At 41.9% G+C, this 144179-nt stretch overlaps 1 protein-coding gene across 1 annotated transcript; it reads right to left on the bottom strand.

Annotated features, from left to right (window-relative positions):
* Positions 1-46062: 46062 nt before the first annotated feature.
* On the bottom strand, positions 46063-104846 carry LOC147891397 (mitochondrial inner membrane protein OXA1-like). The gene is made up of 9 exons (XM_087389059.1): positions 103855-104846; positions 103582-103672; positions 103190-103237; positions 103021-103079; positions 73477-73552; positions 46835-46966; positions 46616-46723; positions 46428-46482; positions 46063-46328 (listed from the first exon to the last, which is right to left on the bottom strand). The coding sequence occupies exons 1-9, from the start codon at positions 104577-104579 to the stop codon at positions 46174-46176; spliced, it is 1449 nt and encodes a 482-aa protein (XP_087245185.1). The 5' UTR covers positions 104580-104846; the 3' UTR covers positions 46063-46173.
* Between the last annotated feature and the right edge of the window lie 39333 nt (positions 104847-144179).

The raw sequence follows: 144179 nt of genomic DNA, 5'->3' as shown, positions 1-144179 counted from the left end.
AACTAAGATGACAATAGCAGGCTTGACCAAATGGTGTATGTGTTTAAGCGTTCCCTTCTTGCGAACACCTCGGCACCCAAATAGAAAAAGAAGAATTTAGAATATGCAAAAGCAAAAGAAAACACAGAAGTTGAAATGGAAAACATATGTGTGTGTGTGTGTGTTTTTTTTTTAATATAACCACATATAGTGTGGGCGGGGAGGCGGCACGCTTCCTTCCCCAAATATTTATAATCCGAGGAAACGGGCCCTTCCCCATGCATTGAGGTTGTAATCGCTGAGAATATTAGCGTCGAGATTGAGTATCGCAAATATGTAAGAGAATGATATACTACCTAAATCTCAATGAGTGTATCTGTATTCCAACTCGAGCATCGACCAAATTCTTGTCATGATTTCTTCCGTCTCAATGAGCGTATCTGTTCAAAGCTTACTATGTTGAGCTACAAGCTTCGAATCCCTTGCTTAATATTGAACAATTGGTAGATCTTGGTCAATTTGCGCACCTGAAATCATAGAAGTGCTTATGTCATTTAATTGCCCAAAAAAAAAATCATGTAAAATTTCTTACACATGACTCAATCATATACATGAGTAGATGCATGTCCTAGATCAATATTTGCTCCTCAAAACTCAAAAAAATTTCCGATCACACCACTAAATCAAGAGAAAAGTGAAACATGAAAATAAAATCAATAGGAGGGGCGTAATGATGGTATCTTGCATATAAAAAAATTTGTTGGTTCCTTATCAGCTTGCTTTACCTCTGCCTGGAGAGAAAAACTATTCACTCTCTCTCCTCAAGGGACTATTTCTAATTATATCTTGGTCCAATTGTTGTGGAGAATTTCTCATCCTCTCCTTTCTGCCTCTTTCTTAGCTTTCTTTTTCTCTAACTCCAATACCTTCATGTTTTCTTCTAAAGTTTTTTCTAACATTTTCACAAAAGTCAGACCTACCACTCTGTAAATCAAGCTACATGATGCAATCTATCGAATTGTGCATCAAAATCGTGTCATTTCGCTGCCCCATTCCACGTAATCTCTGGCATTTTTCTGCCCGGACGTCCCTACGAGGCAACCCTCTCCAGGGGTGGGCTGGGTACGGATCAAAGTGTGTACAATGCATGGTTCTCCATGGTTATCAGTGGGTGAATTACTGCATTTACAAAGCACGACACTGATGATGGTGAGCCATACCACAGTGTTCCTCAATTCGGAAATGAATTTGTGCTCACAAATTTGCCGCGTGATTTACGATGGTTACAATAAGGAAGGCATTTGGGTTAAGACTAGTAATGCTTACAACCAAAGATAGTGTAACATGGCAGCTTTCAGACCGCGTATTGGTACAAGTAACAAATCTGATGCACTCTGATGCACACTTTGTGATGTTTTACAACATGCATGGACATACAGGCTGAAGATTGAAGAGCTTTAAAAATATTTACAATATTTTGCAAATAAAATAAGGCAAACTTGAGTATGATCATGTAGAGTAACTTGCAATAATAGCATATTGAATACACTTGATCATCTGAATTACTACAACATATGGTAGGGAAAGAAGACAGTCAAAAGAACTACTTTTTGGGATGGGGGTGGGGGTGGGGACAAGGATAATGCCACAGACTAGTCAATGAAACAAGTATCCACAACACAAACTAAAATATTATGAAGGGAGAATCCAATGAATCTTTTCGTTGAGTGTTCTACGCGCTCTAGTTTAATGTGCAGGTGCAAGTAGTGTAGCCTTGATTGTGATCATAGATAGCAAACCATATTGGACATCCAGAGACTCGAAGACCACAGTGGATCTTAGCCATGAACTGGTTTTCTTACTCCTTTTTCCAGGAGCATTGTAGACCCTATAACTTTCTAACATTTATCAGTCAAGGCAAGTTCGCCACAGGTTATCTTTCTCCCATGAAAGTACATGGTGCAGTGCTCAAAGATGATCTTCCATCAGATGCAAAAGGATTGAAGGACCTACTATTGGAGTTTTGTTTTTTTATGGTCATCAATCTCACAGAAACTAAAGGCTCTACATGACGAACTACAACAACCGAACGGCAACCTCAACATCTAGTGTAGCGATGCATTGTGCTGATTCAATTCTTCTCTCTCTTTTACTCAAATCTCGAAAGAAATCTAGAGTTTTGACATAAAACCTTCATGCTAGTACCATGCGTGCCTACTTATAGTGAGCTAACAAAACTATTCTTCTCTCTCTTTTACTCAAATCTCGAAAAGAACCTCCTGTGGTGGTGGTGGTCATGTGCCATATCATCTTCTTCTTCTTTTGTGAAGAATACCAACACCTCCTTCATTGTCAACACCTAATTGTGCCAGCCTTCCAATATGGAAGCGCTTGTGGGCATTCGAGGCATTCTTGCCCCCCTCCTCGACTACCTTTGGCCCCTCAACAACAATACCATATCATCTTCCACTTCTTGTTTCAATTGGCAAGGCCTGGCTTGCAACTCCCAAGGACTCGTCATCTCCATCAACCTCACCTTCCTCTCCCTCCACTGCTCCTCTTACAACGGTCACACTGTCGTCTCTTCCACTTGTGGCCTCTCCAGTCTCCAACACCTCGAGCTTCAAGACCTCCTTAACTCTTCCACTACTTACTCCCAATCCCCTTCGCTCATCTCTTGCTTGTGCTCCCTCTCTAACCTCACTTCCCTCTCTGCACCCAATTGCGCCCTCGCTGTGGTCACATCCCTGCTCACACCTTCGCATCCCCCGCATGCAGTACCTTGACTTGAGCTAGAACTCCATTATAGGAACAATCCTTTCCACTCTTGGTTCACTCTTGCACCTCCTCCAACTCTGCTTGATGGGCAACTCCAATATTGTAGGCCTTGTGCCATTGTCTCTTTGCTCACTATTGTCTTTGCACATCCTTGTTTTGAGTTATACCTCATTGTCCAGTGATCTACCTTCCTGCTTAGGCTCTCTCGTTAGCCTCCAATACTTGGACCTCAGATCATCCGGCTTTTGAGGGATCATCCCCAACTCTTTGGGAATGTAGTCAACCTCCAAATTCTTGACCTCAAAAACAATTTGCTCACTGATACAATCCCCGCTACCTTCTTTAACCTATCCAACCTCCAATGGCTTGGTCTTTCCAACAATCTGCTTGCTGTCAGCCGTATCCCCACGTGGGTCTTCGCAGTTCCCTTGAGAGCCAGATCGTGCTTCCTTATAGGATCCCTTCTAACTTCGTTTGCCAACCTTACAGATTTGAGCACTTCTCTCTATACGTCCTCTCCGGGATGTTGCTAGTGAGATAATTGTCAGATAGGTCAATAAAGCGAAGATGTAGGGAGAAGCTCCCATTGAAATTTGGAATGGGTCCTTCAAGATAGTTGGACCCAAGAGCCAAAACACAGAGATAAATGCTAGGGAGCTTCAAGAGCACGAGTTCAACTCACCAGAAAGGTGGTTTGCAGTGAGGTCTAGAGAGGTCAAAAGCGAGCAGTTGGTTATCCAATTGGGAACGAGACTTGTGAAGAAATTATTCTCAAGAGAGAGCAATAGCACTGATGGCCACACCTGTGATACAGAAGGGACCCATGCAGCAGATTATGTCCAAGATGAAGGGAATAGAGAGTGGAACAATTCTCTAATTCATGCAATGTGCTAGTGAAACTGTTTCCAATTAAATCTAAAATAAACAAGTTTATGATTTTTGCCCTTTCAAAAGCATAACATGAAAAGCTTATGTGAAAAGCATTTGTCAAAGATCAACCATTTAGATCAATTTACATCAATGGCATCTATTGAATGACACGTGGCTCAAGGAGATGTGAGAAAACCCAAACATATCTTTAGGCTGCCTACCATAAAAACTACCAAAATCACATATCAACCCATCACAAGGAGCCTAGCCCCATTCCATGATGAATCTCCTCTCAACAACTGTTCACATTTTCTATTAATAAGTTTAAGTGTATCCCACTAGTTCTTTTTGGCAAGAGAGAAATAGTGAGAAGGGCAAACATACTAAAAGAGGTTTTGTAATTATGCATACTAGGAACAGGCTTGCTTTTGAGAAGGATCCTACCAAATTACACCACCTTTCTTATATTCTCAAAAGCAAGCCTATTCCTACCATGCATAATTACAAGACCTCTCCTATTCACCTCTCCTACACTCACTCAATTAATTACTTATTCCTATTCACCTCTCCTACCAAAATCATTTAAATTAATTAATTGAGGGTTAATTAAGCTATGTTTATCTATGGCTTAATTTATGTCCAACCCAAAGGTTGAAGAACCAAAACCCAAAATTTGAACCCAAAACCTCTTTTTCCCAAGTGCGAGCCCTACCACTAGGCTATTAAGTAGTATTATAACCCCCTTTCCTTATAATAGTATTATAAATCCTCTCTCATCCCTCCCCTTTTGGGATGTCCTTTTCTCTCTTCAATGCCTTTTGTAAGTGGTCCCCCTCCCCAATCTCACACTTCCCTCCCCTCCCTTTTATTTAATTAAACCTCTCTCCCTCCCCCAAGTGAGACTAATTATTGCCCCCATCCCCCCTTTATGCTTAAATATTTGCGATCATATACCACTCCTCTCGCCCCCCCCAAACTAATTGATTAATATGATTTTTGGAATGTTTTTTTTTAATAACAAAAATAAGCCAATGTATATTGCATAACCGAGAGGGGGAACTCCCAAACAGAAACCCATTACAAAAAAGAAAGGCCACTTAAAAGAGTCAACATCCATGGCCCACACTAAATTTAGCACACATACACATCACCCTAAGTCCATAAGGGATGTTATTTACACTGGCAAGAAGCCCACTATGTCCTTCAAAGTATGAGCAACCAGTGAATCACTTTTGAACAAGATGCTAAAAAAATCTAACAGTGAGCTCTTGCAACAAACCAACATTGTTGAATCTATGAATCCCTGAGGAGGTAATTTACCAAAGCAAAACCTGTTTCGAGCTGACCAAATTGCCTTACTTAACGCAGCTCTGATATACTGCCAGCATGCCACAAGGGTATATGGTAACCCTGAGGTATCACCCAAGACCCCCCGCTTCCAATTGTCACCCAGCCCGAAATTTGACATCAGCTGCACTTTCCTTGTTGCCTTGCCTCCACCTTGCACCATAAAGACCTTGTGGTGACCGGACATTGCCATAACACATGAAGAACATGTTCCACTGCTTTCCCACATAGGGGGCACATTGGATTGACCACAAATCTATTCATGAGTTTAGCTCGCAGGGGCAACTAGTTATGTAGCATCTTCCATAATAAGAAGCTGCTTTGCCTCACTTTACAGTCCTTCCATATACTTTTAAAGGCTCTCATCCACCATCCAGGGGATCTACGCATGCCCCAAACTTTGTTCAGATCCTATGCACCACTATTACCCACCAAGCCTCTGTAAATTACTCTCATTGTTGATAATTTATTTATAAAGGTCCTAGCCAAAACCCACTGTTTCAACTCAATCCAACAAATTCCACACAGTTTGTTGGCCAAGACTGTGGAACCCTATCTAGTACTAGGCGAAGGAGAATCGCTTCATGCTGACTCAACCTAAAGTGCCCACCAATCATCTCTAAAGGCATCCAGTCCCCTTTAGATTGATCCCATAGATGAGCCCAAGATCTTACACCTTTCTTGAAAAGATTTCGAGCACAAGATAAATTCAGTCAAGCAAATGGGACACCCGCTGCATCTACCGCCTTGCCCCACTAGATACCTTCGCTAAGACTTGCATCTCCCCGTAAACTTCCTCGACCTTTCCACTTGAAAAGCTCAATGCAATCTTTCCAAGGCTAGAAACCAAATTAGAGCTAGAGATTTTAATGGGAAAGTACAAGAATAACCTCTCATACCATGAGAGTCCTGCCACCCAAGGGATAGAATGGCAAAACAACTTAGGCATTCATTTCCTAAGCAAAGGTGTATTCTTGGTTGAATATCAATAAGTCCCAGCCCCCCTGCAACTTTGGTAGCTTCAACGGAGACCAAGGAATGTAATGCATTCTACGCTTCCCTCCTTCCTCCACCAACAGAAAGGCACGTAGCATCTTGTCAGCCTCTGCCCAATGAGACTTCTTGAACTTCCAAACAGTGGCAACATACGTGGTGGCTACTAATAGTACATGATTAATCACAAAAATCTCTGCTTGATAGAGACACCCAACCCAATAGGAGCTCCCAAGTATCTAACTACCTAGCGATGAGGGATCCATGAGGTTAGTAGCATCTTAGCCCACTCGAGGAGTGGATCCAAGCAAGTTCAAACAGTAAAAGCTAGCTATATATATATCCTAAAGCACTACAAAAAACGTCCATGATCCACCTGAGGGTCACCAACCCCTTCTCATTCTCCTGAGAAAAGATCATGATGTCATCATAGCAAACCAGTTGAGAGGACATTTGATTACCCAAGGGAAATTTTACACCCTGCAAATCCCCTTACTGGACTACTCTTTTGATCAAATTAATAATAGGTACCCTGCTAACCATAAATAAAAGTGGAGCAATGGGACATCCTTGCTTGATAGACCGTTTCACATCAAATGTACCTACCACACCACCATTAAGACATAGAATGGTAGAGGCATTTGTAAACAAGGTAGAGATCATTCCAAAAAATCTCTCTCCAAATCTCAGCCTAGTCATTACTACAGTGATAAAGTCCCAGCAAACTCTTTCATAAGCTTTATCCAAATCCAGGGAGCACTATGCTTTGCTAACCAGAGTCACAAGCATAATCTAGCACCACTGACACATTCAGAATGTTCTCAAAAAAATCTCGTGATTCCACAACCCACACTGCTCTTTATCCACCACCTGAGAGCATATATACCTTATTCTCAATGCCAACGCCTTAGCCATTACCTTATACATTGTGTTTAACATGGTGATGGGCCTCCAGTCCCCCACTTGGAGTCTACTTTGACTCTAAAAGGCACAACTTATCCAAGCTGGAATTCACATCTGAGGAAAGGACACCATGATCAATTGACGCATTTAGCATCTCTACCAGATCATCCTTAATCAGTTCCCAAAAAAGGATAAAAAGAATTCAAAGGATAGGCCATTCGGACCTGGGGATCGGTCCTTCTTCATTACTTTCAGGGCATCCCAAGTTCTTGAGCAGTAAACGTCTTAGCTAGCATACTTCTTTATGTCTCTGCTGGCACCAAAAGGAATGTGTCTCCACCTACGCCAAAATTCAACATTTGACCCAAAAGAATCTCTCTCCACCTACACCAAAAATCAATATCATGTATGAGACCACCTCTCAAAAAGCTACTTCCATCTTCCTCCATAGTGCTTGGGTGATAGGACAAGCACATGGCACACAAAGGATACACATTTACTTATTTGGAAATTATATCCAAACAAGCGTATCAATTTCCAACTTTTGTGCAATATTACACCTCAGTAGTGCTTTAGTTCACATCCAATCTCTTCTTTTCTCTCTCCACATGGGTTGTTATAACATACTCACAACAATGAGTATCCTTGTCATTAACGATGCACCTTTACAACATCTCATTGTTCTTTTATCATCATCAAGGTTGTGATACTAGTAGAGCGGTGTCTCAAATGAGGCTCAGGCATCATCATCATAACCATTGGAACATGATATAAGGTGGAAACCCCTGGTGTAATGCATATCGAGCCATCTTTGTCTAATGCCAGTCATTAATATAAAATCTATCAATCCGCATATGGATCATGGGCATTTGTAGCAACCTATTTGACCACGCGTGTGCTTATGGATTGGAGATTTGATTGAGGCATTCTAGATTATTCTACTTTCTCCTTTGTGGATCTCACTGAGATAGAGTCTAAAAGGCATCATTTGTCCAAGCATCTATGCCATGAACTACAATAGGAAGGCATCCCAAGCTTCTCTCTCCAAATAGTGAATGCCACCTTGTCTTCCCTCCTTTTAACTTGAAGGTGACTCCACTATGTTAAAGTCACCTCTAATAATCCATGAGTTTGCAAAGGGGGCCCAAGAGAGAAGTTCCTTCGAAAAAAGGGCACAATCTCCTCTATCGGTAGGGGTTGTATACATTGAGAAGAGAAACCTTACGTCCCCCAATTAGCAAAATGATCCATTGTGCTCTAGAGGGTGTAATGATACCATGTCCAACCATAAGGGAAAGAGACAAATTTGAGATTGAAATGCATGTGAGCCCAAATCAAGAGACCAAAAGGCATGACTTGAAAGAAGTTTACATGACTTTGAACAAAATCTGGCATCCAGTTTGTGTTCCTAAATAAAAATAATATGAACAAATCCCCTAGTAAAGCTGGATGAATTTGATTACGAATTAGCTGCCTATAGTGGTAATGTGGTACACCATTAAGGAGCTAGATGTTCCAGTTGGTATCCTTATTAGCAAGAGGAAGTAGGGTGGAAAATCTTACTTGACCTTGTGGCAGAAAGAAACCTCTCCTGTGTGGCAAATCTCTTGGAGTAGTGGAGAAGATGGAAATCCATGGGGGAAAGAACATCCACTCATATGTGCAACATGATGCCCTGTCGATAGGAGAACCAATAACCGCATCACCAAGGGGAGAGGTCATGCACTCTATCTCTCCAAAATCAACCAATGGAGAGAAACGCTCCTTTGAGTCAAACATGGCATCAAAGTATGTAAAGATTCCTACCTACAAAACAGCTGCTATAAGATCTCATGGTCAGTGGAAGTGGTTGAGGATTGGTTGTATGGGTATCCATTTGTCAATCATTGGTGAGAGCCCGACTCAAACACAAACAAATCTCAATCCATTATTTTGAAGATTGAAAGAGGAGGGCATGAGAGGGAGGGGCTAAGAGGGGATGGGCTAAGAGTGGAGGGGTTAAGAGGGAATAGGTTAAGAGATGAGGGGTTGAGAGAGGGTAGGATATGGGAGAAGCAAGGAGAAGAAAAGAGAGTCAGGGAGAAGAGTTGAGAGTGGGGGGCCTAGAGAGACAATCAAGGGGCGGGAGGGTGGGAGGCCACAAGAGCGAGTCTGAGTGGAACTACAGGTGAGGCAAGGGAGCAAGGATTGAGGCAAGGGGGCTAACCTAAGAGGCAGGGGAGCAAGAAACGAAGGTGGCAGGCAGAGAGGTGAGGTGAGGTGCAAAAACACTAAGGGGAGGTGGGGAGGGGGAAGTAGGGAGAAGCGAGAGGGAAGCAAGGTAGGGAGGAGAGGGAGAGGGCAACAAGAAAGGGAGGGGAGAGGTTAACAGGAGGCATTAGGGTGAGTCATGGCTAGGAGGAGAAGCAACACCAGGATGGAGTTTTTGCATTAGTAAATTTTCATAAAGTAATCAAACAATCTCTTCACATCAAATGTTCAAATAATGCAATATCACTCATTTCAAGGAGTGTCATAAATTTCACAAAGTTTCATGGATACAAAAGAAAACTCTTTTAGTAATGAAGTTCTTGAAAATAGTCATATTGAGGTGGGGGCTTAATGAAACCCCCTGCACACCCCCTCTCCTCTCCCTCTAACTTGATCCTTTGATAAAATGAAATTGTATTAGGGCCGTTCATGAACATTTTTGGGCAATTCATTGCTAAAGCATTTTGATAAATGTTGCTTTTATAATCACACAATCTTATTGCATCAAACGATCAAGTAGAATGGTCAAGTGTGTCCCCATGTCACATTGATTTGACAAGAGAGAATCAAAAAGCATGATGTTAGGCAATTTCTAGTATGAGATGTAATTTGTTGCATCTTATTCTAGCCATTGCATACTATAATGCTTCCTCAATGCTTCTGAGACATGATAAAAAACATTACTTCTCATTATTATCTTATCTTTTTAGACATAGAAAACATATAAGATGTGACTTAAGTGAAACACAAATATCTTAACCACTCACAAACATGGTTACAAAATGAAACCTTTAGCTAAACAATCCCCAAAACTAGTCACAAGACCGCCCCAACACCTGCACTGGGGTCCCAAAATTGGTTGTAGACCCCCAAATGATGATATTTGGGGGTCTTCAACCATTTTTTGGCAATTCTTTGCTAAAAGAGTTTTGATAAACATTTTTGCTATAATTACACAATCTCCTTGCATCAAAAGCTCAAATTAAATGTCCAAATGTGTCCCCATGTCATGCATTTCATGTTGATTTTAGAAAAGAGAACCAAAGACATGATATTTTGTAATGGCCAATATAAGATATGAAAATTTGTAAAGGCATGGTATTTAGTAATGGCTAGTATAAGGTCTAATTTAAGTGAAACAAAAATACCTTTATCACTCACAAACATGAATACAAAATGAAATCCTTCTAATAAAGTAGTCCCCAAAATGGTTACAAACCCCTCAACGTTAGAATTGGGGGGGTTACAATCATTTTTGGGCATTTTTTTATGTATGTATATATATATATATATATGTATATATATATATATATATATGTATATATATATATATATATATGTATATATATATGTATATATATATATATGTATATATATATGTATATATATATATATATGTATATATATATATATGTATATATATATGTATATATATATATATATGTATATATATATATATGTATATATATATATATTATATATATATATATATATATATAGAGGCTAGTATAAGATGTAATTTAAGTGAAACAAAAATATATTTATCATTCACAAACATGGGTACAAAACAAAACTCTCTAGGCATAGTAGTCCCCAAAATTGATCACAGAAACATTGGCATTTCCAAAATTGGATGCAAAGTTCCTAACACTAACACTAACACTAACACTAACACTAACATTAACACTAACACTAACACTAGGGGGTCTACTATTAGTCTTTACAAAATTAGTTTTGATAAACATTGACTTTGCAATTATAAAATCTTATCACATCAAAAGGTCAAATTAAATGTTTAGATATGTCCCCATGTCATGTATTTCACATTGATTAAATAGGAGAGAATGAAAAAACATGATATTTCACAATACAAATTAAATTATTCTCGAATATAGAAAAAATATCACCACTGAGCAAAAAATATAAACACAGTATTTGCTATAAAGAATGACAATATTGATGCAAAATGAAATAAGCAATGTAAGAGTTCAAAACAAATTAAGAGGATGTACTGAACCTTTGAAATGAAGGGTGACTAAAATCCATTGAGTAAGAGCACTTGAAAAATAGATAACATCAAACTTTGGCTTCAGGGCCAAGAAGGCTGAGAAGCCTCTCAGCCTAGTGTATACAAATTAGGTTGGTAGTCCTCGACTCCATTATACATGACACACAATGTTTGTGCACTTTAAGTTAGGAGATGTGGCCATGATGCACACAACTTTATTTCATAGTTTTTTTCATTTGATTCAAGGCATTTAAAGATATTTAGCTACTTATTATTTTAATGTGTTACTCCCCTCTTACTAACAACATGTACATGACCTCTTAATAGATTTGATTGGCTAATAGAGATAGCTTCAACAATTTTGATGACTTGACAAGAAATAAAGCAAAAGGCCCAAAAAGGCAATCATGGGCCCCAAAATGGGGATCATGGTTCCACAATTGGCCGATTTCTTTTAATGATATTAACCATATCCAGCAATTTCGTTTGGGGATGCTACTTTTATGTCATTTTTGATTATATGTTTCTATTGAAAACATCATCAACAAGTTCTATTGATTTCTTTCAAGGTTATTAAGACGTGATGTTGCTATGGCTTTAATTTGGGGACATTAATGTGATGGCGTAGAGTTTCCTCAACCAAGCAAACAAACTTGTATGAGGCAACCAAGCAAAGCTACAGAACACAATGGACATATTGAATAGATTTTTTTCATGTTGGAGAAATGGCACCATGCCCAAGAGGTGTGAAGTCATTTGAGACAACCCCCCTTCCCATGAGTGGTGATGGGACAAAAGATTTGTACATGCAATCTCTAGTTGTAGGCTGAGGATTGTAGGCTGAGGACTACCTCACATGCATTGGAATGCAACCAAAGAAACTGATGAGATGATGGATCAAGTTACCTTTTGGGCTCCCTTTGCTACAAGAGAAGTAAAATGCACTAAGTACTAGTTTCATCCAAACTTATTTTTCATCCCTAAGTGTACATCAACTCTTCTTCCAAGCAACCTCAAAATGAAACACAAGTGAGTGGAGAAGTGCTCCAATTAAAGAGCAATGTTGATGGGAAGGGTGGACATCCTAGAAGTTAGTAGCATCAAAAGAGATCAACCGACACTATCCAAGGAAGTAGATCCCTCTTCACAAGCCCCCATTAAGGAAAAAGGCTAAGTTGGTGAAGCTTTCTTACCTGGGGCTAGGAGATGATTCAATAGAGCCCATGCAAAGGGAGAAAATATTGCAAGAGGAGCCTACTTCAATGAAACAATTCGAATATCTTATGGAGAAGATGGACAAACTTACTACGTAAGCTACTAGTTGTTTGTATTAACATTCTTTCTCTATGTTTGTCTAATATTAGTTGTTTGTCTTAACACCAAATTCTCTGATTACCCATGTGGTTGTTGGATACATTCATGGCCCCCATCCCTCGAAAGATTTTTGGGAAGGATGGGTAAGAACAAACTAGCTCAAGAAAGACTTAATAGTGGTGAACATTCATCTAATGAGAAATTATTTATTGTTTTTTTATTTGAGAAACTATTTATGTCTCAAATAGTAGTGAGGAATGGCATCTAAACCATTAGAAACTGTACATGTCTCAAATAGTAATGAGGAATGGCACTTGGACCATTAGAAAGGGCCATTGTTAGTCAAGATTTGGGATGTGGATTTCACCCTTCATATGCCCGCCATCCAACTCTCCTATTTGGCTCGAATTCCCTAATCTTGCACTGGCCCTCTCAACAAATGGAAGCATTGGTGTGCTCCTTTAGGGTATTTTTTAAGAGTGGAACAACAATGCTTTGTGAGCCCCTACAACAAACCCAAGGCGTTCCTTCTCATGGATTTAGTAGTAGACCCCACTAGTGCTCTCATTCTCGAGGATAAAAGAAGGGGGGGGGGAATACAAAAGATCGATTATAAAAATATTCCTAGCTCTTGTTTTCTCTATGGGATGGAGGGGCATTTTGTCCATGATTGTCCTCAAAGATAAAAGCCTCAGGACAAGGATGCACAAAAGCTCTTCTTGCTAAGGGGCATTGTCATATGCCTGACTTGGGTTGTCTAGTGTAATTCTCAGAATACATTGTGGTAGGATCTTTCACATGACCAACAAAGTCTTGATCTCAAAGGATTGGGTGGCTATTCCCTACTTTTATTGAAGTCAATCTCTAGAGAGTACATTTGGTTGCACATTTGGGAGATGACTCATTGTTTGGTACCGTGATACAAAACCTGTTTATTAAACTTGCTCTTGTAGGGTTGGTTGCACGTGAATAATAGCATTCAAACTCAAGTGGCTTCCAAAAAACCCCACCTAAGGGGAGTTATCTTGCTTTTTCTATGTACAATTAGAACTACTATGAGTGGATAGTCCCCATGATATGGTTCTTGGTAATGGTCCCTTCCCTACCAATTGGGGAGTCCATTTAAGCTATGGCTTTCAATCTTGACATTCTCAAAGGGTAAATATATTTTTAGTTGCTTAGGTAGACGCATGATTGTTTTTTGTGAACATGGAGTTTGAGACCAATTCAAACATACTAATATGAAGTATGACGTTTTCTCTTTGTACACCCCTAATCGTGTGAAAGAGAACCCTTTCATGGGATGCATGTCCTCTCTAGGGTGACTCTTTGGGTACATTTTAATATGGTTGAGCTCAGTATGGATAGATGGGAGAACAAAGGTAAAGTGATCAATGGTAGTGAAATAAATGCTTGGTTCCAAAGAATCCCATACACTGCAAGAGACTGGGAGGGATTTCTATGTTTCATGGGGTAGATACTTCCCACAAATCCTAAGTAGTTCGCATAATATGTTTCATCCCATTCTGTTGGGGATGGAGGGACTCAAAGTTCAAGGACCACGCATGCTTAGATGAAGTTCAAGGACCACGTGCTTAGATCGAGGGGAAATTAGAAGTTTGTAGAGGACTAAATAGAGGAGCAAGGGAAATAAGATGTTTGCGGCTCATAGCCACCCCATGTTTCTTTTAGGAGATTAAGAGTATAGAATTTTGCTTTTGGGGGGACTGCTTCCTAATTTGACAAGTGGGCCAAAGCAATATAAGTCACACCCAAATGTTCTTGAAGGCAATTAAAAAGAGGGTAGTAGCTACTAGAAGGAAGAGAAGACAGGCTCTAGAGGATGATCATAAAGAATTGGAAAAAAATAGGTCACTAGAGGGTCAACAAGGAGGAACTAAGCAATGCAAACAATACACTATTTATCAAAGGGATTGGTGGGCAAGGAGGAGTGATAAGGAAAATGTGGACAACCAATAAGTCTAGTCTGGTAGATTTGTTTCATCAGATCTAGGAATCTTGCAAAAAGTTCACAAGTCACCTTAGTAAAATTTTAGTGGAGTAGGAGATTGTCATCACTAAGAAAGAAGAGCAAGGGAAAAATGTCATGAGGTTAGGACCTAGGTAGTGTTGAGACGTAACTCCTAGTACCTAGATAGACAACTCACCTATAAAGAACTCAAAGAGATAGTCAATCTTATGGCCAAGAGAAAAATATCAGGTGAGGATGGTTTGCTTGTGGAATTTCATTTATGTTTTGGGCATTTGGTAGGCTGTTATTAAATGAATCTTTTGGGGGAATCTATGAATTAGGGATCCTTCCTTAGAGCGTCAACACAAGTATGATCAAACTCATTCCCAAGGGAGGCCCTAAAGAGAGTATATCAAATTGGAGTCCCTTAACCATGTTGAACATAAGCTATACAATTATTGCCAAGGCTTATCCTTAGACTCAGAACTAAGATGCAAGATTAAGACTAAAAATTGGTTCATCAAAGGCAAACACATCCTAGAGGCCATAATAACTTTGGTAGAGGATTAAGGATAGGATACTTGCTTTGCAAAAGTTGATTGTGACAAAGCCTATGATAGAATGAAATGAGGCTTTATAATGCAAGCATTAATGGATATGCGAGTGGCCCCAATTTTAGAGTTTTTGTCGAGACACTCCTCACTAATGCCAAGGCCAAAGTAAAAGTTAATGGTTTAACCTCAGGGACCCTCATACTGAAAAGGCCAATTAGGCAGAGATGCCCCTTATCCCTTTGGTCTTTGCAATAGCAATAGATTCCCTAGGATGGTTCATCTAGTAGAAAAAGCAGACAAAGAAGAGGTAAGAGATATACAAGTGAATGACTAGCTACAAACGAGCATACCAATCTCATGTCTTACAATGAAGAGTAGTCAGCTGGAGGCATTTTTAGTGTCTAGAAGTCTTTTGCACCACATTAGGTTCCGAAATCATCCATAGTAAGACAGGCGATTATGGCACTAAATGTCTTATTCTTGGAGTATTGAGGGACCTTGGATGTTATGAAATGACAAAAGATATGCCCTTTAGACTCCTAGGTATCCCTATAAGGTTTCACTTCTTCATGAAGAATAAATGAAGTGAGTTATTCAAAAGTTGAAAAAGAAAATCTAGTTGTGGTAAGAGATCCAACCATCATTGGCAGGGTTAGAATTTGTCTTAAATCAATTTTCGGACCCCTTTTTCATTTACTTCTTAACATCTTGGTCTTATTCTAATGCAAGATTCAATAAGTCAAACTCAATATTTAGGAATTTCCAGTGGGGGGAAAATGAGAACCACATGAAGATAACTAAAGTGAGGTGGGAATTTGTACTTCATCAAAATAAGATAGAGGTCTCGGCATTTGTTAACCTTGAGTTATCAGTTTCATGGGCAATTGGATGATCAAGGTTATGGAAATTTTGGATACTTGGTGGGCCACTCTCTTGAGGAGAAACTTGATAAGCATTAGGCCTATGAGGTGCAAACCTTGGAAGGAATACCTTGAAGTAGCCACCCTCTTTGGTAGTGAACTTTGTGGGCTCTAGAAGGCATTGTGGGAGGGATGGGAAATGCTTAGGATTCAGGAAGAATATTACCTAGAAGAGATTTATAAAAAAATCAGGAACCTTCACAGCTAAAGACTATGTTTTGGTTCTTTGAAATTTGGAAAAATAAAAGAATACTGAAAATAGACCTAAAATAGGCTCTTTGTTTAAACAAGAGAGGAATTTAGGTATGGGAGGATATTTGGAATAAAAGATAATAAAGAAGGATGCTAGATAGAGAACTACAACTAAGTTGCATTAATTTGGGTGTTTTTTTTAAATTTAAAAAAAAAGCCCAAATATGCATTTTTTGTGATTTAACACATTTCAAACATTTTTTGCTATTTTATTCGTACGAATACAATTCGTACGAATAACTTTATTTGTACGAATAACTCACTTTATTCTTACGAATAAACATAGTGTAAACTTGCAACCACTGCCATTTTTGGTATTCGTACGAATACATCCACCTGTCTTCCTTGCTACCTCAGCCACTTGCTTGCCAGCCCTACCACCTTCTGCTTGCCTACTTGCTACTTCCTACTTGCTTCCATACCTACTAGCTCTCTTCATAGGTACCTTACTACACCCTTGCTTGTGTTGCAGTCTTTCGTTAGAAATTAATGTTTTTTTTGTTTTGTTTTGTTTAGGACTGGCACTCATCTCTCTTAGGAGAGTTGTGTGTTGCAGTCTTTTTAAACTGTTTAATGTTTATTTTGTATTGTATTTAAGTGTGTAGACAGGCTGGCACTCATCTCTCTTGCAAGAGTTGTGTGTTGCAGTCTGTTTTTATCGTGTGTTGCGATTTCAATTATGATATAAATAATTGTTTTTTACCTGAGGCTAGCACTCATCTCTCTTAAGAAAGTTGTGTGTTGTAGTCTCAGTTTGTATAAAAATGTTTGTTTATAGGAACTCTTAAACTGGCACTCATCTCTCTTAAGAGAGTTGTGTGTTGCATTCCAAGCTTAGTGATGTTTTCATAGATGCTTATTCTGGCACTCATCTCTCCCTTGAGAGTTATGTGTTACAGTCCAAGTTTAGAGATGTTTTCAAGCACTTAGTTTGGCACTCAACTATCCCTTGATAGTTGTGTATTGCAGTCCAAGTTAGATATCATGCAACATGCTCTTAGACACTTAGTCTGGCACTCAACTGTCCCTTGATAGTTTTGTGTTGTAGTCTAAGTTAGATATCATGCGACGTGCTCTTAGACACTTAGTCCGGCACTCAATTGTCCCTTGATAGTTGTGTATTGCAGTTGAAGCCTAGTGTTAGATGGTGAAGTCCATGATTAGGTTATACCTAGGTCATTTTTTGTACAGGTTACACTTATTTTTTGTGTTTTAATTTTTTGTAGTGTGTTACATGATGTGAGCTTGAGTTGAGAGGTTATATCCAAGTAATTTCTTAGACTGCTTGCATTGTTAATTGTTATGGCTTAATGAGTTTCTTATTGCACCTGGCACTAAATTCTTTTTTGAATTCTATGTTGCAGCTTACTGCATATAAGATGGCTCATGCAGGTGAGAAGAGGAAGTGTTAGCAACCTGATCTCACTAAGATTCAGAGGAAGGTGCTGAAAAATGAGAATGTACACTTCTTAATGAATGTCGATCAGAACATTATTGAGACAGCTTTCCAAAATGGTGAAAGCAGTGTACATAATTTGGCGAGGACAATGGTAGAGCGTGGAGGGAGGACCTTGCATGACCGACTTCCAGATGTTTTCACTGGAGAGTCTATAGACTAGTATTTGCACCACTTAGCGGGTCAACGATGCCTTGGTCAAATAGATCGAGACATTAGCTCCTATGACACGAGGTGGGACGTTCCCTGTAGATGCCAGGGTCACGTACATCAAGAATGCGTGGCGAGGTTACAAAGGCAAAGGACCTGCCTCGACCTCCCTTCCATCAGTGCACCCACGCCTCCAAGCACAGCCGTGCAACCATAAGCACCAATGCACCCATGCCCCCAGTCACATGCCGCATTGCATCCACCACAACCACAAGCACCAATGCACCCACATCCTCAGTCACATGCCGCATTCTATCCAATGTAGCCATAAGCACCACTATAGCCATGCCATGCGTATGTACCAGTGCATCGACCACAACATATCTTTCCCTGTATCCCTTTTTCCCAAGATCTTCCATACCCACAAGAAGTTCCTCCTCCCGCCCGATCCACATCTCCCACCACATGCACGATGACATTTCGCCACATCTTTTGCTTCTCCATTTGTGCCTCCATTTGTGCCTCCTACCGCACGTGCAAACTAGTTTCCATCTCCTGCATACTCGCCTGCACCAAGAATGCACAATCTATCTACACAAGCATATACATTCCCATCTCCTTCATTCTCGCCTACACAAACACCATGCACATCACATGGCTTGCGTGATTGTGTAGTAGTGCCAAGACCCATGCGGGCCATACTGCTTCAGTGAAACGAGACATTCGATTCATGCCTAGTGTAGCCGGTGGGCATAGGCACGAAAGGTTGATCCGCACAAGATTTATGCATATAAGGTGTTGAGGGTTTCTGTGCCCACTGATGCATTGAAGGCCAGAGCATTGGAAGAAGCCACGTGCTTGGGTGATGTCATATATCCGAGCATTATCCGAGCAATAGGTCTAGTCCATGATGATAACCCAATAATACTATTTTTGTTCTGGAATGGAAATCATTTAGAAAGATGGCTAACCTACCTCAGACATGACGAAAAGCGACCATCTCCAGTGTTTCACAATTAAGTGCACTAGTTCACACTATTCATTACATGCACCAACACAATGTCCTGCATAATGATTTGCATGTGCAAAACATTATGCTACACTTCTCGGAGTCATCCGAGGAAGTGTATCTGGGCAGTTGTGATTGGAGAATGATGGACCCATGCAGCACTAGGAAGCTCTATCTCGCATTGCTCAGTGATAGCCACAACATTGTGCGAAGTTCCATTACTAGATTTCGCCACGTTGCTCTAGAGTGCCTCTGCACCAATCTCCCACCTTTCGATGTTGCACAAGATGTGTACGCCATGTCTCATCACATCCTGAAGATCTTGGACATTTGTGCACCATCGCCAAGTACATGGTAGGCTTGCCCAATTGCCTTCTTTGTTTTGGCATGCATGACATTTCAAAATTTCATGGGAGGCATGCAGGCATGCTATCCCACAACTGCCTTCTTTGCTCTGGTCCCAATGCATAGCTAAAGTGGCCATATGGCAATCACACATTCACTTGCCTCTCCTCCCACTTGCCAAGTAGCTTGCAAATCCTTTAATTTTTCAAAACCTCATTTTTGGAAGCTTTTTCAATGTGACAGATATAGAGAGAGAGTATCAAGTTTTAGAGAGAGAACAACATCAATTATATAATATAGATTGGTTAGTATATGTGTGTATTGTTTATCTACCTAAAATATCGTTCAACTTATGATCCTTTATGGATGTCTAAGGTAAACTGTCATAAATAAATCCAATCACATGACCATCTCACCCGCGGTCTTGTAATTCGATGCATTATCTATTACTAATGCAGTAACATTCTCACTACCACCAACTTTACGAATTGCTCTTTCGTATATTTTTACAATTCATGCTAAAGTTTTTTCTTTTAGAGACGTATCAATACTCTCCAAAAACGTAGTTCCCTTGAGAGTAATGCACATTACATTTATCAAGGGTCTCGCCTACTTGCTAGTCCATCCATCAAAAGCAAGAGTGCACCCATGTGTAGAAATAAAATCCAATACCTTTTTTTTCAAGCAATCTACCACAATTTGTTTGACTCTATCAAGATGATCCATACGCATTTATTATAATCTGGCAAAATAAATCTTGGTCTAGCACATGATTTCAAGGCATTACGAAACGTCTCATCTCTCATGACATTGAATGGTATACCATTTTTAACAAATGCTTCTGTCCATCTTAAGTGCTCTTCATGCACTTGTTGTCGAAGAAATCCATCCTCCATAGAAGATTGCTGGAAGTTGCTAACGGTAGCACCTCTGTTCCAAACAAGATTCAGCATTGTCTGCTTTGGCTGGAGCTTGAGGGTGACAACTTTTCCTAGCAATAGAGGGCTAGATAGTATTTTGGAGCTAAAACAAAAATGCATGTATGACTTGTTTCACTGTAGCTGATTTCTTGGACAAGGTTTTGAGGAGGAAAGATGTTTTGTGTTCAAAATGTCCACCAAGGGTCTAGCTTCAGGGGTTGACATAGTTAATCACATGAATCATGATGGTTCTGGTGATATGAAGACAAGCTAGTTGATGTTTGATCACACATGAAGAGTGGTTGGTTGGAGCACTTTTGCTTGTCATGTCTATGATCCAAGGTATAATATTCCTTAATTTACTACGATTTTCCCATACTATTTGTTTGCTACATGTTGCATGCTGATCTTGTATTCTATTCTTTGTATCGTAGCTTGTGGGAGGTGCTCAATATAGCCACATGTGAAATGAAAGAAGAGGACACAGATGCACAAATACTCTTCTAGGAGAACCTTAACTAGGTCATGGTACGGTCTGGCTATCCAAAAGTAAATTTTAATGGATTTATGGCTAATGAAGCACAAGAAAGGTGGTTGGCAGTATGACATGTATTCAATGGGGGTCATGAGATAGAGAGAAGGGAGCAATCATGCCTCTTCCACTGGGAGCAAAGTTTGCATTTACACCATTCATATAAAGCAAATGGACATCGTGCGGAGAACAAGGAGTTATGTGAGCAATGGTGTCTGAGTCAAACAAGGGAGGAGGAAGACCAACTATTTGAAGAGAGATGTGCATTTTAGAGGCGAGGAACTATTCTAGCAGCCAAGCTATGTTACATGGAGAGTTGGCTCAGTTGGTGGGGAGTACGAATTCAACATTGGGGAAATTTTGAAGGAGCGATAAGGGACGCAAGTAGAATAAGATGTTGTTTAATTTTTGTAATAAAAGTGGCACTTGAGATATAATTGTGTATTGACAATCCAAATCCCTGGAGAAACCCCAATACCAACTGTGAATATCTAAAATTTTGAAGGAGCGATAAGGGACGCAAGTAGAATAAGATGTTGTTTAATTTTTGTAATAAAAGTGACACTTGAGATATAATTGTGTATTGACAATCCAAATCCCTGGAGAAACCCCAATACCAACTGTGAATATCTCAGAAGCAAAACACCATAGTTGGCTAGTAGGAGAAGGGTTCAAAACAAAAATATATCTATATGATGCTGCAGTTAGTGATCTATGCAATGCAGTTATCCAAAGTGCAAAGCAAAATGCATATGATGAGGGAAGACACATAGGACATGGTCCATCCATAGCAACCCTACAATGGAGAGTGAGAGAGGGCAAGACACGCAAGCTTTCAAAGGTGGTACATGTCATTAGGGATGAGATAGTTGGATCCCCTCTATACAATGAGAGAACACACCTTGAAGGTGATCAAGAGACTATCCAAAGAAGAAAAATAGCAAAGGTAAGTGGACCTAAGGAGGGTACTAGCCACAGGCCAGAATATTATCATGTCAACCAACCTCAGCAAAGTTAAGGATGGCCTCAGAGGATATTGGCAGACAATAAACATGAAAGAACAAAAACCAGTTTAGAAGGTCAACAAGTTCTTGCTGAACAAGATGGGAAAAGGGTGGTGGAGCAAAAGGTGGCAGACACATTTTGGGCAATTCGAAGGACCAATGTAGGAAGTCAAGTAAAGTGTTTAAGGTGGACAGTTGAGAGAAGAAAGTGCAATGAGATTATCTCAAAACATAGCCTAGCAATACCAATACCATGTTTCTTTGCTAAAGGAAAAATCCTTATGGCTGGCCTGTATCTCAAATGGTGTGGTTCTGCAATACAATATGTACGCATGCATGGAATGTTGACTCCAACATTAGTCTAGTACCAGATACCATCCCGAATGTGTTGCCTGTGCAAGAAGGTACATCCCTTACACAAGAAGAGGTTGACTCTGGCATGATTCAAGTTGGAGAATGTAGGCTCTAATGGCAAAAAGAATGAATGTGCTGGTTCAAGCAGAAACATGGCCCAAGAAGATTTAGGTGTGTCACCACCCCATGCATACTATAGGTTAAAAGTGTCAAAGGCATGTTGAAGCACATAGACCGAGCTCTCCTATGGACCCTAAGCTCCTCTAATGACAACACTAATCTAAGGTGGATGAATCCTAAGAGTGATCATGATCTATAACTCAAGTCAATTGAGATAGTGCAGAGTGCTTGATTGTAAAACATCAGAAATGCTAAAGTAGCATCTAATGTAGCATCAAACTCACAACATTGTCAAAATTGTCCAAAACAGAGACCTAAACTTGGAGGGTGCAATTCTCATAGCTCATGGCTCTATTCAAGGGGATTTTTATGCAAGAAGAAGGGCCTTATACCAGAGAAGAGCTACCAGCAAGGAGAGGTGCAATGTTGCGTCAGGTCGCCATAGCCAAGCTTGAGAAGACCGACTAGTTTTTCATCTGTTGCGCCTCCATTCCTTGTCCAAATGAGCTCAGATTTCAACAACAGGTTCCTTCAGTGTCATGCAGCTCGGGCTCAGAGGAATTGACAGAAGGATAAGCACAGAGGCAGCATTGCATGAAATTTTGTCAGAGAGTATGAGTGTTGGCATTTCACATACAGTCAAAATTTCACCAAAAGCTTGCAGCTGGAAGTTTGCCCATACAAGAGGGGTTTGTAGCTCAGAGGGTTTGGGCAATGGTCATATGTAGGCAGAGAACAGAGCTCTCAAAGATTTTGGGAAGGAGGAGGAAAATGGAGAAGATGAAGAAACTTGTATTTTATGCTAGGGATACCATCTAATGCTAGGCTAGGCTAGATCTAGAACCTAAATCACTGATACCATTTGTAGGATCCCATAGGATAGAATAGATGCATCTTGCAACAGGTGTGAGAGCACAATGAAAGAAAGATGGTAGATCTCTATCAATATTGTGAGAGAGAGGACTCTCTTTTATAGAAAAGGGGAGAAGGTAATACCTTCCCTACATAGTGGCAATCAGCCCCTACATCAATGGGAATCAATCCCTACATCAATGGGATTGCCTTTGTCTTACATCATCACTTAGGTCACACCCTAGGCACATCATAGCACTTGATGTGCCTTTACAACACACACAAACACACATGTGACTCCCCAAGATGCACACATGCACCATAGAGCAAGCCCTTGATCATACTTATGCCAACAAGTTTCACTTTGTCTTTCATGCATTTAATCCATAAAGTCTATATTTTCTAGATTACTGCCATGCATATCATTGTTCATATACTAATGTACAGACAAATTATCATGGTCTTGATGGTAAATATAAATACTCATAAAATTTTAATCTTTGTATTCTCACTACATTTCATAGCTTGTATAGGTACCCTTTATAACCATTTGATTTGTTTACACTTATTCGTATTTTGCTAAGAAAAACCTATTGAGAAAACTGAAGATATAGTTCACTTAGATGTTCCACATAGGTTTAACGTATAAAATACAGATGGTATGCACACTAAAGTATGAGACAATGATACAAACTATAAAATACAAATGGTATGTACACTAAAGTATGAGACAATGATACAAACTATATGGTGTCACATTGTAAATAATTGGATATGGTTGTCTAGATGAAATGTAAACATATAAGCATATTTAGTAATGTAAGTGGCAAAAGTACAAGGATTTGCTTGTAGGAGATTAAAAAATACATAAAACTAATGCAATTTAGTGGACTTTTGTTCAATAATGGTCCTAAAATATGTGATAAGAATTCATTGATATCAATTACATGCCATAATAAAAGTTTAGCAACATTGAAAGTTTCAGACATGGATTTTGAGAAAACTTGGTTGACTTTTAAACAACGAGAATGGTTATGTTATAGATAATACAATAAAAATAGTTGAATGCTCATGATGATGACATTTTACCAGCTTCTTGGGAATGCATCTCATTTTACAAATATCATACAATAATCACGTTCAATTGGACCTTATCATTGCTTGAAAATGCAACATGAAACCACAAGCTTGTCAGGTGAAGTTGAAAGATGAGAGGAAAGTAAGATATACAATAATGTGAAGTGCAAAACAAGCAATGAATAAAGGGCAGATTTCGAGGTGAAAGCCTAAGCAAAGTGAATGGACATCATGTATGTGATGTGTATTATGAGGATACTTTTAATGATTGTTGAGCCATTGTATTGTTTCCATTGTGTATGTGATGTGTATTATGAGGAGACTTTCAATGATTGTTGAGCCATTGTATTGTTTCTTTGTCATCATTCAAAGGAAAAGTCATGAAGGTAACTCATGCGATGGGGAAGAGGGTGAGGAGGTGCTCTCAATGGATTATGGAGGATTGAGGAAAGCTTCTAGATTCAAGAGATCTAGGGATGGGGGTGAGAGTTGGCTTTTGATATTCTTGAACTAGGTTAATTAATAAAGCTAGTGATGTTGTTTTAAAACACTAAGGCATTGAAGGGGATGAAGAACACATGGTTGAATCTAGGTTGGTGAGGCAAGGATTAGTCACCAAAGCTATATTATGGTGGTGGATGATGCTGTATTATGGTAGTGGATGATGCTTTGTGCCTTGGAGGAAAATCTATATGTAAATAATGAGAATCCCCCCTCCTTATGCACATTGGTCCTTTGTTGGGCATAAGAAACCCTCCATAGGTTCTAGTGTTGAAAAGTGATTGAGGAAGGTAGAAAGTTAATTAATTGATTTCATAAGGCATCATAGTACTTAAAAATGTAAGTATTTAAAAAAGTAGAACTTTCCATAATCCAAGCTTTATTATAGAGTGTAAAGCTTTTTAGAACAATCATTGTTTATTGCATCTTTCACATGAAACACACATGCTCTTTGCTATCAATAGGCTTATAACTTGCTTTTCTCACAAGTGATTACACATGCAATTGTAGCCTTAGATACAGTTAGCATGCACATTACTTCTTTATACTTGGAATGGGTGTGGTATTTGTTAGACCACCATGTCATTCCAATCCTCCTTGCAAGTGATTGCTTGAATCACACACATTTGTCAACTTTCCATCTATATGAGTCTTTGGGACTCGATTGCTAGTTTATAGAATGTGTCCCTTTGAATTTTTCATAGGTTCTTCACTAGTTTCCTAAGGTGCAAATACTTGTGGGTAATATTCCCCTTTTAGTCAACATTTTGGCACAGTTAGTGGCTTGGACACCTCAAGGACAATATTTGAAGCCACACCAAAGATGGAGGCATCATCTTGGAAAATTCCAATAACTCCATTTAAGTCCTTGCCATTGGAGGATTGGAATGAAAATTTGGGCGTCATTCATAAAATGGAAGGTAAAAGACTAAAAATGGCCAAGGTGAATGGGCTCCCTATCAAGGATAAAATAATGAAGTAAGGCAAGGAATAGACTCTATTGCAACTGCCTTTGATTTAGCATAGATGAATTTGGTACTACAATGAGAAACAACCAATAGCATAGATGAATCCTGCCCAAAGAACTTTGTCTAATTAAGCTTTCACTTGTTTGGCATGATTGGGATTCTTCTGTATTTTTTTTGCCATATAGGTTTGGAATCTAGTACCAAAGGAATTCTATGTTGACAACTCGGGAGGGACTCCCCAAAGATTAGTGTAATTCCAAGCAAACACATCCTTGTACCTGGTAAAAAGATATTTGACAACACGTAGTTGCTCGGCAAAAAGATTGGCACTCACCACTACTTTTGCAGGAATAAGAAATTTAGGCGAGTAGAACCAGGCGAGTGGTCGCAATTTAGGTGAGTGGACCTAGGCGAGCGATGTAGTTTAGACGAGTGGAACAAAGTAGCTTGATTTCTCTTTTTGCATTAGATCCTGAAGTATAGGGTTCAATGTTATCATTTATACACATGATTTATGAAAAACTTCCCCAAAAAAACAATGAAATTACACACAACATATGCCTAAAACTCAACCTCAAGCATTTACACATATATAACTCTAGTTCTATCCATTTCTACTCCATTTGGTTCATGTATTTGTCATGGACTTATTTAATTAATGTTTTCGCATGTGTTTGTACATTGTATTGAGCTCTGCATCCATACTGACAAAATATTCATGAAAACCAACAAAAATCCACTTAAGTTTATCAAGTCATATAATACCATCCAATCATTCACTTATGATCCGTAACTAGATGGAATCCACATAACTAAATAGAAGAGGCTTTGAAGCCCACATAACCCCTCCCCCCCCCCCCCCCAAAAAAAAAAACCAAAACTGCTAACACGGTGGCATGGTCATGGCCTTCTACAAAGAAGTTCTCTCTTGTGAGGGCAAGCCTCAATTATTGCATTTTCAACACAGGCTGATGGGTAAACCTATGCTGCTCTAGATCAAGGCCAAAGGCTCGCATAAACACAAAATAAATATGCTTGCAAGCCAAGTATGACTTTCCAGCTCCTGCCCTTTCTTTAAAGTCTGGACACATATAACTTGGTCTCTCCTTTATTGATACTTCATATCGGGAAGAACCAACTAATTTACTGTTGTTGCTTTCTATCACAAAATCTTCATGCTCACCAAGCTTCACCACCTTCCTCTCTACAACACATGCATCAAGGGTCATTGCAAGATGAATCTTTTGCCGTGCTGCCTTGTTGAGAGTTGTGGTGCCATGAGCACAGAGCCCCAAAACCCTATCCACTAGCATCAATAACCATGACAAAGAAGGGTCTCGTAAAGTCCGGCATGGTCAAAACTAGTGTGTGTGTCATTGCACCCTTAAGTCATTGAAAAGCTAAAGCATGCTGCTCAACCCAAGAGGAAGCACGAGTCTTACACGGTAATTCGATCAATGGATGTGCCTTGTGTCCAAAATTTCTAACAAATCTACGATAGAAACTACACAGACCTAGAAAAGATCGTAACTCATGGATACCTTTAGGCTGTGGCCAATTTACTATCACTTCTACCTTCTTGGGATCTACTTGAATGCCTTTAGCTAAAATGATGTGTACAAGATATTCAATTTCAGGCTCGAAAAAATAACTTTTCTCTGGGTTGGCATACAGTTGGTTCTCACATAAGAGAGAGAAAACAAGATCCAAGTGTTTCTCATGTTCCTCTTGACTCTTGCTATAAATCATGATATCATCAAAGAAAACTACCACAAAGTCTTGATAGGGTAGGAAGATACGATTCATCATTCAACTAAATGTGGCAGGTGCATTGGTCAAAAAGGCATAACAAGAAATTCATAGTGACTAGTTTGGGTTCTAAAAGCAGTCTCGAAAATATTGGGCTTGATCAGTCTCACTTGATGATATCCTAACTTAAGATCGATCTTGCTAAAGATTGTGGATCCTTTCAACTTGTCGAGTAGATCATCAACTCTCCGAATGGGGTATCGATTTTTCACTGTGACTTTATTTAAGGCACGATAATCGATGTACATTTGGAAAGTTCCATTTTTTTTCTTGACAATAAGAATGGGTGCCCCAAATGATGAGCTACTAGGTCGAATTAGGCCTCTAGCCAAAAGATCTTCTATTTGGGATTGAATCTTTTGCTGCTCAATAGGATTGTGTTTATATGGTGATTTATATGGTGGTGCGCTACCTGGAATAAGGTCAATCTTATGATCCTCAAGTCTATATTGAGGTAGGCCAGGGGTTAAGTCTTCCATAAAGCAGTCATCATAGGTAACTAGAAAAGGATCAAAAGGCTCTTGCTTAGTTTTCTTAGTCTCAGAACTAGCCTCAATCTTATTGACCATAACTAGATATGTCTTTTCACATTTGCACAAAGCTCTTTTAGCTTGGGTATGTGACAATATAGGCCAAGAGGAAAGATTCTTGTCGCATTCTAGAGTCATGGTCTCAGTGCCTTGAGTCATAGTAATGGTGCATTCAAGATAATCAGTTTTGGCATTATGATCGACACACCAGGGCATCCCTAGAATGAGATCGTGCTCATGCAAAGGAGCAACTAAGAAATCACAGCTCTCATCTAATGGCCCTAAAGTCACCTCAAGATCCTTAACCATTTGCAAAGAATTATAATTCAATCCTTGAAAAGCTGATTTGACTTTATATTTTGTTTTGATGGTTGCAAGCCCTAATTTTTCAACTAAACATTGCAAAATGAAATCATGGCTGCTTCCATCATCAAATAAGACACTATGTTCTTTTTCATGCAATAGTGCAATCATATGTAACAAAGAAGTACGAAAATAAGATGCACTTTTACCTAAATAACACTTACTGAAGGGGTGTACTCTGTATCTTTAGTGTCATTGTCCTCATCCTCACCCTCTTGCTTGAAAGATTTATCATGGGATCCATCATCAATGTAGTTGATCCGTGCGGAGTTGTTGCGGTGACTCTTACTATTGGTACATCCATTGGTTCTCCCTCCATTGCCTCCGTTGTTGTTAGTAGCATTCTTTGCTTGGGTACCTATCTTGTGTGTAGCAAATGGATTCTTTGGACATTCATAAGAGTAGTGTCCCTTCTCTTTGCATTCATAACATGACAAGTTCTTTGGTTCTTTGATTAATACATGACTTAGCAGGTTTCCAATTAGACTTACCATTATATCTACCAACTTTACCACTTACACCCTCCTGCTTGAAGTATGAAGTATGCTTCTTTGCTCGAGGGGTGCGAGTAGCAAAGCTTCTTCCCCTACTTTCTTTCGGACTTTAATGGCAAATCCATAGCATCAGAAGCTGTAGATGGTCGAAGCATACATACATCAGCACGAATAGTAGGGCATAAACCCTCAACAAAGGTACGACATTGCTCCTTTCAGGACACTTTCTCAATGGTTTGCAATTGAAGTAGAGAGGAAAGATATTTCTCGGTGTATGTATCCACACTCTCATTATCCAACTACCTCAATCTTCACCATTGCCTGCGAGTATCCTCTTCAAACTATGTAGGTAGGAAGCGCTTCTTGATTTTATCTTTGAGTGCTTCCATGTCTTTGGAACATGAGTGCCTTCAGCAACCACACTCCACCATAATTGTGCACTGCTTGTCATGTGACTTGCAACAAGTATGTAGGAAGCGCTTCTTGATTTTATCTTTGAGTGCTTCCATGTCTTTGGAACATGAGTGCTTTCAGCAACCACACTCCACCATAATTGTGCATTGCTTGTCATGTGACTTGCAACAAGTTTTACCTTTTCGATCTCTTTGTACCGTTCTCCCAAAAAGTATTGATGGAAAGAACTAATCCACACAAGTAAAGCTTGTCCATCTCTTTTACCATCATATTTTAAAAAAGAAAAAGTTTTGCGATTAATCTTACCAGATTTCTTCTTATCACAAAGCTTGAGTGCTTTCAAGATGGCCTTTCCCACATTGTCTTCATGGTTGGACTCACATAAACGAGTAGTGTCATGATGTCATCATAGTGAAGTCTTCACATGTCGCTTCTTCCTCCTTTGATGTCTCATCTTGCTTCTTCCACGCTCACTATCACTGGTGTCTAATGATTTGCTGCTTTCACTTTTTTCATCATCTCTGTCCTTCATATGCTTCTTTGTGACTTCAGTCATCTCTTTTAACACTCGAGTTGCACGTTCTTCATTGGCTTTATGCGTGTCGCACATGTTGCGCATGTACTCAAGTTCCTACTCAAGGTCCCATGCATCCAGTGAATTTGATGCATACATATGTTCCTCATCCTCAATCGATATAGGTGGCTTCTAAGTTGTTATCACTTGGTGTAGAGCATCTTCAATCTCTTGACGTTGTTGCTTCTCATGCTGATAGCGTTCTTGCCATTCTTCCTCAATAAATGTCATCGGTGTCGAACTTCTTCTTGACCGATGGTGATCGTTTTCCACATCCTCATCATTATGTAGATCTTAAGGATAACCTATCTCTGATGGAATACGGCTTCCCTACATAGTTAAGTATGTGCACGATGCAAAGAAGAAATCACTATGAAAGGAAATACACACAAATACAAGACTTATCTCAATTTGGTTTCCAAGCTTTGAAAGCAGCTATTTGTCAAATAGTATCTTGTGGGCTCTCAAACTCACATGATTCCAACAAGTGAATCCACGTTGCACAATACAAAGCAAAGCTCGTGTCTGATAGCACTTGTAGACTACCTCCTGCTCTTGTGAACACTTGCTTTTGAGATTCTCCTCTTCCAAAATCCATTGGGTTGCTCACTTGTTTGCACTTTTGCCTTAAAGGATATCTTTATGACTAGGAACTTCAAAGAATAGAACAACAAAGTGACTTGACCTAGTGGATAGTCACCAATTCTTAAGTGGACTTGAGCTAGAATAGTACCGAGATGGGGGACCTCTCGGGAAGTTTTTAAGAGCAATCTCCCAAGGCTTCCTCGCACGTAGCCAATGGCGCCAATGGTGCCTTCAGTGCCAGGTATGCCAAGGACTATGCCTTGGTCACAGACTTCGACCTATCTACGTACGGCCGACTTCTTTTGCTATAATTTTTTTTTCTTCGTCGCACATTTTCCTACCTGCAAGTCGTTCTACGTTGTTTGCTTCTACTACTTTGAACTTCGTTGCGCTCTTGTACGCAGTGTCCACAATCTAATGCATGCTGCAGTTTCTTGTTCGAGGACATGGGGTGCATGTGCTTCCCGTGCTATGGATGATGAAACCTGTTCTCTGATACCATTGTGACGGGAAATCTTGCGGGACCTGCAAATCCTTGGAAAACATAGCAACACTCTTCAAAAATACACACAAGCTCTCAAAACTCACAAACAAAAGAGACTGAACAAGCGTGCTGGGTACAATCTCCCCTATAGGAGTGGTGCTCTCCTTCCACCTCCTATGTATTTATGTATATTTCTCAAAAAGCTTCCGAGAAAAAATCATACAAAAGCCCCTGTGCTTTCCTTCATGCACCCTTTTACAAAGAGCCCATCCACCTTCTGGAATAGCTGGCTTTTTCTAAAAATAAAGCTTTTTCTAACTCTAGATTATACATTTAGCCAAGCCACTAATATTCCAAAATTCAAATATGTACATAAGCTTTTGTAACATCAAAAATTAGGCATAAGCCTTATTCATCCCTGCATCACTATAGTTGTGCCTATGCACCCGAAATATGGTAGATCATGCTTGCCAGATGCCATCACCTGAACAATTACTCTTCCTCTGGATTCACACGATCAATAGTAATGAAATATTTCAAGCATAAGATAACCTTGGAACTAATCACCACAATCAATTAACCTTTCAATATTATAGCAACGCGAAATCAATAAATCACAGATGAATGGTGCACACATGCGACACATACCATCTCATGGTGTACCTGATGCTACACATGAATAAAATCATATGGATGGTGCAGACATGCTGCACATACCATCATTGTGTAAGTGGTGCACACAATGCTACACACTCATACAGCCGCAGCCGTATATCCAGCCATGTAGGAGCACACATGCATCACTATAGAACAGCAAGCACACATGCATCAACTATGTGATAAAAATGCTAGATCTCGCTAAACTAAATACTGAAGGATTAAATTAATGGGATAATTCTGATTCTCGTAACATTGCTACCATTACGATGAGAAATGCTCGCAGAATCTATAAGTCCTTGAAAAACACAACAACACTCTTTGAAAATATGCACAAGCTCTCAAAACTTACAAACAGAAGAGACAGAGCAAGTGTGCTGGGTACAATCTCCCCCCATAGGTGTGGTGCTCTCCTTCCACCTCCTATGTATTTATATATATTTCTCCAAAAAGCTTCCAAGCAAAAACCATACAAAAGCCTCTGTGGAATTGTCCTCAATTGAGCGATAAAAAAGTAGTCAATAAATCAGGGTACTGGCAAAAATATCGTTCGGGCATCCACTTAGCATCCTTAACGAGGTGGTGCTTCAATGTAAGAAGAAAAATAGGATACGAGTTTCCACGTCTCGTTTGAGTGATTTATTGATAAATGATCTAGTTTGGCTCTAAGAGCTGGGTCTCTCCTTGAAGCAACGATGCATCATCTAAAATAGGTCAAATTGGTGGGTCTCCATGGAAAGGTTTCAGGAGGTGCACATGAAAAGAATTATGAATTTTCCAATTGGGTGGTAATTTGAGTCGATAGGCATTGTAGTTAATGCACTCCAAAACTTTAAAGGGACCATAGGATTTAGGAGCAAACTTAACTATAGTGTGTGTCTCAATACTCTTAAGTCTACGCTTCTCAATACGTAACATGACTAGGTCACCTTCAGTAAATACAACTTTCTTTCTACCCTTGTTTGCACGTGCAGTATACACAGCTTGAGCATGCTCAATATTCTTTTTGACAGTAGCCAAAATGCTAGAGAAATCTTTAGTAAATCGATCAACAACCTCTACTTGGTGCTTAAGGCGGGTCAATGGAGTAGGAATGGTCTTTCCATATACAATTTGGAATGGAGATTTGCCTGTAGCAGAGTGCTTAGTGTTATTATAGGCAAATTGTAATATGTGTATAAATTTGTCCCATTTGCCTGGTTGATTAGACACGTAAGCATGTAACATGTCACAAATAGTATTTTGTGTGACCTTGGTTTGGCCATTAGACTCGGGATGACAAGCAGTGGAAAAATCTAACTTCGTACCAAGATTGTCATAGAGTGCGGTCCAGAAGTTATTACAAAATTTACTATCCCGGTCTAACACGATTACTTTTTGAAGGCCATGGTGTATAAAGATGTGCTTGATGAACAAATGAGTAGCCTGAACTGCGGTCAAGGTCTTCTTACAAGGAATAAAGTAAGCCTGCTTGCTAAATCTATCAATGATAGTCCAAATCATATCAAAACTTGAGCTAGTCATAGGAAATCCAGTAATAAAGTCCATAGAAATGTACTCCCATGGACCATCAGGAATTGGTAAAGGCATAAGTAAACCTTGATATTTGCCCTTGTAGCTCTTAACTTTTTGACAAATAAGACATTGTGCAACAAAAGTTGCAACATCAACTTTAAGCTTAGGCTAGAAAAAATCTTGAATTACAGTTTGATACGTAGCAGTGATGCGTTTACGTCCCATGTAGGGTGGTTGATGTACCTCTTCTAGTACCAAGCGTCAAAATGGTGCAGTGACACACAAGCGCTTTTCGTAGAATAGATAGCCATTATGAATGGAATACAAGGCCATAGGGGTACTATTAGCTTGCTTAATCTTATGCCAAAGTTCTAAAAAGTCTCGATCAGTAAGATAGTCCACCTTCATAGGCTCGAAAGCATCTCCCTCGATGACTGAGATATTATTTATGCTAGGTCGACGGCTCAATGCATCGGGAACTACATTGTCTTTGCCTAGTTGATATTGGATCATTGGTTTAAAGCTCTCAATAAAGGCAGCCCATTTAATGTGCTGATCCAAGATCACCGGCGGAGTAAGGAGATATCTAAGACTCTAGTGATCAGTCTTAATGAGTAAGTCAGAACCCATAACATAGTGTTTCTAGAGTTTAAGAGCATGCACCATAGTGGCTAATTCTTAATCATATGTGGAATAGTTTAGCTCTGTTGGTTTTGATTTACATGATGCGAATGCAATTGGATGGTTGTCTTGCATGAGCATAGCCCCAAAACCCTGTCCACTAGCATCAGTAACCATGACAAAGAAGGATCTTGTAAAGTCCGACATGGTCAAAACTAGTGTATGCGTCATTGCACCCTTAAGTCATTGAAAAGCTAAAGTGTGCTTATGTTACGTAGCAGTTCAGTCAATGGATGTGCCTTGTGGGCGAAATTTCTAACAAATCTGGGATAGAAGCTACACAGACCTAGAAAAGATCAAAACTCATGGATATCTTTAGGATGTGGCCAGTTTACTATCGCTTCTACCTTCTTGGGATCTACTTGAATGCCTTGAGCTGAAACAATGTGTCCAAGATATTCAATTTCAAACTGAAAAAAAGAACTTTTCTCTAGGTTGGCATACAGTTGGTACTCATGTAAGAGAGAGAAAAAAACATCCAAGTGTTTGTCATATTCCTCTCGACTCTTGCTATAAATCATGATATCATCAAAGAAAACTACCACAAAGTCTTGATAGGGTAGGAAGATACGATTCATCATTCAACTAAATGTGGCAGGTGCATTGGTCAATCCAAAAGGCATAACAAGAAATTCATAGTGACCAGTTTGGGTTCTAAAAGCAGTCTTGAAAATATCGAGCTCGATCACTCTCACTTGATGATATCCTGACTTAAGATCGATCTTGCTAAAGATTGTGGATCCTTTCAACTTGTCGAGTAGATCATCAACTCTCGAAATGGGGTATCGATTTTTCACTATGATTTTATTTAAGGCATGATAATCGATGCACATTCGAAAAGTTCCATTTTTCTTCTTGACACCATGAGACTTCTCAATGTTGATATCCCAAGACTATGCCCCCACCCAGTAAAGGTCAAGCTGCCACATGGCATGGAGGGCATATCCCACATGTGAGCATGCATATGGATGTAAGTACTCACTCCTATAAAAGGAAGATTCATTTGAAGTAATATCAATCAAGCACTTTGCACTATCTCAAGATTCTCTTTATGAGTCCAAGCTAATCTATCTTCGAACGTAATTGACTTGAGTTATAGATCATGATCACTCTTAGGATTCGCTGCCTTGTTGAGAGTTGTGGTGCCATGAGCACATGTAGAGCAAAGGTATGAGTAAAGGTCAAGCTGCCACATGGCATGGAGGGCATATCCCACATGTGAGCATGCATATGGATGTAAGTACTCACTCCTATAAAAGGGAGGTTCAAGCAACATCAATCAAGCGCTTTGCACTATCTCAAGATTCTCTTTATGAGTCCAAGCTAATCTATCTTGGAACCTAATTGACTTGAGTTATAGATCATGATCACTCTTACGATTCATCCACCTTAAATTAGTGTTGTCATTAGAGGAGCTTAGGGTCATAGGAGAGCTCAGTCCATGTGCTTCAACATGGTATCAGACCTTAGGTCCTAGCTCTCTTAGATTAGATGTAGATTTCTTGATTGAGAGTTCTCTTCTACCTGGAGAAATTCCTGGCATGCATTGAAAATTTCCGTTCGTATTTCTTGAGAGGTTCATGAGTGATTCCTTTGTGAAAGAGGGTGAGTTCTTGTTCTCTTCCAAAGAGAGATTTTGCTCCATGAGAGGTTTGTAAGGGAAGCTCTTTGAGACGACTTCAGGCAACTAACCCTTGACCTTCTATAGCTTCAAAGAATTAAGCAAGGCAGCTGTAAGCCCAAACATTCTGTGTAAGACCAGACACCTTCAGATGCCTCCTTGTTGCATCTGTCCCCAGCCTCAACCTTCAAGCTCATGTGACTTCTTCTACCTCGCATGACTCCAAATGGTTGGCTCCCAAACGGCGGACTAACCACACTAGCAACGGCTTCCTCATCCATCGACAAAGCCATGCTGCCTAACAAGAAGTCGTGACCTGCTACTCTAGCCATCGTCCCTACTCCAGCTGGCTCCTGCTCTCCATACGCAGCCTTGAACACCTGTAGCTCCCTACGACATCTCCACAACAAAGCCTCTCAGCAAACGACCAACAGCCAAGCTCTTCCACCGTAGCATCTATAGGCAAGCTTTGGCATGGAGACAATATAAGAGGCACTACTGTTGAAGCTACGTAGTCGCTAGAGGGGTGCGCCTTGGCTCGCCACACGTTGGTTACATGGGAGAGGCTCGCCTTTAGCTTCTCAAAGCTCACGGGGTGGTGTGGGCACAAGGGGTGCTGCTTGGGACCTCTACAACAGTGTATCAGCCATAGCTCAAGCCCACAAGCGCCAAGCTCTCTCTAACGAGCCTCTGCTCACAGCACGACACCACACCTACAAAGCCTCATCAATAAATCTTTGCCAACAATCTTCGTCAAGCTTCCTCAAACGATGCCGCGATGCCATTTTACCTCTCTGCATCATCTTCTTCAAAGTCTCTGACTTTGGAAAAAGACACGTGGCGTTTTTGAAACCACCCCTAGTGAGATAGGGTTGGTTAAGTTATTGGCTGGCTAGGTTAAGATAACCTTGGTCAACAAATGGATAAGGTTGGTTAACCCTAACTATGGTCTAGTTAATGGTGGAACTAACCCGGGTTACATAACTCTAATGGTTGACTTCATGACATGTGGCAATGCACAATCACCAGTTGCCACCTAAGCACATAGTACCTTACTAAGCACTGGTTTGTAAGCAGCATGTGACTCTCTATGCCACCTCATCATGCCCCCTCTTCTCCATAGAATCTTCGACAAGGCGTAACTTGCAATCCAGGAGGAATTTGCACACGCTCCAAAAAGGAAAAATAACCAATTTTTCAAGTTCTATGCACTTGTCAACTCAAATTTCCTGTATGCAATTAGACACTGCGAGATTTGAAAGTATCTTCAACTAGTAAGACCTTTGCAATGGCAATACGCACCCTAACTATTTGAGAAGTTCACCGCACAAAATGATGCCTAGAAGAAAAAAGACAAAGAAGCACTATCACTCATTGGTTTGCACTTGGGTCCAAACATAATTCATCATATAGACTCCAAGGATCATGCTTAGGATGCATGGGATGAGTTGAACACAGTGTTTGGTGCAAAAGCCAAAAACCAAGAAATCCATCTTAAGATTGAATTCTATGGTTTGCACATGGGCTCCGATGAATCCATGGCACAATTTGTCAACAAAATCAAAAGAAATATGACCCAACTAGAAGGCATAAATGCAAAAGTAGGGGAAAAGGATGCACTTGCAATCCTCCTTAAAAGCATGCTTGCAGAGTACAGCGCATTGACAACCACTTTGAAGAATTTTCCAGATCCAAAGTTTGAGGAATGTGTATCCTCTCTTCTTGAAAAAGAAAGAGAGTTGAAGGCATCGACATCAACATTGACATCTACATCAACACGCAACAGCTATAATGAAGAACAAGTACTGTTCAGTAAAACATCAACGAAGTGCTACCATTGCAGAAAAATGGGTCACTATCAAAGTGACTGCAGACTGAAGAACAAACCAAAGTGTCACCATTGCAAGAAGTTGGGACACAAGGAAAAAGATTGCAGATTGAAGAACTTGCAAGTCAACTACGTGGAGTCATCATCAAGCCATGAGTAGAATGGCAAGAACAACATGTAATAAGAAGCAAAAGCCTTTCCACCTTTAGCCTATATTCTTGTAATCAAACCTAACCACCTGAGAGTAGCCATGTAAGCACCCAAGGGAGGACTTTATCTTGTAACTCAGACCTGACCACCTTGTAGTAGGCCAAAGGATCATGGCACCAAGGGGAGGTGTTGAGAGTTGTGGTGCAAAGGTATGAGTAAAGGGCAAGCTGCCACATGGCATGGAGGACATATACCACATGTAAGCATGCATATGGATGTAAGTACCCACTCCTATAAAAGGGAGGTTCATTTGAAGTAAGGGCTTGCTCTATGGTGCATGTGTGCATCTATGGAAGTCACATGTGTGTTTGTGTGTGTTGTAAAGGCACATCAAGTGCTATGATGTGTCTAGTGTGTGACCTAAGTGATGATGTAAGACATAGGCAATCCCACTGATGTAGGGATTGATTCCCACTGATGTAGGGGCTGATTGCCACTATGTAGGGAAGGTATTACCTTCTCCCCTTTTCTATAAGAGAGAGTCCTCTCTCTCACAATCATGATAGAGATCTACCATCTTTCTTTCATTGTGCTCTCATACCTCTTAAGATGCATCTATTCTATCCTACGGGATCCTACAAAATTAAGCATTAAATCTTGTCTTCATTTAAAAAGCAAATCAAGCAAAATGGAGGAGATATATGCCATAAAAGAATATCTAATCTTTGTCCATGTTATCTTCATTTAGTGTAACTTCCTAATCATGGTGCTTTTCAATCACATGACTTCAAATAATTTTAAGTCTTTGGAGCTTTCTCCACCAAATAAGGTAGGAGGAGCCTTGATCGCAATGCTGCATCATTTGAGATACTATGCATACCAGGTCCTATTGGTGATAAGGCCATTCAACAACCAACATGTACAATAACAAAAGAAGATTTTTGCATACCTTGCCACAAGCAAGACAACTAACCATCCACGTACCCACTTAGATGAGCTACAAGGTAGATAAATCTAGTTTCCCCCATGTGGATTTGGGAGGCTAGGGTGAATCGGACCCATGGATTATCTACATAGGGGCCGATAGAAATTCATTAAGGTCCTACTAAAAGCACTTCCTCTTCTCGTAAGTCTAATTACTAGAGCTTGGTTGAAGATACATAATGCCATCACCTATCTCCTTTAACTTTTTTATTTTGGTGCCATGTACTAAAACTAAAGAGCTTTGGATTCCTATCATGAGCCTTTGGGTCTTTTGCATCCTTTTAGCTCAATTATTTGCATAGTGCCACTCCCAATTGAACCTAATCCAACAACTTCTAGAGCATGTGAAATGTGACCTTGGATTTGCTTGATGTTCTCTACGACTACCCCCGCTCCCCAATTCTTAGTAGCTGCCAATTCGCTTAGTTTCTGGTCTCTTGAATTTCATGGAAAATTATTGTTCAATAACAGCCTCTTACTAGGTTAAATGATGCAAGCCCTTCATAGGTTTTCCATTTTAAGGATCCATCAAGAAGGCCCCCTTTAAATTGAAACAAAAACATTTATTGTATTCATCTATACTATATATAATTAACATGGTCCTCTTTCTAGAACTTGGCACACTCTCTCTACACATGTCACCTTCATAAATCTCCAAAAAAGAGGTTTGAAAACAAAGAGATTGCAAGTTCTTGGCAAGTGGAAGGAGAGGCAAATGAACACACAATTACCAATGTGGTGATTTAATTGTGCACAGGGACTAAAGCAGACAAGGCAACTCCTAACGACTGCCACCACGTGGCTGTGCAGCATTGCCTACCAAAATTTGAATTTCTGTGTGCGCCTTCAAGAATCAAACCCAATACCGCTTTCATCACACTCAAGAACCTTGACCATTAGGTTGGCAAGCCCATAGTGATACTTTACTATGCCACGTAAACTACGATTCCTTCATTTTACACATCCTTCACCATGATTACAAGGCAAGCTCTTCAAAAACCACCTAAGCTTCCATATGCCGTAAGTGATTTTTTGGCATATTATGTTGGAGAAAGAAAGTGCCCCTATTTTAATGCCGGCCTTTAAGGGCTTCAAGTGGAAATGGGCGAGGCAATTTGCACGGCATAGCTCCTTACTAGAGCTATGACAAATATCTTCAAGGGGTGATTCTTATTTATTTTGTGAGGGTTGTCTTGCATCTCATGGGCAAAGTGTTTTGAGAGGTTAGGGATTGAGATTTACCACCACTCCATTGATTTGTGGAGGTTTCGGATTGATATCGCTCTCCCCTTCTGTTGTAATGATTATACTTCAATATTTTGTTATTTTGAATTGAATATTATTATATTTTTTGTTTAAAATTTTGAACAATAAAAAATGTTGTGAATTTTCCCTAATATTATAGGTTTTGAATTACTTTAAATTTTTTACAATAATGAAGCTTGATAGTGCACTTTTTGCATGTTAAAAAGTGCATCATCTTGTACCACAATCGGAAGCTATCCCAAAGAAATTTCAAATCCGGACGACGGTGTGCCACCGGGGGTCCCCCTTCTCTCTCACATACTTTTTTTTTGTAGGATGATATCCAATTGCTATATTACAAGAAACGATCCCCACAAAGGACATGTAATTACATAGTCAAAAAATCTCATTGTAAGAAAAAAAAGCAAGATACTCAATATCTTGTGCATGTAAGCAATCAAAGAAAGATTGTTGTAGAGCACCTTGAAAGACATGAAATTTAGGTAGCGTAAGATCGCCAAAAACTCTATGGTTACGGTCCTCCCATAGAGTCCATAATTGCTCAGTAACGAACCCAATGGAAAAGAAGATCAAATGCTTGTTTGACGGGATGAACACCAGACAGCCAAAAGATCTTGCCGAGGCAAGCACTAGAGACGAGCTTGAAGTCCTTGCTATAGCAATAGCAAGCAATCCCAAGATTCAAGACAAAGTCAAAATAAATGAGGCACAGACTTCCATAAGGATAAGCATATATGACAATTGACCAAAGCAATGTGATGCCGAGCCAAGAGCTATCCAAATGGGAGAACCCCAAGCAAGACTCGCCATAAAAAGATCTATTATCGAAGGGTGAGTTTGGAAGCCCATAGTTGTTGCAACCTGTTCCTCCACTGACATGTGCACATTACATGAACCAAATGCGGCTCGCATGCAAAAAAACTCGAGGAGCAGGCATCAAAACTTTATATAGCGAAGCAACCGTGACATCAACTAACAACAACGGACCACAAGCAAGATCATTCGAGTGAAGAGCCCAATCCTTGAAGCTCTTCGTGATGTCAAGATGAGGCACTAGCTGAAAGCAAAAAGCATCTGTGACAATAGTTCCACAAGGGTCCATAATGTTGTCCCAAGCCATATTGTTTAATTGTTGCAGGGAAAGAGAGCACCATACCGGCATGATCAAACACATCCCCCACAAGGCATATGCCTTTGGACCAAAGGAGATAAGAGTGGAGGGGTTCTTGAAATGCCAGTGGTTGCATAAACACCTTTGACCAATGAAGGCATTCAGCATGCAAAGAATTTGTAGCAAGTGAATCCCCACCATTCCATTTTAGATGAGAGAGTATGTGCTTCCAGTTAAAAAACAAACTAGCAACCAAAGAACAGCCTTTAACCCTACCATCAATGCGAGCAAGGAGAGAATCCCAATAAGTAAGCTACCAACAACCAAGGCTGGAGTGAAAAAGGTAACAACAAATCCACAGAATGGAGCCTAAGGGCTTTGCATCCATGATGAGACTGCCACAAGAGTTCCATTATAGTGGACATGAACGAGGATATTTGGACATGAACGAAGAAATATCCTGCTTGGCAAACATTATTAAAGGAAAATAGAACCATGTGTAGGCCACAAGAATCAATTGTACTATGTGAACATGTAGTGGCCAAGTAACCAACTTTCAGTACTTTCAACTTTCTCTTTAGCTTTTCAAGCACCCACTCTATTTGCTGAAGGCGAGTGACTTCACCCCAAAGGGCAACCAAGATGATGCACAAGTTGCGTGGGATGAGGCCATAAAATGTGGTGCCAATCTTTCAAATGCAAAGGAAGAAGCTTAAATGACTTGGAGACAAGCTACCAAACCATACAATGATAATGCCTGCATGAGGCAGCGCACTAAGAGGGCAACCTTAATGAACAAAGCAAGAAAGAGTCCATCATCTATAATATTGCCAACTAGGATGCCAACAACCTTTCTATCTTGATACAGCTAGTAAAAGACGTGTTGCATTTTAATCCCAAAACCTAGAGATCTCATAGTCTACGAGATAAAATCCCATTGCACAATATCAAAAGCTTTAGCGATATCCAATTGTAACAAGAGAACATCCTACTCAGTATATTTGGCATATTCAATCCCTATGTGGGCATTGGCAATATAATCTATAATATGTACGCAAGGAGTGAACCCATAATGGGTACGATGCAGATCCTCATGCAAAAGCCTATGATATGACCCATTACCATCTTAGATGATAGGCATGAGATTGATGGGCCTCCAATTTGCAAACGATTTAGACATCTATTTTTTGGAAATAGCTTATGAAGCCTTTATTCTAACTTGCTGGCATTTGTTGGATTTCCCAAGCATGATTAACCATAGATAATAGACTGTGTCGTGAATTTGCATGGCCTAGTGAGGAGGAAAATTGGACTGACGTATTTAATAAGCGCTTGTCTAGCAAATATCACAACATGTGACAAAGCGACCACATTTCCAAGCTAATCAATCGAATTGCGCATTATGCTGAAAAGTATAACTAGAAAGTAGAGCCCATGTTTATTTCCAAAGGTGAACAACACCAATCAACACAATAATGACCACACAAAAAAATGAGTTGTCGCCTACATAGAAAATGTCATATCTTGCAAAATGCCTCATTTAGCTTACATAACCATGCAGATTATGCTTCAATAAGGCCAATATATCAAGCTATAATTTTTATACGGATGCCCATATGATTTTCCATATTGAAGGTCACATGGACCCTATACATTGTAAGTCAAACTTTAGGTATGCTAGCATATATATAGATTCACAAATCAAAACTGCATGTCAACCTCAAGATCCAAGCCATGTGCCAAATGTGACATCCGATCCGGTGAACTATGCATTAACAAGACAACTATCTTCAAGGAAAAGAGTATGACTTGTAGTTACAACCCAAAATAATACCCATGCCAAAATTCTCATGCCCATTCGGTGATGCACCATTCCAAGTACGAGATGGAAGAGAGACTATTTCCTCGAGGTCTGCCAACCTTCATCAAAGGCTTCTTCTTTGACATTGACTCAAGGAGCAAGAGACATTTGACCATTACCATGGTTAGCAAGAGCAACTTTGGCTTGTCTTGGATAGCAATAGTTAAATTATTCATTTTATTTTTAGGGCCAGAGGTCTTAGGAGCATTCTTGTTTTGCACAAGTATATACATTGCTTCCGTGGGCATTTTGTGTAAAGCCAAAGAAGATTGAGACGCCATATGACCAAATTTCCGGCATCCAAAACAAGCACCTATATTTTAAAAAACCCATTTGAGCTTATAGAAAGCACTAGCCATAGCCACATTATTCATAGTGACAAAGCATGACATTCATGTCCCACAAAATGCAAAATCTATTTGAATCCTGTTTGCTTGGATGGACGCACCACCTTGCCCAACAATGCTGTGGTTATAGTGACGAAATCCACTACTTCAAGCCATACTAGGCATCAATGCCTAATCAAAGAGGGATAATTTCTTGTAGGAGACCGAGGCAAAACATGAACCATTTGCTGCCCGAAATAAAGCCGGGAATGCTCCAATAGCATTTGCTTATGCTACTCATCTGTCATAATAACTTCGAAGAAGCCACTGGCTACATGATGCACTTTCTGCACAAAGCACCCGCCTACATTCTTTGCATAGTCCTAACTGATTGCATAACAAGGATGCTATGTGCTTGATAATGATGACATTCTTTGCATACTTCCTAACTGGATCCACAATTTCGTCACCCTCAACCACCAAACAGAATCGGTGATAAGGGACAACCATGTTTGACTCCTATGATACTCAAGATCTCATCTGTCCAACTTGCACATGTCCGAACTCGGCCTGAGACTCTCTCATACAGTGCCATGACTACCCAGATGATCTCCTGATCAAATCCCAATCTCTGTAGGCGTGTGATGAGACGAGCTCGAGATACTGTGTCAAAGGCTTTGCGAAAATCCACAAAGCAGTAATATACCCTCTCCTTCCGTGATCTAGCCTCCTCAATGACACTCCTGAGTGTGAGTATGTGATCCATAGTCCCATGGTCTCGCCTGAAACCGACCTGACCCTCTGCTCTGAGCTCTCTCATCTTTGCGAACAGGCTGACTAATGTATCCAATACAGCTGCATAGATCTTGGACATCACATGTCCAATCATGATAGTCCTATAGTTACTCGGGTCCATGGAATCCCTTGCCTTGTGGATGGGGGTGATGGTGTTGAGTGTCTAGGTGCAGGGAAGCTAAGCAAACAGCGTCATTGAATAGCTTTGCTAGGATCGAGGCTAACGTGTCGATCCCATATGCGATAAACTCAGTGCATAGCCCCTCGTGATCCTTAGCTCGGCCATTGTGTAGTTTCAATGTCGCGTCCTTGACTCCCCCTCTGGTGAACAACGTGCAAGTGGTGGTTCGACATGAGTGTATGAGATCTGGAGTGGGCTGATGCGGGACATCATAAAGATGGTGTGCATACGTGTGCCAGACTCGTGTCGGTGAGGGGTGATGGAGACCTACGCTCAAGGAATCTCCGAAAAAAATCCTTGTTGCTGCTGTACAAGATGTGCATCAGCTCCTTATTTCAACGAAGAAATGTCTGCTTCTTTCGACGTATGAGACGTAGATACTTGCGTACCATATTTGGTGTGTTTGGGAGGTGATATTTGGTTTCAAGTCGGAGTTGTCGGCGATAAGCCTTGCACTCCACATCGTACCAATTGTTGCAAAGTACAAAACCAAGACGTGGTGGTCTAGTGGACCGTGTGATGTGGGGAAAGATTTGGAGGACAGCCTCATGGAGTGTGCCACTAATCCCTAAAGGCTAACTCCCATGTGTAGCCATTGACTATCGGTAGTGGACGCTCTGAGCTCTGGTGTGTCTTCGTGTAAAAGACTATGTCTCGTCGTGTATAAGACTCCGAGAAGTTCCATGGGTCTCACCATAAGGCATTATTACAATTCCAAATGGTGCAATCTAGGGTATCGGAAACTTGAGTCTCATAGGCCCCGTCTCCCTAGGAGGTACGGGTGAGAGCCCGACGGGTGCCGGTTAACAACCTACCATCTCGGACCACGATCCATTTTTCCTCCTTGCGGGCAACATCTCGCTGCTGCAAAAGAACTCGTCACTCCTCAATCTGTAGTGGTGTCAAATCCTCATCCATAGACAGGGTGGGATGCTCTCGTAGAGCGGCTCGGCGTCAGAGTGTCACTAGTCGAGTAGGTGAATCTCTGAAGCGAATGACTAGGGACTACTCTCTGTTGGGATCTCCCTCAACACACCATGCTCCCTCCATGCCATAGTCGGGGACTCCCATGGTAGTGGTCACAAAGGTGATCACCTCCTCCATGGGCGTCGTAGTGATGCTGGTGCTGTCTCGCGTGATCCCTCGTATCCAAATGTTGAGGGCCTTCGAAGCCCTCTGTTGCTACTCCTGTATGACGGCTGAAACGGTTGCCTTTGCGGGCTCCCGTTTCGCCACATCCACCCATCTAGTCGTCTCTGCTATAGCCGACTGTATCGTGGCTATCTGCACCTCCATCTCTATGACGGGGTCCCTCCACGCGCTGCTCTGAGGGTCCCAAGCTCCTCTCGAAGCTGTGATGTCGTGCCTAAGTCCCTGGATAAGGGTGCCCTACTCGTGTATAATGCGAGCGTGCTCCTGGGTGTATCGGACCTGCTCCTGGGAGTAATGTGTCAACTCTGCCTGACGGACCCGGATAATGTGTATCTCATCCAATAGGGAGTCCCAAGCATCTGATGGGGGCCTAAGATGTCCTGGTCCAGGTGGGAACTAGATCTCGAGGGGTTGGAATGAAGGTGGGCCACTGAGGTTTTACTGAGGGTGGGGACAGCATAATCTGGAAGGGGGAGTGGTATGTAGGAGTAGCAAGGCTGGACGAGGTGATGAAGGGTGGCTGACTGAGAGGTAGAGGTGATACGAGGGAAAAGTACTGTGGAGCCGTAGCCGGTGGGACCAGTGGTGAGGCTACTGGAGAGGAGACCTGTGATGATGATGCACGAGAGGGAGAGGAGAGAGGTGGCGTAGATGATGAGGCGGATGATGGTGGTGAAATAGTGGTGGTAACCATAAAGGTCGAGGATGTGATGAGCAGCATGGGCTTTGGATGGGCCCCTTTCTTATGGGCCACGGTGCTGTCTACTGTCAAACCACTCCGGTTGCTGCGTTTGTTGAAGTCCTCCAGATTGAGTTGCTTTTGTGTTTTCGCCTTGTCACCCTTCCCCTTCCCCATCTCCACGCGTATGCAAATTTGGACCGAAGGGTCTCCCGCCTAGTCTCATGTCCTCATCCCCCTATTCCCTGCATTATGGGGGAGGCAACAGCAGACAAAGAAGGGATTGCAGTAGGTCGGAGCTGTTGGAGAATCCCTGCTCGCAGCTTCGACCTTTTATATATATATATAAAACGAGAGGGGGGGACTAAGCGAGGGGTCGCGAGGGGGTAGCGGAGGTCCATTTTATACTTAATGGTGTATTTTAAACTTTATGTCAAATGTATTTTTATAGTTAAGGGTGTTTTTTAACCACAATAATTTGCCAAACATATACAAAACCATGGATTTATTAACCTCGAAGAACCTATACTACAAAATTGACAGATTCGAGGCCTCTGCTGGAGCTGGTATGATAAAAAATCGAATAGTATAAAATTTCAAATAAATAGAATTAAGACATTTGACCTACATTGAAGACTATACTCTATAGGGTCTAAAGACTGCAAAATTGGCGTACATCAATTGTTCATCTCCTTCTAGAAGGCCGAGGAGTTCTCCTCCTAATAATTTTTGTCGGTCCTGTGACAGATTCCACTGGCTTCGATAATAAAGCTTGTTCTTGTACCATTTGTGATACAGTTGGTACACCCAAAGCCTCTTTTACACCAGGTATCTTTAGAACTGCATTAACAAGGTTCAAAAGACATTAACTCCCCTGACTGTGTTTTTGTCTTCTTTCTCAAAATTAGCTCACAGGGGGAAAAAAAAGAGCAACGTTACTTGAGGATTGGCATAGTGCCCAGATATTTGAAGTAATCCAATAACAGAAGAGCGCCTGAAAACACAAATAACAGCAGTATATTAATCTGCTGACATGTGGCAACCACCAAATCTCTTAGCCATTTCTGGCTACCCCGTCCAATAACTACTAACTAAAAAGCAACAAAAATATCTCCAAGGTTTTGTACCTTCTCAAAAGAGAGAGTCAGAGGGAAACTTGCAATAGCAAACATCCTCATGAAATTCTTCATCTTATCAGCCATTGGGTTCCCCTCCATGCCGTCCGCAGCACCTACCTGAGGATACATCCAAATTTTTATGTCAGTCCGGCAGAGCCAAATATATGGTGAGCAGCGGCCATTCACCAAGAATCGAGGCAGCTCTCATTCAGTTTCCATTTGATCGACCTCCACAGTGATCCAGATTGACAGTGCTGTGAGGAAAGGTAGTATGTAAGTGGTATCAGCTGTGGATAGATCAGTGAACAAAAGAAAACCTCCATCCTTAAAGGAATCAATCCTGGTTGCCATATTTTTTATCTGCAACACAACATGTACACAATAAGAAGGGTAAGTGTCTTTTCCAACACAGGAATTAATACAGAAAAGAGGCATTTCCTACATGTATTCTTTTAATTTTTACAGGAAGACATAATTTAATCCATTCAAAACAAATTAAAGCATAGGTGGGAGAGTGAGCACTCTATCCCTGAACTACAATATGAATAAACCACGGGGTTGGTCTATAAAGCGACATCATTCCAAGTGGAGTAACATGAAAAAACAAGGAACAATCCCAAGTCGAGCAGCTCCATAGGTCTCCATGCATCCTCTTGCACTGAGATTCAGGATAGTAAAAATGAGGTCAGTGTAAATGGAAGCTAGTCTATCAGCTGCAGTGGATGCGTGTCCACCACTGACCTCAGCACATTTCAAACACCAAATGGCCATAAAAAATACCACTGGAAACCACCTCCCAAGCAGAGCCCGGCAGTGGGTCTTGAACTAGGATGAGGAGTAATAACAAGTCTTGAGGCTCCATGAGATCGGCCTTCAGTAAACTAAAGGGCAGTAAACTGTAACTAACTTAGCATCCACACTATTCACAGCCACATTGCATCATTTCCAGCGACTTCCCTTAATTAAACATCACTTAGAAACAACTTTTGTAAATACTGAAAGGGAGGCTAGAGTGCCCCTGTTCAGCAACCAAATGCAAGAGACGCAGAATCCTTTGGCGCCCCTTTCGGTATCCAGCTTGCTACACAGGGTTTGGCAGCCCCACAAGCCAATGTCCAGCCTCTCAGGGTGGCATTGCAACAACATAGATATCCAACTGCACACGTGACCTCAAAACAGGAAGAAATCCACACGCTGCCCCTTTAGCACCAATCTAGGCACACCCTTTGTGATTGGGTGTCTGTCCACAGCCTGAATGGCCAAGGGGGCAAACTTCGAACAACAAAATGCAACAACAAGCTTCCAAAAATGACAAAATGGAAATCAAAAGAGGGCCAGAACAACCGTACCTGCTGTCCTTGGAAGAGGGCAAGCTCTACCCACGCACCTACCCCCTATCCAGGCTCCCAGCAGTGCACAATGACCCTCATCCACGAATCAGAGTAGCAAATGAAGAAGAGTTCACCTCTAGAGGGCAGCAAATCCCAGAGCAAAGGCTAGCAGGAGAAATGGCCCACTAGGAGAGGAAGAGAGATAGAAAACGGACTAGAATTAGAGAGAGAGAGAGAGAGAGAGAGAGAGAGAGCAGGAGGATCACGGGCAGGAGAAAGAGACTGAACAGCTGGCAACCTGCCTCGGGGCGTGTGCAAGGTAAACAGTCGTAACCCAATCAATAGAAACAGGAAATCCGTCCGTACAGCCAGCAAATGGTCCGTACATCAGCGATAAAGACCGTAAATCTCCAAGGTGCAATCGAAGTGAAAAATTGAGAGAAAATCCAGCTAAAGAGAGAAAGTCGACACCTGGAACCACATGCACACTTGGGACTGCCACATGGCTCATTAAAGCCTCTAACCCTCCTACCAATGACACACTTCGGGTTCCTTGGAACAACTTTATGACCCCTCTAAACCTTGCCTTGCCCCTAGCATTTGGGCTAGTGGATGCACCTAGGAATTAGTGTGTGCACCTTAGGGGTTTTCAATGTCCACAGGTTTATTTGTACAACAAAAATCACGTCCCCGTGACAGTCCATCATGCTCAGATCTGTACGGCCGCATCCATAACGCCTCTGCATTGAGAAGGCATTGGCACCTACCTTTGACTCTCATATAGAGAAAAACACCAAACTCTCTGCCCCAAGATCTACTCCCCATGTCGAAGTGAAGGACACTAAAGTAAATGTATGAGAATAATTTGAAAACACCTATCCAAACCACCCTGCGCTTGCTAGATCCATCTGCAAGTGGCATCTCATACGGAAGGAGGGCCTGCCCATCCGCTAAAGCCAAGAGCCAACTGGAATACCTCTATGAATAGTTAGCTAAAGAAAGCACGAGACTTTCTTGGCCTTATTGATCTCCCAAAATGAGACCAAAACCTTCACATGTGATGCTCTGAACCCATGTGCCTGCCAGTACTGAACAGCCATGGGTTGATGATGGGTGGCTCTCTGCTTAATATTGTATCCAATACTGGAATACTGAGAGAATGTAATAGGAAATTTGGAGCAGTGAAAGCTGGCCAGGACCACTTCCCTGGATCCCAATCCCAACTCATCAAGAGGTCTCCCTCGAATATCCAAAGCCTCCACCTAGCCTCAGCTACAACTGTAGTATGGGATGGGTCTAATGACCAAATACTCCACATGCATCCTAGAACTCTGATCCTCTGCTAACGTAAAACCTCTTCATCCAACGACTGGGTAAGTGTGAGTCTGGGAGAGATGTCTCATGGATGGCTAGGTCAATATCCCTCATCCATTGCCCTGTCCCTCGCAAATGTGCTAAGGTGCCTCGCCTCGCCTCGCCTCACCTCTGCCTCCATGGGTAGTCTTCTTCATCTGCCATAGGAGCCGGCTAGTCCAATGTCCCACTGTGCCCAATCAATGTGAGTCCGCTGCCCAAGCATACACCCATCCTAATCCCTGATCTTCGGATGCCAGACAAGGGACCTACGCTTGAACTCCTCTCTGCAACAAGGCTGAGCACGAATGAAGCCCCCTGCCAATCTCTGCTAGACCCTACGGAGGCTCCTCATCAAGGGGGACCCCTTACCTGTGAGAGGGGCCTCTGAGAAGATCCATCTATGTGACTGCTGCCATTGCCCCCCAGTGTGTGGGGTGTTCCTGAGAAGCCCTTGCTGTAAGGGGAGCTTCCAAGGCTCTGCACCCGGGGTGAGGTGCCGCGCACTACCAACTTGCACTAAGAGGGCTCTACTCTGCATCTCCGGATCAATGATACCCAAGCCTCCCAATGCCTACGGCATGATCACTGTCTGCCAAGCGACCCCGACTCTAGTATTCCCTGTGCCGTCCGAGCTTGCCCAAAGGAAGTTCCGAACCAACCGTTGGAGATGCCCAATGCACCCTCTATGGAAGCACTAGTAGGAAGCGATATACCAGGCCGTGGCAAGGACCTGGTTTGCCACTAAAGCACAGCCCGCTAGGGAGAGTTTGGCCACGCTTCAACAGAGAAGCTTGCGCCGAGCACTCTGGAGAACCAAGGCGATTTGCAGCTCTGCTGTAATATCAATACCCACTTGGCATCTGAGGTATCTCGTTATCTGGCCCCGCGGTATCCAATGGAAGCCAAAGTCGCTCCCCGAATCTAGAATCTCCCGTGTCTCCTCAGAGCCTATGAAGAAACCTATGGATTTCCTCCAATTGATCCACACACCCGAGGCCTCAATATTGATTGCCAAGGCTCCCCTGACTCTCTCCACACTCGCTTAGGTGCCCTCAACATACAAGGCCGTGTCATGTCCAAACTCAGAGTGTAGTAGCTCCTGCTCCTATCTGATTGGCAGCCTCAATTCTATGAGGCCCGCCACCTGCGATCTCAAGTAGTAGCCCGAAGCCTCCGCCACAAACAAGAAGAGAAGGGGAGCAAGGGGGCAGCCCTGGCGGACCAAGCGAGAGAGAGGAAAGGCCTCGCCTGTGTGTCCACCGCCTCTGACTAGAGCTCTCCTCATACAATGCAGAAACTCCTCTATTCCATATGTCTGAGAAACCCAACCTCTGCATAGTGTCCTCCAGGAAGGACCACTCCACCCTGTCGTCGTAAGCCTTCTCAAAATCCAAGAGAAGGACGGCCAGAGGCTGTGACTCCTCCTTGGCTCAATCCACTACCTCCCAGAACGTGAAAAAGTTGTCCAGGATGCTGCGCTACTGAACAAAGCCAATCTGCATGTCATGGATGATGCCAGTAAGATGGGGCAATAACCGCAAACTCAAGACCTTGGCGAGCCAGACGGAGGATAGGTTGAAAACAAACCTTAGAGCTTGATGCCTGGAGGACTTCCGGCTGTTCACCCATCAAGAGGGGACAGTTGGAGGATGCTGATACTTAAAGTGCTTGACTTTGAAGTAGGTTTGTGACTAAAGGTGCTGGTGCCATCAGGTGCTACCTTGGATAGACTTGTGTATTAGACTAGTGTGCTTATGCGAAACCGGACCTAGCAGAGCAAGAGTCACTGGATCAAAAGACTATACCGACACCAAGGTGTTTCAGAGGGCTATGACACGAGAGCTACTGGAGCATCTTCATCGATGGATTGGGATCATCCAATGTGAGTCAATGAGAGGGGGTGTTGGATTAGGGTTGGTCAACTCCCCACCAGGGAGCCCCCAAATGAGGAGTGCATCACAGGGGTAGGACTATAGGATACTAGAATGGGACATGGGTGTTACGATCTAGTTGAGGCAACATGACCTCGGAAGGGGACATGGGTGTTACGATCTAGTTGAGGCAACATGACCTCGGAAGGGGTAGGACTATAGGATACTAGAATGGGACATGGGTGTTACGATCTAGTTGAGGCAACATGACATTTTCCTTTGAAGGATCAATGTTTGTATTATATTTGTTTGGCCTTCACGTAAATGACCATAAAGGAATCAAGGTCAAGGTCCTTGGTGAGGGTGACATGGCACAAGACTAGGTGGATCTAAGGCTAAGGGGTCTAAATGCATTAAATGTGCCAAGGGGCAAATGATTTCAATGATATCCCAAGAGAGCGGTAAATGATGCATTGAGGAGATGCCCTCAAATGTAGACATGTGGCATACTAGATCCATCTAGGGAATTGTGGGCTTTGGTATTTAGCATGCAAGTACTTCTCACGTGAAAAATTTGTGGATGAGCTTGCTGAACCAAAGAAATGGATGGGCGGTTTTTCATCGTGCCATCCCCTGTTATTTTGTATTCGTCAAATTTGTGGTCTTAGCTGAGCTTGTAGTTTTGGTCGTGATAAGTTGGTATCAGAGCTTTAGTCGAATCATTGCATTAGGCTGTGGGAGTTTGGAGCGACTTATTGCTCAGAGTTCAGAGCTCTTCGTTGAAGCATCCGTTGTTGTGGAAGTATCTGTTTCGAGATCGCCTTGTCTTGCCCCATTTGGGCCTGAGAAAGAGGCTTTTCCCTTCGTATCATCGGAGTTTTCCTCAACTTGCGACTCTGCTCCCGTTTCCCAATCCTCCCGGAGTGCTTGTATTTCGTTCTTTTGGTCAAGCTCGGGCCTACTGTGTTCAAAAGCAAAAACTAGATCCCTTGTTTCTCAATGACTTATTCTGTTGAACCAAAAAAAAATATATCTGAGGGATGCAGGGAGGACCTTACGGATTGGGACAAGGGTAAGGGAAAAGCAAGCAACAAAGGAGGTCTCCTCTTTGGATGAGGCATTCGGAGCCGTTGTCGTGTAGGACTTCAATTGGAGAGCTGAAGATCGGTGAGAACTAACCTGAACGGGCGTCACGCAGCTTGTGTGATGGCGCAATTGTGAGTCCTTGCTTGGCAAGCCTCGTGACGACGAACTGCTACGCGGAGTGGGTGCAGAAAGGATTGCTACATGCACGTATTGCTCACAGGCTCGCCTTGAGATATCCCGTCACCCGCATGGGCATGTGTTCAAGCAGCATCTACGAGATCTAAGAGGCCGAGTCAACGCAAGGCTAGTTGACGTTAGGTGAAGTTGAATTTGGAGGTTTTGAGAATTTCGTCAATTAGTGACAGAATCCCGTTTTTTCATTCCAAAAATTGATGGAATTGGACGGAAATCCTGCTTAGAGGCGTTTTATGGGGTTTTCACCATCCTTGCATACCTGGATATAAAAGCAGAGCAGTTTCCACATTCTTCAGATAATACACGTTTGGGAGTGAGGCAGTATCACGAGTGCAAGCCTTGGCAGAGTTAATCATTATACTTTGGACAGAGTTGATCGTTGTAAAGAGTTCTGTACGATTGCAGTTAGCATATGACGCACCATCCACGAGACCAATTTGGCGTGTGTTGATCACGTGGAGATACCAGAGGGCTTTCGATTTTCTTTTTCCCTTTGTTTTATTTTGTGGTTAAATTTCTAAAGTTTCAAGGTGTGTGAGCTGGATTGGGAGCGAGATTATGCTTTTGGATTTACGGATTTGGAAAGGATTTGAGGTTTCTGAGATTGCAGGAGTTTCTCTAGCATAAGGGAAAGCGGTTTTGGTTTGCAGTTGATATATGTCTAGTTAGCTGTAATTTTGGGAGTTGGACTTTCGATTGTAGATACAATTCAGGTGTGTAAAAAGAAAACACACACACCCCCCCATCGACCTAAATGGAACTAGAAGAAGAAGCTTCTAGGGTTGATCCCGTAGAGTCAAAAGTCTGGCCGACCCCGCAGGTGTCGCGCCCAACAAGCCATACACTATCTGGTAGAATTGCATTATTGGAGGATGCCTTGCAACAAATTTTAGTGCAACAGTTATGAGCAAATATAGAGCAATCCGAGCTCAGAAAAATGGTTCATAGTATGTCTACTAGACCATCTCGTGAAGAGAAAGGTAAATCTCCAATGAAGCCTGAAACCAGTGTTCATATGGTCGAGCCTAGGAGGGCTAAGGTGCCTAATATTGCCAATCACAGGCCAGAAAAGTATTCTGGTCGGATGTTTGACCGTAGTTCTGATATCATAGAGACCTGGTTACACAAATGGGACGAGGCCTTCGCCATTTCTGAAATCAAGAATGATATGAAGAAAATCCACGAGGCCACCCATATGTTTAAAAAGGCAGCGGATAGGTGGTGGATAAAACAGCAGAAAGATGGAGTGGCATCTACTACTCGGGAGGGGTTTAAGGGCAGAACCTGTAAATAGACCTCCCTATAAAGTTAAGTTTTACCAAAGAAGCGGAGGTACGAAGATAACTGGAAGAACACCTCAAGCTGGGACAGATTCAACCCAGTGTCTCAACTTTTGCTTTGCCAGTGATATTATAAAAAAAGAAAGATGATACTTTTCGCCTCTGTATAGATTACAGAGCATTGAATATCACTATTAAGCACAGGTATCTGATGGCTCGGATCAATGATTTGTTAGATGCGTTACATGGGGACGTAATTTTCAGTAAGATAGATCTTAAATGTGGCTACCATCAGATCCGTATTAGAGCCAAGGATGTGCATAAAACCGCTTTTAGAAGCAGGTTTGGACATTATGAGTTTTTGGTAATGCCGTTTGGACTTACCAATGCTCCAGCTACATTCGTCATGCTTATGAAGGATTTACTACGTCCGTATATCGAGAAGTTTGTAGTACATTTTATTGACGATATTCTTGTGTTCGGCAAAAGTATTGCTAAGCATCACGAACACTTAAGAATAGTGTTCAATACTTTGAGGAAAGCCAGTCTTTATGTAAATAAAAAGAAAACTGTACTGTGTATGGTAAGACTTGAATATTTAGGATTCATTATTACTCTTGAGGAGGTAGAAATGGATCCAAAGAAAGTGGCTACGATACTGACTTGGCCTATCCCTCAAAGTTTGACCGCTTTGCGATCCTTCTTGGGATTTCTCCAATTTTATCGAAGGCATATCAAAGGATATTTTGAAATAGTATCGCCATTGACTGATCTGACCTCAGATAAAGTACTTTTTATATGGAAACAGAATCAATAGGAGAGTTTTAACACCATAAAACAAGCTGTGGTCTCAAGACCGGTGTTAAAAATAGTTGATCTCAGGAAACCGTTTTTCCTTGAAACCGATGCAAGTGGCATTGCGGTAGGAGCAGTTCTCCTCCAAGAGAGAAGGCCAGTAGCCTTTGAAAGCAAGAAGCTTTCTCCCTCTCAACGAAATTGGCCAACTCATGAATTAGAGTTGTATGCTGTTGTCCATGCTCTAAAAACATGAAGACATTATTTGTATGGGTCAGAGTTTTATGTTCATGTTGATTATGATACTCAACCATTTTTGTAAACAACCTGACTTGAGAGGCCGCTAAGCTAGGTGGGCAGAACTCATGCATGAGTTTAACTTGACGATTCGGTACTAAAGGGGGAAGGATAATAAAGTTGCTAATGCGTTGTCACGCATTATGCATAATATGAGTTTCACGGTATTAGAAAGTGCTCTAATGACTGAGATAAGAGAAACTCAAAAGATGGACGAGTTCGTCCACAGCCTTTGGCCTAAGGCTCATGTATTCAAATCCAAGGAAAAGGGTGACCTGGCATCCAGAAAAGGCCAAACTTATGCAAGATATACCATAAGAGATGGTATGCTGAAAAGAAATGGCAAGGTAGTAGTACCTAATCAGAATGATCTCAAGCAGAGAGTCATTCAACAATGTCATGATAGCCCATGTGCGGGACATCCAGGAGTCGAGAAAACATATGATCTCGTGAAGCGAGATTTCTTTTGGCCGAAAATGAAAAAACATATTCATGAATATGTGACACGTTTTTTTCGTGTCAGGTAAGTAAGACAGAGCAAGTGAAGCCACCCAGACTTTTACAACCTTTGGAAATACCACTAGATAGGTGGGAGAGCATTTCCATGGACTTTATTGTAAGTCTGCCTACGACACAAGGTGGATATGATTCTATCCTTGTGGTAGTTGATCGTCTTACCAAGATGGTTCACTTCATTCCAACTAGAGAGTTTGTTAGTGCTTCGCAAGTGGCGGATTCGTTTATTAAACAAATATTTCATTTGCATGGATTACCCAAATCCATAGTATCAGACAGGGATGTCAAATTTACCAGTCATTTTTGGACTGCAGTGTTTGAGACACTAAGGACTGAGTTGGGAATGAATAGTGGGGATCATCCAGAAACGGATGGTCAGACAGAAAGAATCAACCAAATTTTAGAGGATATGCTTAGAGCATATGTTTCATTGCGGCAACATATGGTTGCCATTGTTAGAATTTGCCTACAATGATAGAAAACATTCCTCTACAAGGTTCAATCCGTTTGAGCTGAACTATGATTATAGACTAGCAAATCCAACTACAGTTGGAGTACCTCAAAAAGCGCCTAGTGCCGCGAACTTTGTGATTCCAATGCGAGAGATGCTAGCACTTGCGAGAGCTAACATCCGCCAAGCCATGGATAGAGCTAAGGCGTATGCGGATGAAAACAAATCCATTAGAGAATTTAAGGAAGGAGAAAAAGTTTTTCTCAAAGTTCCTTTGCACTCTAAGTCTTTGACTGCAGGAGAGTGTGCTAAGTTATCACCCCGATATTGTGAGCCGTGGTTAATTCTAAACAGAATAGGCAAGGTAGCCTATAAATTAGAATTATCACAGGCTTGTAAGGTGCATCCAGTGTTTCATGTTTCTCGTTTAAAAAATTTTTTGCATACAGGTGACTCAGTAATCGAGGGTGTTGTTTTGTTTCATGAGATAGAGGATAATGCAGAACACAAACCAACAAGAATCCTGGACCGAGGAACAATGCAAGTACGCAATCGGAAGATACCCACGGTGTTGATTGCATGGCATGGTTTACCTCTATCAGAAGCTACCTGGGAATCCGTATACCAGTTACGGAGAGTGTTCCCAGACTTTATCATCGAGGACGCTGATGCCTGAAGAGGGAAGGAATGTTACGCTCAAGTTGAGGCAACATGACCTCGCAAGGGTCAGTCGACATTTTCCTTTCAAGGATCAATGTCTGTATTATATTTGTTTGGGCTTCACGTAAATGATCAAAAAGGAATCAAGGTCAAGGTCCTTGGTAAGGGTTACATGGCACAAAACTAGGTGGATCTAAGGCTAAGGGGTCTAAATGCATTAAATGTGCCGAGGGGCAAATGATTTCAATGATATCCCAAGAGAGGGGTAAATGATGCATTGAGGAGATGCCCTCAAATGTAGACATGTGGCATACTAGATCCATCTAGGGAATTGTGGGCTTTGGTATTCAGCATGCAGGTACTTCTCACATGAAAAATTTTTGGATGAGCTTGCTGAACCAAAGAAATGGCTGTGTTATTCATCGTGCTATCCCCTGTTATTTTGTATTCGTCAAATTCGTGGCCTTGGCTGAGCTTGTAGTTTTGGTCGTGATAATGAGGCTGCCACATGGGCTGCCATATGGAAGAGTGGAAGTACCTGGCAGCAGATCACGGTCGCCATGGTGGCCAGAAATGGTACAGCAGTGCCAAAAGGCTGTCCATGGATGAAGAGGACAGGCATGTGCAGGGAAACCAGCAAGAAAAGACTGTGAACAAAGAGATGACATCATCAGGATGTACACACCTGATCGAGGCTGTTATGGGGTTTGGAGGGACCCAAACAGAGGTGATCAAGGCAAAAGCAAGGCATTGCAAGCGCGGCAGTATTGGCGGGGATTTGGGGCAGGGAAGAACCCCGACCAGGGCTGGAGAAGCCTGGGCCAGTGGCTGCATGCCACGTGGCCAGGCAGGCCAGCAAAGACCAGCAAAAGAGCTCCCTGAAGGACATTTATAGAGCCCCCTCTCCAGTTGGCTGGTAGGGGGGAATTCAGTCGGCCCTAAGGGGCTGGCTGGTTGGTTTTGTTTCAGGGGATTAGCCCCTATAAAAGGGGCCACTTGGGCCCCTTCTTGGCATCACTTGGAGCACTTCTCTAGTCTTTTGCAGTGAGGGTAATCCTATCCATGCAGTATCTATTCTTTCAGTTGTATTCAGCCCTAATGGGCATACGTTTATTTAGTTGTTTATTTCCCTCTTCGGATGCCCATTATATTCCTCCCTCAGATTCTCACACTCACTCCACAATCCCACTTGTGTTTTGAGTGCATTATTCTCTCAATTCAGGTAGTAGTGAGCAAGAGAGAGAGTGACTAGGATAATCTCCCTAGAGAGTGGGTAGGTATCTCCCTCTTACGGCAAGTCTGCTTCAAAATGTGAGAAACACATGTTCGTTGGATATATAGATGAAAAAGGGCATACAAATTCTATAAATCAGACAACCAGAAGATGTTTTATACTTGGGGTGCCATCTTTGAAGAAATCCCAAAAGACGACACATAGTAGGATCATAATCCAACAAATTAAAAGCTTGAAAGGCATTCCAAACTTAGTCGGGACTGCTGGATGATCCAATTGAACAAATAGGAGGAGAAGGAATAGACATCCTCAGATGTATTGTAGGTCATGACGTCAATATCAAAGGAGGAAGTCCTCGATGAAGAAAACTTGATAATTTGTGTCAACTTCAAAACCATTGTCTTGTCAAATGTCAAACAACTAGCATCATTTGAAGAAGCAACCATGTCACGACATCGGATTCAAGCCACGGAGGAAGAATGTGAAGGCATAATGAAGAGCAAATGCTGGGAACTTGTAGAACCACCGTTAGATTAAAATATTGTTGGTTGTTGAAGAGTTTATAAAGTCAAACTCGATGCAATGTGACCATCATTACTTTTGACAAGTCCTTTTGCTTGTAGTATGATTAATCTCGTCGTACTAAGCTCTTGGAGCTTCTTTTAAATCATAAGAGTCTTCAATTTGCATACCATATGGTGTTCTCCTTCTACCTCAAAGCTTGGTGCCTTTTGCATTAGACCTCTTCTTCTAGATCTCCATTAAGAGAAACTAACTTGATATGAACTTGTTGAATTCACAAGTCCACTATGCATACAATTGGCAATAGCAATCTAATTGTCTTCATTCTTATCTTATACACTTTAAAGCAAAATGGAAATCCAACAACCCTAGCAACTTATGTGAATCATCCAATTGTAACAAGCTATATGGAGATTATAGTTCAGGTCAAAGCATATTTGTCTAGGTAGTTTGATGTGAGATTTAGGAGAATTGTAGTACATTGTGGACATTGAGATAGAATATGGGATATTCCTTGATAAGAGAAGTTACATTTATGAAATGTTCTAGCTGCTTGATATCAGAGAATGCAAACTTGTTAGCACTCCAATTGAAACAGGTTACAACACAAGCTTGAATGATTTCAAGATGCAAAACAAGCAATTGGTAAAGTTATTTATCCTGTGATAGCAACAAGACAGAATATCAGTTATGCAATAGGCTGGTAAGTTCATCTTATGATAGCAACTAGATTGCAAAAGGTTTGCTCAATTAGTGCCGGTAACTCATGTGAGTATTGCTGGAAATTGGTGAAGAGAGGTGTTAAGTACCTCAAAATTACAATGGACCATATATGAAAGATACAAGTTAGAAACCATACCTCGTTGGATCCGCGATGTAGATTGGAATAGAGGTAAAGAGCCAAAGTCAGCCATTGGTCATCCATTTTTGCTTAATCGACAAGAAGAGTAGAGTATAGTTCTTTTCATCTTAAATGGTGCGTTTCCTTATTAGCTAGAGTAGCATTTTTTGCCTAGACATGCTTGTTTTAGAGAGACTAAAATGAAATCATTCTAGTCTTCACAAGTAATTGTACCTCAAATGAAGAGAATGTGGACTATTTTTTGATTAGCCTTCTCCTTTAGTGCTAGGTTTTGTCACGGCTGAGTCTACCCTTCACCTCCAGAGTGCTGACAGAAACCTAGTACAAAGACCTTTGTATAAATGGATGGTCAAGTATGTGTGGGCGTGCGGATATGTATGTGTTGACAACATATGTTTTACATCCACCGTTAGGTGCCGATGATGTTGTTGGGGATGGCGTAGTAGCTAGTCCTTGCTATGCGTGATGGGGTTAATGGTTTTCAACCTTGTGAGCTACTATCATGAGATTGAAACTACACTATGTTGTGCTTTTAGACGATGAGTTTGAGCATGTTCTTGGATTCATCTAGATATATATATTGTATGTAAACGTGGATGTGGAACAATATGGCTTAGAAGGCTTTTGAGCACAATTTCTTTGCAAAGAGGCGCAATTGATTTACAAAGAGTTTCAAAGATCACGTAGGCCAAAACACATTAATAATTTCTAATTCCATTTGGCCTCAAATTCTATATGGGAGAGTTGACCTATCCATGTTTATCTAAGGATCAATTGGCAACGTATTCAGCATAGCCTTGCCATTGTTAAAGTTTGAAAAGCTTAAAAAACCATTATGTATCATAGACATGATACTTAGGGAAAGAGTTAAGAGTATTTAGTATTACAGTCTAATTGTGTTTTTTGTTTAGTTTGAGGGTAGGTTAGTGTATAGTTTAGTTTAAGGGTAGATTAGTGTATAGGGAGAGGTTATTTTTGTTTTCTATTTTTTGGCCTACCCTAGAGAGGAAGGGCTCAGCAACAATTCAACAGGTTTCAAAAGCTAAAAATATTTTTGGAAATTTTTTGGGTGTCTTAAATTCATATATTGGCTGCTCCACTATTTTGCTTTTCTTGTTTTGCCTCTCCTTTGTCGCCTTTCTCTTTACCTCTTTCCTGAAATGAAGGTTTCTCAATGCATTTGATAGAAAGCTCAATGCATCTCAGCTCTCGCGCCCAGCATGTCAGCCTTTTCTCCTCTCTTTGTAGCAGCCTTGCTTGCCACCATCTAGATAGAACCGTACACTTTCGGTTTTGTGTATTCGTGCCTCCTCGATAACTTGTGGTATGCTTCCATGATTCAATTATGCTCTGTTATTAACTTCTCTGTGTGTTCTCAGTCCAACGTTGTATCTCAGCTCGACCTTCGTTTGTTCTCTGAAGATCTGAAGCTTCGAAACTAAATGAAGTCACTTCCCATCACCAGTGCAACTTCATTTGAAAGGGACACCTACTCTGCTTGGCCTCACGATCCCTGGTACTATGAACGTCTAAATATGTCGGTTTTGTCCTTTGCCTCTCATTCTTTTTTGCATAGGAGCCATGAGGGTATCATCAGCTGACTCGAATAGCACAACCTGGAATGATGCTTAAAGCAAAGACTCCACTTGGGAAATTGAGAGCTGATCCACATTCCATGTGTGCTGAATCCTCCCATTTTATCCTTTGCTTTCTTGTCTTATTGCTATTGTAGCCTCCTTTTCCAGTATATTCATTGTCGTCTGATGGGCTTACATTACTTGAAAGTTAAGTCTGCCATCAACTTTGATCCGCTGAACGTGCTCTCCAATTGGAAAGAGGATGATCTGGACTCATGGTCCGAGACAGGACCCTAAATCCTCTGAAGTGTGCCTCTGAACCTCACAACCTGGAATGATGCTTAAAGCAAAGACTCGAATAGCACAACCTGGAATGATGCTTAAAGCAAAGACTCCACTTGGGAAATTGAGAGCTGATCCACATTCCATGTGTGCTGAATCCTCCCATTTTATCCTTTGCTTTCTTGTCTTATTGCTATTGTAGCCTCCTTTTCCAGTATATTCGTTGTCGTCTGATGGGCTTACATTACTTGAAAGTTAAGTCTGCCATCAACTTTGATCCGCTGAAGGTGCTCTCCAATTGGAAAGAGGATGATCTGGACTCATGGTCCGGGACAGGACCCTAAATCCTCTGAAGTGTGCCTCTGAACCTCACAAGAGATGCCTTTTGGGGCATGGGAAAGATGGATTTTGCAGCTCATTTGAGTCTTGCCCTTCACTATTATGGCAAAGCCCTGATTTACAGTGCTCTTCTCAGGGAGCCTTTTCAATCGCAGATGTCTACCATTCCCACATCATCGCAATGGATCTATCTATGTTGGAATCAGCCTTTTGTTACACTGGCCATGATCGCATCCCTTGCAAGTTGACTAGTTCTTTTTCCTCTGCTATTGGAAACCTCTCAAAACTACGGGTTCTTGCGCTCCCCTTTAATGCATTCTTTGATGGATTGCCGAACAGAGTTGGTTCGCTTAGTTTCTTGGAAGTGCTTGACTTCAAAGGAAACATTATGTTGGGGCGGATTGTTGCTAAGGTAGGTAAGCTGAGTAACTTGCGGATTTTGAATTTAGCATAAAACTCCTTCGAGGATGAGATTCCGTTTAAGCTTTCAAATTGCAGGTCTCTTCAAATTTTCAACATTTTGTCAAGAGAGTCCATGTGTTTCTTGGGAGTCTGCCGGAATTATAGTCGCTTACTGGTCAGAGCATTGCGTCATTTACTCTACAATCGACAACCTGCAATTGTGTCTATGATCACATGCAATAGCTTCCACAATGTCCCCTTCAAAAGTGGCATTCTAACATTTACTACCAAGCACGCTCGATGAATATCATTCAACTTAGTATTTTCCTCATTTACTCATGATTTTGTCGAAAGTCACTTACAAACTCCCTTCTTTCCTTTGTTCTTTCGCTTGCCTTGAATGTCATTAGAGTTAGATGACACATGGTAGCACTTGGTGAGCTCTTCTCCCCCACATTTCCACGTCAAAAAATCGTCCTTGCGTTTTTTTATCCGCATGGATACATCATACGTGCGTGCGTACATGTGTGTGTGTGTGTGTGTGTGTGTGTGTGTCCCGTGATGTCTTGGGTCTCCTTCGGCAAAGTTTGAGAGCTAGATTTCCTAATGCTATCTTTGTTAGAAATGACCCAACAAAGGGTACGCACAACGGAAGACTGATATAAGAGCCCAGGGGCTCACACAGTGTGGTGTGGGGTGTGGAATCACAAACTTCTTAAACTTATGTGCATAGAATAGATGTGCAGACTCATCAATAGACAATGAACCAGCCAGATAGAGAAACCACCAAAATAATATATTTCCCTCCAAAAGCTATGGACACAATACAAAAGAGAGAGATCCAAAGTCCCACCGATGGTGTGGTCCTCTAATCTTACCACAAGGTACTCCTCCTCTCTGCTGGCTATCTCTAGACTCGAGCCCGCGTGCTCCACCTCGAGCATAAGTAGACTTTCCGTCCAGATCCCTTCCACCTTGCTGTCTTTGCACCAGCCTAGGGGGCAGCACCCTCAGCTAAGTCTGTAGCTAATGTATGCTCTCTTCTCCTCCAATGATAAGGCCAAGACAAGCTCGCTGCTGCTCCTTTCTGATGGGGCTTTTCTGCTGCTCCAAGTGATGATTATGGAGGCCCCTAGGGCCCCCTTTTATAGGGCAAAACCCTACTCAAGTAATTGTATCGAAGCAACACCCCTTTCAATCTCGTCAATGGGATGCTTCTTCTCCCTCACCAGGACAGGCTTCTACTTCAGCTCCTGTCCTTCAAAATTGGGTGGGGGCTTTGAAGAAGGGCATCCCCATATGTGATTCTGAAGAAGGGGAGAATGCTATGTCTTTCATGGATCATGAAGGAATGCAGCCCATGCAGGCAGAGGATTTGCCTCTCTGATATCTTGTTTTATTCTTATACTTCATATACCTCTTTCATGCATCAAACACTTAAGTACTTTACATACAATGTACAGAGCCTCTGCAATGTCTCAAAGTGGAGGCTTTTATGGAATTATGTACATAAAATGCAGCCAGATATTGTTTGTTTGCAAGGGCATAATCAACACTCCAAGGTTGGTCATCATGAATATTTTAGCGGTTATGATATATATTATGCTCGTACCACTACCTACTCAGGTGTATGCATACTGGTTAGACATGAGCTGGAGCCTCAGTTGGCATTCAATGACAGCAGTGGCAGATGGATGGTCATACAATGTAATGTCAATGGTGATATTCTTGAGTTTACATCAGTCTATGCCTCCCATACCTCTACCATGAGGGCTTCATTATGGGATTCTTTATGCAGATATCCATGGAGATCCAATGCATTCATCAGTGGAGATTTTAATAATTCCCCTCTGCCAAGAGATAACACCACTTCAAGATCTCATATGCTATCATTGGAAAGGCAGAAATGGGATAGCATGCTTCTTTCTGTGCAGGCTGAAGATTTATGGCTGCTTCTCTAAGGGTCAGTGCCTGGATATACCTTTCATCATAATGCACTTACTACATACTGGGCAAGGCTTGACAAATGGTATTTGTTTTACCCACAACAATTTGCAGATTTTAGCCCTCATCTCCTTATAGATTTCTCATTGGGCTTGTCAGATCATGCCCCATTGTGGATGAATTTGCACCTTGGTATGCCTCTGGATGATTTGCCACCCCTTTCCAGTAGATTATTGCATGTTAATCAGGCCTCTGGATAATGCTAAGACTAAATTTCTCCAATATGTTTCTGAAATAGTGGAAATGGATGATGCTCTTACCTTGGAGAGACCTTTTACTGACACAAAACTTGATAATGCATTATTTCACCTCAGCAAATACAAGTCCCCTGGCTGGGATGGCCTTACGGTGGAATTTTATATTTCTCTTTGGGATGATTTGAAAGATGTCCTCTTGCAAATGATCAATGTTGCCTGGCAAGAAAATCAATTGCCACACTCTTGGAAGCATGGCATAGTCAAACTTGTGCCCAAAAAACATCTGAGTGACCATATGTCACATTGGAGGCCTATTACTTTGATGCCTGTAGTTTATAAACTCATTACCAAAATGATTGTGCATAGGCTTCACAGGATACTGGATGCGGGACTTCATCCTCATCAGTATGGGTTTGTGCTGCGAAGACAAATCCATGACAATATTTCCAATGCCTTGACTGCAATTGAATATGCTAAGTATTCGCATCAAGATGTCCTTATATTGCAGGTGGATATTGCTAAGGCATTTGATACTGTTCAATGGGATTTTATCTCTCAAATCATGACAAAATTGGGCTTTGGTCCCAAGATAGCAAATGCAGTTTACTGGCTTTATTCTGACTCTACTTCTCAGTGCATTCTTGGGGGTCATCTGTCTCGCTCATGGACATTGGGTCGATCAGTTAGACAGGGCTGCCCTCTTAGTGCTCTGTTCTATTCCATTGCGACCCATCCCCTTTTGATGTATCTTGATCATCTTACAAACACAAGACAGATGACTGGTGTGAAAATCCCTGGGGCTGCATCTTTTTTGGCACAAGCATATGCTGATGATTCCTTCTTTATGCCACAGAATTCTCCCTGGGAAGTTCACATGCTTATGACCACTCTTTCATTGTATGGTTTGGTAGCGGGATTGCATGTCAATTTTGACAAATCTAAATTACTTCCCCTGAAACAATGTGATTGGCATTCTATTCTTTGGCCAGGTCAGGTGGTGCATTCCAAAGATGTAGTCAGGCATTTGGGATATCCCATAGGATGGCATATCACCAGGAAGCAACAGCTAAAATGGATCTTCCAAAGACTTCAACATAAAATGGAATACTGGAAGATTTCTACTTGGCCTCTTCATGTCAGGCTCAGAATAGTACAGTCCATTGTAATGTCCTATGTTCAGTTCTATTTGCCTTTGCTGCATTGGTCCTCCAGGGATATTTCAGCCTTTATGTCTCAAGCTATGGAGATATTATGGAGGACAAAAACTGTTGTGAAAGCATTGAGACTGATGAAGATGGAAATGGTGTGCTCTCCTAGGATGCATGGTGGACTTAATGTCCTCAATATAAGATATCATGTGCTTGCAAGGAAGGCGACTATGTTGCATACTTTTTTCCGCCAACAACAGCCATGGACTTGTATGCTAGCATCCATGTGTGTCAACATGAGGACTTGTGCTTATGGTCATTGGACTATTGATCATTGGGAGGTTGTCATTGGCAGATTTGTAGGGAAGATACCTGGCTGTCCTTTCTCTACTGCTCTGATACTTGACTGGAAACAAGTACTTTCTAAGATCAAATGGGCTCCTGATAATTGTTAGGGGACAAACTCAATGAGGAAAGAAAGTATTCATTGGAGTGCCATCTTTGACATTCCACTCGCTTTACAGGAACCTGTTCGGGCATACAATCTCATGAAATTGGGAATTAGATACATACATGATGTGGTAGATGATCAGGGATATGTCTTATCTTTTCCTCAGGCCACTGTTTCCTATGCATCATAGGCCTATATGGAAGAAAATTGCTGATTTATTACACCCTTTTCTACATGTTCCTCCTGTGGCTGACACAGATAGGCTTATGGATTGGCAATTGCAACCCTCTGCTACATGCACTTATCCTGTTCCTCTTCCTGCCTTAACCTCCATCAAAGCCTATAGGCTTCTTCAACCTGCTCCATGGATTCAGCAATATGCTAATTCTCTGTGGCATATAAGGAAGCCCCTCTCATGGTGGCAGAAGAATCTCGGGATGTTATCGAAGTGTAAAATGCCATTGAAACAAAGACTTTTTCTTTGGAGATGCATGACAGGTACATTGTCAGTGGGGGTCACACTTGCTAAACGTCGCATTGCACCATCCACATGTTTAAGATGTCAAGCTCCTTCAGAGACTGTTATTCATTTGCTTTGGCACTGCCCGTGTACTAGGATCCTCCTCAGGAGAATTTCAGATTATCTTCGGATCCATTTCCCGAGTCACAAATTTGGGAAACATTTCTGGCTCTTTGGCAAATTTATGAAGTCTTTGTCCCAATACTCACTATTTCTCTCTTGGGTGCGATATTGGGCTCTTTGGACAATCTGGAGTGAGCATAATTTGGCATACTTGGGTCGGCAGATTCACAAGTCATATGAATCTTTCCGAGCCTCATTGCGGCAATCCTTATATGATGCCTGCCATGAGGGTGATATGGATACTTCTTGCATAGAGCTTTTCTTTTTATGTTTCTGATCTTTTGGATACTCTCCATTTCGGAGACCTCCCATCATGTAAATTTATGAGCATATAAATATACTGCACTGGATATTACCAAAAAAAAAAGTGTGTGTGTGTGAGAGAGGCCTGTGATTTGTTGGGTCTCCAACAACAACATTTGAGAGCTAGATTTCCTAAAGCTACCTTTAGGAAGCATGTTTGGCTTTTTGGGATTCACCCACACGAATAGGGGTTTGATTTGTTCTTCACTTGGGTTCGTTACACGGCACTTTGCCTCATCAACTACTACCTGCTTACCAAGCCTTTCCAAAATGTGAAGTTGAGCCTTTACTTCTGCCAGTTCCAATCATAGCTCTCTCACTGCTTGCTGCAGATAATAAATATGATCATGTTGCCCAAGGATGGGTCATTTTGAGCCTTCTTGTTGATAAGGGATGGAAGGGGAGGAGGAGGAGGAGGAAAAGGGAGGAGGGAGTGAGGAGGGGGAGGGGGAGGGGAGGAGAGGGGAGGGGGAGGAGGGAGGGAGGGAGGGGGAGGAGGGAGTTAGGAGGGGGAGGGAGGGAGGGGGAGGGAGGAGGGGGAGGGAGGGAGGGAGGAGAGAGAAGGAGGGAGGGAATTCAAAATTTGAATTTTGAATTTTGAATTTTTTGGTTCCCCCCTAGGAGTAAGAGTTGTGTAAGAGGTGTAAGAGGTGGGGTCACTTTTGAGCTTAACCCACCTAGGTGAGGGGGGGTTAGGACTTTTTGGGACCCACCTTGGCCCTTTCATTAGAACTAATCCATTTCTTAATCCATTCCTTATGAGGTCCTTTTGAGACCCCAATTCTCCCCTAATGCTTGGGAGTTTCTCCCAAGCCTACTGGGAGTGGTTGTTTTTAGAGGGTGTCATGGCTGCAACTGTAGAGTACCGAGTCCTGATGGAGGTTGAAGCAGTTGAGGGGGGCTTGGAGGAGAGGGTAGGCCAGTCCATAATTTGTTGTCTGTTGACCCCCTAGCTGAACCTAACCCCCTAGCTAGGTTGGGGGTTTAGCCCAACTCGGGGTTAGGGTTTGTGTGTTTGATGTTGGCTGAGGTAACTGTTGGCTAAGGCGAAGGGCTGTCGGGTGGCGGGCTGCTGATGGGCTGTACGGACAGAGGTACAAACAGGGCTGTACAGAGGGGGGGGAGGGGGGGAGAGAGAGAGAGAGAGGCGAAAAGGCTGAGGGAGGGCTGAGGCGGAGAGGCTGAGCGGAGGGGAGGTGGAGCTGGTGAGGGGTGGCTGAGGCGGAGAGGCTGAGCGGAAGGGCTAGCGGAGAGGCTGAGCGGAGTGGCCTGGCGGAGGGCCTACCGAAGAGGCTGAGTGGAGGCTAGCGGGAGAGGCTGAGCGGAGGCTAGCGGGCGGGGGGGGAGAGAGAGAGAGAGAGAGAGAGAGAGAGAGAGAGATGATATGATATGATATGATATGATTGTATTAAAGTCCGCGTGAGACCCTTCAGTATCTATGGGACTGGCGATCACTATCAACTAATAGCGATCCCTTACAACCAATGAAATAAAATATTACAAACTTTATGTAGTGAGTGCTTCTTGGCCTAGCTTGTGTGCTAGACCCAGTGCTTTGTTTCGATGTTCCTAGCTTCCTAGCTTTTTGGCTGGCTGCACCAACAGATTTTTCAAATTGTCTATGCTGCCCTCATATCTTTCTCTGATGAGCTCTACATCTTAGAAGTACATGCTGCTCATTTTCTACCTCTCCTATGTGGCAGATTTTACAGGTCCTTTCCCCTCTGAGGATTCTGGGTCTTGCCCACCTGCCTCTCTCCGCTTCGAGATCAAGTGAACTAGTTCTGATTTTGCAGGTTGAATGTCTTTTAAATACCGATGTCTTCCTCGAGGTATTTCTGCAATTCAATAGCTGCTCATTGGATTGATTTCCTGTTGGTAGAACTGCATTTTTGCCCCCGGGTCTTGCTATTTTCTGGTATATCAGCAGCTGTTACACCCCATGATTTCATCCACTTCAGTCCCTCTTGGTACCACCCTTTGTTTTGCGTAGCTTCCACCCAGTTCTATTGGCGTCCATCTACTCAACTTTGTTGAGGTAGGCCAAGAATTGACATAATGCTTCCCCTTCTAGAGGTATCATTCCTGTTTCAGCCAGCAAGATGGGGTAAGGTTTTTCTACTTCGTAGCAACAATGCCAAGAAGCCAAGTTGACTCATCCGAAGCGATCCTAGGAATTGAGAACTCACACACATGACGACATGAACTAGATCCTTAACCACCAAGAAACACGCGGATTTTACAAAACTTGGTGGGGAAGGGTGGCTTATACACATGGAGACAATTTTTTACTTCGTAGCAACAATGCCAAGGAGCCAAATTGACTCGTCCAAAGCGATTCCTAGGAATTGGCTCATCCTAGAGAGAGAGAGAGAGAGAGAGAGAGAGAGAGAGAAAGAAAGAAAGAAAGGTGTATTAACATCTTCAGGAGACCTCGCAAGTCTATGAGCCCGAGATGTGTGAAGCTGGAGAAGGTCTGACCGTATGATACGGTTAATCTCATCATATGGAAGGAGCTCCGGTGGTGCATCCATGCTGTACTGAAAGGGGGGAAGCCTATCCATCTGGATACCGTGGCTATCAAACCATGTGGACACCCGCGCATACCGTCTCTCTGCTAGTCGTCGGGATGACTCCAGTGCCAGTCTCGAAAATCTCCACTGAGGTAGGGCCCAAACTCTGTGGAGAAAAGTCACGGTCTGAAAGAGGGCGTCCACCTGGAGAGTGTCATGTCGAACTCTACTTGTATGATCTGATGGGGAACTAGAGGCTTACTCCAAATCATCCTAGATCCCATGATCACCTGTAGCCTCTCAAATCCCTTCCAGTTAGTAGATAAAAGGTCACTCCCCCAAAAAGGTGTTGCATACATGGCAGTCGGTCTCACAAGAGTGTCAAAAAGCCAGCCCTTCGTCGGTGGATCCTGTAAATGCACCTAGAAGCACTGTCTCTCTAATCTGATCCGAGCACCCTTCCCTCGTGTGAGTCGTGCTCTGGCGGCATGGATCATCGTGAAGCCTGGTCCCGTGAATACTGCCCCTAGGTATGTGTAGGACTGCACTATCTCCACTAGCTCCCCTCGGTAAGTGAACTATGTCAACGTCGATGTCGATGAAGCACTGCTTGGGATGTGTTGAAGATCATAACCTTGGTTTTCCCAAGGTTGACTGTCAAGTCCCTCTCTCTGCAAAACATCTCTAGCCATCACTTGATATTGATTATAGGCCGGCGCCGAGTGTCACACCAGCCATCACAAGTTATGCTGCAGCCATATTTTTTCCATTTATTCCGAAACTGTAGCATCTCTTGATCTATGCATACTGCTTCATTAGTTAGCTCCTTTGTGCGCAAAACATTGGAGGCTTGAAGGTAGGCCCAACTTGGCCAATGGCACGAACGATCTCCAAAAAATAAGGCCTCCTCACCTTCCAATGAGGAATATCCTCTGCAAAGAAAAAATGACGAAGAGCAATGTATGCATCCTTCCGTCCCTCTGACTCCCATGCCTTGGCCAAGGCTCCCTTTGACATCTTCTCTTTCTTTTGTTTTGGCTCATGCACACTGACAGATGCATTTCCACTTGCAATACCACTCACTGAGGCATCCCCCAAATTAGCCACATCATCATCAAGCTATTTTGCAGCCGTTTTCACAGCTGTCTTTGCCTGCAATCTTCGACAAGTATCTTTCACATTTTCGGGAGGAGCGGTACACTTCTCAACCCCGAAGCCCAAGAAAATGTGCCCTTATATGGATCGGTCTTCCATCCCATGAATGAGGGTAGTATTTACATTTACAAGTGTATTGGCCCTTGTACCCAAAGGCTTTAAGGCCTCTACAAATTCCCATTCTGGTCCCTTTGTCTTCCCATTTGCAGATCTGCAAGCTGCAAATTTGCAAAAAAAGGCAAATAAGGGAAAGGAACAATTTCCAAAAGAGGACTTGAAGCCTTGTTATCTGGCATCAACTAAAGGTTACTAAACTCAAGAACTCACAAGAGAGCACTAAGCAGCCATAGCTGCTGCAAAATGGGAAAAGAGATCAGCCATAGCCATTACCTTGACGTTTGGAGCAGGTAGAGCGTAGAGGTAGGCTGCAGGCTGCAGCGGTACGGTGACCACTGACGTTTGGAGCAAGTAGAGGCTACACAAGGGCTGGAGATGAAAAGTGAAGGGATGAGGGAAACTGCATGCTGACGAATAGGGCGAAGGGCTGCTTATATAGGCCCTTGAGACAGCAAAGTCGGCAAGAAAAGAGAAGGTAGGGGCGAGTCAGGTGTACAAGCAAGGTCGGGAGCGTCATAGTATGGCGTACGGAATAAATAATGCACCTTCGAATCGTTTTTATAAGGTACGGATCCCAATCCCCCCCCCCAAAAATGTCGCGTACGGATGGCCACACGTACGGACGTATGGATGAAAACCATCCATATGCGTACAAACTACTATGATTGAACTCATACATGTCTCTCAATGTTGTCCAGGCCTCGAAAAAAGAGTTCACCATTTCTAAGGTTCTCTCCTCTCTTGCCCACCTTCCCCTCTCTACCTAGAGATCATGTGAACTAGTTCTGATTTTACAAATTAGATGCCTTTTAAACATGTGCGTATTGGGCATATGGCATCCTTACACATAAATTTGTCCAGCCTGCATCTGCTGTCCAGGCTGTATTTGAGGTGGTCTAGACTCTATGTAGAGCATACTATCTAATTGAGATCAAGGCCACCTCCTCTCATAGGCATTGTGCTTAATAGAGCTGAGAAATAAGTGCTGGAGGGACAGGCTCTCCCAAAAGCATCCACATGAAATCGGGGTGCGCCAAATGGCGGTAGTGAATATCAGCCTCTATCCCTTGTATGTATTGCAAGGATATCACCCATTGCAAGTCACTAGTGGGAGTCTTTGGCTGAAGTTCGCTATGGGCAAGATCATAGTGGGCTGCTCTCTAGTAAGCTTTCCAAAGATGGATGGATCTGGCTGGTTGTGTAATATATATTCTGCCTGTTTCCCACCTTCCATCTTATGTGGGATTGCAAAAGAATCATCATGCATTAGTGTACCTTGGTGCTCCACCAAACAAGATGTAGGATTATCGTGCAAGATCACCCTCCTCGGAAGGAAGCTGATTGCCTTTGTCCTTCACAATCCTCAACTTCTGTTGTGGTAATTTTTTCTCATCCCCAACTGTAGCCTTACCTAGATCTCCTCCAACAGCGCTTCCATGTGCATCTTTTTCATCATCTTGCATATATGTGTTATTTTTCTGCTGTGCAACAATGTACTGATGGGAACAGTAACTATTTAGACCAATATGGCGGTGCAAGGGTGCTTGCCATCAGCTATTATTATGCCCATTTTCAAAAGTGTCATAACAGCCATCATCCTTTTGCTGTCCATTGACTTCATAATTCTGGCTGTCATGTGCAGGTTGTACCATGTAGTTGCTGCTTTGTCATCAGCAGTGGTCTTGATATATCTGCCATCTGGTATTATCTCTGAAATCTGCATGCTTGACCTGGTGTCCATCCCCACCATTAAGTTTAGTCCCAGATGAATGCATCTCCCGTACTTCCTGAGCATGGTGCCCTTTGATGCAGGCTTGTCTTTTACAACCTTGTGGAAGTCTAGGAAACTCATTGGAGGATATTATCTCCACCAAAGGAGCCAAGCAGGCCCAATTGACGCTTATGCCGGCGGACACGATTGCTTTGAATGGCGCATTTCCACGACAGCAGGTGGAGAGCAACATGGAAGTCACCTCAAGAGCTCAGGGTGGGTAGACAGTCGGCCACTCAAGGTCGCACTATTGGATTAGGGTTGGTCACTTCCCCACCTGTGAGCCCCCAAATGAGGAGTGCATCGAGAATGACGCAAGGGTCTTATTTGTTATACGTGAACTCGAACTAGTAAGGATGCATTAAGGAGACTCAATATCATACCATGTGACTAATATTCAAGATCTCAAGGAACAACTCCTGAATATTAATGAAGTTATTCCAGATGCTCAGTGGATCTCCTTCACGTTGAATGCCTTGCCGGAGTCATATTTATCTTTTCACACATTGCTCAATCTGTCCCTGAGCGTAATCCAAACCCATTCACCTTTCAAGAGCTTGTGGACTTGGTTCTGTTCGACTGCTGCAGCTAATTCATAGTAATGTTTGCATCTCACGAGGAGTCCATCCTTGGGAAATCATTTCTACTTTGTCACATTCATTGATGATTTAACAAGATTTGCAAATTTTGGATATTGAGAAAAGTTTGAAGCTTTCCACAAAGCTTTAAACTTATTTCCTTATTTCCATTAGGTGATTGAGATCACACCTTGAACATCAAGACATTGTCACTAGAGGGGGGGGGGGCGGGTTTCGAAATATTAATACAATGGTCGATGTTAGGTTCGTTGTGAGATTAGGGGCTCATCCAGGTTTTTTCCCTTAACCAGGGTTTGGCTGCATGTCATTGGTCTTAACCCCAATTAGGGCTACACTATGGTTTTATCCCTTGTACTTCATTCAGTTTACTTGTTCTTAATATAATTTTCATCTTCGTGCACCTTGCTTCCACTTCTCACAATCGAGACTCCCACAAAAAATAATGCGTACCCCAAACTTGCTTGTAGTTGCACTACTTATCCTAGACTTCCTCGCAACGAATGCGTTTCACAAACAATGTAAAATTTTCCCTTTGATGCGCCTCTTAACAAAAATAATATAAAAACAAAAGAAGATACAACAAGAGTAAGTATAAGCTTTTCCATGAAAGATTTGAGCAAGACAATCTACAACTACATAGCCTTAATTACTCCTCTCAAAATGGCACTACTACAAGCATAACCAAAGTGCATGTAGTCTTGATATCAAAAGACTCATTCAAATCAACGAAAAAAAGGAAGTTTGTAAGCGACTTAAATGAAAAAATGGGTGCATAACACTTACTTTCTCATGAAAGTTCAAGCATAATTTCATTTTGATTGAATGGAGTTGCATTTGAGGAACAAAATCTATCAAAAAACAACCAATAATTGCTTGATTTTCACACAAAAAATCCCACACAATGGCCGCTTACCGCAAAAAAGAAGCACATGAAGATTGGGGCCTGTAGGAGTCCACCAATAAAAGGAGAAAACGGAGTTGTGTTATACCTGTCATTACCCATACAGAGGGCAAGGTGCTCAGCTTAGAGAACAATGTCAACTAAGGCGTAGGAGTCAACTAAAGACCGAAACCACAACCCTTCATCTCTAAGTCAAGGTTCCAAAATTTAAGATGACTTGCATACAAATCGACCTCATAATGCATAAACTATCTAACAATAGCTTTTATAAATTTAAACTCAAAAGGTCAATTCTTTCTATGAAACAAGGAAACACATTGTAAGCATTTATGAACACAACAAGCTTTTTCCTTTTGATCATACATTGATATTTCGGGGCATCAAATTACTCTTAAGGAATCCTTTCCAGATAACATGGATAAGTAAGAGGCAAGATTGCTCCAAGGAATTCTGGAAATGCATGTATCTAGATGGAATCCAAAAAAATATTAAGCTTGTTTTGTAGAATGAGGACCAAAAATAGTAAGCCCCTCGTGATAGTTACCTGCAAGATTGTAAATTGTCATTGCAACATGTGTAGCAAGGCCTAGCTATTCACATGACTTCATCAGTGCCAATAGTGAGTGTAATGTATAAACCTCAATGCATACTCTCTCTCTCTCTCTCTCTCTCTCTATATATATATATATATGTGTGTGTGTGTGTGTGTGTGTGTGTGTGTGTGTGTGTTCTCATTGCTCCAATCAGACAGAGGCTTCGACAGCGATTTCCTACTGTTACTTTTGGCAGATTTTTTTGGTTGTTTGGCTTTCATCCAGAGAGACAGGGATTTGATTTATTTTTTGTATGGGTGCGCTATTGGACGCTATGGACTTTATGGATGGACAGAAATCATAGAGTCTTTGGTGATCCACTATTTTCATCTTTTCTTTTTTTCAAACGATCTCTGCAACAATCTTTTTATGATTGTCTTCAGACTCGTTTGATTGATCAGGATGTATATACAGCTTATACTGAGATCTTCAGTTGAGTAGTAGTTACTTCGTTTTTTTGAAGTAACTATGAATGTAATTATTCTACAGCAATAAAAGATTTCTTCCCACAAAAAAAAAAAAAGTGTGTGTGTGTGTGTGTGTGTGTGTGCACTTGATGGTGTGTGTGTTGGTCTGTGTGTGTGGTGTGGAGGAGCGCGAGAGAGCGTCGAAGCCAAGCCTTCCTGCAGCATCGCCGAAACCTTCCTGTACCGTACCGTATAACCAGTACGGCTACCCGTACAGCCTGTACGGTGTTTTCCATACAGCGCACAGCCCGTCTCCTTTCCATCGCTCCCTAGATTTGCTTGCGTGGTGCTTCGCTGTCCTTTTTTCGTCACTCTCCAAAATTCCTGTGTAGCCTCATCCGTACAGTCGTACGGCACACGTGCAACATCCGTACGTTTGGGGTTTTCTGTTTCTGCTGTGTCAGTCCCCGTCTTGGCCGTACACCTGCCCCCTCGTACAGCTCCGTATCCTGCCCCCTCCGTACAGCTCTATCCGTACAATCCCGCACAATCCCCTACTTCCAACCGTACAACTACTTGGAGTTTTTTCTTGGGCTCCGTGTTCTTCTCCGAACGTCTTGTGTTCCAGCCTAAAATCCTGCATTCCTATCTGTTTTGTTTTTCTCCACATTATACTCTTCCTATCCTTTCTGGTGGACCTCCTGTGAATACTTCTTTTGGGACTGGTTTTTTTAGCTTTTACTGCCCTTTTACAGGTATTTCACTTACAAGTCCCTCTTTTTACAAAGTCATGGCAGAGTATTCATATGAAAAAACGTTTCAAAAGGAGCGCACGGCTCCCTGCAAGAAACAAAAGCAGGTTAAGGGTCAGCATGACCCGATACATGAGACTCTTGAGGCTCAACTGGTATATGATATAATGCATGAAGGATTTGCAGATACTAGAAAAGAGTGGAAAGACTAGGTTCCTTCAATTGGCCTCATGGTTGAGGTCGATGAAATTGTGGATCCGGTCAGAGAATATGCCAAGAATGCAGTCATTTTATTTTTTCCAGGCCGAATGCCACCTGCTGCAGAAATAGGCAACTGGCTGACACGTACATTGGCTGGCTCTTTTGTTCGTAAAGTACACTATGCGGCCAGAGGCTTTTTTGAGGTGATCATGGTGGATGAGATCCACAGACAAATGCTTTTGGAACACTCACCTCTTTTTTTTGGGCAGCAAATGGTGCATGTCTTGCCATGGTCTCCCACAAGAGACTATCAGGCTTTAATTCGACACAGATGCCCGGTTTGGGTCGAAGTTGTTGATTTCCCCCAATGTATGGCCTCGCTTTTGCCTAAAATTGCAGCATCTTTAGGTAAAGTGGTTTGCCCACCACGGCCAAATGGAAACTCAAACAGATTTTGCATTCTCTCGGATACTGATAATCCCACACCGGACTCTTATTCAGTCACGGTGAATAATGTGAACATGGGAAGTGCTTTCTATAAACTCAAATGGGGTTTATTTGCAGGGGCCTGTTTTGAATGCAAAAAGTTTGGACACATGGCTTCACAGTGTCCAATGAATCCACATAAAATGCCTCGTGCCACTTTGTCAGTTTCTATGCCCACTAAAGATGTTCCTTCTCCAGTGGTCAGCAAAAATAAAAGCAGTAGACAGCCTGCTGGGAGTCAGGATAAAGGCAAAGCTCCAGTGGCTCCCAATGGGAATCTCACATCACTTTCACCTCCTGTCATTTAATCCTCGACCAAAGGACAGCAACCTTCAACTGATGGCTGGCAGAGTCCAAGAAAAGTTATTTCTGCTAGAAGAATTCCACCCCTCCCCCACTTGGACTGGTGCCTCTTCTAGCGGGAATACCCCAAAGATAAACACAGGAATTGGGATTACATGGGCTGCAGTAACAGCCAGCAGAACACTCTTCCCTGAAGAAGAGGTTGCTGCGTTGCTGTCTACTTCTCAGGCGGCTACTTCTTCTCAGGCGCGAGGTCTCGACCCTGAGATAGAAATGCAAGGCTGACCTCATAAATTTTGCTGCTGTACATAGTTGTTACATTACTATAAATACCTGTATATATGACTGCTCACATCAAATGTTTCACACTCAATGTCCAGGGCATGTGTGACAGTAGGAAATGGAAATCTGTGTGGCTGTACATCAACAGATTTCAGCCTGACATAGTGGCTTTACAAGAACACAACCAACATATGTATGCAGGCAAGACAGGACACTACTATGGATATGATATTTTTTATGCTGGGGAGCACTCTTTCTCAGGGGTTGTCTTTCTGATCAAACATGAGCTTCAACCTGTCATTGCATTAAATGACAATAAAGGCAGATGGCTTGTTCTCCAATGCCTTATTAGAGGAGAGGTGTTTGAATTTGCTTCAGTTTATGCACCTCAGTCCTCTAGAGAAAGAACTGCAATTTGGGATGCCATGCAACAATATCCGTGGAGATATCATGCCTACATATGTGGTGATTTCAATAATGCTCCACAACAAGGAGACAACACCTCCAGACATGATCATATGTTATCTCCTGAAAGGCATGCATGGTCTCAACTACTTCTACATCTGGATCTGGTTGACCTTTGGAAGGAATTGCAGCCTTTGTCACCAGGCTACACTTTTCAACATAATGCTCTTTCAGCCTATCAGGCACGTCTGGATCGATGGTATAGTGTTGCGCCCCAACAAAATGGGGAGTTCACATGCAAAATGTGGATTGACTATGCCTTTGTGCATTCAGACCATGCACCACTATGGTTACGGTTATCTTTTCATAACATGCCAGATGATAGATTGCCACACAGAAGACATCTCATCATCAACAATAGTTATTTGCAACATGCTGATTTCAAGGCAATGGTTACTGAAGCAGCTCATTGTCTTTCCTCCAGCAGCAATGTTGATGATGCCTGGGATACTTTTGTTGGGGTAAAGGCACATTGCCAACCCTTCATTAAAAGATAGGACACCTATGACTGTCTTAAGACAGTCATAGGGTAAACCTAATCCTAATAAAACACAAGTGAGTTTGTGGTGTGGCTCATCATTCTTCACACCCGCACTAGAGTGTCACTCTCTCTCACTCTCACTCTCTTGCTCTCTTCCACTACTCTCCCCCTTTCAACTGGTATCAGAGCCTACTTAGCTTCCCCTTGCCTACCTAGCCTCCTCTCCCTAGCCTACCCTTTCCGTACGGACGTACGGACAGATCCGTACGGCCGTACGTCGACCGTACAACCGTACGGACGGACCTCGACAGATCTGCGCAGGGCAGCGAACGGTACGGCGGCGCATTCCGCCTGCAGGGCAACAGCACGGGCGCGGGCTAGAGCGTATCGCGGGCGCGGGCTAGGGCGTGGTCACGGGCGACGACGCGAGGCGGAGCTGCATCAGGCAGCTGCACAGCAGCTGCTATAGTTGCTCAAGCAGGGCGGCGCTGCGCAGCGGCGCAGCTGCTTCAAGGCAGCCGTACGGACTGCCGTACAGTCGTACGGACTGCCGTACAACTGTACGGACGCCTCACCTGCAGTCCTTCACCCACCTGCAGGTACAGTAAAGTACAGCAGGACTCGTTTTCTTGCTGCAAAGACTCGACTTTTTTTTTTGGGGGAAGCGTGCCTCTGCAGGGACAAAAAGTACAGCAGGTACTCTGCAGGTACAGAAAAGTACAACAGGCACACACTTCTGGAAGAGGAATAGTGCTGAAGCATTCTGTTTTGTTCATGTACGCGCAGTACATGAAGCATTCCTGATGCATTCCTGAAGCACTTCAGCTGTATACTATGCATTTGTTGAGGTACAGCAGGTACTCTCGTGTCACTCACGCTTGAGGTGACTTGTGCCACAGTGGTGGTGTTTGCGCAGTTACTTGTCTTTCAGGAAGGTCAGATGCTTGTTTTGCAGAAGCTTCTATGCATTTACTGAGTGCAATTCTCAGTTTTGGGTGACCATTTCAAAGGGCTTTTGCCTGGATGTGTTTGCAGTATATGCCTTGAGGCAGTGTGTAGCCAGGGAGCACACATTTGCTTTGTTTCCGCAGTGCATTTGGTGACATTTGTTGCAGGTCACATTCTTTGTACGCACTTTGAAAATCTCAGTTGAGTCACGCTTGGTCAGGGCGCATCGAGTTTACTCGGTCCCTAACTGCCCATCGTTGACAGTGCTCAAAAGATTTTCTTCTTGGTGTTTGTACTTTGTGATTTGTGTTGTTACTGAGTACACAGGGGCAGTCTATGCATTGCACATTGTCAGGTACAAGTGTCAGAGAGATTTTCATATTGCATGCTACCTCAGTGTTGAGGTGTTCTCCACTTGATTCAGGTGTCAGATCAAGGGGCTTTTGCCCAGACTTTGTTTGATAGCACTTGGGTTACCGACAGAGATCTTCAGATGCATTTCTCCCCTTGGTATAAGGGTGATTGCTTGGGATTTATCCCATTTACTGTTGCAGGTTTTGTGACAGGCTGAAGGGTCATTTACTGGTTTTTGGGTGTTTGTCAAGTGGTTTCTGCAATTTAACTCAGTGCAATACCTCATCTGAGGTGGGAGAAGTGATCAGTACAATCAGTACAGCAGTGTTTACAGCAGTGTTGGTGGTTTTGTCAGATGATTATGCACTGTTAAGCACTTGTTGAGCAACTGCAGCAGTCTGAAATTACTGTTTTTATGCCTCTTTGAGCTCAGAACAGTGTGTCAGAAGGTACAGTATTTGCAGGGTCATTTACTGTTTTGCTGCAGATTTTACTGACAGTAAAAACAGCACCATTGAAAGTGCTTCTGGCTCTTGAATAGAGCAGGTTTTTTCTGAGAAATCAGAATTTTTATTCAGTCTTTTTACTTCCAGGGAGTCAAGTACTTTCCTCATCTGATATGGCATCAGGGGGAGGTGATTCTTCAATTCTGAACATAAAGAAACTGGAAGGAGCACACAACTATGCATTATGGGCAGAACAATGCTGGAATGTACTTCTGTTAAAGAAGATTGCTAAGCCCATAAGGGTGAAGGGTGTCAAGCCATCTGACATGGCAGCTGATGACTGGGAAGAGCTTGATTTGTCCGCGAGGGCAGCTATCATGCTCACTATTTCAGACACTCTTGTGTTCAATGTACAGGCTGAAAAGACCTCTTATGGTCTATGGCAAAGACTAGAAGAATTGTATGCCCAAAAGAGCTCAGCCAGTAAGGTTTATTGGCTGAAGAAGCTGGTCGCATGAAGGAAGGTACAGCTATGACCTCACACTTGAGTGAGTTCAATGCTATCTTTACACAGCTGATTGCACAGGGGTTGAACCTTGATGAGGAGTTCAAGGCTACCTTCTTGCTGTGTACCCTCCCCGAGAGTTGGGACACTTTCAAGACCACCCTGTCAAACTCGAATGCCACTCTTATTTATGCTGATGTAGAGAGCTCTCTCCTTATGGAGGAGATGAGCAGGAAGAATAATGCGGGCAGCAAGTCTTCAAATGCTTTGCAGGTACAGGACAGAGGCAGGACTCAGCAGAAGGGGAGATCTGCTAGTAAGTCCAAATCCCGCAGTCAGTCCCGTGGCAAAAAGGACATTGAATGCTTTTATTGTGGCAAGAAGGGACATGTGAAGTCTAAGTGCTTCAAGTTCATACGGGATCAGAAAGCCAAGAAGGCTGAAACAAAGGATGCAGGAAATGCAAGCAAAGGCAAAGGCAAGGCCAAGGCAGATGACTTGGATGCAGTGAATGTTGCAGCAGAGGACAGTGACAGTGACATACATGATGTTTTATGCTCTTCTGCTGTAATAGCACATGCTTTGGTTATTGATGGCCATGACATGCACACCTGGCTCTTGGATTCAGGTGCCTCTTTTCATGTTACTCCTCATAGGGAGTGGTTTACTTCCTACACAGGTACTCATGGAGTTGTTCATCTTGGGAACAACTATGCATGTCAGATTGCAGGGATTGGCAGTATACAGATAGTATTACCTGATGGACAGTCATTTATGCTTGATGGTGTTCGCCATGTGCCGCAAATCAAGAAAAATCTGATTAGCACTGGCTTATTGGATGACAGTGGTTACCACACCACATTTGGGGATTCCAAATGGGTGATTACTGATGGCCAGACTGTAGTGGCTGAGGGTTTTAAGAGTGATACCTTGTACCCTCTTTATGTTTCCAGTGTGGGTAATCATGTTGTTGCCATAACCGAGCTGCCAAAGGTTTCATTGTGGCATAGCCGGTTGGGACACATGTCTGTTAAAGGAATGCAAGAACTGTCACGTTTGGGTTATCTGCCGCCTCTTTCTTTTTCAGATTTGCCTACTTGTGATCATTGTATTTTTGGCAAGCACTCTGTCACTCCTCATAAGAGAAGAACTCCCCAGAATAGAGCACCACTTGATCTAGTGCACACTGATTTGTGTGAGATGCCACAGCTATCACTAGGGGGTGCAAAATATTTTATTACTTTCATTGATGATGCCACACGTAAGGTGTGGGTCTATTTCTTGAAGCATAAGGGAGATGCCATAGATGCTTTCAAGAAGTTTGTCGCTCAGGTTGAGAATCGGACAGGTCGCAGGCTGAAATGCCTCAGATCCGATAATGGGGGTGAGTATGTGTCACATGCTTTTGTGCAGTTTTGCCAAGCTAAGGGCATCAAACAGGAACTCACAGCCCCTCATAATGCATCTCAAAATGGTGCAAGTGAGCGTATGAATCGAACTATTCAGGAGAAGGTTCGATGTATGTTGTCTTATGCTGCATTACCCCATGGCTTTTGGGCAGAAGCCGTGCAAACAGCAGTTCACATTATTAACAGGTCGCCAAACAAGGCTTTGGAGTTGAAAGTGCCAGAGGAGGTGTGGTCTGGCAAGCCACCCTCATATAAGCACTTACGTGTATTTGGCTGCGAGTGCTTTGCTCATGTACGCAAAGAACTACGCACCAAACTGGATCCAAAGTCTATCAGATGCATCTTTATGGGTTATGGTGACGAAGGTGAAATGGGGTACAGGTTATGGGATCCCGTTAAACGGAAGATTATACGCAGCAATGATGTCATCTTTAAAGAAGATAGTGTACACAAGGAACCCGTGCAACCTGTGGAATACAGGAGGGTTATTTATGATGATGTTGGACAGCAAAGAATGCCCATTTATATGCAGCAGCAGGCTGCTGCAGATCACCCTGTTCAAGAGGGTATACAGGCTGAAAATCAGCCAGATAATTTTGCCAATGATGCACCACTGGATGTGCCAACAGATGGGGCTGTAGAACAGCCAGATATGGTGGTACAGCCACCCGTCATGCATGAAGAACAGGCTGGACAGCAGCCTAATCCGGAACATTTTGTGAGGAGGAGCACCCGTGCACAACGGCCTCCCCTGTGGCAACTCTAATTTATAGGCTACACTGCCTATTCTCTTTAGAATTAACCACGGCCCACAGTATCGAGGTGATAACTTAGCACACTCTCCTGAAGTCAACGACTTCGAGTGCGAAGGAATTCTGAGAAAAACTTTTTCTCCTTCTTCAAATACTCTTATAGACCGATTTTCATCCGCATACACCTTGGCTCTATCCATAGCCTGACGGATATTAGCTCTCGCAAGTGCTAGCATCTCCCGCATCTGAACTACAAAGTTCGCGGCACTAGGCACTTTCTGAGGTACTCCAACTATAGTTGGATTAGCTGGTCTATAACCATAGTTCAGCTCAAAAGGACTGAACCCAGTAGATGAATGTTTCCTATCATTGTAGGCAAACTCCAACAATGGCAACCACTTGTCCCATGTATGTTGCCTCAATGACACATATGCTCTCAGCATATCCTCTAAAGTCTGGTTGACTCTCTCCGTCTGACCATCCGTCTCAGGATGATCCCCACTACTCATTCCCAACTCAGTCCTTAGTGTCTCAAATACCGCTATCCAAAAGTGACCGGTAAACCTGACATCTCTGTCTGACACTATGGATCTAGGCAATCCATGCAGACGGAATATATGTCTAATGAACAAATCCGCCACTTGCGGGGCACTAACAGACTCTCTAGTCGGAATGAAGTGAGCCATCTTGGTTAGACGATCAACCACCACAAGGATAGAATTATACCCTCCTTGTGTTGCAGGTAGCCCTACAATAAAATCCATGGAAATGCTCTCCCACTTACTTAGTGGTATTTCCAAGGGCTGTAAAAGTCCGGGTGGCTTCACCCGCTCGGCCTTACTTACCTGACACGAGAAACACCGTGTCACATATTCATGAATATGCTTTTTCATCTTTGGCCAAAAGAAATCTCGCTTCACGAGATCATATGTTTTCTCGACTCCTGGATGTCCCGCACACGGGCTATCATGGCATTGTCGAATGACTCTCTGCCTGAGATCATTCTGACCAGGTACTACAACCTTGCCATTTCTAACTAGCATACCATCCCTTATGGTATATCTTGCATAAGTTTGGCCTTTTCTGGATGCCAGGTCATCCTTTTCATTTTCCCCGGGTTTTAACACATGAGCCTTAGGCCATAAGCTCTGGACAAACTCGTCCACCTTCTGAGTTTCTCTAATCTCGGTCATTAGAGCACTCTCTAATACCGTGAAACTCAGATTGTGTATAATGCGAGACAACGCATCAGCTACCTTATTGTCTTTTCCTCTTCGGTACCGAATTGTTAGATTAAACTCCTGCATGAGCTCTGCCCACCTAGCTTGGCGGCCCCTCAAGTCAGGCTGTTTACAGAAATGTTTCAGAGTATCATGATCCACATCCACATAAAACTCTGAACCATACAGATAATGCCTCCATGTTTTCAAAGCATGGATAACAGCATACAACTCCAATTCATGAGTTGGCCAATTCCTTTGAGAGGGAGAAAGCTTCTTGCTTTCAAAGGCTACTGGCCTTCCCTCTTGAAGGAGGACTGCTCCTACCGCAATGCCACTTGCATCGGTTTCTAGGAACAACGGTTTCTGGGGATCAACTATTTTTAACACCGGTCCTGAGACCACAGCTTGTTTTATGGTGTTAAAACTTTCCTGTTGATTCTGTCCCCAAATAAAAGGTACTTTATCTGAGGTCAGATCAGTCAATGGCGATACTATTTCGGAATATCCTTTGATATGCCTTCTATAAAACTGGACAAATCCCAAGAATGATCGCAACGCGGTCAGACTCTGAGGGATTGGCCAAGTTAGTATCGCAGCCACTTTCTTCGGATCCATTTCTACCCCCTGTGGAGTAATTATGAACCCTAAGTACTCAAGCCTAACCATACACAGTATAGTTTTCTTTTTATTCACGTAAAGACTGGCTTTCCTCAAAGTACTGAACACTATCCTTAAGTGTTCACAATGCTCAGTAACACTCTTACTGAATATCAAGATATCGTCAATAAAATGTACTACGAACTTTCCAATATACGGACGTAGTAAATCGTTCATAAGCATGACGAAGGTCGCTGGAGCATTGGTAAGTCCGAAGGGCATTACCAAAAACTCATAATGACCAAACCTGCTTCTAAAAGCGGTTTTATGCACATCCTCGGCTCTAATCCGGATCTGATGATAGCCGCACTTAAGATCTATCTTGCTGAAAATCACGGCTCCATATAATGCATCTAGCAAATCATCAATCCGAGCCATCGGATACCTGTGCTTAACAGTGATATTATTCAATGCTCTGTAATCTATACAGAGGCGAAACGTATCATCCTTTTTCCTCTTTAATATCACTGGTGAAGCAAAAGGTGAGAAACTTGGTTGAATCTGCCCCAACTTGAGGTATTCTTCCAGTTGCCTACGCACCTCCGCTTCTTCAGTAAAACTCATTCTATAGGGAGGTCTATTTACAGGCTCTGCCCCCCTGATCAGTTCAATCTTATGCTGAACTTTCCGCTCTGGAGGTAACCCATAAGGTAGTTCATCCCTAAAACATTCAGAGAACTCCTCTGTTATAAGATTAGCCAGCTTGGCCATCTCACCACTTTGCGCAACATCAGTGCTAGTCGAGGAATCATTCACCGACTCTACCAATGCGGTGCAAAGGTACAAAAACTCTACTTGAGCCTTTCTGATTTCCATCACGAAAACCAACGGTCCCTGAGGTATATCTTTTTCACCTCGCAAGACATAAAGCACATCATTCATCTTGAATTGATATACGTGCTTTTTCCAATCAATGGCTGGATTCTTACTAGAATGCCACGCCATTCCCAGGGCTATGTCTGCATGAGCAAGCTTGGTCATTTCAAAATCAAGCTTCTCAGCATAGTCCTGAATCCGAAGCTCCAACTGGGTAACCCTTTGGTCCCATACTTCAGTTGAACTTCCATCGGCCATCCTGACTGTATACGCATAGTCAGATGGACTTGTCTTTAGTTTCAGCCTCTTTACGAGCTTGGAGTTAATCACATTGTGAGTTGACGCTGAGTCAAACAACACAATGACATCATGACTGGCCACTTGCCCTTTCATTTTGATCAACTCCGTATCGTTGAAGGCTGTATACCCCGTTGCTGCGGGCTTAGATAGGATGTTATCAGGTGCACTCGTCACTAACTTAGCAACAGATACACATAACAAACAAGGTACTAACCTCTGAGAAGGTCCCGCCAGTTGCATCTGCATATGTTCCGCACTGGGACTCTCCTGCATTTCTACGTCGCATTCAGATATTATCATATTAGCCGTGCGACGATCTTTGTTCAGTGGACAATCCTTCCACTGATGTCGCTGAAGGCAGCCGAAGCACAATCCTTCTTTTCTAGCTTTCTCTTTTTGTTCAGGGGTCAACGAGGACTTTGACCAAGCCCGGGCTGCCATTGGAGTTATTTTCCTTTTCACCCCAACGGTGGTACTTGTTTTTGCTGGCCCCTCAACCGGCTTCACCTGCTTGGTTTGGCCACTTGGCTGCGAGACACTTGTCTTTGAAACCCATTTCCTCTGAAATCCCCCTTTCCTCGGGTGCTCATACTGAGTCCCTGCCTGCACAAATCCACCAGATCTACCTCTGGCATCCTCATAGTTCAGGGCTATTGCTATAGATTCATCTAGTGTAGTCACATATTTAGCCCGAACTTCCATCTTGATCTTGTCGTTCAGTCCATAGATATAGTCTTTTAACTGAACCGACATAGGGAGAGGGTCTGTTATTTTCATAACACATTCCCTGAATTTGTCAGTGTACTCTGCCACTGACAAGCTCCTCTGACGAAGATTTCTATAAGCATCCCAAGCTCAGGATTCTTCATCAGGTGGGAGAAAGTGTTTCTTGAATTCAGTTTTGAACCCTTCCCAGGTGGTTGGAGCAACTTGATCCTTCTGTTGCTTTATCCACCATCTATCCGCTGCCTCAATAAACAGGTGTGTGGCCTCGCGGATCTTCTTTAGATCGGATCTAATCTCACAAATGGCGAAGGCTTCTTCCCACTTGTGCAACCAAACCTCAATCACATCAGAGCTGCGCTCGGTCATCCGACCAGCGTACTTCTCCGGTCTATAATTAGCAATATTGGGCACTTTGACCCTAGCGCGCTCTAAGGAATGTACACTGGGCTCTGGCTCTGCTGGAGCTTTGCCCTTGTCAATCCTAGACGGTCTAGCCGACAAGGCTTGCACCATCTCCCTAATCTCATTTTGACCAGCATTCACCTGAAGCTGCTGGTTCATAATCTGCTGTAAAGCATCCTCTAATATTGAAATCCTACCAATCAATGTAGGTGCTGCGTGATGTGACATTTGTTGTGTAGATTGAGCTCTAGACTCACTAGGATTCACCCTTGAACTCTGCCCTTCTGCTTCCATTTTGTTGAAAAGGGAAATAAAAATTTTTCTCTCCTTTTTTTTTTAAAAAAAAAAATAAATGCAAAAACTCCAAAAGTACCGCACTTCAAAATTCCTTCCTATACAGGAACAAAGTACTGCAAACTAAGAACTTGAAATATATATCCTAAAGGGAAAGAGATGCCCCCTGGATATCCTTGAACTCGAAAAAGAAAAACTCTGCCCTGTTATATTCTTGATCTGTCAATCTAAAATGGTGAACAGTCTGCCGTCACGTGTGCGCTGATCGACAAATCCAAACGATGTGGGGAAAAAACTGGGGTTCTTTCGTAGCCGTCGAATGTCAGCAGCGAAGCATCGTCAATTATACTGCACTTAGACCGTACTCTTTGTCAACTGGCTCAGCATAGTAACGAATCAGTAAACTTCGTAGGACCTCCAGCTTTCCAGCGAGCTAATCATTTTCAGATGCTCGATTATGGGAAGCTTTGCTGTCGCATTTCCTTGACTCCTACGATGTATATCTTAGAGACCTCCAACTGCTCTAAAAGACCGTCTGAGTCGGCCGTCAGGTAGACCAAATCACCCCGAAACTCTTGCAAATTGCGTAAGGATCTCCCCAATACACCCAGTGAGCAAGAAGCGCACGGGTACAGCCCTCACCTGATTCGTCGTTCCTCGTCAAACTGCAGAACCACCCCGCTATTCCAAATGTTGACCGTTCGTTGGCCACGGTAGCTAACCTGCGCTACTTCCCTTTCGCCTCACAGGCCCGTTCTCATGCTCTACGACCCGCTGGTGTAGGTCTGCGTCAATAGTTCGACGCTCCCATCCCTTGATTGCTCCACCAACAGTCCGTCACAATCCGACGGGTTCCCTCCTTACCTCAGCTCTGATACCAAATGTTAACCGATTTCACTATTCCTACGGAATATCACGGGAGACGCACCAAATTCACCTCCCAGCCAACTCTACCAAGACTTCATACAAGAGAGAGATAGAGCTGTCAGCAAAATCACGTAAAATCCAAATTCCTTATCTTCTCTCTCAAGTCTTGACAGACCCCAAATCCCTAGATAGATCTAGATGCCACATGTCCTCCATATAGGGCCTTCCTAATGCAACATTTCACCCCTCTCTTGGGATGCATTTAATTCCTTGCCCCTAGGCATAATCTTTGCACTAGGCCCTTGGCCTCAGATCTATCTAGTCTGGTGCTATCAGCCCTCACCTAGGACCTTGACATTAATCCCTCCCGATCATTTACATAAAGCGCAAACACATATATTACAAAGATAGATCCTATAAGGGAAATGTCGACTGATTCTTCCGAGGTCATGCTACCTCGGCTAGAGCGTAACAGGAGAGATTCACCAAGTAGCTTTGGAGGAGCTTAAGAGAACATTGGTGACTGCACCAGTGTTAACACTTCCGGACATGGACAAAGAGTTCTTTGTTGTATGTACGGATGCAAGTGGTACCTCGATTGGGGCAGTGTTGATGCAAGGAGGGCATCCCATTGCTTATGAGAGTAGAAAACTTCAAGGGGCTGAATTGAAATATATCACGTATGAGGAGGAGTTATTGGCAGTCATTCATGCTCTAAAGTTATGGAAGCATTATTTATATGGTTCTGCTTCAAGATTAAGACTCACCATCAAAGTATCAAGCACTTGTTCTCTCAACCCATTGTCTCTTCAAGGCAAATCAAATGGGCTGAATATATTCAATCATTTGGGCAACCAAATATCGAATATCAGCCAGGAAAGGAGAATTTAGTAGCTGATGGTTTGAGTAGACGGCCCCAAGTTAATCACGTTTTTGTGATTAAGGAGAAATCATTAGGAGCAATGGTTGAAGCTTATCCTTTAGATGAGAACTTCGCTGACATTTATGGGAAGATTCAGCGTAATGAGGTCGGGGATTTAGAGGCTTATTCCATCGTGGAGGGATACTTATTTTTGGGACGTGCCATATGTGTACCCAAAACATTTCGGTATCTAGTCATGAGTGAGTTACATGCGAGTCCATATTCTGGACATAGAGGCATTAGAGGAACCATTGATAATATTGAGAGATACTTCCATTGGCCTAAACTTCGCAAAGAAGTTTCGACCTTTGTTCAACAATGTGACGTATGTCAGCGCATTAAATCTGACACAAGTAAGACTGTTGGTCTTTTGCAGCCTTTGCCTATTCCTTCGGATAGGTGGGAACACATTACAATGGATTTTGTGTCTGGTTTCCCCAAGGTTGGTCAGTTTGAGCAGATTTTAACTGTTATAGATAGGCTGAGTAAACAAGCTCATTTTATTCCCAGTGAAAGGAAGTACCAAACATGTCAAGCTAGCACCGAAGTTTTATGGTCCATTTCAGATTTCAGCACTTTATATCCAGAAGAAGGATCCAGAGCGTATGAGCTGAAGTTACCAGCCCACTGGCGTATGAAGAACATCTTTCATGTGAGCAATTTGAAGAGATACCATGGCGATACTTCTGCGTTTTTGGATACTCAGCATCAAGAAGAACCTGAACTTGAAGATGGGACTAAAGTTCTTACTCCAGAACAGATCGTGTACCATAAAGAGAAGAGTACTCGTGGAAAGAAGAGATATATGTATTTACTTAAGTTTAAAAACCAGCCAGCTAGTGATGCACAATGGATGGAAGAAGAGTTCTTTACAGATTTTCCACAGATACTCGCAGATTACAAAGAGGCGATGCAATGGCAGAAGTAACAAGAGAAAGTGCACATAAGAGGAAGAGACAAGCAATAATCCAGAAGAGGACTTCTCCTCATTCAAGCAGGAGGGAGTGTCATGACAAGAGAAATGATTATTTAGTTAATTAATAGTCATTAGAACTTTATTATTGTTAGGCGCCAATTTGATGGTGCGGTTATATGTTTGTATTTATGATCAATCAAGCGGTGTAAATAGTACCGCCAAAACTATGTAACATTGGCCAATGATTAGTAATAAAGATGTGCACACACGTGTCTAGGTCCTAGGGGCAATAGGAAAGGGAAAGGGTGCATTAGAGTGCATTGAATGGTAGGTGCATGGGTCATAGGCTAAGGGTAGGTGTAAATGGGAAGATGGAACTTGAGTGATCTCAAGGGACATTAATGAAAGGGTATCACCCTTTCATTGTGAATCTCACGGAGCATTCTTTCTACCACATTGCATTCATTCGTCATCTCTCTCCCACCTTGCATGTAGGTCGAAAAAGAAACAAGTACTCTCACGAGGGCGCTCTTCCCCATTGGAGGGCCAATCGGCATTCAAATTCTACATGCATTGCACACATTTGCATTTTCGAAAAGTGTGGATCTTCACAGGATTAGAGGAGGTATGGGAGGATTAGTGAGCTTGGTGTGTGGGGTGGTTAAAAAGAGAGTGTAAAGCAAAGATTTCACAGGGGGTACATAAAGGAATAATTCATGGGGAAGTATACATGTGTGTAAAAAAATAAGTGTTTGTGTGTGTCAGATACATTTACTAATCAAAATTATTGTATGTGTGTGTGTGTATATATATAGAGAGAGAGAGGAGAGAGAATATACTTAAATGCATATTCTAGACTCGACCTCCAAAACATAACACATATTGCAGTTTTAACCTCATGAAAGTCGCCCAAAATTTGAGACCGCAAACTAAGTATCTTCCCATGGCTGAATTTGCATCTCGTAGTGCAAAGCCTACAACCAATAAGCTGAGTCCTTTGTATTCATGTACAGATTTCAGCCTAAAGCTCCATGGACTGTCGGTCTGCAAAACATAAAGGTATGAGCAGCTGCTGATTCTCTGCAACTTCAACAGGATATGTTGCAGTTTGCAAAGGAAAAGCTTCACAGCTCAGAATAGAGCTCCGTTGCACTCGCCTCAATATTTTTGCGAAGGGCCAATTTATTAATCTCAAAATCCTACAAGATTCTGGAGCATTAGAAGCTGGACCTTTCAAGGTCATCCACATCATCAATAACCTAGCTTATGAATGGAAATTATCAACTGATGTAAAGGTACATCCGGCTTTCCATGTAAGTCACCTAAAAGAGAAATTAGGCAAGGCTGATAACTCAGTTTCAGCAGAGGATCTTGTCCATTACAAAATCTGTCGATTTATATTCCTCATGAACAAAAGCGGTTCTCCATTATAGAGAAAGACCTCGCAGAAATAGGGTGGTCCCTGAACTTCTTATCAAATGGAAGGACAGATCTAGCAACGACAATTCCTAGGAAAGTGTCACAACCGTGCAATGGCAAGTTTTCCTAGCCTGAAACTTTTTGGTGTAGCTTGTCTTTGTGCCCCCTGGACCCTTTAAAAGGGGTGGGTTAGTACACCCAATGCACGGATGCCCTTTAGGTAAGTCTATAATTATGAGATGTGGGCTCATTTGTGAGGATCCCTTGGGATGGACTCCTTGGGATACCACGCCCTTGAGAAGGTGTATGCCTTGTGTGGCTGGACACCTAGATTGATGGACTCGTGGTATGGGACACAGGGGTTGTGGTCATGGAAGCTACGAGGTGCTTGGCTAACCTTAGGCTCGAAGGGTGATCCTTTATACTAGATCAACAACTAGGAGGTGGGTGTCAGAGTAGACCTTGGATTACACCTAGGCTTGGGCCTAGCTAAACCTCACCTTGGGTGCCTATTTCAGTGAGCTTCCGGAAACTCTAGCCTCAGAAGAACAACTAGAGTTGAAGTCAATGTTGACATCGTTACTCTCGAGAAAACCATGTGGCATAAATATGTTTGAGCCAAGAAGAGCGTCGTACTATTCACCCATTACATATGGAAAGTGACTAGGCAGGTTTTTTCAGTGAGCGTCTTAATATCATCACTTTAGGAAGCTATTCAATCGAGTTACCTCCAAGTAGTCGTTCTATTTAGTTTGGTTCCAAGGATAGAGGGAATGTGACATCTGCTTACAACACCGTTTATATTTTCCAACATTCTGGCATATTGCAAAATGCAGCAATTTATTTTATATTGTGGTCATATTACTGATTTCGTGCAGAGGGGGTTTCCTTTTTGCACATCTAGATTCTACATAACCATGATCACTCATTTCAGTTCAAAGCATCCTCCACATGCAAAGGCGAGCATCAAACAACATATCATCACTTTATATGAGGAGGCTATTCAGTCGAGTTACCTCTGAGTAGTTGATCTATTAAGGTTGAGGACAATTACTTCCAAGGACATATGCTTATGACACCATTTATATTTTCCAACGTTCTGGTATGCTTGATTACCCTCCACCAAATCATAACATCCATGTCATAGTGGTAAGAGGCGCATTTTTTAAGCGGTGGGCTAAAAGAACTGTTTTTTTGTTTGAGATTTTCTTTGTTTTCACATTTTTTGTTTGTTATTTACTCATCCCACAAAGGTCAAATCAATGAATAGAATCTAATAGCGAAAACTGACAAACTGGATATCTTCTAATATATGAGCTTCATTCATTTTCTTCTGTAAAACCAAAAGCACTTGATTCAATGGTTTTTTCCTAAAATGTTGGCCTAGTCCCCAAACCAACCAAGTGTAAGAATTAGCACAGTGGTTAGGCTGAACATAGTGGTTGGACTAGTCCCCAGACCAACCAAGTGTAAGAATTAGCACAATGGTTAGGCTAAACATAGTGGTTGTGTCCAACCCTAGCCTAAACCAACCCGTTGATTAGATGGTCAACAAGCTAGCTTGTGATTTCAAGCCCTAGGCTTGTCACTAGCAAAAGAATACTCTCTCTCTCTCTCTCTCTCTCTCTCTCACAAACCGGAGCGTGATAGAGCCCAGCCTGATAGAGCTCAGGCACACGCTATACCAGAGGACAGAGACCAGGAGGAGCATGAGGAGGTCAGAGCTCACACAGGACACATGCCTCCACCCTGTGGATGTACATATGAGATGGTTTGTAGACGCCGCAGGATCTTGTTACATAGGGGACGTACTCGCCGCTTCATCTCCAGGCGATCCGAGATGATGACAGCTTTTCGGAGGAGACTTACTCATGGAGATCTCGCCCCACCAACCGCTCATCTCACCTTTGCTCAGATTTGTACTCTCATAGCAGGAGGCAGAGTCGATGGACAGGATTTCCAGTATTATTTTGGTTCTCAGACTCCGTGACACCTGGACTTGTATCTTTGCATTGGCATATTGTACTCATCCCCCCATTTTGCACCCAGGGGCGGTTTTCTTGCATCTAGTTTACTTTGTATTTAGGCTCAGATTTGACATTATGTACTTTCACTTGCATTGTATTGCGTAGCACTTAGATGATATTCGACGATGCCTCTTCTTTGTGGCACGTTAATTTTGTGCTATCTTGTATGCACAGTTCTTGATGTCCCATGGGCCCATTTTGGCCTTTAGTGGACAATAATACACTTTCTTTCTTTCTTTCTTTCTCTCTCTTCCGTCGCTGGTCCCGTAGGTTTGGTTGAAAGCTGATTTGGATGCCGATAACACAAGGTGCTGATGGCAAAAATAACAAACATCAACCTTATATTCTACTTAGGACTTAAATCTATTTTTGTTCTAAAATCCTTGGTGCAACTAAGAATGCATCCAAATTAATTTGAGTTACATGTTGTAGCAAGGCATGGGGTGCATGATTGAAAAAACGCGGAAATACCGATGTCTTAGCACACAAATGGTATCTAGTTCACACCGAAATTTTTAAGTGCATGAATCTTATACCTAGATGAATCCAGGAACATTCCCAAACTCATCCTCTAAAAACACAACATAGTGCAGTTTCAATCTCACGAGAGTCACTCATAAGATTGAGAACCATAAACTCCATCATGCATAGCAGGGACTAGCTACTATGACATCCCCACTGACGTCATCAACGCCCAACAGTGGGTGTAGACCATGGTATAAAAGTATGCTCTCACACATACAAATCCACACACCCACACATACTTGAGCATCCATTTATACAAAGTCATCGTACTAAGTTTCTATCGGCACTCCAAAGGTGAAGGGCAAACTCAGCCATGACGAAGGCTAGCACTAAAGGAGAAGGCTAATCAAAAAGTAGTCCAAATCTCTTCATTCAAGCTACAACTGCTTGTGAAGTCTAAACGATTTCATTTTAGTCTCTCCCAAACGAGCATCTAAATCTAAATCTAGCTGGTAGGGCAACGCACCATTTAAGATAGAAAGAATTATCGCAATATCAACAGGCCGCAACTTGGACGAAAACTTCACGAGGTGAAAATCGCATGTCCGCTAATACAGCAGAAGCATATACCTAGATGAATCCAGGAACATTCCCAAACTCATCCTCTAAAAACACAACATAGTGCACTTTCAATCTCACGAGAGTCACTCATAAGATTGAGAACCATAAACTCCATCATGCATAGCAAGGACTAGCTACTATGACATCCCCACTGACCTCATCAACACCCAACAGTGGGTGTAGACCATAGTATAAAGGTATGCTCTCACACATACAAATCCACACACCCACACATACTTGAGCATCCATTTATACAAAGTCTTCGTACTGAGTTTCTGTCGGCACTCCATAGGTGAAGGGCAAACTCAGCCATGACGAAGGCTAGCACTAAAGGAGAAGGCTAATCAAAAATTAGTCCAAATCTCTTCATTCAAGCTACAACTGCTTGTGAAGTCTAAACGATTTCATTTTAGTCTCTCCCAAACGAGCATCTAAATCTAAATCTAGCTAGTAGGGCAACGCACCATTTAGAAAGAATTATCGCAATACCAATAGGCCGCAACTTGGACGAATCTTACTCATATTAAGATCTGTGCATGAATCTTACTCATATTAAGATCTGTGTAAAGAATCTTACCCATTAGACACACTGATGGTAGAAGCACACTCATTTGATAAAATATTCGAATGATGCATCCTCAATACAAGCACACATATACAATACGAGACTCTAAGGACTCTTAAATTTGAGGTGTAAGAGGTGTTTTTATTTCTATTTTCTCAAGGGAAGGGGAGTAAACTTAAAAAGTATCATAGTTCACAAGACATGTATATGTACTCATAGGAAACATAACCATCATTGATCAGCCTGTATTATAGAATTTTAAAATGCCTCGAGTCGTGAGAGCTAAGGCTAAGAAGTTCTTATAACTCGAAAGTACACCTTACCAACAGCCATACCCTACCACCCCTTCCAAGCAAAAAAAGATGTGAACTTGCTTGAGCACACAGATTGAGGAAGGGCGTGCAATATGAACCCTCTGAGCAAACAGATTGAGAAAGGGAGAAAGAAAGAAAGAAAGAAAGTCTATTAACGTCCACGTCCACGGGAGACCAAGAGGTCTATGGAACAACATGAAAGCCATCTAGTACATCAGCTTAGGGAGGGCGCAGGGCAGCTCCCAAGGAGTGCAAAAGCAGCTCCATTTATTTAGAGAGTACCTATATTGTAGCCTAGATAAAACATACACACATATATATAGTTGGCCTTACATCAGTTTAAGACTGAGAGTCTTTTGGTTTTGATTTATAAACTCTCTAATGAGTGCTATCCCATCCAGGTAGACTGCCCATTTACCAGCAGCCCGAACCTTTGCTAATTCCTTTGCCTTATCCTTCAGTTGAGCCTTGGTGAGTTCCTCGGCTATCCATATCTTCATCCCTTTCAGCTTGTGAGATTGTCGCAGAACTTTTATACGTATGTCTCGTGAGTTGAACGTAATGATAGCATGGCCATTACGTTGACTGATTTGAACTGCTTGAGCTTCACCGTCATCATCTGGGTTGTCAGGATTGTCATCGGCATCTACTGTCCAATCAATAGTAGGCATGGCTATTTGGACATGCGCTAAGGTATCACTAAAAGATTCATCTTCTTTATACCATCCATCTGGAACAATGGAGCGAGGGACAACAAGAACATCATGAGGGGCAAGAAAGCATGCAAGGGGAGAGATACAAGAATGATGTAGAGAAAGAGAAGGAACCTGTGTCACCTGACACGGTTAGCTATTAAACAAATAAAGAGTGAAAATGTCATGTGCATGGATCGTATCTGACATGTGTTTAGGCACATAGGGCTAGATTTGATAGCCTAGGGAGGCTAGGGCTAGGCAAGCGGTTCTTACGTTGGGTTGCAAGGCAACAGACGAATTAGGGTTCTTGCTATTCTTAGCGACACTGTGCTAGAGCCTATATAAGAGGCCCAAGAGTTCAATTTTCATTCACACAAGTCAGCGGGATCCTGAATCGTGTTGCAGACGCACACCTGCTTTCTAGCGTAGCCCGGATTCTTAGCACAGTCCCGAAGCCCTATGGGCGCCTTGTGGTGGTATGGGACGCCAGGAGGTTGTGGATTGGTTGCATGTAGATGTTCGTGCCAGCAGCCTACCTATGGCTCGGGGGGATGCTCTGATTCTACAAGTCCTAGACCCATGAGCATCATGGTTGGCTAGTGAGCATGCATGTGCCTCTTTTTGTGGTTCTATGATCGATTGTTCAAGCTTGTGTGCAGGTCCGGATTCCCAGGCTTGTGTGCAGGTCCAGATTCCCAGGAGTGATCATAGCCATGTCAGTTGGTATCAAAGCCACTCCTAGATGGCGAATTTCTTAAGGAGAGCGATTTCTATTTGGATCTTCCAGATAGGTGTGAATTTCGCATTGCTTTGGCTAGGAACTACTCAATTTTCGTCAGCAAGTAGGGAAGGAGTGATCTCCATGTATGGAAAGATGTATCCTGGTTGGATTGATGCCTATTAGAGATAGATTTGTCCGTTCATTGGAGAGGAAGAGGTCAGGCTGAGGCGGGATCGGCATTGGATTCTGGAGGTGGTGATGTGATTTGTGAGGGAGAAGAGACACAGGGTGGAGCTTCTTAACTAGAAAGCCTAGCGGGATCCTTAGTTAGTTGAGATGAAGAAAAGCACCCTTGCATTTTCGTCAGAGTACACTGCAAGGCATCCACGTAAATTTGGAGGATTTTGCTTTTTTGGAAGTTAGGGCACCAGCTTAGGACTTCGGGCTTAGTTCCCTATAAATTTGGCGCTTCTGACCTCTTGCTCCAAGTTTGTTGAGGCCTAGTAGTTGTGCTATCAACTAGCCGTTTTTTTTTCTTCCCTGCCTCCTGCCACCAGCGCACACTTCATTGCCATCTTTACCCTATGTGGTATTCGACCAGCTCTTGGCTTGTAGGTGCCGCCATCGCTCGGGTCTTGGCACAACTCACGGGCTGTGTGGACTGGCAGGCTGTTCGCCCCTCTTTGGCCCCTCGAATTTCTTCGTCAGCACCATCTTCAGCAGTTCATCAGAGAAGGCAGCCTTCAGTCGGTTCCGCCCGCTCCCTTGCTGATCTCAAGTACGTTCAGTTGGTGCGCCAGACCCTTTCCCCTCCAATCATCTCTGACAGGTCTTTGCAGTTCTCAGCCCTCTTTCATGGGACCTTTCCTTTGCAGGTTTTTCGATGGCTGATGCAAGTAATCTCCCTAAGGCAGATCAGAATATAACCATTTCCAACCAGCCTTCCCCCATGTCTCAATGGGACGTTGATGGGGACAACTATGATGTTTATGAGGATTTGGTTACTAAGGAGGCTTTTAACCAATTCCTCACAGGATTGAAATGAAAGGTTTGTGATCCTGAACTCCAACCATGAGCAGTTGTTCGATCAAATTGTTGCTGTGCAGACCCAACTTCAGACTCTGATTCACATGGACGCGATGGCTTCTGTTCTTGGGCCCAATATCTATTGGAAAGGTCACCTCCCCATCTGTAAACCCCCATATGAGGAGAGCATGGGGGAGGGAGACCTAAGGCATGTGCCCAAGAGAAAAGGTGAGGGAGGGGGCTGCCACATGGGCAGCACCTGACAGGGAAAGGACAGCCAAAAAGGGCTACCACATGGGCAGCACATGAGCTGCCATGTGGGCAGCACAGCAGCCTGGCAGAGGTGCTTCAAGGCCTGTGTGTACAGGCTGGAACAGGCCCCTGACAGAGGCACACAGGACGTGGGACAGAGGCTGCATGTGGTGCAGCAAAGGCGCACACGTGTGGGCAGAACAGGGTGCCGGAAAGGGGTGCAGCAGAGGCGGGACAGACCAGCAGAGGGAGTCGACCAAGAGCAAGGCTGGTTGGTGGGCTGCTTGGAGGCAGCCCGGTTTGAGAGCCCTTAAAGGGCTGGACCAGCAGCAGACTGGTCGGCCAGAATGATGCTGACTGGTCAGTTTTTTGGAGCAGGCCTTGAGCCTATACAAGGGGGCCATCAGCCCTCACAAATCATTCTCTGGAGCAGCCTTCACGCAAGCAGCAGGAGCAGTCTTCTACCCATCTTGGAGCCTATATTTTGGAGGACCAAGAGACCTAGAGAAGCTGCAGACGGAGCTTGAAGGGTTGCCCACCTAGGCTGGTCTATAGGCAGCCAGGTGGAGAGGATTATTCTAAAGAGAAAGTCTATAGATGATCAAGGTGGAGCACGCGGGGGCTCGAGTCTAGAGATAGCCAGCAGACAGGAGGAGTACCTTGTGGTAAGATCAGAGGACCACACCATTGGTGGGACTCTGGATCTATCTCTTTTGTATTGTGTCCATAGCTTTGGACTGAAATATATTATTTTGGTTTCTCTATCTGGTTGGTTCATTGTCTATTGATGAGTCTGCACATCTATTCTATGCACATAAGTTTAAGAAGTTTGTGATTCCACACCCCACACCACACTGTGTGAGCTCCTGGGCTCTTCTATCAGTCTTCCACTGTGCATGCCCTCTGTTGGGTCATTTCTAACAATATCACCCCAGCTCAATTCTCGGAGGAACAGAAGGATCGAAAAAAAGTAGTGCATACTTGGCTTCACGAATGGCAGGTTCACTTTCACCCCTACCCGCAAGACAAGCGAATACAGTTAGCAGTTGGATACCTAGCCGGAAAGGCTCTTCTCTGTTGGAAAGGAATTGAGGCCTCAACCATCCACTTGGGCAGAGTTTGAAGAAGCTTTTAGAACTGAGTTTCTAAAAAAGGAAAGCTCTTAGAACAATTGGAAATCACATACTCTTTCTCTTTTGCACGAGGACACCCGTATTTTGATAAAATGTGATGATATACAGCCCTCCAAGGGACCTCTTATAAATGCGATTCAAGTTCGGAATATATTAAAAACGATGTGTTTCAATGTGTTCTGATTCCATTTTCTTTATTTGTTATATATGTGTCTGATACCAATTATTTAAGTGTGGTTGAACATCTTGAATTAAAGAAGTTGTTAAATGATTTTAACGATGTATTTCCAGAACACTTGCCGGTAGGCTTGCCTCCAGAACAGGCAATAGACCATCGCAAAGATTTAGCCCATGGTTCTCAATCTATAAGTATATCACCTTATAGGATGAGCCAATTAGAGGAGGACAAGTTAGCTCAACAACTCCAAGAATACTTAAATTTGGGATACATACGCCCAAGCAAATCACCCTAGGGTGCTCCCATTCTTCTGAGGAAGAAGAATGATGGTTCAATAGAATGAGTGTGGATTATAAAAGATTGAATAAAGTCACGGTTAAGAATAAATATCCTCTCCCTCGTGCTAATGACTTAATAGACAAATTGGCTGGAGCGAAGTATCTCACTAAGATTGACTTACGTATTGGCTATTACCAGATCCGTATTTATGTAAAACCTTTCAGACTAGGTATGGTCATTACGAGTTCGTCCCAACAAATGATAAATGACTTGTTCCGAGAGTTCTTGGGCAAGTTTGTTATTGTGTTCTTGGATGATATCTTAGTTTACAGCAAGACTTTAGAGGACCATATCGGTCATCTCAAGATCGTCTTAATTTTATTAAGAGTCAAGACAGAATAAGCTGTATGCTAAGCTTAGTAAATAAGATACAGATCGTTTACTTAGGACACAAGATTTCTCGCAAAGGTGTTAGCATTGATGATGACCGTATTCAAAAGGTTTTGACTTGGCCTATACCTCAGACCATGAAACATCGTTCTTTCCTAGGATTTACTATCTTTTTGAGAAAATCAGTTCGTGATTATTCCAAAATCACAGTCCCCTTGACCAACGTATTGAAGGATCATGGCCGTAGGTCTACCCAACCTATTACTTGGAATGAAGATTTAAACAGGGTTTTCAATATTTTAAAAAATTGTATCAAGAGTGTGCCTAGTTCTCCCGTTGGTTAATCCTACCCGACCTTACGTCTTAGAGGCCGATACGAGTAACTATAGTATCGGGGTAGCATCATTCCAAGAGGGCCGATCTGTAGCCTTTGAGAGTAAAAAGCTCGATGATACTTAATACCGTTGGCCTACCATGGAAAATAAACCTTATGCAGTAGTCTATTCTCTCAAAGTTGGGAGGCATTACTTGTATGGTTCCAAATTTTTTGTTGTTGACTGATCATCGGTCAATCCGATATGTGTGAAGGGGATGATCTGAGGGGCAAGAAGGCTCGGTGGGCAGAGTTAATGCAGGATTTTAATTTTGAGATTCGGTATAGGAAAGGTTCTCTGAATAGTATTGCTGATGCCCTAAGTCGGATTAAGATGGTGAATGCTTTGTCATTTACCGAGATATCCTCTAACCTATTTCAATCCTTCAGAGGCCTTTGTGCAACTGGTAGTCATTTCAGTCATTATTGGTAGAAGGTCAAAGATGATAGCGCGATGATTGACCACAACTCATCATGACGCACCTAGTGTGGGACATCCTAGAGTTACACAGGACTCTCTCTTGTGAAACACAGTTTTTACAGGCCTATGATGAGAGAATTTGATCAAGACTATGTAGTAAGTTGCCGTACTTGTGACCAAGGCAAAACGCCTTAGAAGCGCAGGGTTACTCCAACCCTTGGACATTCCTCGTAATAAGTGAGAATGTATTTCCATCGATTTTATTATGGAATTACCACATACGCGCAAGGGTCATGACTCTAATGGGTTATCGTGGACCGCTTGACAAAGATGGCTTGATTTCTACCTATTAAATCCACGGTCACAGTGACTCAATTGGCTCAACAATTTATTGACCAATTGTTCGTCTGTATAGGTTACCGGCTCACATAGTCATAGGGACTTCCGAGTGAATTCTGGATACTTGTCTTAGACAAGTTGGATACCACTCTTAGTTTGAGTTCCTCTGAACACTCCCAGTCTAATGGCCAAAAGAAGTTGTGAGCCGATCACGGAATACAAGATTAAGTGGAAGGATCATGTCGAGGAGGACTCTACATGGGAGACATTGACTAACCTTCAGAGAGAGTTTTTTGACTTTCTTATGAACTCAGAAAGAGGAGGGGGGTATGTCATGTGCATGGATCGTATATGGCGTGTGTTTAGGCACATAGCCTGGGGAGGCTAGGGGCTAGGCAGGTAGTTCTCAAGTTGGGTTGCAAGGGCAGCAGACTAGAGCCTATTAAGGGACCCAGGGGTTCAATTTTCATTCACGCAAGTCAAAGCAAGTCTAGCTCTTCCTGCTGGTCTGGATCTTCGATCATGTTGCGGATGCACACCTGCTTTCTAGCCTAGCCCGGATTCCCAGTGCAATCCTGAGGCCCTAGGGACGCCTTCTGGTGGTATGGGACGCCAAGAGGTTGTGGACTGGTTGGATGTAGATATTCGTGCCAACAGCTTGCCTGTGGCTCTGGGGGATGCTCTGATTCTATGGGTCCTCGACCCATGAGCATCATAGTTGGGTGGTGAGCATGCCTGTGCCTCTCTTTGTGGTTCTATGATCAGTTGTTCGTGCTTGTGGGCAGGTCCAGATTCCCAAGAGCGATTGAGGTCGTGTCAGAAAACCTAAAAGCCACTTCAGAAAGTGGAAAAGATGAGCTAATTCGGTCAAACTGCAGAGATTGTGACATGTGCAATTCTTTACAGGCTGAGTTAAATCTACAAGGTCCATTGAAAGCAGGATAAAATTACACCAGTAATCAACCTTCAGCCAAATTCATAACGATCCTTGTTCTATTCGCTACACCTTGTGGAATGTTAAATGTTTGTACACTAGGTGGAGTTACTTTTCTTACATCATGGTGGTAACGTGGGACCTAAGTACTACACTGCTTAACTCTAAACGGACAGAGATCGAATCTGAACATCAAAATAGATAGGCATAAGTATTGCATGGAACATTCTGCACCCACAGGTACCCCAAGGTCCACTTTTTAAAGACAAGCCTACCTGATGTCACTTCCACGTTATTTTTCCACTTGCAGATGTCCACACAGCCCAAAACACTGGTGTGGGCTTTATCAGTGATGCCTAGACATATGAGCATTATAGACCACTACCTATCACCCATATTAGTTGGCTGAATCTTGTCATATGGGTCTCAAAGAGTGCCATAAGATATTTATTTTCGTCTCAAAGAGTGCTCTAAGAAATTATTAGAAGTATTGTGGATTCTCGAGGAATGGTGATTCCAAAAGGCAAGAGATTCTTCATGTTGTCCTAACACAAGCCTGAGGTACCTAGGAATGGAGATTTTAAAAAGGGAATGATGGATTTTAGACATTTTACACACAGTTTTAGACTTTAAGATAGGATTCAAATAACCTCGAAATCATGAGGTTGGATAATGTTTGAGGATATAGGTTTGGTCACACTACTCTCAATAATTATCAATAGGTTTTATAGGTTTGGTCGCACTCTCAAGGGTTATTAATGGGACCACAATAATGCTTAATAATATGGATTTCATTACTAACTCGCGACCACTTCATGTCAGGCTCAGAATAGTCCAGTCTATTGTAATGTCTTATGTTCAGTTCTTCTTACCTTTACTACATTGGTCCTCTAGAGATATCTCAGCTTTTATGTCTCAAGCTATGGAGCTGTTATGGAAGACAAAAACTGCTGTGAAAGCATTGAGACTGCTGAAGATGGAAATGGTGTGCTCCCCTAGGATGCATGAAGGACTTAATGTTCTAAATATCAGATATCATGTACTTGCAAGGAAGGCGACTATGCTCCAAACCTTTTTCCATCAAAAACAGCCATGGACTTGTATGATACGGTTGGTACACCGCCCATGAATAATAGCTGGATGACAGCTATCCTTATCTACACTAGTTCGTGGCTCAGTTAGTATGCCACCTTAGTTAGTTGAGTTTGGTTTGAGACCCAGATATAGGGTTCTTCTATTTCTTTGTACTAGCGTTCTTTTGGCTTTCACAACTAAGAAGAGGAAAACTGTTTTCAGCCTCCACCTTTGTGTGTATTCCCCCATTGTGTATCATGAAGCAATTGCGATGGAAGTATCATGATGCAATATGTATTCTCTTATTACTTGCATTTTTCAAAATGACAAGATAGAGGCCCTTTGCACCAATTGGGCTCCATCTCATGCATAGGGCTTCTCGTCTGTTTTACGTTTGATTATTCAATCCACTTTCAATGTGAGTAATGCATTCCAAGTATTCCTCTTTATTGCTTTAGCTTCCCTTGCCATCTCCACTGCCCTCTCAATGAAAGGTCAATGCATAGCATATTTGAATTTGCTGTCTCCTAACTTACATGTGTATATGGATGAATCAAGCAATCTCAAACGTCATCTTTGCCAACGCAACCTTAAGTATAGACAGTAAAGGCAACTCGCCCTCTTTATAGATAAAAATGTAAACCAACACAGTCTTCCCCGAGCCATCATCACAATAGGAGACAAAACTTAATAGAAGAACTCTCGTTTACAACAAGAACTGTAAAAGTTGTAATGCTTTTACAATCAAAAACATGATTTTCAGACAAAAAACAGAGAGCAGATCAGCTATGTATCTGACGTTTCTGGGTGTGAATATACCAACTTTTTGAAAAGGGCTTTCACCCGTTGATGAGCATCGGCGGTAAGCCTTGGATCGTAGCCCTGTAAATATGTAGGTATTTAAAGACAGGCTGGCCACAATCTCGATAGACTAACCATGCAAATTCGATATGTTATAAAAGCAAAACCAAGAGCATTATGCCTACTCTTACACTATCCTTAATCTCGGCATTAATTTTCTCCAATTCCGGCTTCATGAGCTGCACAAAAGCCAACAAGAGCCTTCTTAAATCTATTAATTCGCAAGTTCATACACACTGTACTGGGCACAATCTAGACTTGCATTTTCTTACATGCATGCTCCCGTGTAAGTTCGATTCTCAAACATACGAATTACTGCGGCTTTTCATTTCGCATGATGGTCGCCACTAATTCTTCATTCTAGTTTACCGTGTGACGTATGCAGAAAATATGGTCGACAGTGAAATTTTCATTATAGTTAGATACATCATACACCTCAGGCGTGCTATTCTGAAAGCAAGCAATCAAAATTGAGCTTGTGAACATGTTTTCTGAAATGATGAGAGCAAAATGTAGGATGTACCGTCAGCCGTGCTGCAGACTTTATCTGGAAAATAACCACAGGAACGGTCAGGAGCCGAATTCCGATAGTTGTGGCTACAATCGCAGCCCACCTGTTACATGTTGAATAAGGATCGTAAAAACTACAGAGCCTCTTCTTTAGGCACATCATTGTTGGCATCCTTTGTACATCCTAGTAGTAATATATAGCACGGTGCCAGAAAAAGGAAGGCTTCCATATACTGTACTCGGGAAACTTCGATATCCTACGACGCTACCAAGGCAGAAATCTTACCACGGAAGTCCTGCGTATAGATGTACGTATTCAATAAGCATCTGCAGCACCGCAGTTGGATATGAACAATCCCCTATTACTGCCGCCACTTCACTGACCGATTGGGAGCTCCCTATACTTCCAATTACCCCTCCATCAACTACCAGTCGTCCATCTACTGTATGGGAGACATCGCCGATACCGGCGGCTACACTCCCCAAATCATCTTCCAAGTGTTCTCCGACAGTGCTTGAGAATCTAACCAGCGCAGGACTGTGCACACGACCATGGCTACCGCAGTGTCCTTCTACACTAGCTCTCCTACTCCATGCGAGAGAACTTATTCCAAAACATCCGGTTTGGGATCTTATAAAACAGGAGGAATATTCTCCATTCCCATGTGAGTAGCAATTCCCTGAAGCCACCACCTGGGGAAGCCAGTTTCGCGTGTGAATAATATCCGCTCTCTGACCCGCCTTTTCTTTGCAGATGGGGCTTGAACTAAATCCATCAGGTGAAACAGCTCTCTCGTCCTCGTCATCCGTCGAATTCACCCAATATGGAAATGCCTTAAGCGTTGCTGAATGCTCGACGCTACAATCATCCCTCCTCCAATAACTATGGTCTGAATCGTTTAGATTGTCTTGCGAGGGGTTAAAGGTTGATCGAGATGGAAACAAACTTGGAACTGCCCTGGACGAACTGCTGCGGGCGGTGAGCTTGCGGAACAATTGCATCGCTGCCATTCTTCAAGACTGCGAAGCCAAATTTTGAAATTAAGCCATGAAGCAGCCGATCTTGCGATCTGGAAAAGAGCTCGGTCGCTGCTTCTTCGACAGCTAGACGATCTCAAGATGCAAAGCATCGAGCGCCATCGCTGGGGAATGTGCGCTCCCCTGATAATTCGGTGGGGTACCTTAGGGTTTTGTTGGAAGCTGCACCTTTTCCATGGTGTCGAGGTGGAGGTGTGAAAAAGTGTGTGTGTGTGTGTGGACTTGGATATGTGACTCGGCAGCTTGCTCATTCGAGTCTTAGGACATTCGTTATGTGAGTTTCCCCCCCCAAAAAAAAAAACATTCCACGACCACTGAGAGCTATGGTGGAGGGCAAACAAAATCTACACTCTATCGATAGGCCACAAGTAGAAAAGGTCAATCAAGAGACTTTCCCAACTGTTAAGCAAAGGTGGGCCAACCAATCTTCAGTGGCACATGGTGGTTTCATGATGTTTTTTGGTAATGCATGTGTGAAGAGCAAGTACTATCAATCCTCTCAAGTTAGTGGAAGACGATATGTTATCAGTCACTTGTGTAAAGCTATATAGTCAAATAGCTATGCAGGTAACTTGGCACCAGGTTAAGTTTTGGGTTTTCTTGCTTTACTCAATTTGCCTATTGCTAGAGGTCATGCTGCCTCTTGCTCAAGGTGCATCATGCTTTGTCTTTTTTGCTCATGATAGCTCTTTGGGTATGTTATGGACATCTTTCTCTGCAGATAGCATCATATTTCTCTAGGATATGTTATGGACATCTTTTTCCATGGATAGCACCATCAGTATATCTTACATTATTGGTTATGGTTGCTATGAGTTTGTTGTGGACAACCGAGTTCTAGATTGGGAGTTTGTCAAATGGACACCAATTGTGGTGGTTGTACAAGCTCATGGTGATTCTAGTGCTTTTGCTAGTGTTGAGGTTCTTCAACATGGTGATGGTTGTGATTTTCAAGTTTAGGTTTTATTTTTTTTGTATGTCTTTGTTAGCATTGGGCATTTCACCTATAAATGATGCAGATGGATTGAGAGTCCTCATTGTATAGTGGAGGATGGATGTTGGACTCAATTCTCACAACAGTTTCCATTGGGTTGGATCTTATTTTAGTTAGGGACGTTGGCAAGGGTGTGAAGACTAGGATGGGTAGTTTAAGTTTCATTGATTCGGCAAGAGCTTACCCCTAGAATGAGGAAGCGACTTACCCCTAGAGGATTTTTTAGTCAACCCCACTCGTTCACTAAAAATGGAAGTTCCAAGTATACATGTTGGGATTTCGTTAATCAAAATCAATGTGGGTCTAACAAAAAGGTCAACAAACTTGGTTGGAAAGAAATGTATCATCAAGTCAAAATTGCTTGGATGGCTTGTATTGAATACTAGAGTGCAAGTGAGAACAAGGTTTGCAACAAGCCATGTAGATCCTTTTGTATCCTCCAATGTACTCGCTCAAAGACAAGTTTGATGGACGAAGAACTGCTGACCCCAAAGAAGAGGCCGACAGGCTATGATCCTTTTTTGTCATGTTGGCGTCCATATTTGGCAAATACCAATGTCATGGCTGAAATGAGAGAAGGTAAGCCATGCATAAAACATACCCATAGAGTCAAAGGGTAACAAGGGGATCTAGGTCATTCTCCAGCTACAATGAAGAGAGCGCTCTACCTAGTGCACTGAAATATGGTCTTTACCATATTTATTGCAAAATATATATTTGAATCCTCCATGCCTAAGGTCTCTTTTTCTAAGGCATGCACGCGCGCGTGTGTGTGTGCGTGTGCGTGTGCGTGTAAAGCCCACCAAACCACAACCCATGTTAGATCAATCCACACCATCACACAAGAAGGGCAACAATCCCCCCTTGTGTATGAGTGGGGATTGTTGCCCTAAAGTGTAATAGCTCCCAAGGCACTTGTGTGTGTGTGTGTGTTTTAACCTATCCAGAACTACTCTATTATTGTTAAGAATTGCAAAACCATTCCATTCCACCATAATGCATTTCCCAATCAATTTTTAGTGTGATAAGTGGTCAATCCAAGTCCAAATGCAAGAAGGACCAACCTAAGTGTTCCATTGGACAAAGTATAATGCATTGTGAATACTTCAATAAATAAATGTAGGAAATTTATTACATTTATCCTTATATTTCCCAAGTAAAGAAGTTTACCTCTATTGTAAAGAATTATTATAGTTTCTTTTACAAACATTGATGCAACTATCCCGCTACATCCTTTTCTAGGGAGTACCATAATCATTGAGAACCAATAACAAAAAGGAGCTACTTCATTATATCAAAAAATAGACTTCATTATATAAAAAAAGGTGCTACTAGTGGTTGAAATGATTGCTTGGGGCACATGAGAAACAGTAAATTCATAATAACAAGTGTTCCCAGGTTATTTTACTGATGAATAAAGCTTCTAAATTATCAACCAAAGACTAGAACCAGAATAGTATTTTCTAGAAGTTCATTACAATGTGTTAAAATGTGTAATGGCTTAGTAATTCTCTTGCCAAGGACTAGATCCCTATAATGCCAAGGCAAAATTGTGCTGGAATAGCCTACAAGGATAAAGTATTGTTGCACCCAAATCCAACCATAGCCTCCAAAAATGTATCATGCAAACCTTGTAGAAAAGTACACTAGCTCCCCTGTCACCATCCACCACAAACACGCAAGTTGGTTCGTAGGTGGGAAGATAGGTTTCAATACTGGCGTACAACTATTATCCATGTCCATTTACAAGAATATGCAAAATAAATATTCCCAAGAGCCAAGCTGGATCCTGTAGTATCAGAAAAGCACAAACAGTAGTAAAATTACAATGGGACAATCTGACATATAGATCTAAATCCCTATCATTTGTTCTCCCTTTTATCTTTTTGTTCTTTTTTCTTAGAAAATTAAATATAAGTGACAAACTTGATTAGAAGAGTGAGATCTACAGTGCAACATCCTCATAAATCTGTCCTACATTCTGCTGTCCAAAAAGTGAATATCAAAAATCCCCCCTACAATTAACACCATTACTTAGGATCCACTGAGGCATTTAGAGACCTTGAGTTTAGGGGTAGTTATTTGAGCTAAGAGCTAGATGACTGTAACATTGTTTTTTAGTTTCAACATAGCAGCCCATATAGTATGGGAAGGGGGGGAACTCATATTATAAACAAGTATGAACAAGCCCAAAGGTTCATTTGATTTTCCTAGTATACCAAAATACTAAGTTAGGTCTTATGCTCAACTTAGTCAAGCCTAACTCCTTAGAAGACCTACCTTGCAACCAAAAATTTTGCAACACAGCCTACAATGGTTGCGGGAGTATGGTTGAGGGGATGCCGAGTTTATCTTCACTCACTTTTTTCATGTTAATAGCAAATGATATCCTCCAATAGGCCTTAAAGTACTATGTAATAATATTCTAAAAGCTAGGCAAAAAATGATTCAAATTGGCATCAGCCAGTTTGATGATTTGTATGTTGCTTGTCCCACTAATGTCCACGTTGTAGATAGCGATACTACCTGGACCTTATTCAGTACGGCACCACAACCACCACCGTCCTCTCAATCCGACACTGCACACATCAACACGGATACGCAACATCAACCGCTCGATCAGGAGGGTCCAAAAGACATGGGTACTAGTACATGGTACAAAATACTTAGGCCCATGCTCTTCTTGGGCGTGGAAGGGCCTTATGAGGAGGAAGGCTAAGAAGAAGTAAGTGAACACCCCCACGAAGAGGAAGATCGATCGCAAGAGGCAACGCTCGACCACGACACCTAATATGATGCCATCACCTCCTTTCAAACCTCAATGGCGGGTCCCTTTTCTTGAAGCACGAGGCATTTTGGTGCACTTATTGCTCAGTTTGGTGCACTTATTGCTCAGTTGGCCTCAATTGGTGCACTTATTGCTCAGTTGGATCTTCCTATGTCTTGGCCACTCAGATAGAGGAATTCAACACTACCTCCACCTCGGTCTCAAATCCAACAGTCGTTGGTACGATGCACTTTTTCTAGCTACTTATAATTTTACTAAGGGACATTCTAACACTGGACCCGCCAGCATAAGAGAACCATTAACAGCTCTGAGCAGAAATTGTATTCTACTTAAATAAAGGGCCTCTATTTCCTAGGTCTTTCCTCAAGTCATGCACTTGTATATTTGTGTCCGCAATCTTCACGGTCATCACAGAATTATAATATGCTATTTGCCTTAGAGTCATCTCTTGTAATAAGAGAGTGAGAGAGGTACAAGAGAGTACAAGGGTTAGACCTCCCTTCAAAAGGTGGAATGTATTTAAGGCCAAAAGTTTGACTTTGGTCTTCATTGTGTACTTGCAACTTTTGGAATAGAAGCTCTCTCATCCTCTTCATTCTCTTGTACTTTGAGACTTCTTGTTTCCGTTGTTGTTGCCTTGTGATCCACTCTCCTACCTTCACAATCCCCTTCCCCTTCTTATTCGCATCCCCTTCTCTACTTCCCCTTCCCTCCTTCCCCCTTTCCCTTCTCGCTCTCGTGGAATCACATGAACGCAATCCAGTAGACGCTTGGGTGACACAATTGTGAGGCTTGTGCATACAAAGCTCCCACAAGGAGTTTTTGGGGAGTGGAGACTCCGATGGCATTCTTCCAAGATCCCCCACGTGCGTCATCACTCGAGACAACACACACTATGCGGCTAGCCTAAGTATCTGTGCCTTTTTGACGACATGCTCTAAGAGGTTTCTTTTTTAAACTTTGATTTGCATATAGACTTTTTGGACCCATGGAAAATGTGATAGTTTAATGCCAATACAATAGTTCAGCGAATGTATCAATATGAATAGTTTAATGTGAATACAATAGTTTAGTCAATGTATCAAGGACTCTATAGTTGTGTGGATTCGTTTTTCAACTATTATACCATTACAATTACATTTTTTTCTATTGTTGTGAACTTTTAGTTTTGATAGTAGAACTATTCATTGTTGTTTGCAATAGAAGTGATTTTGAGAAGCCTATGGTCAAAATTTTGAGAAGCCTATGGTCAAAATATTGCATTAGATTAAAATAAGATGGAACTATGGAAACCTTGGGGGAAATTACTTGGACAAACTTTGAAATTACTATGCATAGAAAGACTTGTTATGCTAGGAATACAAATTAGAAATTATAAAGAATGTATAATTTTTTATTATGTTACTATTTTTGCAATACATCTTATACTATGCTTGTTTTAAGAGAGTATAAGAAGAAAGTATACAAAGAAATAAAAACAAGAATAAAGGTTATAAGGCAATATTACATTTTATCATAATATGTACTCTTTTCACAGTTCAAATTTGCGATAGAAGAGGATAATAGAAGGATAGTAATGTTGATTACTTCGTGGTTGTGTAGGAAAAAATAGCATGTTGCTATTGTATCGTTCATGATATATCATGGAATAAATATACTGAATAAAATTTTAACATTCCCCAAGCCTACTCCTCCTCCTCATCCTCCTTTGGGAGCTGAACATCATCTTTTGGATCATCTTTTATACCCACTCTAGCTCAAGGGCAGGAACAACAGGTTGAGCTTCATAATCCTAGTTGATAGAGAGCTTGCTTGATTTGGAGTGGCAAATATCCCTGCGAAGTGGCTCTAGGCTTCAGGAGGGAATTACATGTCTTCCTTAAGTCTAATCCCCTCTACATATATATAATTTAAGAGATATGTTAAGCAATATGTTAATACAAAGCCCACCCCAAGAAATAACTACTCCTATTTGGAGTTAGTAGTATTGCCTACCTTAGATCTCTTGTGTTTGTGAATGTGTGTGAGAGAAGACTCGACAAAATCATGTTTTATAATGAAATGAAAACAATTTTGGTAATAGACACAAAAGAGAAAACTATTGTAATTTAGTAAAATTTTCCGACATGTACGTGAAACCTTACAAAGAAAACCAAAAGGTGCGCAAATTGCAAAGGTTTGTGGAATGCATAAATATACAAACAAGTTTTGCTTTGATAAGTCCTGGTGGTAAGCATCACTTTTATTGAAGAGGGAAGTCTACATATCTGCGATCATCCAATAATGAAACAATGGTACGAACCAGTTTGGACCTTAGTTGGAAAGACAGGTGTAGTAAACACCCCTCCCTTGTAATCGGGATCACAATAAAAATAAATGCTAACTACCAACTTACAAAGCTTAATATAAACTTAAGAGTGTAAAGAAAATTAGGGTAAACATGAGATTTCAGGGAAGAGTGTTTAGTAAGAGGAAAATAATTTAGAAAATTTTAAAGGGAGATAAAAAATTAATAAAGCTTTTTTTTTTGGAGAGAATAATAAGTAGGGAAGGGAAAAAGGTGGAGAGAAGTTTTCATAAACAAGGGTAAAAGAAATTACTTAATTTAAATTAGAAGGAAAAATAATGTGTTTAACTTAAGAAAAGGAGTAAGGGGAGCTTTACCATATTTTATTATGAGAGGGAAAGTCCTGAAGACAAAATTAAGGAGTAATAGAATTACAAGCCATAACAAAAATTTGAGAGCAATAGAATTAAGTGCTATAACAAAAGTTTAGAGATTTAGTAAAAATACATGAGAATCTAGAGGGAAGGGGATAAGAGGTGTTTAAAGGGAGATTAAAAGAAATTATACAGGTTATTAGAAGTAAAAGGGAGTACTAGAGGGGTTAGTAAAGTGAATATAAAAGAGACTTTTAAATATATTGGGAAAAACCCAAGTATAGGATTGGAAGGATGTAAGGAGGGAGGGTTTTGCTAATCATAAAAAAGAAATGAACCTATGAGAGGAGGTGGTAGGGAAGTCTTTCAAGTGGGGATCGACAAGACGTGGAGTGAAAGCAGAAACACTAGTAGAGAGTCGTCAGAGGCAGTGAAGGAGCCCATAGAGAAGTACATGTGGATTATTGGAATGAAGGAGCCAACGGGCAAGTTTGGAGCAACAGTGGTAATGCAGAGTAGAGGAGTAAAGCAGGGTAGTGGTAAGTTTGACACGGCATGGGTGGAATGAGCAGGGTGATTGGAAAGGTGGCGCAGTTGGGGAAGTGTGGCGAGGTAAAGGCACACATGGGGGGGGAGAAGTAAACTTGCACGGGGGCCAACATGAACAAAGGTGGCACAGAGGCACAGACAAGGCCCGGGACAAAGGCACATACAGCTGAAGGCACAAATGGGGCTAGGGCCAAAGGTATAGACGAGAGAGAAGATATAATGGTAACGGTAGGCTGGACTAGCTAGGGGGTGAGAGAGACAAGGTTGGGGGTTTTAAAGGATAGTTGGAGATAAGTCAAGGAACTTGGTTGGCGTAGGGGAACAATTAGGTTGTCGAAAGAGGCCGGGGAAGTTAGGGATCAGGGGTAGTTGGGAGGGTTAGTTAGTTTATTAGTGTAGTAAGTTAGACATGTGTAGAACAAATAGGAAAAATAGGGAGACAAAAGTAAAAATAGGGAGAAAATAGCTACAAATTAGGAGAATTAAAAAAAGGAAAACTAGGGAGAATGCAGGAGAAGAGGGGGGTTTAGGGAGAAAATTAGGGAGAGGAAAACATAAGAGGAGAAAATAGGGAAAATTAGGAAATAGGGGAAGGGGGAATAAAGAAAGGGGGGGGAAGGGGAAATTTTGGGAAAGATAAGGAAAAAGTTAGGGGGGAGTTAAGGAAAATATGGGAATAAAGAAGAAATAGGGGGAAAAAGGGGGGGGGGCGATGGGGGAAAGTGCATGAAATTAGGAGGGACAAAGATTTGGGGAGAATTGGGGAAAGGAAAGGAAAATATAGGGGAGGGAAATGGGGAAAACATGAGAGAAAAGGTAGCAAAAATTAGGGAGAATATGGAGAGGAGAAAATGGGAGAAATAGGAAAATAAAAATAAGGAAAAAATAGGAGAAACCAAGGCAAAAATAAGCAAAAAATAGGGAGAAATCAGGCAGACATTAGGGGAACAAGGGAGAGAGAGGGAGATTAGGGGCTTTTAAAGTAAGTGGAGATAAGAGAGGTTAGGGATAAGGTCATCAAATAAGGTTTTCCAAAAAGGAAAAATTTGAATGCATAAACACAAAAGGGGAAAAGGATAGCATGTGGGGTGTGTGTGTGTGTGTGTGTGTGTGTGTACCCACCTTTACCCTAGTAGGATACAACACATTAGGTGAGACAGTAGGTCATCACCTAATGTGATGACCTACTATCTACCCAAAAGGGATAGAAGTATCTATAAGTCCAATTAAAGGGTTTGAGAGAGAGAGAAGTGATGGTTATAGTAGTAATGCCGGGGAAGGAAAAGGAGAGAAAGGAGGGAGGGAGAGGGGGGAGGTGGGCTAATATAAAAATTATTTGGGATGAAGAGTTTTTGAAGAGGGGGAAATGAACAGTAGAGAGAGATAGTATTCCTCAAGCAAGCAATGAAGTGAGTCAAGAGACAAAAGAGCCATAATGACTTAAATGTACTACGTGCAACCATCTAGAGTTGCAAGGGAAACATGATTGTATGTGTGAAGACTCGACAAAACCCCCTTTCATATTGAAATAAAAACAATTTTGGTAATAGACACAAAAGAGAAAACTATTGTAATTTAACAATATTTTCCAACATGCATGTGAAACCGTACAAAGAAAACCAAGAGGTGCACAAATCGCAAAGTTTGTAGAATGCATGAATATATACACAAGTTTTGCTTTGATAAGTCATGGCAAGCATCACTTTTCTTGAAGAGGGGAGTCTGATACCTGCCACCATCCAAGAAGAAAATAGTGATAAGAAACATTTTGACCTTAGTTGGGAAGACAAGTGTTATAAACACCCCTCCCTTGTAATCAAGATCACAATTAAAATGCAGTCTAACTACCAACTTACAAAGCTTAATATAAACTTTAAGAGTGTAAAGAAAATTGGGGTAAACATGAGATTTCAAGGAAGAGTGTTTAGTGAGAGGAGAATAATTTAGAAAATTTTAGAGGGAGAGGAAAAAATAATAAAGATTTTTTTTCGAGAAAGAATAATTAGGGAAGGGAAAAAGATGGAGAGAAGTTTTCATAAAGAAGGGTAAAGAAATTACTTGATTAAATTAGAAAGAAAAATAACATGTTTAACTTAAGAAAAGGAGTAAGGGGAGCTTTACCATATTTTATTGTGAGATTGAAGGTCTAGAAGATAAAATTGAGGAGCAATAGAATTACAAGCCATAACAAAAAATAGAGAGCAATAGAACTAAGTGCTACAACAAAAGTTTAGAGATCTAGTATAAATATGTGAGAATCTAGAGGGAAGGGGATTAGAGGTGTTTGAAGGGAGAGTAATATAAATTATAGGGAGTATTACAAGTAAAAGGGAGTACTAGAGGGAATAGTAAAGTGAATATGAAAGAAAATTTAAAAAACCATGGAAAAGACCCGAGTATCAGATGGGAAGGATGTAGGGAGGGGAGTTTTGTTAATCACAAAAAAGAAATGAACCTGCGAGTCCATGGAGAGGAGTTGGCAGGGAGGTCGTTGAAGTGTGGGTTGATGAGACATAGCATGGAAGTAGAGACACTAGTAGAGAGTTGTCAGAGGGAGTGAAGGAGGCGACAGTGAAGTATGCGTGGATTATTGGAATGAAGGAGCTGGCGAGCAAGTTTGGAGCAACAGTGGTAATGCAGAGCAGAGGAGTAAAGAAGGGCAGAGGTAAGTTTGACACGGCATGAATGGAATAAGCAGTCATTGGAAAGGCGATGCAGTCGGGGAAGCGTGGTGAGGGAAAGGCACACGAGGGGGAAGTAAACATGCACGGGGGCCGACATGCACGAAGGGGGCACAGAGGCATATATGAGGATAGGGCCAAACACACATATGGCTAGAGGCACAGACGAGGCTAGGGTCAGAGGTATAGATGGGAGAGAAGAAATAATGGGATGGCAGCCTGGACTAGCTATGGGGTGAGAGAGACATAGTTGGGCCTTTTTAAGGATAGTTGGAGATAAGTCGCGAAACTCAATCAACATAGAGGAACAATTAGGTAGTCAAAAGAGGTGAGGGAAGTTAGGGAAAATAGGGAGAAAATAGCTAGAAATTAGGAGAATAAAAGATAGGAAAATTAGGGAGAATATAGGAGAAGAGGGGGGTTTAGGGAGAAAATTAGGGAGAGGAAAACATGAGAGGAGAAAATAGGGGAAATTAGGGGGAACACGGAGAGAAAGGGGAGGGAAAGGGGGAATTTAGGGAAAGATAAGGAAAAAGTTAGGGGGGGTTTAGGGAAACTATGCGGAAAAAGGGAAAATAGGGGGGAAAGGAGGGGGAGGGGGGTGAGAAATGGGAGAAGTGCAAAAATTAGGAGGGACAAAGAGTAGGGGAGAATTGGGGAAAGAATATAAAAAGGGGGGAACATTCTAAGTGAAAAGGTAGAGAAAATTAGGGAGAATAAGCGAGAGGAGAAACTGGGAGAATAGGAAGAAATAGGTAATAACTAGGGAGAAATAGGGGAAAAGAAGGCAAAAAAGAAAAACAGGAGCAAAAATAGGGAGAGATTAGGTAGATATCAGGGGAACAAGGGGGAGAGAGGGAGATTCTAGGGGTTTTAAAGTAAGGGGAGATAAGAGAGGTTAGGGATAAGGTCATCAAAGAAAGTGTTCCAAAAAGGAAAAATTGAGTGCATAAATGCAAAAGGGGAAGAGGATTGTGTGTGTGCGTGTGTGTGTGTGTGTGTGTGGGTGGGGGGGGGTAAATCATTGTTGGGGGATTCAACTCCTCCCATCCTCATGGAAAGAGATAATAGTTAAGTTGGTTTCAAAAAAGCAACTGTGTGAAACCCTTATTGATTGGAGACCGCCGATCACTTTAATGCCGGTTATCTACAAGCTCATTACAAAGTAAATCGATTGAAAGGGGTGCTTCATGCAGGTTTGCATCTAGCCCAGTAATGGTTTTGTGCCACGAAGGCAAATACATGATAATATTACCAATGCATATATAGTCATCGAATATGCCAAATATACAAACCAAGATGTGTTAATTATGCTGATATAGTGGAATGGGATTACATTGCTTAGGTAATGCGTAGAATGGGTTTTGGTCTGAGAATGTGCAATGCTATCTTTTGTTATCTTAAAATAGTACTACTTGCTACATGATTGGTGGTGATGTCTCTCGGCCATGGATGTTGGGTAGATCAATGAGACAAGGATGCCCTCTGAGTGCTTTACTTTATGCCATAGCTAGCCATCCATTATTGTTATATATGGATAAACTTACAGATGAGGGTGTTTTGCAGGGCTGCAACTACTAATGGCAAACATTTTGTGGCTAAAGCAAATGACTCTTTATTCATTCCACGCAACACTCAGTCGGACATGCACTTCATCATGAATGCTTTGGAATTACTCCATCATGGATGCTTTACTTTATGCCATAGCTAGCCATCCATTGTTGTTATACATGGATAAACTTACAGATGAGGGTGTTTTGCAGGGTTGCAACTACTAATGGCAAACATTTTGTGGCTAAAGCAAACGACTCTTTATTCTTTCCACGCAACACTCAGCCAGACATGCACTCCCATGAATGCTTTGGATTTATATGGATTGGCCACTGGGTTATATACTAATTTTCAAAAGTCGAAGCTTTCGTCTTTGACTACTACAAAAGCTTGGCATGAGTTATTGTGGCTGGGTCATATTTTGGAGCCAGGACAAATAGTGAGGCACTTGGGATATCCAATTGGCTGGTGTATAACTTTAAATGAGGAAACCTCTTGGGTGATGCAATGCATACAACAAAAGCTGGATTACTGGAAGCTTTCTACTTGGCCACTACATGTACGTTAGCAAATCATACAAGCAATCCTCATGGGTTATATTTAGTTTCACTTTTCGCTCATAGCATGGGAAAAGAAAACATTGGATGCTTTCATGTCATAAGCCATGGAATACCTTTGGAAAACATGAAAAGACAAGAAAGCTCTCTGTTTTCTAACAATGCAACCAGTTTGTTCTCAAAAAATGCATGGAGAGCTCAACATCTTAAACATACGCTATCATCTAATTTCTTGGAAAGCTACCATGCTACTTACTTTTGCAGCCTAGAAAGAACCATGGACACAGAAGCTCCCAACTTTATGGGATTTTATTACCAACCCATTTCAAGAAAATATCCCTAGCAATCCTTTCTCTAGCCGACTCATTACTGACTTGCAAGTATTTTTGCATTACATCTGCTGGTTTGAAAGTCTCCCAAATATGGAAAATAGTATGGCATTCGAGAGCATACATTGGAGTAGGCTTTTTCCTACACCTCTGGCTGTGCTAGAGCCTCAAAAGGCATATTTTCTTACATGCAAAGGTGCCAAATATGTGCAAGATGTCATTCAAGATTATGGTACCTTCATGTCCTTTCTGATAGCAAATGGTTGTTATGCTTTGGGCATGCATTCCCTGCTATTAGGCCAAAATTTAGGTTTAATTCAGCCACATCTTGAGGTACAAGATAGACTAGAGGAGTTTCCAAACTAATAGATATTTCTCTACATCTTTTGGAGGTGTTTTCCCATTGCTTCTACTTGCCACACTAGTGGTAGTGATTGTAAATCTTTTTAACTAATTGAATCAATGGTTTTACCCCAACCAAAAAAGTGTGTGTGTGTCTGTGTGTACCACGGGAAAGAATGTAAGTTCCATGGAAAAAGGGAAGAAAAGGATTGTGTGTGTGTACCATACACACACACACATACAATCCTTTTCTTCCCTTTTTCCATGCAACTTACATTCTTGCCCTTGTTACCCCTTTGGTAATACCTTTTTAACTACCTCTCACCTCTCTCTCTCTTTAAATAAAACTTCCTCCCACACTTTCTACCATTTGCCTCTCTTTCTTCTAATTTCCCTCACACCCTTTCTCAACTTCCCCCCCCTTTTTTTCCTAGTCTAAAACTTGTTTTTAAATAAATAAAAAATTTCTCCTAATAGTTTCCTTTTTTTCTATTTTTTTCTAAAATCTTCCTTGAATTTCCCTATTTTTTCTAAAATTGCTTAAATTTTCATATTATTTTTTCTCCCTATTTTATCTAATTTCCTTTTTTAAATATTTCTCTATGTTTCCTCTCTCTCTCTCTCTCTCTCTCTCTCTCTCTCTCTCTCTCTCTCTCTCTCTGTGTGTGTCTTTAAACTTCCCCTTAGTTCTTCCAATTTCCCTATTTTCTCCTCTCACTAATCACTCCTCTCTCTTTTTCCTAAGTTCCTTAAGTTCAACTCTCTTAAACTTCTCCTCTCCCTATTTGTCCTCTCTCTATTTTTTCATAAGATTTGCTTTTCCTCTTTTCCCCCTCTTTTTCCCTAATTTCTTTTATTTTATCCTAATTTCCTATTTTTTCCTTGTTCCCTATTTCTCCCTATTTTTTCTTTTTTTCTCTAATTTCTTCTAGAATTTTCCTTTTTTTTTTTTTGCTATTCTCCCAATTTCCCCCCTTTTTTCTTTAATTCTTATCCTAATTTCCTATTTCCCCCTAATTGTTCTCTATTTCTCCATGTTGCTTTGTATTTTTTATAATTCCGTCAAATCCTTTCTATTTTCCCTAATTCTTCCCAAATTTTCTAATTTCCCTTCTTTGAAATTCCTTCTTTAAAATAATTTCTTTAAATTTCTTTCTCTAATTTTCTTATTTTTAAAAATTCTTTAAAAAATTTCTTCAAATACCTTTGAAATTCCTTTAAGCTCCTCTTGCTTTTAAATTCTTCTTCCCTTATACTTTAAATCTTAAAATTTTATTTATTGCTCTAATCCTTAATTTCTCCCCTTCTCCTTCTCCTTTAACTACCTCTCCCCTCTCTCTCTCTCTCTTCAAATAAAACTTCCTCCCACACTCTCTACCCTTCTCGTCTCTTTCTTCTAATGTCCCTCACACCCTTTCTCAACTTCCCCCCGCTTTTTTCCTAGTCTAAAACCTATTTTTAAATAATAATAAAAATTATCCTAACATTTTCCTATTTTTCTAAAATTTTCTAAAATCTTCCTAAAATTTCCATATTTTTTCTAAAATTTTGCTATTATATTTTGTCCTTTTTTAAATCTCTCTCTCTCTCTCTCTCTCTCTCTCTCTACCATTATCAACATCTAAAAACTGCCAAAGGTTAAAACGAGCACACTCATTCACGGAATAAATTTAGATTGACATTCAACCAACACCAAAAATGTTCATTGTGGGAGACTTTAACATCGGCTACACAACTGACAGCCCGAACAAGCAAAACATTATGCAATTTATGGAAAATATTAACATGAAACAACTAATTACAATGCCCACAACAATATATAAAAGCACTATTGACCATATTTGGGCAAGCACACACACCAAAGAGCAAACATGGAACATATTTCGTCTATTGGTCTGGCCACTCCCTCATCTTCTCATCATTAACATAGGTGTGAAAGCATTAATAAACAAATGTCCCATCATTAATTAAAACTACCATTGAAACTCCCCAAAAAAAAGCAAGCCATATGAACTATGTTCACCTTGTTTGTGATGTCTCATAGCAGTTTTCTCTTTTGTTTCTATTACCAAAATTGTTTTCATTTCACTTTGAAACACATACACACACACACGCACGCGCACACACACACACACACACACACACACATGTATGTATGTGTAATTACAATGGTAGTACCACTAGAAGGGATTGGGGCCGTTATGTCCACCCCTTTTAAGAATGGAAAATGGTGGAGAGCATGGCTGCCAAACTACACGTTTTACTACCCTCTAGACATGGATTATTACTAGTATCGAGCCCTCTTTACTAGTAGTATACTCATGGGTAGTAGTACTCTTTGGAGCTATGGGTATGTTTCATGCATGTCTTACCTTCTCTCCTTTCAGCCATATGACATTTTGTTCTACCAAATGCGAATGTCAAAGTGACAAAGAAGGATCATTGCCCATTGGCCTCTTCTTTGAGAGTAGTTTGTTACCTCTGAGACCAACTACATTGGAGAATATCTAGAACATAATGGATCTGCATGACCTATTGCAAACCTTGTTCTTACTTGCACTTCAATATTTGATGTAGGCTATCGAAGCAATTTTATATTGATGATACTTTCTTTCCAACAAAGTTTGTCGATCTTTTTTCTTAGACCCATGTTGATTTTTGATAGCAAAATCCCAACATGTCTGCGCAGAATTTTCATTTTCAACGAATGAGTGGATTCTCACTTCAAAACCCTACAAGGGTAAGCTCCTTACTTGTTCCCACTCTCTTGTCCCCACTATTGTGCATTTCTCCCCCAAATGGTAGTGCCTCATCTAGGCTTTTCCTAGCATTGCTGATTACTGGCTCCAAGAATGAAGTGGCTAGAAGCAGTGCAGGTCATAATGAAAGAATCAGAACAGCCCAAGTCAACAAAAGTTTATCGATGACTATAGGGAGAAGCTATGGATATACTAGTAGGTGCTCTTCCTTGTGCATGTGCAATTCATAAATGACTCTGTTTGATTTGCCATCTAAGGGATGAATTCTACATGTTCTAATAGAATGCCTCAACATTCCCTACTTCGTTATGGCTCTACAAGCAAATTATTTACTTATTAGATAGCTTACTAGTCATAGCTTTTTCAAGCAAGGATTGCTACAAGCAGCACCAATAGTGTGCTAATTTAGGTAGACCTCATACATGTATGTACTTTAGTTTTGTTCCTCTTTGTGTAGTTTGTGATTCGATATTTTGCGTTGGGTAGACTTCTTTCTATTTGTTTATGCTTTGTTTGATAGATTTTCCTTTTGTGATTGCATTGTGTGTTTTTTGTCAACTGAATTTGTGCTTTGTGGGCTAGCTGTACGCTTGCACATGCACACGCACACGCACATGCACATGCACATGCACACACACGCACACGCATGTGTGCATGCACACACACACACATACACACACACCTGTCCCCTTACATAGGGCCCCTTACTTTGATTGGAAATGAGTTTGGATAGCATTGTTGATAGGGTTAGTAAGAAGAAAATATGAAATACGAGATAATAAGAGTGATGCCACTTAACATGGGTTGTAGGCACAATTCTACACTATATGAACAAGAATGATGCTAGGGTTCCCCCGTGACGACCACTCAAGGGAAAAAAATTTGAACAAATAATTATGGGGTTTACTTAATAGATGCCATGGGTAAGATATAAGGGATAGAGCATCCTAGGGTTAGAGAACCCTATAGATGACATTATAATGGATAATAATAGTAGCGATTGATTTTGTGGGACCTGTTTTGAACTTTGACTAACTGACTAACCTTCTTGGACTTCACCTAAGTGAGTGTAAGTGCATGTGGAGTTATATAGAGGGTGCGACATTAGCATATTGAGCTTACCATTGTGTGAATCTGGCCATGTGCTTATGAGCTAAGGACCCTACAAATGAAGTGCATGTGGACTCACAAACCCTAATCACCTATTTGGACTGATGCTGAACCCTTATGCACAAATAAATGACAAGGTGATGGGGTTGCTATTTTCACCTAACGATGGACCAGAGTTGGTAGCTTCCTATTTTCACCTAGATTGAATGCATGAATGATGGAGCCAAGGGTGTAAGGACTTGGAATACCTAGCTTCTCTCAAGGCTATGTACTTGCCTATAGTACCTGTAAAGAGCATGGAGAGTTGCATCCTTGAAGTATGCATAAATGGTGTCATTAGCTCGTTGGTGTCAAATCGCTCAGGTCAAGCACCATCCTCTATATATAGTAGAACAACTTGAACCTTTGCATAGACTTGAGGCACTAGTTGACTACTCTTTGTGGTACCTGTGAATGTGCTGGTTTTGCATCTGATGATCATGGTATTGAAGCAATGGTGGGTCGTTATGGTTATACTCGACTTTTAGGAGCAGGTTCTTGTGTTGCTACCATGGTCATTGTCGATGTTGAGGTGGAAGTAGATGCTGTCTTGGATGGGTGGCACTTGGGGATCTAGCGAGCCTCACATTTTCCTTCCACTGCTATAGGTTCTTGTGTTCTACCCCATTTTTAGGGATAGGTTCTAGTGTTACTATTGCGGTTGCTTATGAAGTTGCTCCTCATAAGATAATTACTGGGGATAGAATGGAGTACACTGTCATTTCATCTTAGACATATTTGTCATCAAGGTTCTTGTGTTGCTACCTCATTTTTAGAGGTAGGTTCTTGTGGCACTATTGTGACCCTAGTCATCGTGAGTGCTGTGGAAGGCTACTTGGCATCAACAAAAGACTTACAAGGGGGCAGATTGCTGTAGACACAGCTTTAGGCACCCATATGAAGTCATTGCCCTCATAGAAGGCTTGATTCTATAGCAACCTTTTGGGTATCCATCTAGAGTGATACTTCTCTTTCTGCTTTGTTGTCTTGCATCTTCTTGATCAAACTCTCTTTGATTGAGCAACTTGAACTCATGGTTTGAGGGACTCATGGTCTTCTTGTTGAGAGTTCACGCTCAACATCATGTGATCATGTGTGCATAGCACCATCACGTGATCATATGTGCATAGCACTAACCTTATAGAGTGCTATAAAGGAAAGGGTTAGATCCCCTAACCCTAACCCTAAAAGGGTTTGTATATATTCTATTTTTTCAACTAATTCTAGTGTACAGTTAGTCATTTGTGGTGTGCTCTCTAGCTGTGCCCTCTCTCCTCATCTCCACTCTTCTCCTCTCCCCTCTTCATATTTTGTCATGGTATCAGAGCTCCCTTGTCTTCCGCTGAGACATTGAGTTTCTTGAGAGTGTGAGAGAGATTGTGAGATTGAGAGTTCTCTTGAGTGATTGTGAGATTCTTCCGTTCACTTCCGTTGAGAGAATTTCCGTCCATTGAAAGAAGATTTCCGTCATCTCCTTTGAGAGTTATTCATTCCGTTCATTCTTTGTGAGGACTTCCATTATGAGTGAGAGAGAGATTGTCCATCCATTATCTTTGTGAGAAAAATAGGGAGAGTTCTTCATAATCCTATGAGAGAGAGAGATATTCCTCTTCTTCTTGCTTGAGAGAATTCCATCCTTGAGAGAGAGAGAGAGTTCTTCTTTCTGTAAGAGTAAGAGATTGAAATCCATTCATGCTGAGAGAAAGTGTGAGAATTTCTATGAGGAATAGAATCCCGAAGTGAGCTTCATACATGGCTGGAACATTGGGTGCAAGGACGGAGACCGTATCACCGGTTGAGATCGAGTTCTGTTGAAGAGCCGAGGCAAGGAGTTTGCATCGTTGGAAAGTTTCTTTCCAAGTGAATGTTAAGGATCTGTAGATGATGGAGTTGCGGTCTGGGTAAACTTGTGCTGCGCGCTCGGCGAGGTGGATGGGAGTCAAAGGGGTGTAATTTGCTGAGCATTTGGGCAGCGAGCTAGAATCCGCAGCCATGCTCAGGACAGTGCGAGATCACCAACTGCAAATAATCGTGTCCCTCGCCTTGGGTGTCCGATTTCCAGAAAGTGCCAAGGATGTCGTCCACAGAAAAGTTGCGCTCCATGTTTCCGTCTCTTTCCGTCTTTGCTGCAAAAGTTCGCACTGATCGCCAGCACTCTCTTCGAATGCCTGAGTGTCACTCGTAGCTTTCTCTTCAGATCTTACTTTCGAAACAGCCGGTACAGCTTCCGGTTCACCATTGTCTTTCACAACTTGAGACTCAGAAGGAGAACTGAAGACCCATACGCCAAGCAAAAAGAACGCAACAAAGATCACAGCCGTGACCATGATATAGAAAGACGGCATCCGTTTCTCCTGGCGGAAATGCTTCCCTGCCGCCATGTTGCCAGAAAGCAGTGGTACTTCTGGCGATAATCACCTGATGAAGAAGAAGAAGGCGAGGTCAGAAGCGAGGCGCCATAGCCAGGGAGCTCAGCTACTGGAGAAAACCGCGCCGTGATAGCCATAGGGAGCCGACGAGGGCGTGGGGCGAGCTACGTGGGGCGAGGGGCGAGAGGCGAGGAGAAGAGCGTGCCAGAGAAGAGCCTTTATCGCATAGCTCCAATGGAAATAGCGAAGGCGAGAAGGTGCAGGGATGTCATTGGCATCGCCAAGCCACCATAGCCAGCTGAAGCAGAGCTCGCATCGCCATAGCCAAGCTCACAGCAAAGCTTCGCAAACTCTCGACGGAATCTTTAAAAATTCCGGAGCATCTCCAAAGATTCTAGCTGCTCGCGCTCTGACACGTGGAGGATAAGGCATACACCCATTATTGACACGTGGAGTCCTTATCCACGAGACACGTCATCACCTTATCTTCAATTGACACGTCACCCCTGCCAGCTCATCCTGCCACGTCATCACTACCACGTCAGCTACCATGTCATCACTGCCACGTCAGCTGCCACATCATCTCTGCCACATCAGCACTGCCACGTCATCTGCCACATCAGCATTACCATGTCATCTGCCACGTCAGCACTGCCACGTCAGCACTTCCACGTCATCTGCCACATCATCAGGCCACGTCATCTGTGCCATGTCATCTGCCACATCATTTGGCCACATCATCAGGCCACGTCATCAGTGACACCTCAGCACTACCACCTCAGCAGTCCAGTCAGCACTGACCCCTGCAGGCACAGTCCCTTGCCAGGCACACTGTGCACACACTGCATGTGCACACTCCTGCCACCTCAGCACAGAGCTTCACTGGCACACCTCTTGCTAAGCACAGTGCCACATCATCACTGCATGTGACTCACAGTGACACATCATCATTGAGCACCATTTGCACTCCTTTTGCCCCTCCACCTAGATCAAGTCATATCTCTTGATCCAGGAAGAATTTGAGGGTGCTCCAAAAAGGAAAGTCGCTCGATTTTTTGTGCTCTACGCGCTCGTTACATCACGCGCACATTTCGGCGCAAGTTACACTCACATTTGAGCCTCGCCGACAAAACCACTTCCTTCACGCACATTTGCCTCTACATCGACGCATCTGACCCAGCACTTAAAAAGAACAAAGGAAAAGGAATTATTTGCTACTCTTTCATCGATCGACGGTTGGTTTAGATCTAGATCAGAGTAGACTAGATCGCCATAGAGGGGACGCTTTGAATTCCCCAAGTTGCCAATCTAAGCCATGCCCGAAATTCCCGACTAGTACCTACTCGGAGTCAGTCCATACGCTCACATCCGATTTCACATCATTACATTACCTGAAATCTTACGTTCATCAGTTCAGTGAGCAGACTTCAGAGTTCAGAGGCATTGCAGATTGATTCAGTGGGCAGATAGCACTTGATTTCACACACACATGCCACCATTGTAAAGCCTATTTGGCTATCTCACGGCATTGTGCACATCATTTTTCAGCCTTGTAAAGCCTCTTGGCTATTCCCGGCATCATTGCCACAAGCCTTGTAACACAGGTCAGATCTTATTTACTACAGTTCTATCTTCACCGACGGTACAGAGATTTCACTTGGCATCTTCAATGTATTTGCAGTTGATTCATACAGAGTTTTCCAGGACACTTTTTGAGTACATTGTTTGCACCATGTCGACTAGCAACCTCAATCTGGAGGCATCTGCTAAGTTAGACAACTCCAATTACGGTACATGGAAATACCGAATGGAGACCATTCTTGTGCTTCAGGACAAATGGGAGTATGTCGATGGATCCATACCTAGACCATTGGCCGATCCAGCCACTAGTAGCTCTACTCCATCTGTTGTCACAGCACCAGCAACGGGATCTACATCGGGATCTACATCTACACAAACAGTTTCCGCATCAGTAGCAGATCCTGCCATTGCCCGAGCTCAAGCAGAATGGGATAAGAAAGACAAGTATGCCTATCACCTGATCAAGCAGAATGTGCAAGATGTCATGCTAGGACAGCTCAACACAATCAAGACATCAAAAGAAGCATGGGATATGTTCGCAGCTCTCTACGAGTCCAAGAACACATCCAGGATTCTCACCTTGAGAAACCAGATCAACCAGAGTTTTCGCAATAGCAATGAAACCGGTCATGCTTATGTACTCCGCATCAAAGACTACAACAATCAACTTGCAGCAGCAGGAGAGACTATGAATCCCGCAGAAATGGTTCAAGTAATCCTGAATGGACTAGGAGAAGGATATGAGAATCTGGTCCAGAGTATTGCCATCCCCAACGGCAAATTCCAACACTTGAAGGACTTCAGTCAGTTCTACTTGGTGAAGAACTCAGGACTCAGGCCATTCAAGCACGTAAAGGTCATTCTAATGATCAGGCATTCACCGCTTCAGACAGAAGCAGAGGCAAAGGCAGAAACAGAGGTAGATCATATCAGAAAAGTGGTCATCATCATCAACAAAATCAAAGTCAGAATCAGCATCAGCATCAGCAGCATCCTCAGCAACATCAAAATCAGCAAAGAGGAAATCATTCCAACAGAGGAAGATTCCAAGGACGAGGGAATGCATCCACCAATGTGTCAAACATTCAATGCAACTATTGTCACAAGTTTGGACACTATGAAAGAGATTGCCGCAAGAAGCAGTATGACCAAGGCGGTCAATCCAGCAGTAATCGAGGGAATTCCCGAGGAAGAGGAAATCATCGTGGTGGACATTCTAGTCACAGTCATTTTGCAAATGAACATGGCAATATGTTTCTTGCAAGTGAGGAATTGCATCAGACTGATACAATGCACCTAGACACTGATTTCAATCCCAAAGAGGATTTCAGTTATCAAGTCGACCAAGTGGAACAGGATCCTTGGTACATCGACAGCGGTGCATCATCTCATATGACAAATCATCAGGAATGGTTCACAGAAATGAAGCCATTAGAAGGTCAAAAGAATGTCATCTACACAGCAGACAATACACCGAATCCGGTTCAAGGGACAGGTGTTATCCCTATGAACAATTTCACTGGTACAAAAGGATTAGTCAAAGATGTGCTCTATGTTCCGAAGCTCAGTAAGAACCTTTTGTCAGTAGGTCAAATGACGGAACACAACTACAAAGTCATCTTCGACGGTGATGAATGCACTATCAGAGACAAATCCAAAAGAGGTCAGCTAGTAGCAAAAGGTGTCAAGGAAGGACGCTTATACAGGATGCTAGCTACAGTACCGGATAAGCATGCCATGTCAGCTCAAATGCAACAGATGCCACTATCTGCAAAATGGCACAAGAGATATGGTCATGTCAACTTCAAGTACTTGTTAGATCTCAGGAATCAAAATATGGCAATTGGGATTCCGAAGCTACAGTTTCTTGGAAAGGTTTGTGAAGCATGCTGCTTCGGCAAACAAAAGCGAACCAACTTTGTCAGAAGTACCTCTCGTGCACGAGGTATTCTTGATTTAATTCATACAGATGTATGGGGTTATGCCCAGACCCGCAGCATCAATGGTTCACTTTATTACTTGACCTTCATCGACGACTACAGCAGATATTGTTGGGTCTACTTTCTGAAAGAGAAATCTGAAGTGTTTGCCAGATTTCAAGAATTTAAAGCCATGGTAGAAAACCAAACAGGCAGAAAGATCAAGGTCATGAGATCAGACAGAGGAGGTGAATACATGTCTTCAGCCTTCATGAACTTTTGCAAAACTCACGGCATTCGAAGACAATTCACATGTGCAGATACTCCTCAGCAAAATGCAATAGCTGAAAGGAAGAATGGGACTTTAGCAGACAGTGCTAGAGCAATGCTTAGTGAAAAGCATCTTCCGAATCAGTATTGGGCAGAAGCAATATCTACAGCTAACTACTTGCTTAATCGGCTTCCTACCGAACCGATACAAGGTATGACTCCTTATGAAGCATTCACTGGACACAAGCCATGCATTGGGCATCTCCGCATATTTGGTTGCATAGCATATGCCCACATACATGATGATCATCGCAGAAAATTGGATGCAAAGTCACGCAAATGCATCATGGTTGGCTACAGTGAAGAAAGTAAAGCATACAAATTGTATGATCCCATCAATCGCAAAGTCATTATCTCCAGAGATGTAATCTTCGATGAGGAATCAGAATGGAAAACCTCACCTACACAGGAAATAGAAGCATCGACTTCACAGTCATCTACAGAACAGGTTGATGAAGAAGAGCAAGAATTGCCAGCAACACCCCAATCAGCGTCACAGCAGCTCAGACGGTCTACTAGGGAAAGCAGACCACCAGCCAGATTGACATATGCTCAGAAAGGCAAAGCAATTCAGGTGGAAACCACCAACTATGCTCTTATGACTACCATCATGGCTACAGAAGAGCCAGTGTACTTCGAAGACGCAGTAGATAAGCCAGAATGGCAAACTGCTATGAATGAAGAAATGGATGCTTTGTATAAACATAACACTTGGGAATTATGCGACCTTCCACCAGGAAAGAAGGCCATAGCCAACAAATGGGTATACAAAGTGAAGTACAATCCAGATGGCAGTATTCAGAGATACAAAGCCAGATTAGTTGCAAAAGGATTTGCACAACAATATGGCCAAGATTATGATGAGACTTATGCTCCAGTAGCAAAGATGGATTCCATACGGTTCTTAATATCACTAGCGACACTCAGTAAATGGAATGTGTATCAGCTCGATGTCAAGAATGCATTTCTCAATGGTTATCTAGACGAGGATGTCTACATGCAACAACCAGCCGGTTATGTTGAACCAGGAAAAGAGAACAAGGTTTGCCATCTCAAGAAAAGTCTCTACGGCTTAAAGCAAGCACCCAGAAGTTGGTACAACAGAATTGACAAGTATTTTGCTGATCTGAGATACATGAAGTCCAATGCAGATCATACTCTCTACTACAAAGTTCAAGGGGAAGATATTACTATTGCACTTTTGTACGTAGATGATCTGATTGTGACAGGAAGCAAGGATAGCTTCATCAGAAAATTAAAACAAGACTTATCTGCAGAGTTCGACATGAAAGATCTTGGACTTATGCACTATTGTCTTGGAATTGAGTTCTGGAGAGATTCAGATAGCACATTCATGAGTCAGCTCAAGTATGTTGACAGTCTCCTGAAGAAGTTTCATATGGCAGATTGCAAGATTGCAGCCACTCCCATGGAACAGAGTTTGAAACTTACTAAAGATTCAGAAAAGCCTACAGTCAATGACAGATACTACAGGCAACTCATTGGATCTCTTATATATCTGACAATCACACGGCCAGATATTTGTTATGCAGTAAGCTCACTAGCACAGTTTATGGCAAATCCAAAACAGTCTCACTGGAATGCAGCCAAAAGAGTCTTGAGATACATCAGAGGTACAAGACAATTTGGGATAGAATACAGAGGAAGTCATCCACGGTTGCATGGATACTGTGACAGTGACTATGCTGGAGATCATGAGACCAGGAGATCGACACAGGGATATGCATTTTTCCTTGGTCAAGGTGCTATATCATGGTTGTCAAACAAACAGTCAACTGTTTCTTTGTCTTCGACTGAAGCAGAATATAGAGCACTCACTACAGGTGCATGTGAGGCTATATGGCTCATAAGACTATTGTCAGAAACAGATTACTTTGATGAGTCAAAGCCAACAACAATATACTGTGATAATCAATCGGCTCAAGCATTGGCCAAAAATCCAGTATATCACTCCAGAACAAAGCACATTGATGTCAGAGAGCACTTCATCAGAGAAAGAGTGTTACTTGGTGACATCACACTGCAGCATTGTGATAGCAAAGAAAATGTTGCAGACATCTTACCAAACCACTCGGTAAAGAGCTATTCGAGAAACACCGACTAGCTCTTGGTTTGATGCAGAGGAAGGACATTCCCATTAAAGGGGTGTGATGGAATGTAATGCTCAGTCCTTCTTCGATTCCCCAGAATCATCATCTTGAGGGAAGGCCTACTTCATGATGTTGATCTTGAGGGAAGGTGTTGAGAGTTCACGCTCAACATCATGTGATCATGTGTGCATAGCACCATCACGTGATCATATGTGCATAGCACTAACCTTATAGAGTGCTATAAAGGAAAGGGTTAGATCCCCTAACCCTAACCCTAAAAGGGTTTGTATATATTCTATTTTTTCAACTAATTCTAGTGTACAGTTAGTCATTTGTGGTGTGCTCTCTAGCTGTGCCCTCTCTCCTCATCTCCACTCTTCTCCTCTCCCCTCTTCATATTTTGTCACTTCTTACTAGGCTTTTGCATCATAGGAATTAATGGACCTAAGGTTCCATTACCTATTGAGATAACTGAGGTGTGACCATCATTGGTTAAGGTTGCAGTGCAATCTCGCCAATTGATTTGGTAGTTAACCATCCAATACTAAGTCCTCTCAAGAATAACATGTTCATCCATAGCACATGCTGGCATAACATAGCATCTACTACGCATGCAATGGTTATTAATAGATATAGGTAATTCAATACAACCTATTACGGCTTACATTTTTTCGTTCATTACACATACCATGACAGGTGTGGGTTCTAGGGTAACCTTAAATGTCAGGAGTCGAGTGCACGTTTTGTATGAAATTAGATTACGACAAATAGTTACCTGATTTTGTATGAAGGATTATGTAGAACAAATAGTTTCCTTGCACAATTGGAAGTTTTCTTGTACCCTAGATGGGGCAATGGTGAGATCATCCATGGAGTTTAACCCTTCCACGGATGCCTTGCAAATTGTTATTAGACTTAAGCTTTTGCTTTAGCCTATCGAGCCCTAGCCTCTTCTATCAATTGTCGCCTCATTTGAGCGACTCCTTTCTTGAGCTCCTTTTCTGAATGGATGACTTGTAGTGTTTGAAGCATTAATGAACCATAGTAATGTCTAAAGCTTACTACCATTGATGTAACCATCCATTTCAATACTGTCAAGGGTCACGATTCTGCATGACCCTTGGGATGTGATTTTCATAACACAATACGGTCCCATACCTTGATATTTCAATTTATGCTTCATGTTTCTTATGCTATATAGTAGCGCAAGGTCACATTCTTTTAGGTCCTTGTTCTAGAAGTTGTAATCAAACTACTTTTGACGGTGTAGTTTCTTGATTTTTTTACCATAGGTCACTCTTGTCAAGCTTTTCAAGCTTGATTTGCCTTTTTGGAATTAGCTCATTGGATGTTCGGTCTCTTACTACAACTTTGGGGCTTGGAATGATAAAATTCTATACGCATGACTACTTCTACCCCAAACGCTAGGCTAAAGGGTGTGCAGTTGGTTAGTAACCTTATATGCCATTTGGTATACCCAAAGTGCTGCAGTGAGTTTATGCTCCCAGTCATTATGACAGGCTTCTAGCATGCACGTCATTGTGTGGTATAAGGTCTTGTTTGAGCTTTTGTCTTGTACATTAACTTTGGGGTAGTAAGGCATGGATTTTTGGTGAACAATAAAGAATGCACTCATCAATATGCAAATTATGTCATTAACAAAGTGTCTTCCCCGACCACTTACGATTTCTAGTGGGAGGCAAAAGTGGGACATTACATTCTCATGCAAGAATTTAGCGGTTTTCCTCACATCCACTTTCCTCATGGCCTTGGATTTTGCCCACTTAGTAAAATAATATGTGGCCACTATGATATAACGGGCCTGCGAGGGGCCTAGGATCCTTTAGCGGTTGGACTAATTGGTCCCACAAAGTGAATACCCTACTTTATGAAGGGTTGATCTATAAGGACTCCGGTTAGGGGCACATAATTTTGGTTGTGGGGTGTGGAGGCTCATTGGCAGGGATCACAACAAACTTGATGGCATCTTCAAAGGGCATGGGCCACCATGGTTTGGCTTGCAACACCTTGCGGGCCGTAAGCTCTCCAACAAAGTGACTACCGGTGATGCTCGAATGCACTTTGTTTAAGACCTCCACAAATTCATCCTCCCAAACATAGTGGCACATTATGCCATCTTTTCCCATCCGATAGAGATGTCTGGCTATTAATTGATATGAGGCTGCATCCTTGATTCCTAGCCCTATCCTTATTAAGGGCCTTGTGTAGGGGGAATCCATTGGCTAAGAAGTGCTCAATCTCTTGAGGCCATTCTGAAACTAGGTCAACTAGGGAATAATGGGGCATTTGGAAGATCATCCTCCACTCCTATTGCCTGTTCTCCATTGGGAAAAAGGGACATGTGCTCAACCATACAATGTGTATGTCCCTTCCTTATAGCAATGCCAGTGAAATCAAACTCTAAAAGAATGAGCATCCACCACATGATGCATCTAGTCATACAAGGCTTATTAACCAAATAGAGGAGAGCCTAGTGATCCATAAGAAAGACAAACTTATTTGCTAACAAGTAATGCCTAAACATTTTTACTACATACACCACGGCAAGCCCTTCTTGCTTAGTCATAGTATAATTCATCTCTACATCGTTTAGTTGGTGGCTTGCAAAGTATATCGAGTAGTCCAAATTGGACTCACTTGGCTATGCCAACATGCACCCTATTGCAAACTTTGAAGCATCAATATGGACATGGAAGATCAAGTCCCAATTAGGTGCTCACAAAATCAGGGCTGATGCCAAGACGGGTTTGAAGGTGTCATAGAAATTTGGCTTTCTTTGGTCTAGTGAAAGATGATCATCAGCTTATACAAAGGGCGAATGATCTCGGCATGATTGTAGATGAACCTACAATAGTAGCCCTTATGCCCAGTGAACCTTTGTATGCCCTTTGCATTGGTGGGTGGGGTAACTCTAGGATAAGTTTGATATTATTATAATCTGTGGAAATTCCATTCCTGGACACTACGTGACTAAGTATAACCCCATGTTCCACCTAAAATTGGCATTTCAAGGGATTGAGGAGATCCAATAGTCTTTTGAACACAAGTCTCAAATACTTGAGGTGATCATCCCAATTGGAATGAACACACAAGTCATCTAGAAAAACCTCTAAGAATTCACTCAGATATTCCTTGAAGGCTGTGCTCATCAACCTTTGGAATGTCATGGGAGCATTTGTGAACCCCAAGAGCATCACCTTGGAAGCACAAACTCCTCATTTCATGGAAAAAGCAAATTTGTGGTGATCTTGTGCTGCAATAGATGCTTGGTTGTATCCAAAAAACCCATCTAAGAAGCTACAAGCTTCCTTACTATAGCAACTCTCTCCAAGGCATGCTCCATAAAGAGAAGTGGTGGGTAGTTGTTCATTGAGTCGTGGCTTTGAATTTTCTGAGATCTACACATACTCTAATCTGCCATTTTTTCAAGCACTATAATGATGGGGGATACCTAGTTTGTATGCTCAACCCTCGCTCAACCTCATAAATGAATCTTGCATCGATTTGTTTCTGTATCTCTTCCCATACAATCATCATGTACTTCAGATTCATTGGGTCGGGTCTCTGTTGCATCGGTCTTGTGTCATCCATCATAGGCATGGTGTGTTGTACAACCTCAGACAACATGCCCTTTATATCCGTATACTTCCAAGCAAAGCAATCTTGGAATTCATGCAATAGAACGAGTAGGGCCTATTCTTACTCGGGGATCAGGTTGTCGGCTGTATAGAAAAGTTTAGGTTCTTTGCCTTCATTGGCGACCGTTAGTAGTCTCTTCATTCGAGACACTCTAAATGATGTCTTGATTCGAGCCTTTACCTACTTTGACCACACTCAGGTGACCTTTACCTTTGGATTGAGATGTGGCTGCTTTTTTCTTCTTGTCCTATTTTTGGAGTTCCTTATTCAGGGCTCTTGCTTGGGCCATCACAATGACGTTTAATGACATTGAGGACACTTGGACCCTCTCAACACTCAATAAATTGATGCTACTTTTAGGGTCAGGAGCTACTCTAGGTGCCCTTCCCATGGGACAATCCTTATATAGATAGTCCACGGAGCATTCAGGTTGGTGGCAGACATTCTAGAGAAGGATTGACATCCTTGTAGGGATAGTTCTTAAGGAAGTGAGTCCCTAGAACTTGTAACAAGCTATGGGCTGATTGGTAGTGGCCTTGAAAGGACACTCACTTGCATAATGTGGACCTTGACAAGTGTAGCATTGGATAGCCGGCCTGCGATTCAAGGTGTTCATATCCCTAGCTTGTTGTTCGTGGGAGTAGTCTAATACATCAATATCTATTGTTTGTTCTGCATGATGTAATGGCTTTCCTAGCTAGTCTCATATGCATGATTTTCATATGGAAAGGGATCAGATGCCAAAATGGCATAGTCTAGATAGGCTCCCACTCACTCAGTGGTTCTTCAATAATAACCCAACTTGTAGGGGCAATCCGTGGTGTTGGGGATTGTAGTCCTAGAATAGGTGGTGGTAGTGGTAGCTTTTGAATCCTAGGTGGCCCTTGGTTGGCTAGGGGCACTCCGTGCATAGCTAGCTGGCCCTGGTTATACTAACTTGATGGTGCTGGCAGCAGGGACAACAATTGGCTCTCTTGATACATGGGTGGGGGCATAGTCTTGGGATATCAACATTGAGAAGTCTCATGGTGTCAAGAAGAAAAATGGAACTTTTCGAATGTGCATCGATTATCATGCCTTAAATAAAATCATAGTGAAAAATCGATACCCCATTTCGAGAGTTGATGATCTACTCGACAAGTTGAAAGGATCCACAATCTTTAGCAAGATCGATCTTAAGTCAGGATATCATCAAGTGAGAGTGATCGAGCTCGATATTTTCAAGACTGCTTTTAGAACCCAAACTGGTCACTATGAATTTCTTGTTATGCCTTTTGAATTGACCAATGCACCTGCCACATTTAGTTGAATGATGAATCGTATCTTCCTACCCTATCAAGACTTTGTGGTAGTTTTCTTTGATGATATCATGATTTATAGCAAGAGTCGAGAGGAATATGACAAACACTTGGATGTTTTTTTCTCTCTCTTACATGAGTACCAACGGTATGCCAACCTGGAGAAAAGTTCTTTTTTTCAGTTTGAAATTGAATATCTTGGACACATTGTTTCAGCTCAAGGCATTCAAGTAGATCCCAAGAAGGTAGAAGTGATAGTAAACTAGCCACATCCTAAAGATATCCATGAGTTTTGATCTTTTCTAGGTCTATGTAGCTTCTATCCCAGATTTGTTAGAAATTTTGCCCACAAGGCACATCCATTGACTGAATTGCTACGTAACATAAGCACACTTTAGCTTTTCAATGACTTAAGGGTGCAATGACGCACACACTAGTTTTGACCATGTCGGACTTTACAAGGTCCTTCTTTGTCATGGTTACTGATGCTAGTGGATAGGGTTTTGGGGCTATGCTCATGCAAGACAACCATCCAATTGCATTTGCATCATGTAAATCAAAACCAACAGAGCTAAACTATTCCACATATGATAAAGAATTAGCCACTATGGTGCATGCTCTTAAACTCTGGAAACACTATGTTATGGGTTCTGACTTACTCATTAAGACTGATCACTAGAGTCTTAGATATCTCCTTACTCAGCCGGTGATCTTGGATCAGCACATTAAATGGGCTGCCTTTATTGAGAGCTTTAAACCAATGATCCAATATCAACTAGGCAAAGACAATGTAGTTGCCGATGCATTGAGCCATCGACCTAGCATAAATAATATCTCAGTCATCGAGGGAGATGCTTTCGAGCCTATGAAGGTGGACTATCTTACTGATTGAGACTTTTTAGAACTTTGGCATAAGATTAAGCAAGCTAATAGTACCCCTATGGCCTTGTATTCCATTCATAATGACTATCTATTCTATGAAAAGCGCTTGTGTGTCACTGCACCATTTTGACACTTGGTACTAGAAGAGGTACATCAACCACCCTACATGGGACATAAAGGCATCACTGCTACGTATCAAACTGTAATTCAAGATTTTTTCTAGCCTAAGCTTAAAGTTGATGTTGCAACTTTTGTTGCACAATGTCTTATTTGTCAAAAAGTCAAGAGCTACAAGGGCAAATATCAAGGTTTACTTATGCCTTTACCAATTCCTGATGGTCCATGGGAGCACATTTCTATGGACTTTATTACTGGATTTCCTATGACTACTAGCTCAAGTTTTGATATGATTTGGACTATCATTGATAGATTTAGCAAGCAGGCTTACTTTATTCCTTGTAAGAAGACCTTGACCGCAGTTCAGGCTACTCATTTGTTCATCAAGCACATCTTTATACACCATGGCCTTCCAAAAGTAATCGTGTTAGACCGGGATAGTAAATTTTGTAATAACTTCTGGACCACACTCTTTGACAATCTTGGTACGAAGTTAGATTTTTCCACTGCTTTTTTCATCCCGAGTCTAATGACCAAACCGAGGTCACACAAAATACTATTTGTGACATGTTACATGCTTACGTGTCTAATCAACCAGGCAAATGGGACAAATTTATACACATATTACAATTTGACTATAATAACACTAAGCACTCTGCTACAGGCAAATCTCCATTCCAAATTGTATATGGAAAGACCATTCCTACTCCATTGACCCGCCTTAAGCACCAAGTAGAGGTTGTTGATCGATTTACTGAAGATTTCTCTAGCATTTTGGCTACTGTCAAAAAGAATATTGAGCATGCTCAAGCTGTGTATACTGCACGTGCAAACAAGGGTAGAAAGAAAGTTGTATTTACTGAAGGTGACCTAGTCATGTTACGTATTGAGAAGCATAGACTTAAGAGTATTGAGACACACACTATAGTTAAGTTTGCTCCTAAATCCTATGGTCCCTTTAAAGTTTTGGAGTGCATTAATGACAATGCCTATCGACTCAAATTACCACCCAATTGGAAAATTCATAATTCTTTTCATGTGCACCTCCTGAAACCTTTCCATGGAGACCCACCAATTTGACCTATTTTAGACGATGCACCGTTGCTTCAAGGAGAGACCCAGCTCTTAGAGCCAAACTAGATCATTTATCAATAAATCACTCAAACGAGACGTGGAACTCGTATCCTATTTTTCTTCTTACATTGAAGCACCACCTCATTAAGGATGCTAAGTGGATGCCCGAGCGATATTTTTGCCAGTATCCTGATTTATTGACTACTTTTTAATCGCTCAATTGAGGACAATTGCGATTTTACGCAAGAGAGATGTTACGAGAATTGGAATTATCCGATTAATTTAATCCTTCAGTATTTAGTTTAGTGAGATCTAGCATTTTTGTCGTGCAGCTGATGCATGTGTGCTCACTATTTTGTAGTGCTACATGTATGCTCCTACATAGCTGGATATACAGTTGCACCTGTATGAGTGTGTAACATTGTGTGCACCACTTACGCGATGATGGTATGTGTAGCATGTGTGCACACCATCCGTACAATTTTATTCATTTATAGCATATGATGCACCATGAGATGGTATGTGTCACATGTGTGCACCATTCATCTATGATTTATTGATTTTACGTGGCTATAATACTAAAAGGTTGACTGATTGTGGTGATTAATTCCAAGGTTATCTTATGCTTGAAATATTCCATTACTATTGATCGTGTGAATCCAAGGGAAGAGTAATTGATCGGGTGATGGCATCTGGCAAGCATGATCTGCCATATTTTGGGAATGTAGGCGCAACTCTAGTGACGCAGGGATGAATAAGGCTTATGCCTAATTTTTGATATTACAAAAGCTTATGTACATATTTGAATTTTGGAATATTAGTGGCTTTGCTAAGTGTATAAACTAAAGTTAGAAAAAGCTTTATGTTTAGAGAAAGTCAACTATTTTAGAAGGTGGATGGGCTTTTTGTAAAATGGTGCATGGAGGAAAGCATAGAGGCTTTTGTATGGTTTTTGCTTGGAAGCTTTTTGGAGAAATATATATAAATACATAGGAGGTGGAAGGAGAGCACCACACCTATGGGGGGAGATTGTACCCAGCACACTTGCTCTGTCTCTTCTGTTTGTAAGTTTTGAGAGCTTGTGCATATTTTCAAAGAGTGTTGCTGTGTTTTTCAAGGACTTATAGATTCTGCGAGCATTTCTCATCGCAATGGTAGCAATGTTACGAGAATCAGAATTATCCCATTAATTTAATCATTCAGTATTTAGTTTAGCGAGATCTAGCATTTTTATCACATAGTTGATGCATGTGTGCTTGCTGTTCTATAGTGGTGCATGTGTTCTCCTACATGGCTCGATATACGGCTGCGGCTGTGTGAGTGTGTAGCATTGTGTGCACCACTTACACAATGATGGTATGTGCAGCATGTCTGCACCATCCATATGATTTTATTCATGTGTAGCATCAGGTACACCATGAGATGGTATGTGTCGCATGTGTGCACCATTCATCTGTGATTTATTGATTTCGCGTTGCTATAATACTGAAAGGTTGATTGATTGTGGTGATTAGTTCTAAGGTTATCTTATGCTTGAAATATTTCATTACTATTGATCGTGTGAATCCAGAGGAAGAGTAATTGTTCAGGCGATGGCATCTGGCAAGCATGATCTACCATATTTCGGGCGCATAGGCACAACTGTAGTGATGCAGGGATGAATAAGGCTTATGCCTAATTTTTGATGTTACAAAAGCTTATGTACATATTTGAATTTTGGAATATTAGTGGCTTGGCTAAATGTATAATCTAGAGTTAGAAAAAGCTTTATTTGACATTCGAGTAGATCCCAAGAAGGTAGAAGTGATAGTAAATTGGCCACAGCCTAAAGGTATCCATGAGTTACGATCTTTTCTAGGTCTGTATAGTTTCTATCGTAGATTTGTTAGAAATTTTGGACACAAGGCACATCCATTGATCGAATTACCGTAAGACTCGTGCTTCCTCTTGGGTTGAGCAGCACGCTTTAGCTTTTCAATGACTTAAGGGTGCAATGACACACACACTAGTTTTGACCATGCTGGACTTTACGAGACCCTTCTTTGTCATGGTTATTGATGCTAGTGGATAGGGTTTTGGGGCTATGCTCATGCAAGGCAACCATCTAATTGCATTCGAGTCATGTAAATTAAAACCAACAGAGCTAAGCTATTCCATGTATGATAAAGAATTAGCCATTGTGGTGCATGCCCTTAAACTCTGGAAACACTATCTTATGGGTTTTAAGTTACTCATTAAGACTGATCACCAAAGTCTTAGACATCTCCTTACTTAGTCCGTGATCTCGAATCGACACATTAAATGGGTTGCCTTTATTGACAGCTTTAAACCGATGATCCAATATCAACCAAGCAAAGACAATGTAGTTGCCGATGCACTGAGCGGTCGAGCTAGCATAAATAATATCTTAGTCATCGATGGAGACCCTTTTGAGCCTATGAAGACGAACTATCCTACTGATTGAGCCTTTTTAGAACTTTGGCATAAGACTAAGCAAGCTAATAGCACCCCTATGGCCTCATATTCCATTCATAATGACTATCTATTCTACGAAAACCACTTGTGTGTCACTACACCATTGCGACACTTAGTACTAGAAGAGGTACATTAGCCACCCTACATGGGACATAGAGGCATTGCTGCTACGTATCAGATTGTAGTTCAAGATTTTTTCTGGGCTAAGCTTAAAGTTGATTTTGCAACTTTTGTTGCATAATGTCTTATTTGTCAAAAAGTCAAGAGCTACAAGGGTAAATATCAAGGTTTACTTATGCCTTTACTAATTCCTGATGGCCCATGGGAGCAGATTTCTATGGATTTTATTACTGGATTTCCTATGACTAGCTCAGGTTTTGAAATGATTTGGACTATCATTGATAGATTTAGCAAGCAGGATTAATTTATTCCTTGTAAGAAGATCTTGACTGCACTTCAGGCTACTGTGTGTAGCATCAGGTGCACCATGAGATGGTATGTGTCACATGTGTGCACCATTCATCTGTGATTTATTGATTTTGCATTGCTATAATACTGAAAGGTTGATTGATTGTGGTGATTAACTCCAAGGTTATCTTATGCTTGAAATATTTCATTACTATTGATCGTGTCAATCCAGGGGAAAGTAATTGATCGGGCGATGGCATCTGGCAAGCATGATCTGCCATATTTTGGGTGCGTAGGCGCAACTCTAGTGATGCGGGGATGAATAAGGCTTATGCCTAATTTTTGATATTACAAAAGCTTATGTACATATTTGAATTTTGGAATATTAGTGGCTTGGCTAAGTGTATAAACTAAAGTTAGAAAAAGCTTTATTTTTAGAAAAAGCCAGCTATTCTAGAAGGTGGATGGGCTTTTTGTAAAAGGGTGCATGGAGGAAAGCACAGGGGCTTTTGTATGATTTTTGCTTGGAAGCTTTTTGAAAAATATACATAAATACATAGGAGGTAGAAGGAGAGCACCACTCCTATGGGAGGAGATTGTACCTAGCACGCTTGTTCTGTCTCTTTCATTTGTGAGTTTTGAGAGTTTGTGCATATTTTTGAAGAGTGTTGCTGTGTTTTTCAAGGACTTATAGGTTCCGTGAGCATTTCCCGTGATGAGAAATACTCATGGAACCTATAAGTCCTTGATAACACAGCAACACTCTTCAAAAATATGCAATTGCGGGAAACGCTCGCAAAACCTATAAGTCCTTGAAAAACACAGCAACACTCTTTAAAAATACACACAAACTCTCAAAACTCATAAACGGAAGAGACAAAACAAGAATGGTGGTTACAATCTCCCCCCATAGGAGTGGTGCTCCGACGGGAAACACTAGCGGAACCTATAAGTCCTTGAAAAACATAGCAACACTCTTTGAAAATATGCACAAACTCTAAAAACTCACAAATGGAAGAGACAGAAGAAGCGTGCTAGGTACAATCTCCCCCCATAGGAGCGGTGCTCTCCTTCCACCTCCTATGTATTTATGTATATTTCTCAAAAAGCTTCCGAGCAAAAATCATACAAAAGCCCCTATGCTTTCCTCCATGCACCCTTTTACAAAAAGCCCATCCACCTTCTAGAATAGCTAGCCTTTTCTAAAAATAAAGCTTTTTCTAACTTTAGTTTATACACTTAGCCAAGCCACTAATATTACAAAATTCAAATATGTACATAAGCTTTTGTAATATCAAAAATTAGGCATAAGCCTTATTCATCCCTGCATCACTAGAGTTGTGCCTATGTGCCCAAAATGTGGCAGATCATGCTTGCCAGATGCCATCGCTTGATCAATTCTCTTCCCCTAGATTCACACGATCAATAGTGATGAAATATTTTGAGCATAAGATAACCATGGAATTAATCACCACAATCAATCAACCTTTCAGTATTATAGGAACGCAAAATCAATAAATCACAGATGAATGGTGCACACATGCGACACATACCATCTCATGGTGCACCTGATGCTACACATGAATAAAATTATATGGATGGTGCACACATGCTACACATACCGTCATTACGTAAGTTGTGCACACAATGCTACACACTCATATAGCCACAGCTGTATATCCAACTATGTAGGAGCACACATGCATCACTACAGAATAGCAAGCACACATGCATCAACTGCGTGATAGAAATGCTGGATCTCACTAAACTAAATACTGAAGGATTAAATTAATGGGATAATTCCAATTCTCGTAACATCCCTCTTGCTTGAAATTGCAATTGTCCTCAATTGCGCGACAAAAAAGTAGTCAATAAGTTAGCATACTAGCGAAAATATCTCTCGGGCATCCACTTAGCATCCTCAACAGGGTGGTTCTTACATGTAAGAAGATAAATAGGATACGAGTTCCCACATCTCATTTGAGTGATTTGTTGATCAATGATCTGGTCTGGCTCTAAGTGCTAGGTCTCTTCTTGAAGCAACGGTGCATCGTCGAAAATAGGTCGAATTGGTGGGTCTCCATGGAAAGGTTTCAGGAGGTGCACATGAAAAGAATTATGAATTTTCCAATCGGGTGGTAATTCGGGCCAATAGGCATTGTCATTAATGTGTTCCAAAACTTTAAAGGGACCATAGGACTTAGGGGCAAACTTAACTATAGGGTGTGTCTCAATACTCTTAAGTCTGTGCTTCTCAATACGTAACATGACTAGGTCACCTTCAGCAAATACAACTTTCTTTCTACCCTTGTTTGCACGTGCAGTATACACAACTTGAGCATGCTCGATATTCTTTTTGACAGTAGCCAAAATGCTAGAGAAATCTTCAGTAAATTGATCAGCAGCCTCTACTTGGTGCTTAAGGCGGATCAATGGAGTAGGAATGGTCTTTCTATAGACAATTTAGACTAGAGATTTGCCTGTAGCAGAGTGCTTAGTGTTATTATAGGCAAATTGTAATGTGTATAAATTTGTCTTATTTGCCTGGTTGATTAGACACGTAAGCATGTAACATGTCACAAATAGTATTTTGTGTGACCTCGGTTTGGCCATTAGACTCAGGATGAAAAGCAGTGGAAAAAACTAACTTCGTACCAAGATTGTCAAAGAGTGCAGTCCAAAAGTTACTACAAAATTTACTATCCCAGTCTGACACGATTACTTTTGGAAGGCCATGGTGTATAAATATGTGCTTGATGAAAAAATGAGCAACATGAACTGCAGTCAAGGTCTTCTTATAAGGAATAAAGTAAGCCTGCTTGCTAAATCTATCAATGATAGTCCAAATCATATCAAAACCTGAGCTAGTCATAGGAAATCCAGTAATAAAGTCCATAGAAATTTGCTCCCATGGGCCATCAAGAAATAGTAAAGGCATAAGGAAACCTTAATATTTGCCCTTGTAGCTCTTGACTTTTGACAAATAAGACATTGTGCAACAAAAGTTGCAACATCAACTTTAAGCTTAGGCCAGACAAAATCTTGAATTACAGTCTGATACGTAGCAACGATGCCTCTATGCCCCATGTAGGGTGGCTAATGTACCTCTTCTAGTACCAAGCATTGAAATAGTGTAGTGACACACAAGCACTTTTCATAGAATAGATAGTCATTATGAATGGAATACAAGGCCATAGAGGTGCTATTAGCTTGCTTAATCTTATGCCAAATTTCTGAAAAGTCTTGATCAATAAGATAGTTTGCCTTCATAGGATCAAAAGGGTCTCCCTCGATGACTGAGATATTATTTATGCTAGGTCGATGACTTAGTGCATTGGCAACTACATTGTCTTTGCCTGGTTGATATTGTATCATCAGTTTAAAGCTGTCAATAAAGGCAACCCATTTAATGTGCCGAGATCCGAGATCACCAGATGAGTAAGGAGATGTCTAAGACTCTAGTGATCAGTCTTAATGAGTAACTCAAAACCCATAAGATAATGTTTCGAGAGTTTAAGGACATGCACCACAACAGCTAATTCTTTATCATATGTGGAATAGTTTAGCTTTGCTCGTTTTAATTTACATGACTCAAATGTAATTAGATGGTTATCTTGCATGAGCACATCCCCAAAACCCTATCCACTAGCATCAGTAATCATGACAAAGAAGGGTCTCGTAAAGTCCGACATGGTCAAAACTAGTGTGTGTCATTGCACCCTTAAGTCGTTGAAAAGCTAAAGTGTGCTGCTCACCCCAAGAGAAAGCACGAGTCTTACACAGTAGTTCGATCAATGGATGTGCCTTGTGTCCAAAATTTCTAACAAATCTGTGATAGAAACTACACAGACCTAGAAAAGATTGTAACTCATGGATATCTTTAGGCTATGGCCAGTTTACTATCATTTCTACCTTCTTGGGTTCTACTCAAATGCCTTCAGCTGAAATGATGTGTCCAAGATATTCAATTTCAGGCTGGAAAAAAGAACTTTTCTCCGAGTTGGCATACAGCTGGTTCTCATGTAAGAGAGAGAAAACAAGATCCAAGTGTTTCTCATGTTCCTCCCAACTCTTGCTATAAATCAAGATATCATCAAAGAAAACTACCACAAAGTCTTAATAGTGTAGGAAGATATGATTCATCATTCGACTAAATGTGGTAGGTGCATTGGTCAATCCAAAGAGCATAACAAGAAATTCATAGTGACCAGTTTGGGTTCTAAAAGTAGTCTTGAAAATATCGGGCTTGATCACTCTCACTTGATGATATCCTGGCTTAAGATAGATCTGCTAAAGATTATGGATCCTTTCAACTTGTCGAGTAGATCATCAACTCTTGGAATGGGGTATTGATTTTTCACTGTGATTTTATTTAAGGCACGATAATTGATGCACATCGAAAAGTTCCATTTTTCTTCTTGACAAGGAGAACGCGTGCCCCAAATGGTGAGCTACTAGGTCGAATTAGGCCTCTAGCCAAAAGATCTTTTATTTGGAATTGAATTTCTTACTGCTCAGTAGGATTGTGTCTATATGGTGATTTACATGGTGGTGCGCTACCTAGAATAAGGTCAATCTTATGATCCTCAGGTCTACATTGAGGTAGGCCAGGGGGTAAGTCTTCCATAAAGCAGCCATCATAAGTAGCTAGAAAGGGATACAAAGGCTCTTGCTTAGTTTTCTTAGTCTCAGGACTAGCCTCAATCTTATTGACCATAACTAGATATGTTTTTTCATGTTTGCACAAAGCTCTTTGAGAGTGCTCTCAACAGAAGCAAGAACGGAAGAGGGAGAGAGAGAAACAGAGAGCCACACAAGTTTTGGTGGGTGCAGAACCACCCTAATCTTCTTTTTCATTCATTTATATATGTGTTTGAGTATTGTACGTAACCGGGGTAAAGGCACAATGACCTTTAACCCCCACAACCTCCCACTTAAAGGACAATGTGCCTTTAAGAGAGAACAACCAGTGAGCATACTATCCAATGC

Source organism: Dipteris shenzhenensis, chromosome 18 (assembly GCF_047967505.1).
Source record: "Dipteris shenzhenensis isolate YYH24624 ecotype China chromosome 18, Dip_SZ_1.0, whole genome shotgun sequence".
Taxonomy (NCBI): Eukaryota; Viridiplantae; Streptophyta; class Polypodiopsida; order Gleicheniales; family Dipteridaceae; genus Dipteris; species Dipteris shenzhenensis.
Note: the sequence above shows the minus strand (reverse complement) of the source record. Positions and strands in the feature narration are given on the sequence as shown.

What these genes read in the sequence shown, in the direction of transcription:
- LOC147891397 (XM_087389059.1), bottom strand. Translation starts at nt 104,579, where the DNA reads ATGGCAGCGATGCAATTGTTCCGCAAGCTCACCGCCCGCAGCAGTTCG. An exon ending in AGTCTGCAGCACGGCTGACG is followed by an intron (nt 103,238 to 103,581) that starts GTACATCCTACA and finishes GCTTTTGTGCAG; the next exon opens with CTCATGAAGCCGGAATTGGA. An exon ending in CAATCTGGATCACTGTGGAG is followed by an intron (nt 46,724 to 46,834) that starts GTCGATCAAATG and finishes ATGTATCCTCAG; the next exon opens with GTAGGTGCTGCGGACGGCAT.